The sequence below is a fragment of the Suncus etruscus genome, chromosome 2 (genome assembly GCF_024139225.1).
Source record: "Suncus etruscus isolate mSunEtr1 chromosome 2, mSunEtr1.pri.cur, whole genome shotgun sequence".
Lineage (NCBI taxonomy): Eukaryota > Metazoa > Chordata > Mammalia > Eulipotyphla > Soricidae > Suncus > Suncus etruscus.
In genome coordinates this window covers 22,935,925-23,080,103 of record NC_064849.1, presented here as the reverse complement: position 1 = coordinate 23,080,103, position 144,179 = coordinate 22,935,925, and the positions used below count along the sequence as shown (strand labels likewise).

General features: G+C 38.1%; 1 protein-coding gene and 1 pseudogene across 8 annotated transcripts; one reads left to right on the top strand and one right to left on the bottom strand.

Moving 5' to 3' along the window:
• The first annotated feature begins 47,982 nt into the window (after positions 1-47,982).
• AGFG1 (ArfGAP with FG repeats 1) lies at positions 47,983-125,434 on the top strand. 8 transcript variants are annotated; one of them, XM_049768303.1, is made up of 15 exons: positions 47,983-48,163; positions 67,642-67,735; positions 92,104-92,219; positions 96,499-96,661; positions 97,613-97,766; positions 107,151-107,270; positions 107,945-108,016; positions 109,261-109,470; positions 111,625-111,805; positions 114,048-114,127; positions 114,570-114,662; positions 120,201-120,236; positions 122,063-122,221; positions 123,911-124,002; positions 124,750-125,434. In XM_049768303.1, the coding sequence occupies exons 1-15, from the start codon at positions 47,997-47,999 to the stop codon at positions 124,807-124,809; spliced, it is 1,797 nt and encodes a 598-aa protein (XP_049624260.1). In that variant the 5' UTR covers positions 47,983-47,996; the 3' UTR covers positions 124,810-125,434. The 8 variants fall into 8 exon arrangements, with proteins under 8 accessions (XP_049624260.1, XP_049624263.1, XP_049624262.1 ...); XM_049768306.1 differs by lacking the exon at positions 107,945-108,016; XM_049768305.1 differs by lacking the exon at positions 120,201-120,236 and having other exon boundaries at positions 123,917-124,002.
• A 7,146-nt stretch (positions 125,435-132,580) lies between these two features.
• On the bottom strand, positions 132,581-133,028 carry LOC126001207 (60S ribosomal protein L23a-like; annotated as a pseudogene).
• Positions 133,029-144,179: the final 11,151 nt, after the last annotated feature.

Genomic DNA, 144,179 nt, shown 5'->3' with positions numbered 1-144,179 from the left:
GAGGGAGAGAGATAGACATAGAATTATCTCACTCATTTTAGAAATTATTTAAATTAAATTAAATTAAATTATTTTAAGAAAAATAAAGGACAGTATGGTAAGAATACCCAGAAACAATAGGAATGAAGGCCAGAAGGATCAGCCAGCCCATTATATAAAGCTTACCATAAGGAGTGGTGAATGCAGTTAGAGAAATAATTGCACTAACAACTACTGTGATAATGTTATTGAGAGAGGGAGAGAGAGAGAGAGAGAGAGAGAGAGAGAGAGAGAGAGAGAGAGAGAGAGAGAGGAGTGAGAGAGAAAAAGAAATAGAATGCCTGTCCCAAAGACAGGGGAAAAGTTAAACTGGTGAAGGGTGGTGTGCGTTTGATGGCTAAAGCACAGCTACAAACATTTTTTTTAACCACAGTGCTTAAATAAAATTTTTTGTTTTTGTTTTTGGGCCACACCCATTTGACGCTCAGGGGTTACTCCTAGCTATGCACTCAGAAATAGCTCCTGGTTTGGGGGGGGGGGGACCTTATGGGACGCCGGGGGATCGAACCGCGGTCTGTCCTATGCTAGCGCTTGCAAGGTAGACACCTTACCTCTAGCTCCACCTTCCCGGCCCCTAAAATTATTTTAATAAATAAATTATTATTTAAAATTTATACATTTAAATAAACAACAGATGGGACTGGAGCTATAGTATGGCATAGCAGGCATGGCACTTAATTTGCATGGGGCTGACTTGTGGGGGAAGTTTATTAACAGAACAACGAGAAGACTAGTGTTTGATGTTAGGCTGTTCACACTTTGTCCTCCTTGAGACCTAAGAATGTGATGGAGAAAGTGTTAATAATGACATGTTATTTTTTGAAGGAATCAATTCTTAATTTTTTTTTATTTTTATTTTTTTGTTTTGTTTTGGGGCCACACCTGGCGGTGCTCAGGGGTTACTCCTGGCTGTCTGCTCAGAAATAGCTCCTGGCAGGCACGGGGACCAAATGGGACACCGGGATTCAAACCAACCACCATTGGTCCTGGATCAGCTGTTTGCAAGGCAAACGCCGCTGTGCTATCTCTCCGGGTCCTATTCTTAATGTTTTGTAATAGCATAAACATATGAGCATCTATTCTTTCTGTTTTTAAATCTATGGTCTGGTAAGGCTCACAAGTCACTTGCAAGATAGATAATCATGTTCCAATATATGTCTTTTTTGCTTTTTAGTCACTGTTGTGAGTAAAATATTTCTGAACATTCCCATGGGAGTTGTGCTAGTTAATCAGTGCATCCTTCAAAATGGCTCTGACTGTCAGAGGTCAGTGAAAATCAATGAAAACATTCTGGAAACACAACTGACTTTATGATAAATACTAGTGTATGTTTAGTACATCTGTAAATTGTGTGCCACTCCTCTTGATGTCAACAATAGTTCTAATAAATGTATGCACAGAGAGGTGCACATTTTGTTTTCTAGAGAACAAGTTATTTCTCATTTATCGGCATCCTGGTCATAAGATTTCTGGTAGAGAAGAGTTGATAAATGAATGGGTGAAGACAAATCTAAGGATTTGCTTGGCAAAGAAAACTGAGCTTGGACAACTGAGCTTGGTTTGGACATATTCCTCAAATGCAATATGTTACTTGCACTCCATGAGAAGCCTAGTTTCTTTTCAAATTTTTAGTAGAATCCGAGCTTTCCTAAAGCCATTTAAGGTTCACTCACAATTTACCCTTGACACTGAGCCACATCATCTGTCTGTGCTCTATGGAAGACAAAAAGCTCATTTTGGGGAAGAAGAGCAGCAAGCAATGCCCACAATCAAACTCAAAGCCTCCCATGTCATGTATATGCTCTATCACCTGAGTCATATTTCCAGTTCATTTATTATAATTGTTAGAAACCAACCCAGAGTGCCGGGAGGTGGCGCTGGAGGTAAGGTGCCTGCCTTGCCTGCGCTAGCCTAGGACGGACTGCGGTTTGATCCCCCGGCGTCCCATATGGTCCCCCAAGAAGCCAGGAGCAACTTCTGAGCGCATAGCCAGGAGTAACCCCTGAGCATCACAGCATCACAGGGTGTGGCCCAAAAACCAAAAAAAAAAAAAAAGAAAAGAAACCAACCCAGAGATGCAGGATGGACCAAGATTTACAAATATTAATAGCAAACTCCTTCTCCTTGGCTATATCTATTTAAGCTCGGCTTAGCAAAATTATGATCTTCTTTCCTAGTATTTTTTGAGGGGCCACACCCAGAGCTACTAAGGGCTTACTCTTGAAGTTCAAGGGTCCTCTGTGTTCAAGAATCTTCTCCTGGAGGTCATGGGGGGGGGTCATTCTTTCCTACGCAAGCCAAACACCCTAATCACCACACAATCTCTTCATACCACTCATCCTCATCTGGCAATATTTTTAACTTTTATGGGCCAAAGAACTTGACTTCTCACCAAAGATATGTGCTTATACATTAAGTATTTCTACTCTTTACTGTGCTATAACTCTCTGCAGGCTGTTTTTATAAATGCTACCTGACACTTATTCTGTGACTATTTCTACCAGGATATAAATAATATCTAAATCTGTTTAGAGCACATAATGTGTGTCAGGCACTAGACTAAATTTCTGAACTGCAGTGTCTCATTGAAATGATCTTTTTAGCCCTAGTCTATACCAGGAAACAAAAAAAATCATAGGATGTAAACTCTATTACTAAAGTCACATGATTAGTAGAGGCTGAGTCAGATTTGGACCTTGGGGTTTGAGATCTTCATCAGGAAAGTTTATTACCTTCTGGACCTGATTTCCAGTTAGCAGTTCTGACTTTCCATATCTTGAGAGATAAAGCAGGATAGGGTGTGTAGGTTATGGGAAAGAGTGGCAATCCTTTCCCTTCACCATTCCCCTACTTAATCCACTTCTGATAACCAAGGACAAAGATGCCAACAGCTCAATTGAATCTTTTCCTCTGCCAGCCCTGCATGCTGATTCAGGGAAACTTGAATCTTCATTCTATATTTTGGCCCCTGCCACCACAAGGAGTCAGAATGCCCATATTTCATGTAGGTTGAACTCTTCCCTAGTAACCATAAATCCACATGGTTGTCCTGGATATGTTCTGTTGAACAGACTTTAGTGGAGAAGTAGTTCTAAAGTCACTTGGATTTGAAGTTAATAATGAAGGCATCCCAAGCATGGGTGGGTAGAGGAGGGGAAAGAATGAAAACTGGATGATAGGTGACATAGGGAAAATGTAGGAGGGTAATGTGAACTTTGGTAGTAGTGAGGTAAAACAATTTTGTACATCAATATCATAACCTTTAACACTATTATAACCACAAATAAATAAAAATGAAATAAATGTGCTCACAAAGGAAAAAACAAAAATGAAGTCAAGTGTATTTTAATAAAGAACATCTCAGAGCCTTTACCTCTGAATGATGCATGGTCTTCCTCAAGGGGCTGAGCAAGTGGCAACCTTTGCCCCTATGGTTTAAAATACCCTTTTCTGGGCATACTCATATTTCATAGCCAGGTATTTTCAGGAATACACTATGATCAATAGAGCCCTAGCAACTCTTCAGAAGGATAAATACACTTCCATCAGATTGGGCACTTTGCCTTAAGAAAAGGAAAAAGTTTCCTTTAGTCTAGGAGGAGTCTTGAAGAGAAGGGTAACATTTTTTTCTCTAGCTATCTTCAATTCCCTAGCACAGTAACTTAAACTAGCCAAAGACAGATCAACCGCCAGCAACCTGCATATATTTATCAATATGTGCCTCTCACATACTAATGGGAACACCCAGTTGTAAAATTACCCCATAAACCGTATCTCCAACTCCAGGTGAATAATATATATCTGAATCAGGGTTGAGCATGATATAATCCAAACCAGGCTGACGGTAAAACATGTAGTCTGGCAGTCTTCTACCTCATATGGAGAGCAATCTGCCTTCGAAAACTGCTGATTTTTTATCAAATACAGAGACCTCCCTGGGTGGGGCAGTAAGAATATAGTTCAGGCTATCCTAAACCACCCAGGTTTACAGTTAAACAATCTCTGTTTTGGGGTAAATCCAGGTTGTAAACAAACATATAAAGGAACCAAAGATGATCTTTGTTTAAGGTAAAATAAGGGGTGTAACATGGGACCCGGAGAGATAGCATAGCGGTAAGGAGTTTGCCTTAGACGCAGAAGGACGGTGGTTCGAATCCTGGCATCCCATATAGTCCCCCAAGCCTGCCAGGAGCAATTTCTGAGCCTAGAGCCAGGAGCGCTGCCAGGTATGACCCAAACCCCCTCCCCCCCAAAATAAGGTGTAACCTAACACAGAGTGATGATGAGTAGGGAGGAGGCAGTTAGAATTTGGGCTTATAGATCATTATAAATTAATCCAAGAAAGAGATTATATAAGAAAAAGAGATAAACACTATTATTCTATTGTGCTTATTTATAGTCCTTTCGCCAATGATAAGAGCAGGTAAGAGTCTTTTTTACTTTGGTTGAGTAGTTAGCTCAAGGACTGCAATGCTTGTTTTGTAATGGCCCAGGGAAGAGTTGATTACAGATTGAAGAGGAGACCTCTTCCTTGTAAAACAGAGAGGGATATCTGCACAAAGCAAATTATACTTTGTATGACTTTAGTTAAACCATGGAGATCTATAACAATCATTTCAAATTGACCCTAGTTGATCTAAGTTTTGGTCATTTCATTTGCCTTTGTGTGTAATAAACTATATAAAGTGAATTTGTTTGTTCCTGCATAGAGACAGCTTAGGGTGTTGGGTGGAAATTGGGGTCACCTAGGGAATGTCACATTGGTCATAGGAATGATGTTGGAACATTTAATGTCTGAAACAACTGTATTATAAATGGCTTGGTAAATCAGTGTTATAATAAAAAAATTAGAACAAAAATTACTTTACAGAAAGAAAATTGTTCCCTGATTTTAAAGTTTTCTGCACCTGCTGGTTCCCAAAATAAAACATATTCCACAGAAGCATATTTTGGGGGCAGTAGATTTCAGAACTCTTCATCTCTTTCAGCTTCAGACGGCAACTTCAAAGCTGCTTTCTTTTTGACATAGTGTAATGCTTAGTGACATTTGAAGCTAAAGTTTGAACTTGGCTTCTACAGTGTCTAAAATTGTTTCTTTCTCTGCACTTCTTGATTATATACTAAGAAAAGAAATTTCCCACATCAAGTAAGCCATGCTTAAATTCTGAATCTATTAATTTGCAAATGATAAGATGTTACAAACCGATTCACAGATGCCATTAAAACCTTCTAGGTAAAAATTATTCAATTACTTGAAAGTTCCTGAGGATATAAATTAAGCAAACATAAGGTATTTTATCTATGTAACCTTACTTGCAGGGAAGAATTTTATATGCTCAGAAATTAGTGGGAGGTAGAAAAAAAAGTTTTTCTTTCCCAAGAAGCTAAAATCACAATGAAAGCAACTGAAATGTTTTCCACAATTTAAAGACTTACTCTATGTTGTATAGTGACAATGAAGATTAGATAGTACTGCCATATTTGGAAAGCACAAGGAAGAGAAATGGCCGACATTAGGGAAGAAAGAGATTGTTTGGTGCAACCTGTCATGGTAGAGATGAGAAACTGAGCCATTAGAAAGGGACTTATTTGTACAAGGTTACCTGTTTAGTTGCACAGAGCACAAAAGAGAAGCTGCTACAATTCCATCTACTTTTCTGTTGAAATCTTGCCTGGGGTGACAGCTTATCACCTCACTCTTCTTCACTAATGTGGGGTCAGGTCCCAGGTCAATTTGCTTCAGTTTGTACTAAGAGCCTTTCAAGCCTGACATTTGAGAGCCAATTTCTGTGATATTTGCTGACCCCAACTGCTCACCTTTCATCAACCTTCTGGTAATGCAAAGTAAGGGTACCAGAATCTCTTCACAACAGGAAATAGCCCATTTTGCAATCCTTTCCCTAAATTGAGTAAATAGTTAAGCTTTTGTGAGACATAGAACAATTGAACTTCTTTTATTTAGTGATCAGAAATAACCATAGTCCTCATTGTCCTTTTCCTTTGAAACACTCAACCTGCTTTCTCCTCTTTTTTTACAGTACAAAATAGAGTGCAGAAAAAAATGAGCAGTTCTTTAAAGAATCAAGGAAATTTGAACATAAACCTACAATCCTAGATTTAGGTTTGCAGACTACTTCAATTATATAAAATAAGATAATGGAGGGATTAAGTCTGTAATAGTACAGTGATTGTGCATTAAATTTCACATTTTAGATTAGGAAATCAATTAATCAAAATACATCTTACACATATACAGTTTTCCAGCATATTTCAGTTCCAACCTAACTCTTGCCTAGGAGCTTCAACTTCTTGCAGGATATTTGCTTATTTCCCTCTTCCTTACACACTCGTCCCACCACTCTAGATCCACAAATCCTTGTGGTGATAACCCTATATCTCCCAGTCCTTGATCTCCCCATGGCTAGTGTTTGGGACCTAGCTCCATTCACCAGTCCAGCCAAGGAGTCCTCACAAGATAAATGTGGGTGCCAGAAATAAGTTGAATCTTAAGCACTAGCCTGATTTGTTACCAGGAACACCAAATCACCTTTCAGAACCTCATAACTTGCAGAGCAGCAAGAACAATGATGAAAGCAAAGCCATTCAACTCTTTCAACAGATGATGATGAAAGCTCAGGTTAAATCTTCAGCTACATCAGAACTTCTGACACTACCTAAGGATGATTTCAGAACAATATACTTACAGATTTTGGCACTTTTAAAATAGTGTCTTTGAAATAAATTTTTGGACCCTTAGAGTACAAGTGAAATTGCTAGAGAATGTAGAAGCCCATATTTTTTTTAGAGAATGTGGAAGCCCATATTTTTTAATATAGTTTTCTAAAAAGTTAAAGTTATAACAAGTGTCCCAAAGCAACAAAACCTAAGAACTATTCTACAGAACTGAATTTATCATTGCAGAGGTTTTGGGAGAAGGAACATAGGACAGTGAGATAATGGTGGGAGGAAGCTATCACTCATGGTGATTGTGGTGTTAGGTTGTAGTATGCATGAGACTATCATTTACAGAGTATAGTATCAGATTATAATAAATATAATAAACTGAAAATTGAAACAGTGACCTTACAAACAAAACACATTACATAATAAATATAGACTTTTAAATTGAAGAATCTTGAAACTTTAAGATATAGGCATCATCAAGGAAAACATCTCCTGATTTATGGAAATTCAGAAAGAAAAAGAGACAAAAGGGAAAAATGACTGCTGGAAGATACAATAACTCATAACTTCTCTTCATGATAAAACTCTCTTGCAAAATAGAAGTGATGTTTCTCAAGATAATAGCCACTAATTAAAAAAAAATCCCAGTCCAGCATTACACTCAAAAGCAAAAGTCAAAAAAACCTTATCTCTGAGATTATGCAAGAATGTTTACTTTTTGAAATTATTATTTAATATAGTCCTAGAAATCTTTGTTGCAGGGCAGGTTAAATAATACAGTGTTTAAGTACTTGTCTACCATGCCTGGGTTCAAATGATCCCTGAGCCACATCAGGAATTATCCTACAATGCAAACCCAGGAGTAAGCTCTGAGCACTGATAGGTATGGCCTCAAAATAAAAATAATAATAAAAGAGGGATGTTGGGACTGGTGCAGTGGGGCAAGCACTAGGGCATCTGCCTTGCATGTGCCAACCTAGGAAGGACTGCAATTCGATCCCCCAGTGTCCCATATGGTCTCCCAAGCCAGGAGCAATTTCTGAGTGTGTAGCCAGGAGTAACCCCTGAGCATCACTGGGTGTGGGCCAAAAACAAAACAAAAAAAATAAGTAAACAAATACATAGAAGGAGGTAAAAATAATTTTTACTGCTGCAATTAGGCAAGAAAAAGAAATGGAAAGGATACAACTTAAAGAAGTTAGATAAACACTATTTACATATGACATGATATTATACAAAGATAACTCCTAATATTTCACTAAAATTCCCAACCAATTCAGCAAAGTGGTAGTCAACAAAATAGAAAAAAAGTAATAATAATCACATTTCTATATGCACATAACTGGAAGAGAAAGAAATAAAAAAGCCACTTCATTTAAACTAGAATCCCAAGGAAATAAAAAGAACTTTTCTCAATATAGTCAAGACTATCTGTCACAAGCCAATGGCAAATATTATTCTCAATGGGAGTAAACTAAAAGCCTTTCCTCTAAAATCTGGTACAACACAAGGCTGGCCCCTCTTACCACTGCTATTCAACATAGTACTGGAAATACTTTCCATAGCAATTAGGCAAGAAAAAGGTATCAAGGGCATCTAGATGGTTGTTGCAAGTCAGCCCCTGAAGAGGTTGACTGATGGAGGATGAGGTCTTTCCCCTTCAGCTCGAAGCACGTGTTTGCCACCATGTCAAGCCAACGGTTCTGAGGTGAAACAGTAGGTAAACAGCTCGCAGACAGTCAGGCTTGTGGAAATATTAGCTTTACTTGGTGGACAAGACTGAAGTCCAAAGCCTCAGCATCAGTTCCCGCCAAGAGCCTCTTGCCTTCCACAGACCCTTGTTTTTATCCCCCAGAATCAGGTGCCACCCAATGGTGGGATCAGATACCACCCAATGGTGGAAGCAGAATCAGGTACTACCCTAGGGTGGGGGCAGAATGCCAGGTCACAACCTAGGGTAGGGCACAATCACCAATCATGTTAGGGTCAGTAACATAATAATCCCCTAAAATATTTACATACACAACAGATGGTAAAGGAAGAAGCAAAGTTCTCACTGTTTGCAAATGACATGATAATATATTTAGAAAACCCCAAAGACTCTACCAAAAGCTTCTAGAAACAATAAATTCATATAGCAAAGTGACAGCCTACAAAATTAACAAGAAAAAAATCAATGGCCTTCTTATACAGAAATAATGAGAGAGAAGAAATGGACATTAAAAAATCAATCCCATTCACATTAGTGCCACACAAACTCAAATACTTTAGAGTCAACTTAACTAAAGAGGTGAGGGACCTATAAAAAATAAACACTGCTTCACGAAATAAAACAAAATAAAAGAAATGGAGACACAAAATCTGTTCATGGATTGGTTAGGATTAACATTAAAATGGCAATACTTCTTAAAGCATTGTACAGTTTAAATGTAATTCCTCTAAGGATAGCCATGACATTCTTCAAAGAAGTGGATCAGTCACTCCTAACATTTATTTGGAACAATAAACACCCACAAATAGATAAAGCAACTCTTAGGAAAAGAAGTTGGGAGGCATCACTTTACCCAATTTTAAATTATACTACAAAGCAATAGTCATTAAAACAGCATTGGTATTGGAATAAAGACAGACACTCAGATCAGTGGCATAGACATGAGTATTCAAAGAATGTTTACCAGACATACAATCAATTAATCTTTGATAAAGGGGCAAGAACACAAAATGGAGTAAGTAAAGCCTCTTCCAATAAGTGATGTTGGGAAAATTGGTCAGCCACATACAACAAAGAGAATTTAGACCTCCATCTAACACCATGCACAAAGGTCAAATCCAAATGGATTAAAGACCTTGATATTAAACCTGGAACTATTATGTATATAAAAGAACATGTAGGTAAAACACTTCATGACATTGAGACTAAAGGCATCTTCAAGGAGGAAACAGCACTGTTCAAACTAGTGGAAGTGGAGATAAACAGATGTGACTATATTAAGCAGAATAGCTTCTGCATCTCAAAGGAAATAGTGACAAAGATACAAAGGCCACCCACAAAATGGGAGAAACTATTTACCCAATACCCATCAGATAAGGGGCTAATGTCGAAAATATACAAGTTGTTGACAGAACTTAACAAGAAAAAAACAGCTAACCCCATCAAAAAATGAGAAGAAATGAACAGACAATCCTTAAAGAAGAAATACAAATGACCAAAGGGCACGTGAAAAAATGCTCCATATCACTAATCATCAGGGAAATGCAAATCAAAAGAACAATGTGTTACCATCTCATACCACAGAGACTGGCATACATCACAAAGAACAAGTAAAACCACTTCTGGCATGGATGTGGGGAGAAAGAAACTCTCATTTACTGCTGGTGTGAATGCCATCTAGTCCAGCCTTTATGGAAAAAAATATGGAGATTCCTAAAAAAAACTAGACATTGAGCTCCCATATAATCCAGCTATACCACTCCTAGGGACATACTGTAAAAACACAAAACACAACACAAAAAATGCCTCTGCACACCTATATTCATTGCAGCACTATTTACAATAGCCAGAATCTGGAAATAACCCAGATGCCCGACACTAAATGAATGGTTAAAGAAACTGTGGTATATATGTACAATGGAATACTATGCAGTCATCAGAAAAAAATGAAGTCCTGAAATTTTCCTATATATGGATGGACATGGAAACTATTATGTTGAGTGAAATAAGTCAGAGGAAAAGAGATAGACACAGAACAGTTTCACTCATCTATGGGTTTTAAGAAAAATAAATAACTTTATTATAATAATACACAGAGACAATAGAGATGATGGATGGAAGGACTGACCCATGGTATGAAGCTTACCACAAGGAGTGGTGAGTTCAGTTAGCTTACCACAAAGAGTGGTGGGTTCAGTTAGAGAAATAACTATACTGACAACTATCATGACAATGTAGTGAGTGAGAGAAATAGAGTATCTATCTCGAATATAGGCAAGGGGTCGGGGAGAAGGGAGATTGGGGGCATTGGTGGTGGGAATGTTGCACTGGTGAAGGGGGGCATTTTTTATAACTAAAACCCAACTACAAACATGTTTGTAATCATGGTGCTTAAAGATATTTAAAAAATTAGAATTCCAAAACATTAAATATTTTGGAATGAACTTAACGAAAGAGGTGAAAGACTTGGACATTAATTATAAATTATTTATAACTAAATTAAATATAAATTACTGTTCAAAGATATTAAAAGATATATAAATTACTATTCAAAGATATTCAAGATATAAGTTACTATTCAAAGGTTAATTATAAATTACTTATTTATAACTAAATTAAATATAAATTACTATTCAAAGATATAAGAACTATTAGGAAATGAAAAAATATTCTATGTTCACAAAATGCAATAATTAATATTGCTCAAAATTAATTACAATATTTCTGTAAATAGGTAAAACTGTATTAAAATTTGTGTGGAATCATAAAACTCCCAAAATAACCAAAGTCACTTTGGCAAAAAGATACTAACTTACTGACTTTAAAAAAAAAGACTACTGGGGCCAGAGTGATAGCACAGCAGTAGAGCGTTTGCCTTGTAGGCTGCTGATCTAGGATGAACCTAGGTTGAATCCTGGCATCCATATGATCCCCTGGGCCTGCCAGGAGCGATTTTGAGCACAGAGCCAGGAGTAACCCCTGAAAGCTGCCAGGTGTGGCCCCAAAACAAAGCAGAACAAATAAAAAAGACTATTATTTTATAGTAATAAAAACTATTTTTATAGTTATGGAATAGATAGACTCTTAGAGAAATGGAATAAAATTGATAACCCAAAAATAAATTCTCAAATGTACAGATACTTAATCTATGATAAAGGAACTTGATGCTGAACTAAAGCTAGATAAGGTTCTTCAACAAATGGTATTGTGAAACTAGATAGCCATCTGCAAAAAAAAGCAAACTTTGATCCATATCTCACACCATAATAATAAAGATTGATTCAAAGAGATTACAGACCTTGAGATAAGATCAAAAGCCATAAAAATATATTGAGAAAAATTCAGGCAAAATTCTCTAGGGCATGTACTCAGAGAAGTCTTAAGTGATTTGATTCCATAAACAAATATAATAAAAATAAACAAAAAAACCCACATCAAATAAAAAAAATTTTTTTAAGGTTTTTTTTTTTTTTTTTTTGGTTTTTGGGCCATACCCGGCTTTGCTCAGGGGTTACTCCTGGCTGTCTGCTCAGAAATAGCTCCTGGCAGGCACAGAGGACCATATGGGACACCGGGATTCAAACCAACCACCTTTGGTCCTAAATAGGCTGCTTGCAAGGCAAACGCCACTGTGCTATCTCTCCGGGCCCCCCCAAAATTTTTTTTTTGTTTTTGGTTTTTGGGCCACACCCGGCTTTGCTCAGGGGTTACTCCTGGCTGTCTGCTCAGAAATAGCTCCTGGCAGGCACGGGAGACCATATGGGACACCGGGATTCAAACCAACCACCTTTGGACCTGGATCGGCTGCTTGCAAGGCAAACGCCGCTGTGCTATCTCTCCGGGCCTAAATCAAAAATATTTTACAAGGCAATAGAAACCTGGGCTAGAAAACAAAAGAATAGTCTTTTGAAATAAAAGAAAATATTTGCACACAATGCATCATATAAAGGAGTGTCTAAATCACTCACAAAGTATTTACAGCATTCAAAATAAACAAATATGAAATGATAACAACAATTAAACATGAAACTATTAATTTAATCAAATATAGGGAGAGCAGATGAAAAGACAATTGCATAAAAAGTACAGATAGTTAACAGGCATTTGAAGAAAATATTAATTGTCACATTATTAGGAAAATGGAAATCAGGGCCGGAAAGGTGGCGCTAGAGGTAAGGTGTCTGCCTTACAAGCGCTAGCCAAGGAACGGACCTCGGTTCGATCCCCCGGCGTCCCATATGGCCCCCCCAAGCCAGGGGTGATTTCTGAGCATATAGCCAGGAGTAACCCCTGAGCGTCAAACGGGTATGGCCCAAAAACAAAACAAAAAAAAGGAAAATGGAAATCAAAGCATCATTAGGATATCAGTGCCTACCAGTGAGAACAGAATTATCAAAAGGACTGAAACCAACCAGTGTTGGTGGGAATGTGATTAAAAAGAAAAACTCATTCACTGGTAGTGAGTTCAGCCTCTATTGAAAGCAGTAAGGCAATGTCTCAAAAATAAGAATAGAGCCTCCTTATTGTTCATAAGTTTCATTTCTCGGCATCTTCTCCTAAACACAACTACACCTATTTGGAAAGATACATGCATGCCTCAATTAACTGCAGCAGTGAGTATAATAGTCAACAGAGAAATAACTGAAATGTTTGACCACAGATGAATGGATAAAGAAACCATAAATAGATAAAATTTATTATCTATAAACATTATTGGAATATTACATAGTTGAGGGACAAGATCAAATCATGCAAGTTCTGAAAACTAGAAGGAACTGGAGGATATCACATTAAATGAATTAAGTCAGAGGTAAGGACAAATACTGGATATCACTCATCTATGATATACAAAGAAACAAGAAAAGTGAGTGGAAGGCATCAAATGATCACAAATCTTGTTTACTTATTTTTGTTGACATTTGGTCCATACCCTGCGGTGCTCAGGAGTTACTCCTGTTTCTGCACTCAGAAATACTTTTGGCAGGCTTGGATGACCAAATAAGATGCCAGGGATTGGACCCAGGTAGGCCTGTGTAAGGCAAATGCCCTACCCACTGTGCTATTCCTCTGGCCTCTGATCACAGTCTTGATACTGCATTACAGGATTAAGAATACCAAGTAAGGGGGCCGGAGAGATAGCATGGAGGTAAGGCATTTGCCTTTCATGCAGGAGGTCATCGGTTCGAATCCCGGCACCCCATATGGTCCCCCGTGCCTGCCAGGAGCAATTTCTGAGCCTGGAGCCAGGAATAACCCCTGAGCACTGCCGGGTGTGACCCAAAACCCACACACACACACAAAAAAAAAAGAATACCAAGTAAGGGGGCCAGTGCAGTGGCGCCAAAGGTAAGGCTTGCCAGCGCTAGCCTAGGACGGACCGCAGTTCGATCCCCCCCCAAACCCCCCCCACCCCGGGCATCCCATATGGTCCCCAAGCCAGGAGCAACTTATGAGCACATAGCCAGGAGTTAGCCAGGAGTAACCCCTGAGCATCACCGGGTGTGGCCCAAAAACAAAAAATAAATAAATAAATAAACAAATAAATAAATAATACCAAGTAAGGGTGGAGGTAAGGAAATGATGAGGTGAGCAGGAGATAACAGAGAACAGAAAACAAAGATAACATTAGAACATTGGTTCTAACATTAGAACATTGGTTAAGTAAGGGCCTGGAGCATTTTAGTGATGGTGAGGTTTGGTAATTGTGTAAAACAAAACCATTAAGTATTAATACTATTGAAAACACATTTGACCCGATATGCTTAATTTAACCAAAAATAAAAAGAGTTTCTCAAGATTTCAGGGTGGAGGAGAAAAAGGGTGTTTTAGGAGATATCTTGAGACATTAGCAGAGGGACACTGACAAAGGTGGTGTTGAAACGTTGTATCTTTAAAATTCTATTATAAAATTATAAATTACAGTGTTTACATCAGTCTTGGAAAGAAAAAAGATCATGTGCATAAAAACATAAAAGTTGGTCTATAGGGCATTGACTGATTTGTTTCTTCTTGTAAAGAGCAGCATTTGAAAAACAAAATCTTTCTTTGGGACCCTCACAGACCTGGGTAAAAAAAAAAATTATTTTAGGGGCCTGAGCGATAGCGGTAGCACAGTGGTAAGGCATTTGCTAGGACGTTGCCAACACAGGATGGACCCCAGTTTGAATCCCAGCATCCCATATGGTCCCTTGAACTTGCCAGAAGCAACTTCTGAGTGCAGAGCCAGGAGTAACCCCTGAGCACTGCCAGGTGTGACCCCAAAACCAAAAAATAAATAAATAATTTTTTTAAAGATCAGTTACATTTGAGGCTTGGTTACACAAATTCATTAGCAGGCACTTGGGTTTGATGACCTTTAGCAAATACTTGAATGTACATAATAATTGAAACAACCACCACAGAGAGATATGGGTGATTATGAGCCAAGTGTTCTTTTAAGGCATCCTGGATGGTTCAATGGTAGAGTGGCTGCTTTCTACAAGTATGCCATGAGTTTGCTCTTAGGCACCACTCCACATATCAAGTGTAATCCTGACAGCTGTGGAGGTGGTGATCACTGGCACTATAGCATGATAGTCTAGTTTTAGTCATTTCATAATAATAGCAATGGGTAAGGAAGAAGGAAATTTAATGATGATAAAGTTCTACCATGCCTATTATAAGGTGTTGCTGCTATAATGAAGTAAGTTGAATATATGATGACTTCCATCCTAAGAATATTTGTTTCTATTTTTTAAAAAATGTAAATTCTCTTGCTTGACCACAGAACAATTAGAAAAAACTCAAAAAATTAGCAGTGCTATTAATAAAGCTGGACACTTTATTATTATTTTGTTAATTGCCTCAACACTTTTTTTGTTTGCCTTTTTTTTTTTTTTTGACCACACCCAGTAGTGCTTAAGGGCTTCTTCTTCTGGCTTGGAGCTCAGGGATTACTCCTGGCAGGCTTGTGGAACTATGTGGAAGGCTAGATATGCAATTCAGGTCAGACATATGCAAAATAAGTGTCCTACCCACTGTACTATTGCTCCAACCCCTCAACAACGTATTTGGCAATGAAAGCATCCAAAATTAGAATCCAATAACCTTATTTCTGCAGTCTCTTGCCATCTGGAATAGTTTCCTGAGTTATTCTTGGTCACAACTTTGGCATTTTTGAGGTGCACGGGCCAGAAACATTGTAGACTGCTTCTCCTCAGGTATGTGGACACTTCCTCATAACTATTCGCTGGTTCTGCACGTTCTGTTGGAATACCATGAGCTGATACTGAGCTCCCAGAACATTCTATCAGGAAAAAAATGCTGATGACACTATCGGCTGTAAGATTATCTGTGATTGAGGAATGCCTGCCAGGTTTCCCTGCTGTAAAATTACTTTGTCCTTCTGTTAAACGCAAGACACAGACCCAAATTAGAGTTGGTCATGCCAATCCTCACATCACCAAACTTAAAGACAGGTTCTCTCTCTCAGAAATGGAATGTTGAGCTAGACTCTCAGAGAGTCAAGGCCACTAAGAAATTCAGTTAATGGAATTCTTCCATTGCCTAAAGGAAAGTAACCTTGCAAGAATTCATCAACATTTTTTCTGTGTAAATTTCCTTGTTCTACTTTATTCTGCCTAGAAATGTTTTTCTTTTTTGTACAACTCCTTGGAGTTACTACACATTCACATCTGCCACATGGCACACTGACTCATAAAATGTTGAATATAGACAGTAAGATCTTTAAACTTCATTCAATATTTTGTTGTTGTTGTTGTTGTTGTTTTACAGATTATAATAAAAAAGTATATGAGTGGAATTTTTCTTGAGGACTACTATATCACTCAGCATCTTTACTCATGATCATTCTTTTCTAGAGACACAAAAAACTCAAGTGGTCAATCCCTAGAGTAGACAGTCTTTTGCTAGCTTGTTGATCATTACCATGTGGTAAAAGGAGAGAACTTGAAGCACTGTTTTAAAGCCAGTATCTCTTCAATATGGTCTCTAAGGTCATCTGAGGTTCTGAGTACTGATCTTGTAAACTAGCAACCATCATAGTTGACCATTAATTTTTTTTTTTTTTTTGGCCACTTCTGGCAATGCTTGAGGATCACTTCTGCCTCTGCACTCAGGAATTACTTCTGGCAGTGCTAGGGAACATATGTGCTGAGGATCCTGGTAGACCACCTGCAAGGCAAATGCCCTTCTTGCTGTATTCCAGTACAAATACTTTAATTCTTTCATGGATTACCTCAACTACTGTGGTTCTTCTTGTACTTAAAAAAATTAAAAGTACGGATAGACTAAACTTCTAAAAAAAATTTACATTTTTATTTATATTTGAATAAAATTAATATTTCTCTAGCATGTAAGAAATCCCTGTTCCATCCTTGATTGATATATTCTTAATACAAATATAATAATTATTCTACATCTTAAATCTTAGTGCTTTTTCATATCATGAAAATGGATTGAATGGGCAATTTCATTTCTATCACAATAATTTCCCTTGTCATTAAAATTCCTGAGTTAAGGGTTTTTAAATAAATATTCCTGGCATCAAATCCCATGGTAGCTAATGGACAGCAATTATTCCCATTCTCTGAAATCATCTCCTAAAATATTTGCTTTGTTGTTTTCTAGTTGAAATGTGGAAAATGTGCTATATATATATTACTCAAAGCATAGCTGTTAACACTTAAAAAAAAAAAGAACTGGATTCTAAATGTTTACTCATCACCAGGAAAGCTTTTACAGCCATATTTACTGAAGCATTTGGTTCTTCCCATTTAAAATGTATTTATTTTATGTTTTCTTAAATATGAAATGAAGGAGTTAGTCTTAGCACTATGAATGACTTGAGGACATTTGTATCAGATCCACAAACAATTCACTGACAGACCAAGAGAAATGGAGAAACTCCTCTTTTTCTCAAAGAATGTCAGATATGATGCACAAAAGTGACAGTGAGTCTGTCAGTGATGTGCTTGTATGTTTAGTTGGTCTCCTCTTCAACTTAATTCTGTGTTGTCATGAAATTCTCTCTGTGTCTCTGTCTCTGTGTCTCTGTGTCTCTCTGTCTCTCTCTGTCTGTCTGTCTGTCTGTCTGTCTGTCTGTCTGTCTGTCTCTCTCTCTCTCTCTCTCTCTCTCTCTCTCTCTCTCTCTCTGTCCTTGTCTCTCACTATATCATCCCACCATGACTTTGCTATTGCCCGTGGTGGAGTCTCTCATGTTGTGATATGTATCCAGGCCACCTAAGTCTGTCCCTGTCATGTAATGTAGTTGAATGGGTGACTTGATGCTTTGGAGCTGGATTAATAACACAACATATTTTGTAGGTGGAAAAGAATCTTAAAATACTTAAGTACAATATAGCTTCTAGGAGAGGAAAGTGACTATTTGCTGACCTGCAATAACAGCACCTGCTGAATTCATATGACAAGTCTAGAACTTACTTGTTTCACTCACCAATTGTAGTGAATAAGTTCAATTTTTATAGAATTGGACAAAAAAAATCAAACAGCATGCCAATATTAGTTTTTTTTATGGTTTCTACTTAAGGCTCATAAAATTGAGGTCCCCAGAAGAAGTCCCCTTTTCTTACCTCAAGATTAAGAGTCTTATTGTTTGTGGGATATAAAATAACGATATTATGGTTATAATACTCAAAGACAATAGTGACAAGGACCAGAGGATCAGTCTATGGTAGGAAGCTTGCCATAAAGACCAATGAGTGCAGTTAGGATAGAGAGGGAACCACTATGACAATTATAGTTGGACATGATCACTTTAGATAAAAACTGGGTAATGAAAGGAGCTAAAGTGGCATGCAGGATATCCTTTAGTAAATATATTGCCAACTGCAATGCCTGAAAGAAAAAAATAGAGGGATAAAGAGAGGGAAAAAAGAGAGAAGAAAAATGACTGCAATCAGGCAGGTGGAGAGGCAAGGGGCAGGAGAGAAAACAGCAACATGGGTGGCAGGAATTGTTCAGTGGTGAAGGGATAGGAGTTAGAACATTGTATGACAGAAACTTAATCAAAACAACTTTGTAATTGTGTGTATCACAGTGATTACATTTAATAACAATTGAAACATTTTTTAAACGACTGAGTAATGGGAATCAGAGTCAGGAAAAATCTGCTCAGGAAACAACACCGTGATGTGAAAACTAGAGGTCATTTAGGGGCCAGAGCAATAGCATAGTGGTAGGGCATTTTCCTTGCATTCAGCCAACCCCAAATTGTAATATTAAGTACATGTTGGGGCTGGAGAGATAGCATAGAGGTAAGGCGTTTGCCTTGCATACAGAAGAATGGTGGTTAGAATCACGGCATTAATATGGTCCCCCGAGCCTACTGGGAGTGATTTCTGAGTGTGTAGCCAGGAGTAACTCCTGAGCGCTGGTGGGTGTAACCCAAAAAATAAAACAAACAAACAAAAAAGAACATTTTGCCTAGATACACCTGAATTCATTTTTGTATAGGTTATGACATTTAAGTCCTCCATTTTTTAAGAGCTACAGTCAGCTCTGTTCAGAGGTTATTCCAGGCTCAAGGAAACATATGTGGTGTTGGGGGCCAATATCAGTCAGCCATGTGCCAGGCAAGTTGCCTTATTTGTGGTACTATCTCTCTAGTCCCATGTAGACTTTTAGATGACCAAAAATGAAAAAAAGGAGATAAAATACATTATGTAAAATTGAAAATAAATGTGATAGTGGATAATGTGATTAGATAACATTTATAACTGAGGTTTTAATAGTTATAGTAACATTTTATTTCCTTAATAATAATTATTTTTAGGCTGGAGAGATAGTATGGTGGGAAGGGCACTGGCCCTGCACAGGCTGACCCAGGTTTGATTGTGATCCCCCAAGCATGGCCAGATGTGATCCCTGAGCACTGCCAGGTGAGGCCCCAAAATCAAAAATTAATAATGACTCATGGTTGAGGAGAAAGTTCATGTGGTAGAACATCACTACATGTGACTCTTATCAAAGTAAATGAAAAAAAAACTATATATGGAAATGGAAAGGAACAAGAATAACTAACCTAAGCCATTTGAAAGAAAAGAACAAGCCAGAGAAGCATTAACATTATCTTTTCTCATTATATAGCCACAGCAATAAAATCTCTAAAGTTGGTAAAAGTGCACACACAGAAATAAATGGAACAGAATAAAGAACCTAGAAATAGACCCATCCAAATACACCCAACTAATTTTTGATGGAATTGCAAGATATTTCAGTGGAGGAAAAAGAACCTTTTCAACAAATGGTGCAAGAGCACAAGTTGACCATCCACTACATAAATAGAAACCTCATATAGGTTTCAAACTTTATAGAAAGTTAATGCCAAAGGGGGGCCTGAGCGATAGCATACGCTGACCTGGGATGGACCCGGGTTCAATTCCATTCATCCCATTCTCCAAGCCTGTCAGAGCGATTTTTGAGCACAGAGCCAGGAGTAACCTCTGAGTGCCACAGAGTATGGCCCCCAAACAAACAATAAAAAGTAAGTTAACCCCAAAGGGAGCCATATGTACAACAAAGGTATATAAAGACCTTATTAAAAGAATGAAAATATAAATTACAGAATCAGAAAATATATCTGTAAACCACATAATCATAAAGGACTAGTATATAAATTGACTATACAAAAGGCTTTTAAACCTCAATAGCAAAACAAACAAAAAAGAAAAAAATCAATTGGGGAATAGGCAAAATCCATAAAGAGACATGTTGCAGAAAGGATAGAGATAATAAAGCGTGTATATAAAAATGTTTAGGGCCTGAGAGATAACAGAGTGGGTCCGAAGTTTGTGTTGTATCTGTACAACCTGGGTTCAATTCCCAGCATTCCATATGGTCTCCAGAATCCTCAAGAAGAGTCTCTTGAGTTCAGAACCAGGAGTAAGCCCTAAGGATCATCAGGTGTGCCCCCTCCCAAATGAGAAAAACCACCTGTTTTGTCCAGAGGGATCATATCTATGACTCACAAGTCACAGGAGGCACCTGGAATGTGATTCGAGAGGGGAAGCCTAGATCTTTGTGCATGAGGTCCAGAGTTCAATTCCCAGAACATGTTTCTCTAGTTCAGTGCTTCTCAATTATTTTCTGTCATGCCCCCCAAGAAAGAAGAAAACATTTTTCGTGACCCCCCCGCGCGACTATAATTAGTATCTTTATTAAAAAAAACTTTAACCTGCAAAACAAAAAGATATAAAATAATTTGAGCTGATATTTTAATCAGAGGTGATGTCTGGGTTAATGGCTACAATGAGCAGGTTTTGCAATGCATAGCTTTTCGAAGCGGGGTTTGAAACAGGACACGGCAACTCTCAGCTCCAGAGACATACAGAGACATAAACATGGAGCTTAGTTTGTTATTACAGTCAGTGTTTGCCGAGGTCAAACGTGCCCCCCTTTACGGAGCCTCTCGCCCCCCTATTTGAGAAGCACTGCCCTAGTTGTACTCTTGGGTGTAACACCATCACCACCACCACTGGCATCCACAGGTTCCAGAAGATGTCTCAGGAAAAAGCGCCATTTCCATGTGAATGGAACATCAGAGGGTGCCAGAGAGAAAAACAGAAGAGATCAGTCTGTCCCTCCATAGCACTTCCTTAACGATTTAAATAAAATGGAACAGAATAGCTCCATGGAAAAGTGAGCACCCCTCAGCAATACTATATTCTTTGTTTTAGAAATGCACCCTCCAGCACTTAGAACTCAGTCCTGGCTCTGTATTTAGGAATTAATCCTGGTGATGCTCAGGGGACCATAAGCACTGCTGGGGACTGAACCAGAGACAGGCAAGCAAGGCAAGTGCCTTAATCCCTGTGCTCTCTCTCCACCCCCACCCACCCACCATGTAATGTATTTTTAAACTGTTAGATGTTCCACAGAGAACAGAAGAGTCAACAAGAATACCAATTTAGGGAGGGATCCATTCTCCTTTTAATGAAATCGCAGCATCTTAAAACAACCAGATATGCAAATTTTCATAATACTGCATTCAAATCTGTGCATCTGCCAATAAATCCGCCATTTCCATGGGTCTCTGCAGGTTTGCAGGATCAATGTTAGTTTAAAGCTCCATTTAATTTCACTAAATGAAGCTCTATTGGTAATTAGAGAAAAAAAAACACCAGCTCAATTCAACATGAACTTGAAAACATGGATTAAAAGCAGACAAACAGAAAGAAATAAGGGAAGGGAAGGGTTGAGATAGGGAAACACAACTTAATGTTCTCAACTATATAAAACACAGCTTCTGATTTTCTCTAATTATCTCTAACTTATGTGGAATAGCTTGGAATACTGGTGGGACCGACCTGGGGAAGAATTTAGTGGTGATATATTTATTGTGTTCTGAGACCTGAAAATTAAAAAAAGAAAAAAAAAGAAAAGAAATGGGGCACTGAAAAATTTTATATAGTTCTCTCTAAGAATATCTAGAACATACAAAGAACTATTAATAATGCTATTTCCCAGTGAAGGGACTGACGTGAAGCTGGCATAGAAGAGGAATCTTACTTTCACTGTATATAGAATGTTTTTTATTTTATAGAATGTTTTTAATTTATATGAGCTTATATGGCAAATGTACTATTTACAAGGTAGGCGAAATTAAAATAGATGGAAAGAGTTTATTAAATGTATCCTCATTTGGTAGAGAAAGTTTGGAACCTGATGTATTAACTCAGTAATGGTGAATACTATCAGTCTTGAGGAGAAAGAGAGGAAAGCCAGAAGAGAAAGGGGCTGAGGTGGGAGACAAAACAGAAGGGGAGATGGATAAAGAGGGAAGAATGACAGGAGTTCCTGTTTAAATTATCCTGGGTAGCCTCAAGTAGTAGGAAAGGAATGTGGGTGACTGGTTTTAATAACAATCAAGGGTGAAGATTCTAGACTGTATGCTTTATCAAGATGCTTCACAACCTAATTCTCCCAGGAAGGCTCCCCTAAGCTTTTGGAGGCAATGTACACATAAAAACACCAGGAAATGCCCAAAGATCAGACACAGTTCATTAGGAAATGCAACCGAGTTGAAACTGAATACAAGTGACAGATTGTAATCCAAGTTAGCTCAATAGTGCAGAAAAGGCCACCCTGGGTTCTGGGTTGGCCCAGGGAGGGGAGAAAACGCCCTAATGAAGTATCCATTTCAAATAAGGGAGAAGTCTTCCAAGACTAACCAATAAATGTCTTTCATATTTTAAGTGTACAGACATTAACTGTGCAAGTGGGATTGAATTTACAGAATCCTCTGTATTTTTCACCACGTTTGTGATGCATCTTGGCTTGCTTCCCATTTTTCAAAAAAAATTAGTCTTTTAGAATGCTAACAATTGTTTTATTGTTTTGAGCAATATTAACTCAAATTGAGATCCTTAAATTAACTTACATTGGGCTGGAAATTCTAAAGAAGTGAAAATCTTATGGTGAGAGATAGCTTTATGTCACTATATCTGTAACACCTTTTTTTTTTTTTTTTTTTTTTTTTTGAGGCTCGTAGAATATTTTTTTATCCATTGTGTTTTCTTTATTGTCTTACCAGACCTATTGCATTGAAATTTGCTTTATGGGTGAGATCCAGGTCAGTGCTAAATTCCACAGAAAGTTGAGGGTTAAATAGTCAACGAGGAAACTTATTTTGGGAGGCCTATACCTGGCAGTACTCAGGGGTTCCTCCTAAGACTGTGCTCAGAAATGACTCATGACAGGCTTAGGGAATATATGGGATGCCATAGATTTGAACCAGGGTAGGCCATGTGCAAGGTCCTACCCATTGTGCTATACTTTTTTGCCCCTGAATCAGAAAACTTTTGGCAGTCACAGTCCTTTGCAAACTGCAGAAATGAAACTTTGGTTTATTTCACTTCTTTCATTGTATCTTGCCTTGCCAGGCCTTTAACCTCTCGCTGCAGTCTGCCTTATATTTCCCTTTTTCTTCTTTTCTTCCTGAAAAAGAAAGTAGATATAATTTTGGCTGGGGTTAAGGGAATTAAACATCTATTTTTGCAGCATTTATTGTCTGCCAAAATATTATTTTATACTTTATTTAAACAATGTGTTTACAAAGTTGTTCAGAATAGTTGTTTCAGACATTCAATATTCCAATGGCAATCCTACCAATGGTGTAACATTCCTTCAAACATTGTTCCCAGTTTCCAATCTACCCTCTGCACCTGCCCTCCTTTTTTTTTGTTTTTGTTTTTGGGCCACACCCAGCGGTGCTCAGGGGTTACTCCTGGCTGTCTGCTCAGAAATAGCTCCTGGCAGGCACGGGGGACCATATGGGACACGGGGATTCGAACCAACCAACTTTGGTCCTGGATTGGCTGCTTGCAAGGCAAACGCCGTTGTGCTATCTCTCCGGGCCCCAGAGTGCTGTCTATACCATCACTCTTTCCCCCCTGGTCTGCCAGTATAACAAGCTCATATTAAGTTTAGATGGTTAAAGTTTAGGTCTCTTGATTCTGTTGGTGCTGACTTTGATTTGGATGTTTAGTTCTGTTCTTTTTTTTATCTCCACCAATGTACCTGATGCACTTGACCCCAGACCCCCACCCTTTTATCCCCCTTCTTGATTTTATAGAAGAATGAAGAAATATGAGGTAAAACAAAATAATTCATGTCCCATATGCTATGAAAAAGTTGGAAGCTCCTATCTAAAAGATAAAATGGATGGCAGTTTTTTTGCTTAGGGGCGGCAAAAGTTGGGGAAAATAGAAAGAAATAACCTTTGGCCTAAAACTAGGTTGTACCTGCCCCTTAAGCAAACAATACTTTATTGTATATTGCTTGTTACACCAAAATGGCTAATGGAATTTTTGAGAATATTTTAGTGAAAGAAAATTTGTAAAACTGTCTAGCTCATAGTGCTCTATTGTGAAAATTGTCTACCTCAAAAAAGCTGTTTGTTGCTTGTTGAGCCTCTCCTATTATTTTTGTTTATTAAGCTTAATTGACTTCTAGGACATTTCCCCATCTAATTTCCTGTGGTCCTACTGGGCTGTCATTATTGTGGAATTTGGAGGTGTTTCATGGCCTTATTTCTGGATCTATAAAACTGGGCTGATGAGTTTACATGGTGGTGGCTGTGGGATATGGTGGTGACTGTTGGTACTTCAGCAGGGCAGGGATTTAGTCCATCTCTCTCCCCAGGGCACATAAGAGTTTTTAGCCATAAAAACTGTGTACCAGTAAATTTTAGTGGCTTGGCTTACATATCTTCCAATATTAGTCATAAATCTGTGAAGCTGGCCTGATGAATTTACATACAGAAGTTGTGGAATGGGGGAATGGAGAGTGGTGTGAGATTGCCTGCCCTCACTCCAGGAAGACCCCAGAGTTTGCAATATGAATATGGGTGTACCTGGAATTTTTGTTAGTTTGGCATCTAGTCTTGAGGCTGTTGGCATAGTAGAAGCTATGGGATGTGGGTGCTGCTGTGGGACCTTCAGCAGGGCCAGCACTTGGCTCACCTTCCTCCCTTCCTCCAAGGTGGCTGCCAAAATTGTTTCAAGTTTGGTTTTAACTTTAAAAATCTATTCTGCCTCTAAAAACACGCACTTGAAATAGTCTACTTTCAGGGCAGAATTCTCTGCAATGCTATATAATGATGAAATGGAACCAGAAGACATTACACACCACCCGGACTTTGACATAGAACCTGTACAGAAACCAGGATCTATAACTACAGAAACCTGACAGCAACAACTGTGATGGTAAAGGGCTGTTTCTGGGATCACAGAGAATGACTAAGGGGTTGGACAACATAGTATGCCTGGAGCCTGGATCTGGTCTTATGCCAAAATACTTCAGGGGTAAGGTTTCCTATTTTTTTGGCCAAAGGTTTTTTCCTTCCAATTTCTTCCATATTTTGCTGTGCCTATGCAAACAACAACTGCCACAAACACACATCTTTTTTTTCCAGTGTAACTCTATCTTAATTTTTTTTAAAAAAAATAGTGTTATAAACCTTCTCCTAGTGTATTAATGACTTTATTGGTGATATAATAATTTTCACAAATATAATGGCTGCTAATGAACACTCCTCTTTTTCAATCCCTTTTTTAGATTTTCTAATTTTTTAATAACTTCGCTTTCTGTAATCCTGAACAAATGTATTATGATCAGTCATGTCAACTATGTGATACATTTTCTCTAAATAAATAAATTTACTAAAAAATATAAAAATAAAAATAAAAACACACACTTGAGAGAAACACACAGAAGTAAAAATGAAAGATTCTGACTGGCAACAGAGAACAAATGATTTAGAATAGCACAAGGGGTTATTTTCCTGTAAGTTTTTATAATGGTTCTTTGCCACTAAGTTTCTAGTATATTATTATTTATTCTAGAATATTTGTTGTTGTTGTTATTATTATTATTATTATTGTTCCTTCTTCTTCACACACACCCCTTCCCTCCTCCAACCTTTTTGTTTCACCGATTTTCTTTTTGCCCTGAACAGGGCTTGCACACATGCCTGGTAATAGTGCTGGCTCATTTTCTATTGTGGTCCATGCTAGGGGCTCATGCATCCAGTTTCGGGGGACATCAAACTCCATTCTCACCAAAGTTTGCAGGTTTATTTTTGTAGTGGTGCTCACGCATGTACTCACCAGGGATTGCACTTCCTGGTTCTATATCATACACATCTTAATGGTAGAACTTGTGTGGCCCTCATGCTGACTATGTCATATCACTGACTAGTAAAACCAGAAACTGCTTGGAGCATCACAGATGGCAGGAAGCAGGGCTGTCATGCTCAGAGAGCAAAGCTCCTAAGATCCAGCACACCGCAGGTAGGAACACATGGCATTCAAACTCTTGACCACATAATGGCAAGGCAAGCCAGGCATTCTAAGTCAGTGTCACAGTCCTCTGAGCTATGTTCCCCACTTCTTTGTGTCCCCCACCCCTTTTTTTGATATTGTAGCAGAGACCCAGTGACCGGGAGCCTCACACAATGGTTAAGTACTTGCACATGGCTTTAGTTCTGATTCTCAGGCTCTTTTTTCTGGTGTTGCACTTTTATTGTGGTGCTCAAACATGTTTGATTGTGACACTGGGAGGTTGGTTTTTTTCCCCCTCTCAAATGGCTATGCTGTACCATGGGATCATTCTTAAGCTTAACTGACATTAAACCTGAGGTCTTCAGCTTTCAAGGCAGGTGCTCTACCAGTAAGCTGTTCCCAAACCCCTACCCTGGAATCTTCTAAAAGACGACAGTCTAATATTTCAAATTCCTTATTAGCAAAGAGCTTTTTGTTTTTATAGTTTCATTGTGGTGGGTTGGGGTAGGGGATATATCCAGTGGTGGTCAAAGCTAACTCCAGGTTCTGTGCACAGCGACCACTTATGGTAGGGCTGGGGGTATTCTATATGGTACATTGAAACTGGGTTAGCTGCATGCAAGGCAGACACTCTACTATACTATTATGCTGGACCCATCTCTGTTTATTAATATTTGCTTGAACAAAGAACTGGAGTTCATAGGAACTTTTATTTATTTTGGTTTCTCAGCCCACACTTGCCAGTGCTCAGCTTCCTGGCTGAGAGATCAATCCTGGTTGGGTTTGGGGGATCCTATGCAATGCTGAAGATTGAACTGGGGTCAGTGTGTACAAGGCAAGAGCCTTAAACCCTGTATTCTCTAGCTAGCCCAACATTGTATTTTTAATAACTTATTTCAGAATATTGCATGCTTCTAAATGTTCTGTATTCAAATACTCAGCTTTGCTTGGAGCTGAATAATTAAACAGCAGGAAAGAATGTAGGAAAAGACCCAAACCAGAATTTCACTGCCTTGGCACTCTTCATGATGGGCTGACAAAGTGGGTGTAACTAACACAGCTGTCAGTTGCATTATAAGCTGTTTAGCAGTGACCCTGGCTTCTGCCCCATAGATTCCGGAAACAGCTTCCTTTCCCCCAAGCTATGTCAACCAAACAAGTTTCTGAGGGTGTGAAATGTCTCCAGAGGGGAGATAGAAGTTGGATCACCCACCCCAGTTGAGATCCACTGACCTAAATTCAGCAGTGTGAGAATGTTATGAATAGTCCCTGGGAGTTTCTCAAAAACTTTTGAAAATTACAAACTGGGTACCACTTAAATTTTACACACTTCTCCATTATTTTCCTCAGTGATTTGCCCAAGAGGGCATGCCCCCTGGTTCCTTCAGGCTGATGAAGGAATGGACTTTGATGATCTAATAGATCTTTTTCCTGTCTCAGTATTCTGGTTAATGACAACATAATCAATGTGTTGATGCTGAAAACATGCTGAAAAAACAATGGGAACAGGGTCAAATTCTCTGGAAGAAAGATTGCTTTAGTAGTTTGTGCCAAATACAGCAGCACCAAGTCCATTTTTTAAAAGAGAGAGAATATTTGAGATTAAAAGCAGAATAAAAAAAATATCAGTCTTTTTTTTAAAAATTATTTTATTGTTCGATTTAAGTCCTGGTCACATTCATATATAGGTGGTGTTAAGATAGCTACTAAAGGAGAAATCTTGAACTATGTCACCAGGTGACTTACGTATTGCAGCCAAATCTATATATTCAATTTGGCAGTGAAACACCTTTCCTTTTGGGGAAAGCATTCAGCTGATGCCTCAGATTCAGCTGAATTATGAAATGCAGAAATGAAGACTGGGTACGAAAACAGAACCATTTTCTCTCTCCCTCTTCTCCTTTCTTCCTGTTTTTTATTACAATATTCACACCATAGAAGAAAGTTGATTCAACACATCTGGATTGTGAAATCAATCATGAGGCATGGATGTGTCAGGACAAGCATCGCATTCTGTTAATATTCAATTGAACACTTCAAATCAAGCCACTGCCTCTGTAAAGGGAGGAGTCGGGGAAGGGGTTTACTAGCTTCTCTGTCGCCTGAACTTTTCACATTGTGTGAACCAAGGATAGGTCATAGTAGTAAAAACTGAGCTTTATTCTATGAATAGTCTCCTAGAGGGTGCCTAGCCCATTGGTTGCATACTTATGTACCATTCTGTTTCTGTAAATGCCTGCTGGGAGAGCTCAGGAGTCAGACAAGGAGCCAGCCATTGACAAGTACTTTATTTATTGGAAGTCACCTTTAGTATATTTTCTGAATTTCAGCAATGAGAATGAACCTTAAATATCTGGTCTTCCAGCAACCTATGCTATAATCAAACCTGGTTCTCAATCCAGCTCTTGTATTATCCCTGCTTCCAGAGTTAGCCTTAAATGTTTCCTTAGTCTTGAATGTTTCTTCTTTCCTGTGGGCCATGAGACCATCTAGCTGGCTCCTGTTAGAGGTCAGCTCATTTTCCCTTATCCTCCTATCTAGGCAATCAGACCGCTCCCTCCCTCCCTCTCTCCCTCTCTCCCTCTCTCTCTCTCTCTCTCTCTCTCTCTTTCTCTCTCTCCCCTCTCTCCTCTCTCTCTCTCTCTCCCCTCTCTCCTCTCTCCTCTCTCTCTCTCTCCCCCATGTCTTTTTCTCTTCTTTTCTGTCTCTTCTCTCTGTCTCTCTCTCTCTGTCTCTGTCTGTCTGTCTGTCTCTCTCTCTCTGCTCTCCCTATTGTCTCCACTGTCTGTCTTTGAGTTCACTAAAAACCCTTTGAGGGAAGGATTGGCATCTGGCTCCTTGTCCATAGCTTAGGACTTTGTACCCTGAACTCCGTAGATAACATGTTAAATAGATGACATAGCAGATAGCACGTCCATGCCAGGAATTTGTTCTGCCCCTAGTAAGTCCATCTGGAAGGCAAGATAATGCAGTCAGCTCCTCTGCAACCACATCAGGTGGAGCAAGGCAAAGGCCAGTGATAGCTCAAAACACCCCCACCCCCACGCCTCTCACGGACTTATGTCGCAATCCTTCCCTGGGCAAATGTGTGTCAGCCCTTTGGCTTCCATTCTTTCTACATATCTGCAGTGAACAAACTCCCTAGTAAAAGCAGGCTGCTTCATGAAATGGGACAGTTTGCTAAAGATCCAGCCAATCATCTCGTTTCTTGTTGTATAACCTACCAACCTGCTCTTTCGTGTTTAGAAATACAAAAAGTATTATCTCACCTAGTCCAAACCCTTTGTAGGGAATACCACTGCTGGGGAGATGATGAAAAGACAAATCTGATCTTTCAGAAAGACAAGGAGAGAAGAAAGCTCCAGCAGTGAATTTTTATAAATGAGGAAGGTCGGCATGATTATCCTCAAGCCCCTGCTGGTTCTTTCCTATAAATTCCTATTGGGATGAAAGGCACCCTCATTCCTCCTATAGAATGAGAATTGGACTTGTGACCAGCCTGAACTTTGAGGCTGCCTGAATCTGGTGTTGGGAAGAAATGTTCTCTGGCAGAGCAACTGCATGTTCTCTGTGATGGGGACACTGTTTGACATCATCTGAAGTTTGCTGTCTCTGAGTCATAGTGGCATGATGCCGGGGAACAGGTTATGAGGTTCATAGTGGACATGATATAGAAGGAGCCCTGAACTGAGTCCTGGCTCTGCAACTTGCTACCAACTAATTTTGGTTAAAGCCAATTAACCTCTTTTAAGGTTCCTTGAGAACTAGAAGCTATAACAATATCCATATCCTAGAATTGTAAAGGTTGGGTTTTTGTTTGTGAATTGTTTTTGTTAGTTTTTTTGGGGGGGCACACCTGGCATTGCTCAGAGTTCACTCTGACTCAACACTTAGGAATCACTCTTTTTTTGAGGGGGGGTCACACCAGGCGGTGCTCAGGGGTTACTCCTGGCTGTCTGCTCAGAAATAGCTTCTGGCAGGCACGGGGGACCATATGGGACACCGGGATTCAAACCAACCACCTTTGGTTCTGGATTGGCTGCTTGCAAGGCAAACACCGCTGTGCTATCTCTCCGGGCCCAGGAATCACTCTTGGTAACATTTGAGAGGCCATATGTGCTGCCAGGGATTGAACCTGTGTTGGCAGAGTGCAGGGCAAATATGTCCTATCTGCTGTACTATCTCTACAGTCCTAGAATATGAGATTTCAATGAGGTAAGTCACATGTATAGCATCAATGTAAAGTGCTTTGCAATGCACCATGTTTTCAGTTCTTTCTTCTCCTTCTTCTAATATCCCAGAATCTTCACTCCCTTTACCAACATTCATTTCAAGTCGATTACATGGCATTCATGAACACCTTTTCCCTAGCAGGCAAGCAGGAAGTTGAGTTACACATACTGAACCTGCTCTCCAAGAGCATAAAATCTACTTTTTTGCTTGTTTGTTTGAGGCCACAGTTGGCAGTGCTAGTGTTTACTCCTGGCTCTGTTCTCAGAAGACAATATGTTGGTACTGAGATTAAACTATGGTTGATCACATGCAAGGCAAGTGTTTTACTTCCTCAGGGACATTTAATCTAGAAGCGAAGGTGACGATTCAAATGAATGTTGCCATATTTGCTTTGTGACTCTGGAAAAGTGGCTTATCTTTGGTGTGGTTTCCTCATCTATAAAAAAGTGATCAGGCCTTTTCAACAGGACACTAAATTTGTAATATTGAGTCAGTACCTGGCACATCTCATCTTCAGGAAATACGGCCTTGGCTGGGGATGAGAAAAGTGCCAACCTCCATAGAAGTACAAAGAATTTTAATGAAGAAACAAGAACTGTTACAGCTGGTTGGGTAAACTTTAGAAAGGCTTTGAAGATTATTAAAATCTGACCTGATGCTGGGAGGAAAAATAGATGTCTGCAAGATGATGGCAACAATGACCAACACATGTCCTATGCTGCTCAAAGCACTTCACATGGGTTTCTCACTGAACACTTTTACCCGAACATACTTAATTCACAAAGAAAAATAACAAAGGCACAGGGAACCGAGATGACTCATCTGAAGTTCCACAGATGGTTGTGGGTGGAGCAATAACTAGGGCCAAGGGGTTTGGTTCCTGAACCTTGGCTCATAACAGTACAACACAGGTCAGGGAACAGAATGAAGGGTGGAGAGTGAGACCAAGAATGAGAAGCAGAAGATGAAGGAAAAAGTTAGTATTATTACGTTTGGGGACGGCAGCACAGGAGGAAAGAAATTGTTATTGTGTGATGGAAAAGGTTTAGGGGTGAAAGGGCAAAAAGGTTGAGGTATCACAGTGGCCATTCAGAGATTACAATGAGTAGCTTCCTTGAGCCCAGAGAAAACCTACAGATTTGAGCCTCGGTCTACAGGCCTGGGTTTTCTCACATCTCAGGATCCAGAGTACTTCACTTGCCATCCTCAAAATGATGCTACTGACCTTTGCCTTTTAATAGATTCATCTGAAAATCTTTTATTTTGGTATCTCTGCTCATCAGCTCTTAGTAATCATGTGCCCTTTTGAAAAAGGTTAGACTTGCATTTTTTTTTAACTTGAATATCATTGTGCTCATGTTTAATTAATCATATTGGCATCCAGATTGTGAAAAGTACTGCTGCAGAGTGCATTGAAGGAAGCCACACTCTTTCTTCTCTACCACACAAATAGCCATGAAAATGTACATTTTCCTTAGAACTCCAGTGCTAAATCTAATCAAATTACTTTGTAGGATTTTCCTCTCTTCTACGATCTTGGATATAGTTTTTCAAGGTCACAGTGTCTGACTCTCAACAGCCCAGAGCACTAGCATTTTGATTTAAGATTTCTTCCCTCCGCAAAACTGAACTAGATTGGATGGAATGACGGTTATTCAGTGTATATTATTCATTAGACTGCTTCATCATTACCCTTGGGCATATCTTTTCATTAACAGTTCAGAAAGAATGTCTCACTAAGACTTTCAGTTCCTAACTACTGACATTCACCCCTGCATGCAAAATTAGACAACTTGTTCCATCATTCAACCACAAATATCTCTTGTTTGGCAAAATATGATGAGAGGGGTGAGTGCTTTGTGCTAGGGTGAGGGAGGTGCCCATATTATCTCTCCAGGACAATATTAAAGACATTTAAGGGAATTTATTGCACACCCATTTCTGCCTCTTACCCAAAGAAGGGAAACCTAATATCTGCAAGAGGAATCTGGGTCCTCAATCTGTGAACCTGCCAACTGGTGAAAATGAGAGAAATATTTTGTTAACTACTAAGGCAGAAAGGAAAACCACTATGTATAAATATAGATCAGTGTTTTTAGCAGTGACGCTACTTAATTCTGGCATACTGTATGTATAACACTACCATAGAACTTTTTCACAGACTTGTGGGTTATGAACTGGCCTGCAAATTGGTCATGTGTGTGGACCCATGGCTGGAAACACTGATCTAGAGACGAATTCGCTCAGGTCAGAAAGAACTAAAGTACAGTACTGACCTTATTTTGTAAAATAAATCACTTGTTACTTTATAATAATTTCTGTATCACCTGCTAGGACCTTTTAAGTTTTGCTTCTATAAAAGTAGGCAACCACCAGTGAGAATAAAAAAAAAAAGAAAATATGTTAGCTTCTGTATCTATTCTCCTCTACCCTTATTTCAGAAACTCGTTAGAGTAATATTTGCTACTAGTTAGTAGTTATTTCAATAAAGAAAAGGCTTATTTAATCAGATATCTATTTATCAAGTATTAGTAGAGCATCTGTGAAGTGCTCAGCACTGTACAGAACTTGGATCACATTAGCAAAAGAACAAAACATATTCCTATAGTCTTAGTGCTTTATTGTCAAGGCACAGATAATTAATAAACATAACAAGTATAAAAATAATAATACCTAGGTCTGAAAATGCTCGGGTGAAAAGCAAAACTAAGATAAAAGTTAAGGGGTCAGAGCGGTGGCACAGCAGTAAGGTGATTTGCCTTGAACGCAGCTGACTTAGGATGACCTAGGTTTGATCCCCTGGCATCCCATGTGGTCCTCCAAGCTAGAAGCGATTGCTGAATGCATAGCCAGAAGTAACCCCTGAGCATCACCTCATGTGGCCCCAAAACAAAACAGACAAAAAGTTAAAGGAGAGGCAGGTAAAGGGCATAAGATATTGGGTATATGTGTGCAGTTAGGACAGGTTCTGTTAAAAGAGGGCGAGAAAAGAGGAAGAGGATAGGCAAGAGGGAGCAAAAGAGGGTAAGAAGAGAGCTGAGTGAAATGGAGGGGAGGAGAGAAGAGGGAGAGAGTGAAAGAGGGTGATAAGATAGAAGAGAAGAGGACTGAGGAGAGTAAACAATTGCCTTGCATGCAACTGACCTAGTTTCCCTGGCACTCCAGTCTGCCAACACTCTCCAGGAGTGATCCCTGAGTGCAGAACCAAGAGTAAGTCCTGAGCACTGCCAGGTATGGCCCCCAAACAAATAAAATAGAAATAGAAAGGAGGGGCTGGCATGATAGCATAGTGGTAGGGTGTTTAACTTGAATGCTGCCGACTTGGGACAGACCCAGATTTGATCCCCGGCATATAGTCCCATATAGTCCCCTAAGTCTGCCAGTAGCAAATTCTGAGTGCAGAGCCAGGAGTAACCCTTGAGCACCACTGGGTATGCCTCCCCCCTCCCCCCCCCCAAAAAAAAAGACCGAAGAAGAGAATGAAGTGAGAGTTTTAGTGCATATAACTGGTTGGAAGTGGAGGCCACAGGTAGAGTGGAGGCCACAGGTAGATTCAAGGCCCCAGGCAAGAAACTAGAGCATTCACATGTGGTGTGGCCTAGTCTGAAGGACTGGAGCAGAGGAAGGATGAGGTGGAGATATATTGATGAGGTCAGAGGTGGGGGCTAGCCTCCTCTAGAGGACTTTGAGTAGTGAGATATGGATGAGGAAAGGAGCCTCTGGCTTTAGGTTAGGAGTGGATAAGAGAGGAAGAAGAATGTGAGAAGCAGACCAAAAGATTTCGTTGAGTCACTTCAGAACACATGAAAGCCTTCTAGGTTAACCTGATTTGACTCCAGACTTTGACCAGGAACCGAAACCTACCCCAACCTCTGACCTCCATGGCCTTCTCTGATGCTCCTTCTCCTGTTCAGAAAACTTGACTAACAGCTCCAGATCTCTGAACAGTGTCTCCAAACAATGACTACTCCCATCTTAACCCACAGTTCCCTTTTGTGACAGGGAATCATGTCACAGAAGACAAATCAAAGGGCTAGTGCTGCACAGAGGCAAACAGAGGTATGGAATGTTACAGAAGCCATCAGTTATTATTCCAACAAACCTCTTCCATGACAAACCTGCATTCTCAATGGCATCACAAAGATGCCGAAATATCTCATTAGTGGTGGTCTGGCCATACATTGGAATTATTGTGAGCAGCTCCACTGTCAATTCAAAATTGCAATCAACACCACGGACATAAATTGTGAGCTGTGCAGTGTCTGTTATATCTGTGCCCTCGTCAAGAGCAACTGAGTATGCATCAAAACATTTGGCTTTCTCACACAGTTGATGATAAATGTCACTTGACATGTCAGAAATGTGCTCTGCCACAGTGTTGGTAGAACAGCTGATTTTGCTAAACTGATCTTTCTTTCTGGACAGATAATACTTGCAGCCTGTAACATGCATTTTTCAACAAACTTTCCTTCTGTGAATAGTTTCCCTGCCTTAGCAATCATCTCACTAACCATGTAACTAGCTTCGACTGATGCAACATTCTCTTTGGTTGCTTTCTTGAAGAAATCTTGTTGCCTCATTAGACATGTTTTAAGACTGGCAACCCACTTGGCTCTCTCATTTCCTTGATATTTTGCACATTCCTCAGCATGTTTAGTTGAATAATGGCGTTTCAAGTTGTATACCTTGTGCACTGCAACTTTCTCTGAGCAAATAAGACATGTGGGGATGCCCCTATGCTCATCAAAGAAATACTGCGTCTCCCACTTTTCCTGAAATTGTCTGTGCTCATCATCAATCATTCTCTTCACTGCAGGCTTTGATGAACTCATGATGAAGGTATGACAAAATCTAATTCTGTAATAAAGTTCTTTCCCTTCTCTCCCTTAGGCCTCCGATAATGCAAGGGACAGCAGGCAGGAGCAGCAGAAATGATGTCTGCGCTAGGCACAAAGTATTCATGATTATTCGCTTACCAAATATTCACAATAAAAAATCGCATTAGTAAGAAAAAAAATCGCATTCAACATTTGCATACCCTCAAACGAAACCACTTGGGGTATGCGAGTGTTTAATGCGATATTTTTTCTTACTAACGCGATTTTTATTGCGATTATTCGGTAAGTGAATAATCGCGAATACTGCGATATTTGAAGGCCGGCCACAGGCCACAAAATGATGTACGGAGGGACGCAAAGAGCCCACAGGCCGCAAGTTTGAGACCCCTGACCTAAAGCATCTGAGATGTAGACTGAAATTTCCCTGTCAACACTAGTTCTTCCATCTGGGGCTCTCCTTTCCTTAAAATTCTCTTGTCCACTTTTACCACCTCAACTGGTAAAACAGTTTTTAGTCCAAGGTATAAATTCTACAGAACAATAATGGATCGTGGACAACCAGGGCTCTTGTCTGGCTCCATGGTCAACTAATATCTGTGCAGTGAAGATTTGAATATGAACCAATGGATAAAGTTGCGATGATATTTTTCACCTTCTGTGCATAATCTGGAAAGAGGTGGTGGCATATTTAATTAGATTTTCAAAGGGAACTAAAATCCAACCATTGGCCAAGGCAATTTTGAATCTTCTTTCAGCTTGAAACTACCTGTAAACTTCCCTTTTCATGTAGTGAGAAGTAGCTACATGCTAGTTCACAGGAGGAAGATTGCTGAATGGACGCTTCTGGCAGAAACTTCCACTTTCTACAAGTGAGCCTTATCTGATTGATTGGGCTACATCAATCAAATTTGTGGGAGAAACATGACGAAAGTAGACCCAGGATGCAATGTGCATGAGAAAGAAGTAGGACTATATCAGTTTACCTGAAACTCCTCAAGATATGAAGAAGCAGATATTGTCCTGGGGGATTTCCTTGACTTTACCTGGATGCAAAGTAAAGACAATGTTCATGAGAGAAAGAGAAGACACTCTGCTGGGCCCCTGACCCCTGAGAATGCCAACAGAAGTTATGGCATTTTACATGGTCCTCTGCTACCTGGCTATAGATAAGTAAGTGTATGGAATGGTGAGTTGCTATTTGGAATCATTTATCAACAACTCCCCCATGGTGGTTTCTGGAAACCGAATGAACTATTACAAACGGAAGGGCATAGAGAAAGGTCATAGCAGAGGTAACAAAGGGCCCACAGCACTGGGAGCAAAGGGCAAGAGGGGTGGGGGGCAGTGATATACAGAAAGCAGGGTAAGAATGGGACAGAGTTCTAATGACACTTTTTTACAAATGAGGTACCTGAAAAAAGACCAGGGACCTGAAGTCCAGGAGTGAGCAGGGCCAAGCTCCTTGCTGAGTCTCCACAGAAGATTCCTTTCTCGCTCCTTCAGCTCCTGTTAGACACAACACGGCCAGGATCTCTCCTACCATTGCTTTTGTGGTAATATATCCTGGTCCCTGCATGCCCACCCAGGAGTCTCTTCTTTTTCTCAGACAACACTAGTCATTACATGAGAGCCTGACTCCTACAAAAAAAAAAAAATCCAAGCATAGACTTGAATGTTAAGCCAACTAATCCTTCTCGTAGCCTTTCAAAATAGGTGCTATGCTCACCTCCGCTTTACAGGTAAAGAAATGAGGTGGAGAGTTTGAAGCTCAGGCTCACAACTTGAGCCAGATGTGGTGCTTGTCACTGTAAAGGCACCCAGGGATGATAATTTGAAGACACTGGTCACCACTTCCTAAAGATACAGACACACATACAGCGCCACGTCTCCATCCAAAGCAGAATGGATAGACTGTTGCTACAGTTAGGTGTATCTGGAGCAATTGATCTACAGAAAAGGTTGAAAGTTGCTAGATAGTTACTTAGAAATAAAAGCAAATGTTGGTTGGCTTGAGTCAAATGGGGTTTTCACGTGTCCTTTTGACCACCTGCTAGGCCACTGAAACCAGTGATTTCAACCATGTAGTATGTACTCACATTCCAGTCTGGGCTTTCCAGAGAAGTCCATTAACTGCAGATTGAGTTTAATCATAATTGTGGTTGTCTTCATTCTCACACACTCAGGGGAGAAATGGGGATTAGGTATTCTCAGATTAATCAGAATAATCATCTCTATGCTTACTGAAAAGCCAGGTGCCCCAAATGGGGATATTTTCTCATTCACTTCTAGCCACAGAGGAATGAATCATCAGGATACTCAGGGCTGGGCTGGTGACTAATCACCCAGCAGTAGGTGATCCTAACAGTAAAAGTGGCTGATTGCTGTAAAAATCTGTCCTAGAGACTTTCTGACTACCCCTCCAGTCTCATCATATGCAACTTAATTTTGGAAGGGGGAGGAGGCTTTTGGGTGCTCAGGAATTGCTCCTGGCTCTGTGCTCAGGAATGAATCACTCTTGGTGGGCTCAGGAAACCATATGGGATGCCAGTATTGAGCCTGGATTGGCTGCTTGCAAGGCAAACACCCTTCCCGGGGTGCTATCACTCTGACCCCAACAACTTAATTTTTTGTTCATTTTGGATGAGTCCTGGCTCTGTGATCAGGGCATCATTCCTGGTAGGGCTCAGGTGGAGATGGAATGTCGGGGACTGAACCCTGATTGCTGCATGCAAAGCAAGTACCCTACCTGCTGTACTATATTGCTTAGGGCCTCTCATGTGGGACTTTGTAACTTGACAGTCTGCATATCCGGGAGGACCCATTTATAGAGTAGCAATGACCTTGATGAATGTGAAGGATGCTTCCACATGTGGGAGGGAGGCTGGAGTAGGCTCCTTCTGACTAATGTCTACAATGGAAAAAGATGCTTTAAGCACATGGCCCTGAGAGTCAAAACCTCAGCCTAGACCAGCCTGGTAACATTCTAAGGTGATTGTCTCCCCAAGAGGGGGGTGGGCACATCTGCTGATTTGTCTCTTTTCTCCTGCAAGGTGAACACCCAGTAGACAGTATCAAGCAGGTGGGGGTGGGTTAGAGTCAATGCAATTCCCCTTGTGTCCCAGCTTCTGCAACATCCAACTCTGGGGACTCAACAAAGCTCTTCATCTAGAAAATGGGTTCCATCATGAAGCTGCAGGCTACAGGGAAGAGTGAGCGTCATTGCTGAGTGTAGACTGCTGTGGTCCTGGAATGACCTAGTGTCCATGGGTGTTTGTGGGCTCAGGGAATGTCTGTGTTCCTTCCCATTATTCAGTAGCTCCTTACCAAAGAATATGCCATTGTGCCTTTCTCATTTCTAATTCACATTTGCTGAGACACCAAAAGGAGACAGGGACTTCCATAGTTTGGAAGCCATTCCTGACTGTGTTCAGAGCTCTGCACTTAAGAATAACCCCTGGCTGAGCTCAGTGATCATTCCTGATGAGCTCAGTGGACATAATAGGAGATGCTAGGGAAAGACCCCAGGTTGGTGCATGCAAGGCAAACATACTAAGGCTATATACTGTGGCTCTGGCCCGGGCCAGGGTGTTTAAAAGACTCATTTTAAATTGCTCTTGCTGTGCTCTTGGAAAGGAGTGTAGAGACAGGGTTGTTTTCTTTTTCTGTAGGCCTAAGATGCCTGTGGGGGTCTCTTTTTTGATCAAGAGAGTAGGTTGTTGTGCCCACAGGGCCTCTTTCTTTCCGCTGGACCAGAAGGGAAGGCCCCTTTCTCTTCTTAGTAACCCAGAGAACAACGTTCCATTGACAGCGTGAATGGGCCATTTCTTAGCCTCTTCCTGCTCTAGACGCAGAACCTGTTCTCTTGTGGCTTCCAAAGGCGATGAGTTTGCTAAAGGCACCCGGGGCGCCAAAATCCCTGATTGTGCCACAAATGAAGGAGGAATTACATGCCAGGCCATGTTCGTGTGATCTCACACAAGGCAGGCCATATTACCTATGACCTCAGACATACCAGGCCACATTCCATGAGACCTCAGACATGCCAGGCCCTGTCTGATCTCTCCAACACCAGGCCATGTTTCCTGTGATCGCTCACATACCAGACCATATTCCCTCACATACCAGATCATGTTCCCTATAATCTCTGACAATTACAAGACTTAGTAGACCTTCCCCTGATCCCCATACTTGAGCCTATCCTACCCATTCGGCAGCATTCTCTCCTTTCACACCTTCCTGCTACCCTACTCAGATTCACTTTCTAGACCACTGAACACCCTGCCTGTTTCTATTAATCTATGGGAAGGAAGGAAGGAAGGAAGGAAGGAAGGAAGGAAGGAAAGAAGGAAGGAAGGAAGGAAGGAAGAAGGAAGGAAGGAATGAACAAAGGAAGAAAGGAAGGAAGGAAGGAAGGGAAAGGAAAGGAAAGGAAAGAAAAGGAAAAAGGAAAGGAAAGGAAAAAGGAAAGGAAAGGAAAGGAAAGGAAAGGAAAAGGAAAAGAAAAGGACAGGAAAAGAAAGGAAAGAAAAGGAAAGAAAGAAGGAAGGAAGAAAGGGAAAGAAGAAAGAAGGAAGGAGGGAGGGAGAACAGAAAGAAGGAAGGAGGGAGGGAAAACAGAAAGAAGGGAGGAAGGAAGAAGGAAGAAAGGGAAGGAGCAAGGAAGGAAGGAAGAAAAGAAAGAAAGAAGGAAAGGAGGAAGGAGTGAGTCTGGTTTCCCTCTAAACCCAGGAGACACTTTGTTGTTAAGTGGGTAACAAACTTGTGATCCTGCTGAGTCTCCAGAGAAGCTGGGGCTTGCCTCAACCAACCCAGAGTCTACGTGAAGCAGCCAATAGGAACACTTGTAACCTTCCCAAGTCAGGGCACAGAAGGGGAAGACCTGACCCAGTGGGGGGGGGGGGGGTCGGGGTCACACCTAGGCAAGTGGACTGGTGGCTGGTGTCTCTACCTATCCTGGGGTCTCTAGGGACTCTGAAGCTGGTACCAGCCACCCCACTCCCACCACAGCATTTGGTACTAGGGGCCTTGGTTCGGTTCAGGTATCAGTTTTTTGGCTCAGTCCTCACAGGGTGCCCAGAAAGCAGTCGATGTTTCCAGGAACAGCACTATCTGCCATTTCTCTGTAGGGTTCCTACACCTCTTTCTTTTCTATCTGACTGCTTCTCGCAAATTAAAAAAAAAAAAATGAGCCAGGAAATGTTTAAAATAATCAAACCACAGCAAAGAAAGGTGCTCTCAAAAGAAGCAAAGGGTGAGACAAATCAAGAGGCTATTGTTCCACTATACTTGGCTGAGTCTGAAACTCTGAGGCCCGAGGGGGGAGTTAATGGCACCAGCATTACTTTCTTTTTTGCTTGACTTAAACGGATCTTAAAAATGAGCTTCGGCTCTGGGGCCACTAACTGGAAAAAAGCACACACCCCATGCTAATAAAAAGGGGAAGCCCCGCAGCTTTAGTTTTTGTACTTTCTGCAACATTCCCTGTGGTTAGGGATAAAAATCTTCTGCATTGTCCAAATCAAGTTTTTAGGCAGGTGGGAGCTGATGGAAAGGAAAGTCTTAAGACTAGAGAACAGAAGGTTTCTTCACACCCCAGGCTCACATGTTTAAAATGGAGTACTTGGAGTTGGACTGGGATTGGTAACTGAGAAGCTCGGTGCTAAACAGAGCTTTCAGCAGTCTGAGATATTTGAAGCTGATAGAAGACTGGTCTTGAGGGCCACTTACATTCATTCCTGACCACTACTACCTTAGCATAGCGGAAGCTGCCGAGCAGGTGCACAGCAAAACTCCTTGCATAGTTCAAAATAATTAGTATTATTTTTTTTGGCCACATCCGGTGATGTTCGGGGATATTCCTGGCTATGTGCTCAGAAATTTCTCTGGCTTGGGGGACCATATGGGATACTGGGGGATCGAACCTCGGTTAACTTAGGTTAACCTGTGCAAGGCAGATGCCCTACTGCTTGCGGCATGGCTCCAGCCCCTCCAAATAATTATTCTCAAATCAGACCTTTTCATCCACAAGCAAAGAAAACAACAGTGAATTCAAACAGATAGACTATTAAACCACCATCAAAGGGCTGAGATGAACAGCCTCAGTTCATTTGCCCCCCACCTCCTTTTCAAACCCATGGAACCTGGTATCCACATCTAGTGGCCTGAGGTTGGGGACTGTCTCTGGATACTGGCCTCACCAGGGCACAGAAGGACCATCTCACAAGGAAGGGACCTGGGTGTGCAGAGGGTGGGGTGGGTGAGCATGAGTTGGCAACTTCCACTGCTGCCTCCCTGGGGCCTCTCCAAACACCAGGGTTTGCTCAGGACTTTTCCTCTGAGTCATCCTGAGAGATAAGATGGGCACAGCCAGGCGGGATTTTCGAATCTTTACTCTCACGAGGTTGATTTCAAAATCAGCAAGTTCCTTAACAAACTTCTGCTTGCTTTTGCCAGAGCTGGAATCATTCTGGGAAGCCAAACAGCAGAGCCACATAACCAGAAAGCAGGATGTTGTTGTGGTAGATCAGAGGGCCTTTCTTCTCTGGCTTCCCCATGGCTGCATCTATTATTCATTGAACCAACATTTACAGGGCCCCTTCAAAGCATTCAGCCCCACACTCAGTGTTGGGAAAGTAATGGTGAGCCAGTTAGACCTGTCGTCCCCCCCCTTTTTTTAGTGTCATGGGGGGGTAGGGACAGGAACTTGAACTGTTTCTCCAAGAAGCATAAATACTTATATAGTAGCAGATACTCTTAAGGCAGGGTGCAGGATATAAGGAGCCCTATTCTGGGGTCTGATGTGGCTGCCATGTTAGCATCTCTGAAGGGAGTTTCTACCCTGCAAATCCCACAAGTAGGGTCTAAAATCAGTGTCTGGAAGCATAAGTTGTTTTCTTGCTGCCAGATCTTGATTAGAATGCCACTTAGTTCGGGGGCTTCATTTCTGGCTTTGAGCAAGCCAGAATTTCTAGCCTCAGTTTTCTTATCTGCAAAGGAGGATCATAATACCTCCTTCTGCATTGTTATGACCCTTCAGGAGATTAAAGTAAATACAGAGTCTTACTTGGCACACTGCAAATTTTCTTAAGGATTAAAAATAAAGTTGAAAACTACTTGGCTATTACATATGGTCTGAAAAAGCCCAAACTAAGTAAGTCTTAAAGACTTTCAATTTCACTTGGAGAAGTCACCTGTACTTGATCTACCTACACAGATCCAGAGTCTGGAAATACCTCTGCCTCTTTAAATGACAACATAACAATGAAATAACCACTTATTAAGCAGCTTGTATAAGATGCTACAGCTATGCAATCTGATTTTGGAATTTATCAGATTATAGGCCATAGAGAGATGAACAAACAGAAACTTACTAACAACAAGTAAGCATTACTTGTCATTTATATATAGAAACCAAGAAGCCAGCCATGGACTGTAAGCACACTGATTGTAAAAACTAAGATATAGTGTCTTGTATTTAGCAAGAGTGAACTGGTAAGGAAGTTCTTTATCAAGGATAGGCCATATCAGTATCCTCACATTTGGAATATCTCAGGGTTCCACCAACAGTGCCATCCCAGTCGACTGTAAGTCAAAGGTCTTGGGGAAAAGGTCTTGTGAAAAGAGTCAAGGTTTAACTTTAAGAGATTCCCACAGGTGAGTGATGAGTCCCATGACAAAAAAATACAATGAATCTGTAAATATTCTTTTTTGTTTGTTTTTTTTGGGCACCTGGTGACACTCAGGGGTTACTCCTGGCTATGTGTTCAGAAATCTCACCTGGCTTGGGGGATCATATGGGTTGCCAGGGATTAAACCCAGGTCCATCCTGACAAATGCCTTGCAGCTGTACTATATAGCTCCGGCCCCATCTGTAAACATTCTTGAGTATAGAGTGAAAATAAATTAAATGTCATAGCAAGGTGATAGGAAGGCAATATAATAGTTTGAGGTTTTTCCAGTAGATGAAAACATACATCCTGTCTCTTTGTCATGAATTTTACCAAATATTAAGTGTGGGGACATTTATTTTTATGGAAAGATTTCAAAGCTGGAAGATAGTTTAGAGATTAGGGCACATGCCTAGTTATGCCTGCCCTAGATTCCAATCCCCACTAACACAGGCCTTAGTGAAGATCTGAAGGTTCTTTTGAGCAATATGAGGATGGACTTGGTGGTCCCTGGGCCATCCCAGAGTATATCACATCCTGGGGCTTAGCAATGACCCATGAGTCAGGTTGGCTTAGTATCATCTGGGGTAGCATGTGAATACTGCCTATGAGGCACGCTCCTTCCCCCAGAGTTGGAATACCACAACCGGGGAACATAAGTATCTGAGCATCATACTGACCCACCGTGAGCCCCAAATCAATGTGCATTCAGGTACCAAGACTGAAGACTGTGACTCTGGACTTTAGAGTTTGGATAGCAGGCTGGCACTTGTTTGACATATGGTTGAACTTTATTAGAACCCTAAGATCACACAGGGTCCCCCAAACACTGTCGACTGCCAGGTGTGATCCCTAAACAGAGCCAGAGTAAGCACTGAGCACTGCTGGACATGGGCTACCCTTACCCCAACAAAAGCAAAACCACAACCAACCCATATGAGTGAGACCTCTTGTGAGCACCTCCACCAAGCATGTATATGCTTACTGCTCATTGCAACAAAGAGGTGTGTGTGTGTGTGTGTGTGTGTGTGTGTGTGTGTGTGTGTGTGTGGTGGGGGGAATCAAAAACCATCACTGTTTTAGAACATGCTGTGAGTTTGTGAATATAGACAACAATCATCAGTGGTTTCATAGTATAAAAAGATGGGATTCAATTTTGCGAATCACAGAAGATAAATATAATTTTGTCTCAAACAACTGAACTTCTAGGCAAACCAGCTACAACTAACAACTTTGTTATTGTTTGTTGTTTTGGGGCTAAATGTAGATGTGATCAGGACTTACTCCTGGAGGAGCTCTGGGACCATACAATGTGCTTTTGGGATTTAACCCAGGTTAGATACATGTAAGGCAAGTGCGTTTCTCACCTCTTCATCTCTCTGATCCCCTGACACTAGGAATTTTTCTTTTTGGAGCCATGACGCACTTGGTAGTGCTTAGAGCTCACTCCTAGCTCTATATTCAGGAATCACTCCTGGCAGGCTAGGAAGACCACATGGGATACCAGGGATCAAAGCTGGGCTGATTACATGCAAGGCAAGTGCCTTACCCACTATACTATTGCTCTCTCCCAACTACCAATTTTTAAGCCAGAGAGAACAGAGGAAAAAGTTAAATGACAGAGACTATAGAAAGTGACACCACGAAGGTCCCAGTTCCTATAAGAAATGAATTGCAAGAAAAAAATATAAAAGAGATGGAGGCAAATTTATAGACTGCCAGAGTTCTTAGGAAGATACATTACCCAACAGTGGAGTATTAATTCCCAAACCTTAGACAGTCCTTTTGAACATTTAATAAGCAAATTACCAACTTGGATGCTGAAAGGATATATTAGATAATTTTAAGGAATCATTTTAAGGAGTCATTTTAACGGTCTTTGGTTAAGCTGAAAAATAAAGAATTATCCTATTTTCTACAATGCACACTAAAATTTGCATGCAGATAAGTGGTATAATGATAGCCTGGGTTTGCTTCAAATCAGTAGAGGTGAAGAGGATAGAACACTTTGATTTAGGGTTACATGGAATTAGCTGAGATGATTGTGGATGAACCATAAATTCATGACAGTTTGACATTTTCTTTTCTTTTCTTTTTGGTTTTTGGTTTTTGGGTTGACCCGGCAGTGCTCAGGGGTTACTCCTGGCTCTACGCTCAGAAGTCACTGCTGGCGGGCTCGGGGGACCATATGGGATGCTGGGATTCGAACCATTGTCTTTCTGCATGCAAGGTAAACACCTTACCTCCATGCTATCTCTCTAGCCCCCAGTTTGACATTTTCTACAATAGAAAAAATTAAAAAATCTGGGGCCAGATGAGGAGGACTGGTCCATGGTAGGAAGCTTGCCACAAAGAGTGGAGAGTGCAGTTAGAGTAGAGAAGGGTCTACTATAAAAGTAATAGTTGGAACTGATCTCTGGGCAAGAACTGGGTGCTGAAAGGAGATAAAGTGAGATGGATGGCACCCCTTCATTAACAGTCATGCAAATCAGTCAAAAGAGAGAGAAAGCAAGCAAAAAAGTACACGTGTGAGAGCAAAACAGAAAGAGAGAGAGAAGTAAAATACCTGCTCCAGAAGCAGGTAGGGGAGGTTGGGAGGGAAGAGAGCATCAGGGAGAGTAAGAAGAAAACTGGGGACATTGGTCGTGGGAAATGCGCACTGGTGAAGATTGTACATTGTATAATTAAAACTCAATCATGAACAACTTTATCTGTGGAACAAAAACTATTATGAACAACCTTGTAACCATGGTGTTTAAATAAAAAAAAACAAAAACATACACACCATCAGAAAAAAAAAATTCTGGGGCCTGAGAGATAGTACAGTGGACAGAGAGCTTGCCTTGTAAGTAGTTGTCCTGGGTTTGATCCTAGGAATCCCATATGGTTCTCTGAGTAACACCAGGAGTAATACCTGAGTGTAGAACCATAAATAAGCCCAGGGCACAGGTGAGTATGGATCTATATATTAGAAACTATTATGGGGCTGGCTGAAAGAAATCTTAGGATGTTCATATGCAAGGAAATCACCCAAACGGTTTTATGATCTCTCTGGTCCCCATCAACCCCTTTTCAAATATCAAATATGAGCTATTATTAACAGCATTTTGCTAATCTCAAATACTCCTTGGTCATTTCTTTTGATCACATGCCTGGGAGGCTGGCCTTGGATTCTAATCGTGCTTTCTCATACCCCAGTTTACCCAGGAGCTTCAGCCTTCTGGAACTCTCTGTATCCCTTCAAGAAACAAGAAACAAGAAACAGCTGGCTGTGGATCCTTGTGTGGTTGGGGTTTGGCAGTCTGCGTTGGAATCCCAGGAGAGACTAACTAGGACAGACTAACTCCGTTCCCCACCTCCCCCCCTCGGCTGAACTTTTAGATTTGTAAAATGGGTAGAACATCCATGAAATGTGATAGGAAAACACACCCATTCCATAGGAACTGAGGGGGTGGGGGGGGAGAGAGAGAGAGAGAGAGAGAGAGAGAGAGAGAGAGAGAGAGAGAGAGAGACAGACAGAGACAGAGAGAGACAGAGACAGAGAGAGAGAGACAGAGAGAGAGACAGAGAGAGACAGAGAGAGACAGAGAGAGACAGAGACAGAGAGAGACAGAGACAGGGACGGATGGAATCCAAGGTAAGTTGTCGGGTCGTTAATTGGAGAGTGTCCCCAGCAAACACTATCCAAGAGCAGGATTTCCAAGATTTAGAACCAAGATGCAACAAAGCAATTTCCCTCAGATTGTCCAGGAGGATGAACTGCCTGCAACCATGAAGCAGGGTACTGGGGACACGGAAGTCTGTCATTCAGCTATGACTTGCTATACACACAAGACCCACCAGTCTGTCCCAACTCAGCCCCATTATCTTGATCTACCTCTCCCCTTCCCCAGGACCCACAATATCTGAGTTTGGAAGCAAGTGCTTAAAGCTGGGGGTTGAGCCTGAGGATTTTGTGTCCTGAGGCTGGCTTGGACAGGCAATGCTCAACATCCTACCAGCGCCTCCCTAACTCACCTCGAACTAGAAAATTCCAACTAGAAAATTTCCATTTGAAAAACTCAAATGAATGAACGAGGCAAGGGCCAAGAAGAATCCCAGTTCCGAACTGTGCTTGGCAGTGATGGGAGAACAACTCTGACACTCAGGCAAGGGAGAGGAAGGGAGAGGAAGAAGGGAGAAGGATGCTTTGAAAGGGGAGGCAAGGAAAGAGTTTGTAACTTGGCAGCCCTGGACTCAAGAATCAAGAGATTCAGGGCCTGAGAGATAGCACAGAGGTAGGATGTTTGCCTTGCAAGCAGCCGATCCAGGACTGCCGGTGGTTCGAATCCCGGCATCCCATAGGGTTCCCTTGAACCTGCCGGGAGCAATTTCTGAGCACAGAAATTGGTGTGCCCCCCAGAACAAAACAAAACAAAACAAAAAATCAAGAGATTCCAATCAGATCAATTCAAGAGATTTGAACCCAGAGAGACGGACTCATCCAGTCCCGCGCTGATCCCTGCGACTCCGACGCAACTGCAAACGCTGATTGTGCGTTGACTTCCCATCCTCAACCTCAGCACCATCATCACCACCACCACCACCACCACCTAGAGGGGGAGGGCCTCGGCGCGAGCGGCTGCAGCGACTCCTCCCGACCAGCAGGGGGCGCGCGACGACACTTGGCCTGGGGCCGCCCGGGGCGGGCCTCCTCTTGCCGTCCGCCCGCCTGGCCTCGACTGTTCCCCGGAGGAGAAGTCGGGAAGGTGGCGGCGGCGGCGGCGGCGGCGGCGGCGGCAGAGGCGGAGGCGACGCTCGTCCCGGCCCGCGCGGCGCGTCGTTGGTAGAGCCGGCCCGCCCGTAGGCGTCCGCGCGAGAGTCTCCGTCGGCGGAGTGGAGTGGAGTCGGGCGAGGGCGAAGGCGGCGGCGGCGGCGGCGGCGGGTCGGGCCCTCGCGGGCGGCGGCCCGTGGGAGCGCGGGGGCCCCCGGCGCAGCGCCCGGCTCCCGGCTTGGCCCGGCCGCGGCGGCGGTGGCGGCGGCCATGGCGGCCAGCGCGAAGCGGAAGCAGGAGGAGAAGCACCTGAAGATGCTGCGGGACATGACGGGGCTGCCGCACAACCGCAAGTGCTTCGACTGCGACCAGCGCGGCCCCACCTACGTCAACATGACGGTCGGCTCCTTCGTCTGCACCTCCTGCTCCGGCAGCCTGTGAGTGCCGGGCCGGGGGCTGGTGGAGCCAAGCCCGGCGCCGGGCTGGGTTGGCCCGGGTCCGAGTGCAACAGGGGCCGTCCCCCCATCTCACCCCCGGCAGTTGCGCCACGCTCGCGACCCACGATCGCTGTCTCCCCCCACCCCAGCCAGGTCGTGGGCCAGGCCTGCCGTCTTGGGGGCTTTGCAAAGGGGGCGCCACTTCTTTGCACCCCCCTCTTTTCTGGCACCCCTCTGGCAGGCTTAGGCTGCACCCTGATGGGGGGCCCCCTCGCAGGCCCCTCTGGGTTGGGCGTTTTTTTGCGCCTCCTTTGTGTGTCCTCCGCCCACCCCTCCACCACCCACCCCACTCCCATGGCACCTGCGTGCAGCTTCTCCCCTCCATCCCCGGAGGAGTGGGCCGTGGTGATGGTAGGGGGGGGGCTCTCATGTTCATCGGGGTGGTGGAGAATCGGGGTCTCCCTGGCCTCTGGTGGTGGAGGGGGGGTCCCCCGAATGCAGAGGAAGCCCATACCGGGGGAGATGATGATGCTTTGCATCTTGGTGAGTGGAGAGGTGGAGAGGTGGGGTCCCCTGGGAAAAAGTTGGGAGAGGTTGTAATCCTGGGAGGTTACAAAGGAGGCGGAGCTGCTTTTAGGGGGTGGCTTTTCAAGGTTTCTTGATGGGGTGCTCAGAGACACTGAGCTCTTAGAGGCAGAGACAGAGATAGAGAGACTCCCAGGCAGGCCCCCTGGGTAAAAGGGCGCGTGTGGCTGGAAAGGCACAAGCTGTTAGAGGAGGCGCCAGCGCCCCCACTCCGCATTGTTGGGTGTCCTAGGGTGGGGGGCAGTTTCCAAGGCGAGGCTTAGGGGTGGCGGCTGCATGGCTGCATTGTGACCCTCCCTTTCCCCGGCTGAGATTCACACACACACACACACACACACACACACACCCTCACCCTCATCCCTGTCCCAGCCTCAACAGGCCCACCCCAAGGTTCCATCGTTTTTTTTTGCTTAGTTAGAATAAAAAATAAAAGCTTGATTGTTGGTATGAGCTGTCTGTACCCGGGAAATCCGCTTCTGAGCCTTCGCCCCAGGATTTGGGGAGCTGAGGATGTGTAGGACAACTTATGTAATAATAAACTCTCTTGGATTCTGAAGAAGTGATGACGAAGTGATAGTGTAGTTCTTAGAAACGTTGTGGAATCCAAGTGTTTCTTTCCTAAAGAAAATGTTTTTTGAGTTAGTAGCATTCCATTAAATACTTTCACATAACCTTATTCCTCCCCCTCCCCCCCAAAAAAAATAACCCTTTGTAAAATTAATATTCAGGCAAGATACCATAGCTAGACTAGAGGGGAATTCGTATTTGGAAAAGACATGCCCAGTAGTGTAAAGTTGTGTGTGTGTTTTAATTAAATTTTGGGAAGGCATTTATTTCTGGAACTAGTATATTTGCCTCCTAGGTTGTATGTGAAACCTTAATACTACCAAAACAATTTTGTTCTCAATTATTACATATCATTAGAAGTGCTAATGCATAAGAGGAAACATGTAGATACTTAATATTTTAGGACAGCCCTTTAGCTCAGAGGTGATTTAAGATTGTGTTGGATTTTAATCTGGGAAGCTTTCTGAAAAGTTGATAGTAGTGCGATCGAAGCACAAGGTAACCATTGAAGTTTTTGTTCCTTAGTTTTTATTTACAAACAAAGTTAAGTAATCTGTGTTGGGCACAGCTTCGTTCTAAAATGAAGTTAATGGTCATTTGTTTAGTCTGTATTTGACATTCTGAACTCAGTGTGCATTGCCTTTCTTCAAGACAGGTTTGTTGAAGGATTTTTTATTGGGGAAAAAATTCTGAATTTCTAGCATTTCTGTACAACCCTTCAAAAGAAAGACGTGTAAAACTCAAGAACTATCCACGTATCAGAACATTGTGTAGAAAGGGTTTTTTTTTGGTTTGGGGCCACACCTGGTACTGCTCCAGCTTATTTCCGACTCTGCTCTCGGGTACATCCTATTGCCAGGCTGGTGCGGGAACAGATGGAACCCAGGTCTGCAGTGTGCAAGGCAAAGGCCTTCCTTAACCCATTGTACTCTTAGGCCCTGTGCTTGACAAATTTATTTTTTAAAGAAATTTAAATTTGCTGGCAGTGATTCATTGGTGCTGACCACTTATTTGATTTGTGTCATATACTGTGGAGATACTGGTAATACTTGGAACCTGCTTTCCTTCAGGAGCTTGCATTTAAAACATGTAAACTCCAAACATACATTGTAATATTTTATTTCTCTGACTAACTATAGCTAAGACCTGTAAATGAGCTGGGAAAGTTCCACAGAAGATTGATGCTGAGCAGAGATCTTTTTCAGGAAGAATTTCCTTGGCCAGGGAGAGGTAGTTTTCAGGTAGCTGACTGGACATGCACTTATAAACTGGATCTGAATCTAGTTTGGAATCCTACCACCACTCATAAGCTGCATGGTGAGAAAGTGGTTTAACATTTTTGGGTGGGGGGTTGTTTTTGATTTTTGGGTCACTCAGGGGTGACAGCGCTCGGGTTACTTCTGACTTTGCATTCAGAAATCGCTCCTGGCAGGTTCCGCGGACCTATGGATGCTGAGATTCGAACCACCATCCATCCTGGGTTAGCCTCATGCAAGGCAAACTCCCTACTGCTGTTCTAACTCTCCTGCCCCCTATTTCTTTGAACTTTTTTCTCATTTTTGAAATGATGAGGATAAGTATGTCTTAAACATTTTGGGTCCCCTGAGCCCAACAGGTGTGATCCCTGAGTACATCACCAGGAGTAACCTCTGAGCACCACCAGGTGTGGCCCAAACCATGACCCCTGCAAAAAAAAAAAAGTTTTGAATATATACTTGTTTGGAGTATTAGAGAGGATGCAAGTTTAATATCTCACACAATGCCTACCTATCATATAATAGCTCTCTCATAGATGACACATCCTGTTAGCATAAGGCAGAAAACATTTGTCAGTAGGGTGCAGTTTTGGGACATTAAAATCGAAAGGCAACGACCCTAGTAAAAATCCTAGTAGACTTCTTTTTTTTTGTTGTTGGATTTTGGGTCACACCCAGCAGCACTCAGGGGTTACTCCTGGCTCTATGCTCAGAAATTGCCCCTAGCAGGCTCGGGGGACCATATGGGATGCTTGGATTTGAACCACGGACCTTCTGCATGAGAGGCAAATGTCTTACCTCCATGCTATCTCTCCAGCCCCCCAGTAGACTGTTTTTTTAGAAGTATCTACACCAGGGGTCTCAAACTCGAGGCCTGCGGGCCGTTTGCGGCCCTCCGTACAACATTTTGTGGCCCTGTCCTTGAGGAATCTTTTTTTTTGTTTTGTTTTGTTTTAGTTGTTTGGGTCACACCCCCCAATGTTCAAGGCTTACTACTGACTTTGCACTCGAGGATCACCCCGACTTTGCCTCCTGCGGTCCCCAGGTAAATTGAGTTTGAGACCCCTGAAACTGACTGTAAACTAACTGACTCATTGACTAAAAGTTTGAAGAGAGTTTTTCTTTTTGATAAGACTTCATCCTTTTGTTTAATGCTGTTCCTTAGAGTTTTTTTATTTGAAGTCCTGTTCTGGAACTATAAGCTGTTTTAATGTATGTGATTTGTCCAACTTTCCTACAAATTTTACAGTTCACTCTGGGTTAGGTTAGATCATATAGGTACCTTGAATTATTGTCCTGATAGAGCTGATGGGACATGGTCTATTGAGTGATAATCATTGGAGCTATAAGCATCCTTAAATAATGGAATACACAAGTCATACCTCTAGGACACAAAAGCATGCAGGGTAAAAGAGGGGGTTATGGGATGTATGCTGGGAACAGGGTAGAGGGAGGACAATGTTGGTGGTGGGAATGCCCCTGATTCAATATCACTATGTACCTAAACTATAACTGAAATATTTGTAATCCACTTTGATCAAAATAAAATAATAAATTAAAAAAATTGGAAAGGTAAAAAATAAACGACATGCATACGATTATTCATTGCAGCACTTAATACAGTATCGAAGATGTAGAATCAAGCTAGGGGTCCAGTGGTAGATAAATGGACCTTGAAGATGTAGTATATATACACACTAGAATACTCTGCAGCTGTAAGGGGTGATAAAATCATGTAATTTGCTGCAACATTGATGGAACTGGAAGATTCCGGGGTAAATGAAGTGCAGGACAGTCTTATCTCACTTATATGTGGTATTTATAGAATAACTGGACAAGGAAATGCTATGTTTGAAAGGGGAGATGCCTTGATCACCCTTGCCTTCATGCAGCATATAGTTTGAGAACAGAAAAGGAAAGAAATTGAGTGGGGGAGAAGAGATAGACAGGGGACAAAGGAGGGAGAGAGGTTAAGTAGTACATCAGTGATTTAAAGGAGTGGGATAGCTAAGTTTTTAGAGTCAACCGCACTGAAAGCAAGAGATCTAAACTTTCAGCCAAACTTAAACATGATCCCTTCACAAGGTGGCAGGCTGGGGATGGGTAGAGGGGAGGGAACCTGGGAACCTTGGTGGAGAGAAGACCTGGGTGGTGGTATTGGAGCATAATATGTCTAAAACTAACTATGAATCATCTTAAAGCATGCTGTTTTACTAAACTAAAAAGTGAAAGTTTCCCAGTTAGATCTTGGAAGGAAGGAATGGATGTTGCTTAAAATTACTGAAGAGAGGCTGGAGTGATAGCACAGTGGTCAGGGCATTTGCCTTGTACTTGGTTGACCCGGTTTGATCCCTGGCATCTCATTTGGTCCCTTGAACCTGCCAGGAGTGATTTCTGTGCACAAAACCAGTAGTAACACCTGAGCATTGCAGGGTGTGCCTCAAAAACAAAAACAAAAAAACCCAAAAACACCCAACTAAAAAACCTGAAGACATTTGATGGGATTTTGAGGATTTCCCTTGAAAACAATTTTTCAAATTTTTTCCTTTTTTTTTTAGTATATGTGCTGCCGAAGCGAGCACTCAAATTTTTTCTTTTGAGAAAAAAAATGCAGGGAAATAATATAACTGGATTTAATATATTTAGCATTAGATGATATATCATATAATTGGAAGAATAGGAATTTTGAAGTAAAATTTTTGGAGGGGGTTTGGGTTACACCCGGACTTGCTCAGGGGTTACTGCTGACTCTGCACTCAGAAATTACTCCTGGAAGCCTCAGGGAAACCTATGGGACTCTATGACCCTATTGAATCCCTATTGAACGCCCTACCTGATGTGCTGTCGCTCAGCCCCCAATAAGTAAGACTTTTTGACGCTGCCACTAGCTTTGTAATTTAGAGCAGAGCTTCTTAAACTTCCATCTGACATCTCTGCCCAGGAAATGCAAGTAGAGTGCTTCCAGAAAGACTTGGGATTCATTACAGTGTTGTTTTGAATTCATCTTTTGTAATTGTATGGTTAGAAATCTTATTCTGGGAGCCGGAGAGATAGCACAGAGGCGTTTGCCTGCAAGCAGCTGATCCAGGACCTAAGGTGGTTGGTTCGAATCCCGGCATCCCATATGGTCCCCTGTGCCTGCTAGGAGCTATATGTGAGCAGATAGCCAGGAGTAATCCCTGAGCACTGCTGGGTGTGGCTCAAAAACCAAAAAAAGAAAATCTTATTCTGTTGACAATTTGTTTGTTTAGGGGACACCATGGTTTCTTTACCCAATCATCTGTTCTTGGACTTTTTGGGCTGTTCTTACATCTTGGCAATTATTAGTGTGGCAGTGAACATAGGCGTGTAAATATCTTTTTGTAGTAGTGTTCTTTCGGCCTTTGGGATAGATGACAAGAAGTGAAATTGCTGGATCATATGGAAATTTAAATAGAATTAAATTTAGATGTAGTTAAACTATAAATGACATTGATGGGAGTGCTTTAACAGATTAGGTTGTCACTTTCCCATTCCATTTACTGAGATATTTAGAATTATGAATGAACATTGGCCATCAATCAAATACGTTAAACAAATTTTAATAGAATTTTCAAAGATTAGTTTTAGATAACACACTTTTGTTTTTCAAGCCACACTGGTTAGAGCACATTAGTCTGGAGCTATTCTGGACTCATTTCTGGGATGGGGAATCACTCTTGGCTGTGCGAGGAGACTTACGGTGGTGCTGAGTTAATCTAGGGGCACCTTTATGTAAAGCATGCTCTCCAGCCAGTTGAGCTGTATCTTCAACTCCATGTAATTTGTTTTAATGGTGATTCAACATTAAAATAATTAGTAATACAAGAATTTTCCTAAGCTTAAAGAGTGATTCATAGGTCTTTGAAAGTGGGTTTACATTACACATTTTTCTTTGAGAAACACTTTGCTCGTATTAGTATTATCTATTTCATGTGGGCAGGACATTTAAATTTGGAATTTCACAGTTGGATAAATGTAATTGAGTAGTATATAATTAGCAGTTATTTTTACTTCTATGATAAATTCTTTAAACTTTAACTTATGGGTCTAAATTTTTATTGTGTCAAGAATTGAAACTCTAAAATGAAACTTACTGATGAAAAGACAGGTTTAGTTTACTTTTATATAATAGTGTTATCGTAGATTATAATCATCCTTTGGAGCTGTTTTCAATATTCAGGACCTAATAGTTCACAGTGAATATTGATTTATATCTTTAATCCTTTCCTTCCACTTTTTTTTTTTTTTTTTTTTTTTTTTTTTAGTATTAGACATTGCTTTAAGGAAGTTAATCATTCTTGGACCTTGATTCATGAAATCATGAGCTATTTAGAAAACAGCCGAATTCCCTTCAGTCTTTTCTGTGCATATATACTTGGTCATTTGTTGAGAGATTCCTGGAGATACTTTTGCCTTCCATTTCAGTAAAGAATTTCCCAATTGAATTATGATTGTCTAGGTATGCAAACCTTGGACTTATTTTTCTAATGTGTGGAAATAAATGGTGCTTTGGGGAACTTCTTTTTTGTTGTTTGGGGGATTATGGGGTGTTGGCTCACATTTGGTTGTACTCAGCTTGCATGGCTATCTTTATGGGAGGTCAGTCCTGGTGGTACTGGGGCCATATGCATGCCAGGGTTCACTCAAACTGGGGTCGACTGAGAACATCACCCATCGTACTATCTCTCAGCCCTGGGAATTTTGTTTATATAGATTCTTTGAAATATCCTATGCAACTGTACGAACGAGCATTGTCCTTAAAGATGCTTGACTGGACATGATTAGAATAAATTTTTAAACTTTTTGTTTCTCTCTGTTCTTTCTGATAAATCTTTTAATACTCTGACATCCTCTGGTTGGAAATGCTTCTCCAGACTGCTTTGAGACTCATTTTGGTATATATTTCCTTTATAACCTGCAATCTGAAAACCTTTGTGTTACTCTACTGTGCATTAGAACCTCTAAAAGCCTTCCATTTCATTTTTCTTATGCGTAAAGATTAATGGCAGATCACTTTTGCTACATCGCTGAAGAGTCTACTTTTTTTTTTTTTTTTTTTTTGTGGTTTTTGGGTCACACCCGGCAGTGCTCAGGGGTTACTCCTGGCTCCATGCTCAGAAATTGCTCCTGGCAGGCACGGGGGACCATATAGGACGCCGGGATTCGAACCGATGATCTTCTGCATGAAAGGCGAACGCCTTACCTCCATGCTATCTCTCCAGCCCCGAGTCTACTTTTTTAATAGTTTTTTTTCTCACATTCATAAAGGTGAAAATAGTGCTCTTTACTCTTGTGATTTTTAAGGTGTTGCAATTACTTTAAACCTTCAGTATTGCAGAGGTCTGTTACTATTCTTATTTCCTGTCATTTGCACCCCACATTTCGGGTGGTGGTGGTCCATATCCAGCAATGTTCAGGGGTTACTCCTGGCTCTTTGCTCACAAATTACTCCATATGGGATGTCGATGATCAAAACTCAGGTTCGCCACATGCAAGGCAAGCACTCTACTGTTGCTTTGACCCCTATGTCACATTTTCCTCCCTTCACTTTTTGGGAATATTTTTTATTATTTTTAATCACCATTACTATTCTAAACTTTATTATTGTTATTACTATTTTGACTTTTGGGTCACTCTCGGCAGGTTTATGTGATACCATGGATTGAACCTGGGTCAACCCTATGTAAATAAGTGCTTTAATTGGTGTACTATCTCTTTGGTCCTGTTCTAAACTTCATAGTGAAGTATTTTGGTATAGATCTTTTGTTTAGAGATTTATATTTTAGGTTTTATTTGGAAATTCATGCATTCTCAACATTTGGATATATTATCTCTGGTCTTTTAGGGGAATAAGAAAGCCTGAATTTTTCCTGGATCAAGTTGAGGTTTTTTTTTTTTTTTATTTTTTTTGGTTTTTGGGCCACACCCTGTGATGTTCAGGGGTTACTCCTGGCTATGAGCTCAGAAATCACTCCTGGCTTGGGGGACCAAATGGGATGCCAGGGGATTGAACCTCGGTTCGTCCTAGGTCAGCTATGTGCAAGGCAAAAGCCTCACCTCTGTGCAATTGCTCCAGCCCCAAGTTGAGGGTTTTGGGGGCATAGACCCCATTATTCACTGTCTAGCAGGGGTCCTCAAACTTTTTAAACAGGGGGCCAGTTCACTGTCCTTCAGACTGTTGGAGGGCCAGATTATAGTAAAAACAAAAATTATGAACAAATTTCTATGCACACTGCATATATCTTATTTAGAAGTGAAGAAACAAAATGGGAATAAATACAATATGTGGCCCGCGGGCCGTAGTTTGAGGACCACTGTTCTAGAGTCTCATCACCTAGCTTACAGTTTTTAACATGGTATGTAGTTACAGCTGTACCTGAGTCCAGAGTTTGGTATTAACCTCCTAATTTTTCTTTAAGGTTTCTGTCTAGGGCAGGGGTAGCAAACAAGTTCCACACAAAGAGCCAAAATTTTAAACTGTGAGAGTCAGAGAGCCACACCATGCAGTGACTTGCCAAAACAGACAAACACTTACACAAAAGCATATAATTTTAACAAAAATATATTAAACACATATTGCATTTTGCTATTTTGAGTGAGGGTAAAAATCCTGTTCGCCACCCCTGGTCTAGGGTCTGGCAGAGATAGATTTTGGAGGGGGTGGGGGTTGCAGTGTATTTTTAACTACTTAAATCTTGCCACTGTGTCTGCTTTCTTGTGTGCATTTTTCATTGGTTCTGTGATAGAAATCAGATTTTTTCTCTCTGTGCAGACTTCTGTTTTGGATTCCTGTATTCTGTATTTCAGATGCTGCTGGTATTCACTTTTTTGGGTTCCAAATTTTATTAGCGAACTCTTCACCTAGTGGAGTAATCTTGCTTACCTTTGCTGACATTGTCATTTGGAGAGAAATGAATACATTCTTGGGGTTTGTTTGCTATTAATTGGACTACAATAATTAGATGTAAATTGTTCCTTTAGTATTATTTTATAGGTTGTCACCTTACATGTTACAAAGACTTTACAATTTACCACTGTGATTTTCAAAAATATACTCTCAGAATTTTACTTGTCATTTGAACCAGGAGATGTTCTTGTTTTCAATATTTTAAAATTGGGCTTTGGTTTACATTTTAAAATTTGGGTTTTGGTTTAAATTTGGGCTTTAGACTGATATTTTGAGTTGTTCATTTACATAGTTACTCTCTAATGCCTTTTGACATAAACTGACTCTTGATATTGTATTAAAGGCATATTTCACCTGTTGATTTTAAATGCTTAATTTAATATAGCGAAGCAGTATTTGTATATAATACTTGTACTAAATAGCTAGAATTAGAATCAATCTTAATGCCAACTCAACTTTATTTCTTAAGTCAACATTATTAGCAAATAAAACATTTTAACAACCCACTAATTTTTTGTGGCATTTACTACCTCATGGCACTTAGGGCTCACTCCAGGTTCTGTGCTTAGGGTGTTGCTACTGGTTGGCTTGGGGGACCATATGAGTTGCCTGAGCCCCATCCAAAACAAACAGCCTACATGCTGTACTTACTTGTTCTGGCTCTCTGCTTAAATATTTTAACCATTTAATGTCTTGCCCTGAAGGAGAAAATCAGTAGAGCTAAACTTTATTTATGTATCAAGCATACATTATTTATATTGGATAAATGAGTGTTTGCAAGATTCTTTGAGACATAGTTAAGAGCAGCATCCTGATGAACATATGGTATGAGTCACACCAACACCTGGGTGGTGTCTTAAAAATGGAGACTTCTGAGGCTCCGCATATGACTTATTGATATTGAAAAAGTATATTGGGTTTTATCAGTAGGTAGCTTGAGAATTTCTTGAAATCAGTTATTAATGTGATTTAAAAATATCAATACTATTAATTTTTTTTCATTAAATTGGAGACTTTATGTGATTTAGGATCCAGAATGGTTAACTACTGTATATACTTGAGTATAAGCCGAGTTTTTCCTGCACAAAATTTGTGCCAGAAAAAACCCGAACTCAGCTTATACTCAGGTCATACAGGTTATTTGATTCGATGCTGAATCAAATACACTTAGTCTCCAGTCATCTTCTGCCCTCTGCTGGAGGGGGTGGTGCTTCAGCTCAGTCCACAAGTCACCGCTGAGTTAAGAGGTAGGTGGCTGAACTGAACTGGATGCCACTGAACTATTTAAAACCCACAATATTATGCTCTTTGTATGAGACCGACAGCAGTAATGATGATATCTGTGAACTCAATGATGATGACAGTGTCTACACTGATCCCCTCACATCAGATACAGCTGAAGCTCTGTTTGGACATACAGATGATGATGAGGAGGAATCCAGTTTTGATGGATTTTAACCTTTGTGATTTAGCTTGATTACCTGTTAAGCTATGGTTTTCTGCATTTTATTTAAAGATTTAAAGTTATTGTTGCTAGTTTACAGTTTTTCTTTTGCAATAAATATGGAAAAGCATTTAACCTACTGATTCCTCAATTACTGTAATTGTATTGGGTATATATTTTATTTTTGAAATTTACCAGTGGCTGGTGCATTTTCCACCTCGGCTTATACTCAAATCACTAAGTTTTCCCAGTTGTTAGGGTAAAATTAGGGGGTCGACTTATTTTCGATTATATAGGTACTTCATATTGGCAGTGTAAAATTAACATTGATTACTTGCCAGACACTTGTCCAATATCTAATGCCTTACAGTATTTTATAAGATCAGTTTACATAATAGCTAAAATTAGATTTTGCCAGATAAGATTCCAACTTCCGGGAATACACCTTAAATATACATAGGAATTGGGGCCGGCGAGGTGGCGCTAGAGATAAGGTGTCTGCTTTGCAAGCGCTAGCCAAGGAAGAACAGCGGTTCGATCCCCTGGCGTTCCATATGGTCCCCCTAAGCCAGGGGCAGTTTCTGAGCGCTTATCCAGGAGTAACCCCTGAGCATCAAACGGGTATTGCCCGAAAAACAAAACAAAAAAAAAAATACATAGGAATTTTGTTAATAGTGGGCAAGAGATAGTACAGCGGTTTAGGAGCTTGCCTTGCATGCAAATGGCATTGGTTCATTCCTTGTACCAGACATAGTCCCCTGAGAACCCAAGAGTTCTATCCCTGGCATTACATGAACACTCTGTGCTTCTCCCTCTTCCCAAATCAAACATGGTAACATAAAAGATGGGTTTGCTAATGACACAAAAACATCTTAACGTGAAAATTGCAATTACTCTGTTTAGAAACATAGAATCAGGGCAATATTCTCTTCTGTGTTAGCATTAAGATAAAATTTTGGAGAGCCAGAGAGATAATACAGAGGTAGGGCATTTGCCTTGTATGTTGTGGTCAACCGGTGTTCAGTTGGCATCTTTATGGTTCCCTAAGCCTTGGTAGGAGTGAGCTCTGAGCACAGCCAAGTGTGACCCACTCTCCACCCACTAAAGACTCATAATTATATACTAAGATCAATTTTTCCCTTTGGATTTTGGGCTATACCAGGAAGTGCTTCTGACTCGATGCTCAGATTGTACCTAAGTTGATTTCATACTAGGAAATACCTTTTCTGCTATATTACCTTCTGTTCCTGTATTCTGTTCTGAATCTTAAGCAGATGTTGTTTTATGAAACCATTGCTACAGTCAGAATGATGAATTATTATTCTATCATCTCTCAGTACCATTCTGTTTCTTTTTGGGGACTTCCTAGCAGTGCCTGGTAGCCTAGGAACCATTTCAGCCAACCTGATAGTTCAGTCAGTGCTCAGGCCCTGTTATGTGTTTCTATTCAATCTCAGGTGATGGACCACCAACTCTCACCAGCTATACTTGGATTATTACTTGTAGCACCAATGCCTGGGGGGGTTCTGTGTAATTTACATGAATGAAGGGAATGCGAGGAGAAAGGCTACACAGCCTCAAGAAGGGAAATCTACTGCTTTCTGTCTCCACCTTTAGTCACCCCAAGAATGGCTAAGACTGTGGGCCTTGCTCTGGCATTGAAAGCAAAGTCAGTCCGAGACTACCCAGGTCTCTTACTTACTCTCACAGAAAAGATTTCAGGAGGAGACAACAGTGAATTTAAAACAAGTTTTATTGAAAGGTACTGAGGAATAGGAGGGAGAGGATAAGGGAGAGAGGGAGAAATTCACTCCAGAGTGTGTGGGTTTCTCCAAAAGTGGAGAGAGCCCTAATACGCATCTCATGAAAGTGCACATCTCAAGAGGGGAGATGCAGGTAACATTTGCTCAGTTACTATGTACTTAAGCAACACTTGTGCACACCTCCTTTGTTCTAATTTGATCTTTAAGAGGTTTTCTCAACCTGTCCCATGTGAGACTTCCCACCCAGGTAAGAGTCATATTTTAAGGTGGTTGTCAGGAAGAACTGATGTTTCTCTTTGATATTCCTTTTTTGGCCTTTGTTCCTGCTGGTGCTTCTTTTGGTAAGGAGTTTAGTCTTCTCTGGGCTAAGGTGAGACTCTTTATTAGTGACAAGGTAACTCTAAATCCTTTTCCTTAATTTTATTGCATCTCAAGAATTTATTCCCTTGGCGGGGTGGTTTTCTGCTTGCCTGCCTGCCTATCTGTTTCAGTACCACATGATGCCAGGGATCCAATTTGAGGTCTTTTTTTTTTTTTTTTTGGAGGGGGGCCACACCCATTGGTGCTCAGGGGTTACTCCTGGCTGTCTGCTCAGAAATAGCTCCTGGCAGGCACAGGGGACCATATGGGACACCAGGATTCGAACCAACCACCTTTGGTCCTGGATCAGCTGCTTGCAAGGCAAACACCGCTGTGCTATCTCTCCATCAATTTGAGGTCTTACAACGCCAGCCTTATACTCCAGCCCTTGAGTTTTTTCCCTGACATTTTAAAATCATGCTATTTCTTTTTTTCCTTTTTGTGGGGCATCAAGAATGACAGCTGACACTATTGCCAGACCCAAAAGGCGGAGCTTCTAGGATATATGGGCCACTGGGGATTTGAAATCATGATCCACTAGCAAGATTGTAAGACAATTGCTCTAAGCCACTGCACTATTCAAAATCCTTTGTATAATTCCCAGTAATTACTGATCAATTGGTTCTCTCCAGTTTGGTTTTATTTTCCAGAGGAAATCTTTAAATGGAGACATGGAACATTCAAATGGTCTCCTCTGTTTACTTTGAAGATTAATTAAAGTTAGTATTTCATTGCTTGTTGTTTGTAAAGCATTCCCCATTTGAGGGACAATTGTCTTTTCCCTCCTCCTGTTTTGATTCAGGTGAATAGAACTACTTTAAATATTTACCTTTGTTTTGGTGAACGTGACTTTTATTTCACTTGGGTAAAAATTTAGGAATGGAATTGCTAGCTTACAGCAAGTATATGCTTAGCTTAATTTTCAAAAAATGAGTTTTTTGTTTTGTTCCCTTTATACTCATTCAGAATTTGTAACTTCCAGTCTTTCATTTTGTGGTTACCATTGAAAAATTTTTATACTCATTATAATGTTTATCAGTATTTTAGCCTTCCACTAAAATACAAAGGAAGTTAATAATAATAATACTTCTCAAATGACCAAGCAATTCCATTTCTTGACATTTTTCTTAAGAAAACAAACATTAATTTGAAAAGTCATATGTTTGCCTGTGCTTATTGTAGTGCTATTTACACTAACCAAAATCTGGAAACAACCTAGTGCCCTTCCTAATATAGATGAGTGGATAAAGGAAATTGTATATATGCTTAGTGGAATCCTGATCAACTAAAAAAAATAAGCAATCTTGCCTTTAGAACTTGATGGACCTAGAGTACTGTGTTAAGTAAAATAAGCCTGAAGGAGAAGACTCAATCTTACGTGGTATATAAAGAAGCAAAGCTAGGGAAGGGACAAATGGAAACAAACTTGGGTTTCAGCAACAGAATTCAGTTGTTCTTGAAGTGTATCTTGCCTGTGTTGAGGAAGAGGTATACCATAGGAGACAAAGAGTCTTCGGCAAAGGGTCTTCTGTGCTTTGGTAATTGAGAATTTGTAGATATAGGAGTAAGAACTTCAAAGTTGTTTTGTTTAGTTTTGGCTGTGCTTAGGGCTCGCTTCTGGCTCTTTTTTTTGGGATTACCCCTGGTGATGCTCAAGGGACCATATATGGTACCTGGAATCTAACCCAGGTCAACCACATGGTAAAGCAAGTGCCTTATCTAATCCACTGTACTATCTCTTTGGTCCAGTTAGAAAACATTGAGAGCTATACAAAATGCTCTCACTTGTATTATTGTTGGTGAAATGTTAAATGTTCCTTCCCCTATACTTTGTATGCTATTTTAGTTTGGTGATGTTTGTTTAGATTTACCTATGTGTTTGTTTCTTTGCTTATGCTTCTTAGGACCTTAGGGTAATTTTTATTTTATTTTATTGAACAGTTGTGATCTACAGAGTCCTTCATAGTTTAATTTCAGATATACCAGGAGTAGCGGTCCTTCTGACCATCAGTTTCAACCTCCCTTCACCAATGGGCTTCTTTGGGAAATTTCTTAAAATGTATAAGTTTTGTGCTTTTTATGGCTGTGGGGGATATTATCTCTTCTGTAGTTACTGAAGGTTGTTACTCCTGGTGACTTGACCTGGTGGTATGGACCTGTTGGTTTGGGTTTTCCCTTTCTAGCCCTGTAGGGCTGCTGAGCTAGTGCTGGGGGATTATATCTCTATAGATGGGAGACCTGTGTGCCACCCTTTGTGCTTGCTTTCCTGCCCACAGTTTCTTTACTGAAGAGTGCCTGAAGTAAACTCTTTACTTACCTGAAAATATTATTGGCTCTTCTACTTTAAAGATATTTTTGCTGGATTCACTTATTTTTTTGCTGCCTGTGACTTTTTTCTTATCACTTGAAGATAATATAGTTACTCTTACATGTCTGTTTTTATCATGTTTTAGGTATAACAGGAATATATTTAATAGCTTTATTAAGAATGTTTTATTAGCTCCATTATTAACTATTGAGTGATATTTTTCTTCCGAGTGGTAATACATCTTTGTACAACATGGGCTACTTTTCTGGTTTGAGTTGAAGTTGCCCCCCCTCCCCCATTTCTCTCCCTCTCCACACCTGGCAAATTCTAGGATTATTTCTGATTCTACACTCATTCATTCTGGTGGTTCTTGGGGGACCATATGGGGTGCTGGATAGAACTTGGGTCTGTCACATTGAGGAAATCACCTTACCTGCTGTATTCTCTGGCCCCACTTAATTTTGTTTTATTTTTAATTGTTATTTTTTGGCCAAAGGACCTTTTGAAGTTTTCTCTACTTTCAAGAAAGCCTATCAGTATTAACAAGTTTAACAATTAGAAGTAATTTCTGGAATATCTATAATATTTAGTAGAGGAGTCCCCCCAATTATCTAGTCCACCTTCCTATTATGTAGAAACAGATTAAGTATTATAAAATGTTAGTGTAGATATTTTATAAACAAAAGTTTACTGCTTTATTGTATTTTGTTTATTTTTGTAAGTATGCTTAAGCATCACATTTCAGCCATGGTTATTTTTGTGTGTGATAGCTAACTTTTCCAATTTAAGTTTTAATATACATCATGCTTGTATACTTTGTTAATTAAGAGTACTTTTCTGTTATCTTGAAATAGTAATAAATGTTTAATAATATACTGAAGTGGAATATATATATATATATATATATATAATATATATATAATATATATACACACACATATTGGTTTTTGGGTCACACCCGGCTGTGCTCAGGGGTTGGTTGCTCCTGGTTCTGTGCTCAGAAATCACTCCTGGCAGTCTTGGGGGACCATATATGATGCTGGGATTCGAACCACCGTCCTTTTGCATGCAAGGCAAATGTCTTACCTTCATGCTATCTCTCTGGCCCAGAAGTGAAATATATTTTAATGGATGTCCAAGTTCCACTAATTTCTTTTGCTTTGGTGATCGACATTTTGGAATATTGAACATAGTGGTACTAAACTTGAGGGAATTTCACTCTGTTTCTTGGGAGATTTGGTAGTACTGGGAAAAACATTGGGGGGGGGTTGGAGGTTCCTCTCCTGGCTGTGCTCAGAAGTCACTCTTGGTGTGTTCTGGGACCGTAAGGGATGCTGGAGATTAAACCCCTGTTAGCTGTGTGCAAAGCAAGCACCCTCCCCTCAGTACTATTACATTCGGAACCCTTCCCCCCAGTAATTGGCAATCATTATTTTGGCATAGCTAGAGATGATACTGGCATTTGAGTTGCTACTGCTCTGTTTCCTACTTAATTCAATAGAGCTCCTTTCTCAGCTCAGCAGCAAGAAATTATTGGAGTCCAAGATGTCAGTTGGATGCTGATTTGGGGAAACACAGATTTAAGAAATGAAGTAAGACAAAGATGTTGGTTGCTAGTTAGGTTTGGGATGAAAAAGATCTTACACTTTGTTTAATTTGGCTTTATTTTATTGTAGTATTGGGGATTGAACCTGGCAGAATCATCCTCACACATGCAAGGCACTATGCCACTGAGCCTCTTTACCTGGATTTCTGGATTCTTTTAGAACGACTGAAAGGAGACCTTAGAAAAGAAAAACTGTTCTCCCTTCTTTTTCTTTTTTCTTATTTTCTTATTCCTTCCCTCCCCTCCTTCTTCCTCCTCCCACCCTCCCTCCCTCCTTCTCTCCTTCCTTCCTTTCTTTCCTCCTCTCCCTCCTTCCCTCCTTCCTTTTCCTTTTCCTTCCCTCCCTCCTTCCTTCCCTCTTTCTCTTCTTACCTCCCTCCCTCCCTCCCTCCCTTCCTCCCTCTTTCTTTCCTTTCTTACCTCCACCCCTCCCTCCCCCCTCTCCTTTCCTCTCTCTCTCTCCCTCCCTCCCTCCCTCTCTTTCTGCATCATCCTTTCTGTGACATATTATAGAAATATGAGTAGAAAGAGACTTGGAGAACTGGAGAGAATCCAAGCTTCTCCAGAGAAGTCAAAAGCTGAATGTTTGGGGCCAGAGTGGTGGCGTGAGCCTTAAGGCTTCTGTCTGCCTTGCGAGCACTAGCCTAGGATGGAGTGCGGTTTGATTCCCCGGCGTCCCATATGGTCCCCCAAGCCAGGAGCGATTTCTGAGCACATAGCCAGAAATAACCACATAAACCCTGAGCGTCACTGGGTGTGGCCTAAAAAACAAAACAAAAAAAATGTTTGTCTCAGGTTGAGATGTGTGCCAGTCTTCAGGTGGAGAATGAACCATGAGATTAAAGAAAGGAATTTAAACATTGCAGATGTTCGCAGGTTAAGATGCAGGCCAATCTTCATAGTGGAGAATTAGCCTCAGCGTACATTTTCTGTCTGTAGTATGTCCACACAAACATTAATCCTCAAAGCCAGAGTTAAAAGTTAAAATATTTTTGCATACTGCTAATAAGTTGGTCATATTTCTTGCCCCCTTCCCATTTCAGCTATACTTAGGGCATAATCCTGGCATGCCCGGGGATCACTTCTGTCTGAGCACAGCGGACAGGTTCTATGTAATAGTAGGGAACTGAACCTGGATAAGTCTTATGCAGGTAACATAACATGCCTTACTCACTGAACTATTGTTCCATTACATGTTCCAAGTACATTCTTTTTTTTTTTTTTTTTTTTGGTTTTTGGGCCACACCCATTTGACGCTCAGGGGTTACTCCTGGCTATGCGCTCAGAAGTCGCTCCTGGCTTGGGGGACCATATGGGACACCGGGGGATCGAACCGCGGTCCGTCCTAGGCTAGTGCTGGCAAGGCAGACACCTTACCTTTAGCGCCACCGCCGAGACTATAATCAGTCTGGATAGTTGAATAGTAAATAGTGGAATATCAAAGAGCAATTAGAGAAAGAAATATAAACATTTATAAAGCTTTCTTGGAGTTATACATATTATGGAATGTTGCCTTGCAAAATTGTGTCTTCCAGTTTTGTATGTCTAACTTTTTAAATGCACTAAGAAAGTACAGTATAAAGAAATCTTGTAAAAAGTGTTCTTGTTATATATATTATATATATATATATATATAAATATATATATAAAATGCTTCAAATTTTGTGAGCACATTCTGGTTGTTACGTCAGTTCAAAATTTTGTTCGCTTTTAAGTACTAGGAATATCTTGTGTAAATGGACCTCATGATATGATAAAGCCTCAAATATGTGGATAAATAAAACATTACTGTTTTCCTGAGATTACGTTTCTGTATTATAAGTTAAAATGAGTTGGGTTGACTGTTAACCTTATTGAATGAGAAATCCAAAAGAAGTCTTGGAATATATTTGCTCGTTTCATATCCTATACACACACACACAAAACACACACACACACACACACACACGTACATATACCCTTTAATCCATGTTTGGCATTTCATTAGAAAATTCATCCTTTTTCTAGGAGTTGGTTCCACAATGTCTTTTAAACATAAATTTGTATTTGAATTGATAGAATGGGACTTTTTAGTTTATCATGTAATAATTTCAAATTTCCTTACTAGTTTTCAGCTTTCTCAGTAGCCTTTAATAAAGGTAGTAGCTATTTAATTAGAAAATTTGTATAGCTCCAAACTTAACACATTTTTGTCTCTTAGGAAAGTAGAGGATATGTAAATATTTCTGAATTCTTTCTCATAGAGCTCTTTATATATAGTAGTCTATTTCCATCACTAAGCACTCTATTTTTTAGAATCTCATGATTATAGGTAATGTGTTGCTAACCATGGTAGATATTTAATGTAAAAATATATTTGTTCAAAATTATTTTCTATTGAGATACAATTGACTTTCATTATTCTGTAAATTTAAAGTAGTTAGCATGAAGTCTTAACATACATATATTATGAATATATCTTTAAATGTATTATTTGATATATATATCCAGATAAACTTCAGCATCTGTTGTTGTGGGCTTAGAAAAATAATTTTTAAGTATCTGTAGTCTATGATATAAACACTTTCTAAATTTAAATGTGCTAATTAAAAATGTTCTGCATTAATTCAGAAAATATTATAGGACATGATTGTGAATTTATAAAATATTTTTATCTTTCAGGCGAGGGTTAAATCCACCACACAGGGTGAAATCTATCTCTATGACAACATTCACACAACAGGAAATTGAATTTCTGCAAAAACATGGAAATGAAGTAAGTGTTTTTATAGTCTTAAACTTTATCTGGTCATTTTAATGAGATTTAATAAGTTGTTTACAGTGGTGGATTTAATTTTCTTAAAAGTTAATTTTGTCAACTATAATATTTAGAAATAATGCAGGTTTTAATGTCTGCTACATAAATAATTAGCTAAAACATTTTAAATTTATTAGTGTTGATGAAGAAAACTTGTAGGATGTCTAGTAGACTATTTGTCTTTGCTTTTTAAGACAAAAAGGGCAAGTATTAATTTATGGGTAAACTAGTAAATTGTAATCAGCTTTAAATTGAGGTTCCATCCGTCTGTTTAATTAGTTTTAACTCTGAATTTGTATGTGACATTTATATAGAAATGGCATTCACTAGGGGAGGGGATTAGTTCTGAAGAGGCGGTCTGATTTCAGGAAACCTGATAATGTAATAATTTGGAGGGGAGCTTTTTTCTTCCTGCACAACTTTAATGGCACTCAGAAATTCCATTCTATTAGTCTGCCTTAAAAATAAATTAGTTCTGTGATTTGTTATTTGTGAAAATGGTGGGCTCATATTTAGAATCTACAAAAATAACCAAGAAAACTTGTAATATTTTATAATCTTGGGGGACAGAATGACCAATAATGCATTAATATTTCACAGGAAAGTCTTTTATTAGTTCTTGTAAAAGAAAAAATAATGACATTAGTTGTACTATTCTGGTTGCATACCTTTTATATAAAGGGTAGAAAAGACATTAAAATCTTGTGTTTTGAAACACATAAGCATTTCTTATTCTTCCTTTCTTCCTAATACTTAGCTTTTTTCTTAAATTTGCTGGTCTCCTTGTGATTCACATGTGTTTTGATTCTAATTAATAATGGGTGTGTAAATTCAACATTATAAAATATTTTTAAGTACATGATGTAGAAGTGTCACATACTTTGAACCTCCAAATTTCACTGATGTAAAAATTACTTTGAATGACTAAGCTACAATTATTTCCATTGAATAGCAATAATAAGTTCAAGGCCAGGAATATCTGAAGTTAAAGGAAAGGACAGTATTTTTTAAATGACGTTAAATGTAAAACAACATATTTATAGGTTAAAATCCTATTTGGGGGGCCCGGAGAAATAGCACAGCGGCGTTTGCCTTGCAAGCAGCCGATCAAGGACCTAAGGTGGTTGGTTTGAATGCCATTGTCCCATATGGTCCCTCGTGCCTGCCAGGAGCTATTTCTGAGCAGACAGCCAGGAGTAACCCCTGAGCACCGCCTGGTGTGGCCCAAAAACCAAAAAAAAAAAAAAAAAAATCCTATTCACATCCCAATTTAAACTTTAAATTTGTATCAAGTTTGGAATTAGCTTAATTGGTTTTGAGCCACAGTATATGGAATTTATCAGAATGAAGACAATGAATAACTTCTCTTCTTAGTTTAAAAAAAAAAATTAAACAGGCCGGAGAGATAGCATGGAGGTAAGGCGTTTGCCTTTCATGCAGAAGGTCATCGGTTCGAATCCCGGCGTCCCATATGGTCCCCCGTGCCTGCCAGGAGCAATTTCTGAGCACTGCCGGGTGTGACCCAAAAACCACACACACAAAAAAAAAATAAAAAAAAAATTAAACAATAGTTTTGAGTAGCAGCACTGGAAAGGTAACAGTAACATGAATAAAGAACTATGAACCCTGCACTTGTCAGTGGATAAGGTTAGGTGGAGATTGGTTGCTTCTCTTACCAAATGCAGATTGAGAAATTGTCTTGAGTTGTGATAAGAGCAATTATCATGAGGCCTTTTTTTCCATAAACTCAAGTGTATGACTCAGTATTAGGTAGAGGCAGGGTTCTACCACTGATCTCTAAAAATTATTTATTTTGCACAACTGAACTTTATGCCTTTTGAATAGTAGCTCCTTCCTGTTTCCCCTCTGAGTTCCTGCATCAGTCATTCTACCTACTGTTTTGTTTCTACAAGTCTGGCTATTTTAGGGAACTCATAAGTGGTGTCATTGAGTGTTTGTTCCTTTGTGACTGACTTGTGTGATGTCCTCTGGTCCAGGACAGAGAAATGGTATAGGAATTATGGCACATGCCTTGCATGAGGCTGACTCTTGTTTGATCTCCTGGATATCACTGGATACAGTCCTGGAGGCTCTCCTTGGATGGAAGCACTTCAAGAGAAGGACTGGGAGGGTCATGCTGTTTGTTCCTCCATCCCAGTTTACTGTTTCAGCTTTTCTCAGGTATCTTGGGTAATCCTTTGCAATGCAGGGCCTGAGCACAACAAATCCTCATACCTTTGCTTTGAGCCATCAGTCCAGTTGGTAGATAATTGCAGGGAGGGGCTTCTGGGCCTCCTGAATTTCACTTGGGAGGTCTCCTACAATCCCCTGTCCAATTAATTTCAGAATAAATGAAAACAGGTACTTTTAATATGATCTTATACATCAAAGATGCTTCGGAGGTATTATGAAGGAAGGACTCAGTTGTATTGTGGAGAAGATTGGGAATCCAAGTTTGCCTTATAGTGCTTCAATGTACCCAGGCAACTCACATGTGCCTAAAATTTAACAACTCTTGCAGGTTCAGGGGTCCTTTATCCCTACAAAGTTTTAGTGCTCTCAGTACATGTTTGATTGTCCTGATTTGGTTGTGTTGTTGGTTTAAGCAGGCAGGTGCCTTGTATTCTGTCTGACTTAATGCGCTGGCCAGAACCAACCTGCATTCCACACACTTTGAGTATTCTTCTATTCATTTGTATGTACTGGGAACTTTTCAGTCATCTGTATGTATAAATTAATTCTGTTTTACTGGTTTGCATTGTATTTGTAACAACTATTGCCAAGTTTAGCACCCTGAGTAGGAGGAGACCACTAGGTTATGTGCCAGATTGAGTATGAATACTGGGACTGTCAGTTCTGTGGCAAATGCATATGTCTGTGGGAGATTTTACTTTTTGTCTACAGCTCTATTAAAGATTGGCCTGGTCACTGTTTTTGGAAAAAACATAAACTAGTAATAGTGCTACTCAAGTAATTTGAGTCATTTGTAAAATATATAAACATTGGCCTGCCTTGGTAGTAGTGGTAAGCAAATAATATAACAATTATTTATAAATAGATGTTGCATCCAGCTAAGACATAACATTTACAACAGTATATTGTTTTTTGCTTTAATTTTATTTGTGCATTAATTTTTTTTGTTTGTTTTTTGTTTTGGGGTCATATCCGACAATGCTCAGGGGTTACTTCTGGCACTGCATTCATTAGTTCTTGGTGGGCCTTGCAGGACTTGATAAGGGTTATCAGGATCAAATCTGGTCTGGGTCAGCTCCTGGCTTTGTTTACACTTTATTTGAATGTTATTTTAGTAACATTCTCAGACTCTTCTATATGTTTGGTGTAAAATGGAATATATGTCTTTAAGTTGTAGAATATAGCATGTCAGGTGGTAGTAAAATATTTTGCAGTGAAACACTTTGTACTCATGTTGAAATCGATTTTGATCCTTTTTACCTGAAGTAGATTTTTTATGTATTTTGCCTTTTCGTATTTAGTAATACTTTATTTATACCGTGGAATTACTTTTAAAAGATTTTCAACTGTTTCTTCCATAGTCTTTTCTCTTTTTTGGTTTTTGGGCCACACCCAGTGGTGCTCAGGGGTTACTCTTGGCTCTGTGCTCAGAAATCACTCCTGGCAAACTCAGGAGATCATATAGAATGCCAGGGGCTTGAACCTGGGTCTGTCTTGAATTGGCAGCATGCAAGGTTAATGCCCTGCCACTTGCTATCGCTTTGGCGCCCATAGTCTTTTCTATATGGATAAATTGTGGTCCTATAGTAAGGAATATTACTATTGTATTAATGCTTCATTTTCAAAGTTAATGGAAGAAAAACAATCAGGAACATTATAATGAGCACTATAATGAATCAGGAAATTGTAGTCATAATTGTAATTTAAAATATAATTTTTCTTTGCTTGTAGAAAATTTGTTATAGGATTTGTAGTAAAAAGGTTACTATTAATGATCCATAGGTATCTAATATATATTTATAAATAGAATCATGCATTGATTGAAATTTTTTTAAAATCACTTTATGCTAAATTATAAAAATATTAACACTCCTTCAAATCCAGAATCTGTTGCTTTTTCAAAACAAAAACATATATCCAATAAGAAAGATAAGGTAGACTAACAATAATACTTCCTAGTATTATTGCTTCATTATTTTTTAAACAGAAATTAATCATTTGTTGTGAATTGGGATTTGTCTTTGAGTTAGGCTACATTGATAACAAAACCAGAGATGGCATCTTTCATCAAAGAAAACTTTTAGTCTAGAAGGGGCTGGGGTGGGATAATAGTGTACTTTGGGAGAGAGCATAAGTATCTTATAATTCACTATGCTGATTATAATTAAAAGGTTAAATGTTAAATAGCATACCATGTTATTATATTTATAGCAAGATATACAAATAGGCATTTTTTTTGCAGTAAAAATGTTTTCTAAAAAGCTAGAGAATTCGGCCAGAGAGATAGTAAGTATAGCAGGTAACGTGTTTGCCTTGTGTGTAGTTGGGCACCTTATGTGATTCCTGGATCCCTGCTGGGTATGGTTTCCTTACTTCACCCCTCCCTTAATTTTATTTTATTTTATTTTATTTTTTTGGTATTTCTTGGGCCACACCCGTTTGATGCTCAGAGGTTACTCCTGGCTAAGAACTCAGAAATTGCCCCTGGCTTGGGGGTACCATATGGGATGCCAGGGATCAAACCGTGGTCCTTCCTTGGCTAGCGCTTGCAAGGTAGACACCTTACCTCTAGCGCCACCTTGCCCGCCCCAACCCCTCCCTTAATTTAAAGTTCACATTGCTATTTTTGTAATACAGCATTCAAATGTTCATACATTGTACTCATTGCAGTTCTGCTGAAATATCCAGGGGCTATTTTATGATATGATGTACTCAGTCTTTTATAAAATTAAACAAGACTCTAGTGGTTGTTTTCTAAATATTTTGTCATATAATGAACTCTGAAAAAATGGAAATCAGCATCAGGATGAGTTTTAGTTTAACATTGTAGTACTAGAAATTGATTTAAAACAATCTTAAGTCGAACTGCAGCTTTAAAGGGAAATTTGATGGCAATTTAGATGGGACTTACTAAAAGTTTCTTTGAAGTTAACAGGTTGGAATTTAACATTGGACAAGATAACTTGCCCTGAATCCTCAATTCCTGCAACTTGCTGTTACATAAAAAAGTAACTATAGTACCATCCATCCATCCATCCATCCATCCATCCATCCATCCATCCATCCATCTATCCAACTTCAATATCCATTCATAAACTTTTCTATAATTTTATATGAAAGACAAGATATTTGAATTCAAGCAGCTTTTGCAAGTTCAAACATGTTTATTGTCAAACAGTAATGATATCAGATATTACTAAATCAGAATCTAGAATAGTAAGAATTATTTGAGGTTTATCCAATGTCTGTTGCCCTTGTTCAGCATAGTTTTTTACAATGTAAAAATAAAGGCTAGAATTTTTAATTGGCAATTTTTAATTGTCATTTAGCTTAATTTTTGGGTTGTGTATTTAAACTCAGAGCATTTTAATTTTGGTTTTTATGCTGGTTTAAATAATAAAGTTAGATAGGGGGTCAGAGAGATAGCACAGAGGCCAACCCAAATTTAATTTCTTGCTTCCCATATGGTTCTCATAGGCTGCCAAGGGTAAGTCCTGAGTGCTGAGCCAGGAGTAGGCCCTGAACATCACTGGGGGTTAGTCTTCTGCCCAATAAAAGTGTTGTTCATTATTTTTAGTAGCAACATATGAAATGGCATGATTGAATGGCAGAGTTAAGCTACATGTTTATTACTTTAGGACCTGTAGTAATTTTGTAGCTTACAGCAGAATTTGACAAAACCTTTTTTTTGGGAAGGCCAGTATTTGTAGGCTTTGTAGGATACCAAAAGTCTGTTCTGAGTAGCTTTGTTTGAAAACAAGTTTGCTAGCCCATTGAAAATGTGAACATAGTTTTAGATCAGAGACTTGACAAAAGCAGGCCAGTGGCCCAAATTGACCTGCAGGTGGCTGATTGACAACTTCTAGTCTGTGAAATTCCACAGTGTTTAGTTTTCATTTTAAACTCATATAAGATTTGGCTTCCTATCCTTGTTAATTTTGTTCTTCCTTTATTCCCAACACAATTGTTTACAGTGATCTTGGTTTTGCTTTACATACATCCTCTCTGTATTGAGATGTTGTTATTTTGAGGGACAAAGTGTTTCTGCACGTGGTTATAGTGCTTGTGGGATGTACAGTTTAAGTATGTTTGAATGTGTACTTGCTGGGGTCACTGCCATTTTGTGGTGCTTGCTGCACACATTCTGGTTATAGTGCTTGTTGGTAGAGGCTTGTACTATCCACAACACTCAATCGTAAGTGGTGCTCATCAGGGGTTGTGCACTTTAGTCATGGTTCTTAAATGTGCCTGCCTGCACAGTGTTGGAAATAGCACCAGCAGAGTTGCCAGGACTGTACTTATATATGAATGGCATTGGAGATTGAATTTGCGTCCTTAAACTTGCAAAGCAGGCCTCCTTTCTCCTTTTGTTGTGTTTGGGTCACACCTGATTGCTCTGAGGGTTACTCCGGAATGCTTGGGGGGACCAAATGGGGTGCTGGAATGGGAACCAGGTTAGCTAACTGCAAAGCAAACCCCCTATCCACTGTGCTATCTCTGGCTCACAAAGCAGGTGCTTTTGTAATGAGTTGTCCATGGGTCCTATAAACTCAAAAAATATATAGCATTCAAGTGTGCGGAGAGAGTTCAAAGGGCTAGAGTTCTTGCATTACAAATCAAGCACCAAGTAGCCTTAAAACATCACTAACTGGCCCAGCACCCCCCTTTCCCAAATATAATACTAACCTTCACAGTTTTGACTGTATTGATCTTGTTACCCAAAACCAGGGATCCCCAAACTGCAGCCTTCAGACTACATGCCACCAAGGACATTTATCAGGCCTGCAGGGTGGGTTTTTTTTTTTTTGTGTGTGTGTGTGTGTGTCACACCCAGTGATCCTCAGGGGTTACTCCTGGCTCTGTACTCAGAAATTGCTCCTGCAGGCTCTGGGGATCGACCATATGGGATACCAGGGATAGAACCTGGGTTGGTTACATGCAAGGCAAATGCCCTGCTGGGTGTTTGTGTTTGTGGTTTTTTTTTTTTTTCTTTCTTATTTTACCTCTGTTGCATGTCCAGTTTAGCAGCCAACTCGTCTTGGATTGGCTGAGCACCTGTGGGATATGCGCAGCTCTCTCAGATTCCCCTCCTCTCTGTCACTAAATTCCTCCTTTCAGTCTCAGGCAGGGGTCCTCAAACTAAGGCGCATCTAAAGCAGGCCCATCGTTTAAATTCCCATTGAGATACTGGAACGTTTTTTAATTAACTTTATTTGTTCTTTATTTTAAATAGTGTACTTGTTCCTGTAGTTTTTTTTTTTTACTTAAAAATAACATATGTACAGTGTGTATAGGAATTTGTTCAGTTTCTTTTAAACTATAGTCCATCCCCCAGACAGTGAACTGGTCCCCTGTTTAAAAATTTTAAGGACTCCTGCCCCAAACAATGCCCCAAAAAGACATTTTCACAGTATATTTTTTAAATAGTGGGAATGTATCAGAATATTACATATTGTGGAGTGTGAATTTCATATCCATGTGAGTTTATTTTGGTAAAACAACTCCACAGAATCTTTTCTTTTTTGCACACCTGGCTGTGCTCAGTGGTTATTTCCGGCTCTGTATTCAGGAATTACTCTTGGCGGTACTTGAGGGACCATATGGTATGCTGAGGATCAAACTGAGTTCAGCCATGTGCAAGCAAACCCACTGTGCTATTGCTACAGCTCCACTACAGAGTTCCTGACCTTGGTTTTAGGTTAAAGTACAGATCTGTCTGTATGCAGTTTAGAAGAAGCCTGTGTAATTTGTTGCTAGTAATTGGCCTTTTTTTTTTTATTTATTATTTTTTTGGTTTTTGGGTCACACCCGGCGGTGCTCAGGGGTTACTCCTGGCTGTCTGCTCAGAAATAGCTCCTGGCAGGTACGGGGGCCCATCTGGGACACCGGGATTCGAACCAACCACCTTTGGTCCTGAATCGGCTGCTTGCAAGACAAACGCCGCTGTGCTATCTCTCCAGGCCCCGATTGACCATTTTTTTGAGAAAACCAGTATAGTAACTAAGTCAAGTACTCAGAACAGGGCGTGGCTAATTGTAGTACTGTTAATCAGTGAACCTTGTCATCTCGGGCAGACTCTTTTAATCTTTGCTCTGTTTTATTTTATAAATCTATGGAAAGTAATGGTCCCACTTAGTGTACAAGACTAAATTTAAGGTGTATGGAATGTCTAGAAAATAATGTATCTTGAGCCGGAGAGATAGCACAGCAGTAGGGGCTGTGATTGGGGCCACATGGGACATAAGCCTGTAAAAAGGCCTTGCTAGAGCCAGGCAAAACTTTTGACTGTATCACAGGTGGTTTGGGTTAGAACGAAATTGTCAGGATGATGGGGCCTCCACTAGATGGCTATTAGATTGGATACCCTATACCCTGTGGACTTTAGTCCCTGGACCAGATTTGCAGGTCTTTTATTCGCTTCCCAGTTCTCTTTACCCCATGCTACACATGCATTCATTCACTTGCCTCTTTTTGTCGCCCGGTCCCTGCTACCATCTTTTGAAAATGAAGTCTATATGGTTGCTTGGGCTGCAACTTGCTAGCATACATTATGTCAACAGAGGCAGCCTTCTGATTATTGACTGTTATCTCCATGAGCTGGACAGAAGACACTGGTAATTTCTAAGCCCATAGAATTTTGAGAAATCAGTATTAACACTGAGTTCCCTTTGGTCCTGTTCCTTGAACAAGCTGACCTAACGACTTCTATTGGATAGAAGAAGCTAAAATTCATGCCCGCCATGAATTTCTTGGAGACTTCATATCTTTTTTCATTTTGCTATCATGTCCCATCAGTTTCTCAAAGTGAATACAGTACTGTGAAATTAACTAGATTCTTTCTATAGGTAGAGTGGATATTTTGAACATTTGTACAGAAATGCTTTATGCCATCTTCAACCTGGTACTACTACTCAAGTTCCTTGGGTCTTAATCCTAGCATTGTCAATAATGGGTTTTTGTCTCTAAGCAGATACTGCCCTTAGGCTGCCTGACAGTTGTGCCAGGGAGCTTGTCCTTCTCATCTTAGTGATTATATTTGTTCACAACTTTATACTAGTCCCATTTTTAAATGTGTATAGAGCTTATTTATATTTTTCTCTTTGGAGAGGCCCACCTGGCTTTGCACTTATGAATTATTCGTAGCAGTGCTGGTGGGGTGGGGCAGTCCATAAGGGGTGCTGGAGTTTGAACCTAGGTCAACTGCACTCAAGGCAAGAACCCTGCCTACTATGCTATCTAACTGGCCCCTAATTATAGCTTCTAATTTATTCGGTTATGAGCATTCTCCAAGTATTTTTAGCCATTTACTCATTTGTTTACTATGTTTTATTTTGGGGCTACATCATCTGGAGGTGCTTAAGGCTTACTGCTGAGCCTGTATCCAGGGATCACTCCTAGCAGGACTTGGTGGACTATATGGGTGCTGTAGATTGAACCCAAATTGGCTATTGTACTATCTTGCTTTTTATTTCTTTTATCACCCTTTTTACTTTTGAGATCCATTTCATGGTCTAGCACATAGTCTTGGTAAATATGAAATTAACTATGTGCACTTGAAAGGTTTGTTTTTTGAAGTTGTTGAGATAATACTTTCTGTCTGTCTATTATAGGTTTGTAATTGATAGTACTTACAGCTTGTAGGCCTGCTTTTGTCAGTTAATTTCTTGGTTGTAAATTATTAATTAGCTAATTTCTTAGTTTGGATAGAGCAAGTAGCAAGTAGAAAACTTTATGTCATTTACTCAATTTGGGGGGGAAAGTATTATTAGGCACATCGTTTGTTTTGTCTTTCTGTAAGGCGTTAGGTTATAATGCATTGTTCTATTTGGTAATACTCTGTTTAAATTTACTGTATCTGATAGTTATGCTGTTTCTCTGTGGAGATAAATCCCTTTGAAGCTATTTCCAAGAGCATGAATATGCTGTACCTACATATGGTTCTATATATGTTTATTCTAGGTGGTTGCTGAATTTCTTGGACCTATATTATATTGGAAATTTTTTTTTGGGGGGGGGGTGTCTCACTGACTGCCCAGGGTACTATGTGACACTTTGGATTGAATTTGGGCCACACAAGTGCAAAGCATATTTTTTTAGCCCTTTATGCTATCCTTCCTTGACCCTATGTTTGTGAAATTTTGAAAAATATTAAAAGTTTTTACTGTCATTTGTTTCTTAGATCTTTTATTTGTGACTGTAACTGCATGTATGCTTAGCTTTTGTTTTCTGGACCTTCCAGCAGTGCTCAGAACATATTCTTGTTCTGAATTCAGGGATAATTCCTGTGAATTGGAGGGCCCTATGAGTATTCCCCCCACCCCCGTATGCTAGATACTGTTATTTATTTTGATCCATATTTTCTTCAGGTATGGTCAATGCCCCCATCTTTTTTTTCCATCAGATATTTCACTAATTCATGTTCATTTTATGATTAAAAAAATCTCCAAACTAAAGAGGCTGGGTATCATTTGTCTCAAATTGAATGGTTTCTGTTTATCCCCAGAACTTGTCTCTTCAGTTTTCTCCAAACTCTACTTTTTCTTTAGTTTCACTTTTTTTCAATTCTAAACTTTACATTTGGCTCTTTCCTATATTTTCTCTGCTGAAAATTGCATTTTATTCTTTAACACATTTTCTTTTATGTTCTTGAAAATGCCAAATGCTTTAAAATCATTGTTTGCTAATTTAAAAATTTGGTCACACCTTGCTGTTTCTGTGCTCATCCAGGTATTGCACCTGGGTCAGCTCCACACAAGGCAAGTGCTTTATGCCTGTACTCTCTTCAGCCCTAATTTCAAAATCTTTATCCCAGATCTGTCTCCATCAATTGTTTTTTTCTTTTGGATATGAGCCACACATTTTCCTGATTGTGTGTGTGTGTGTGTTGTGTATGTGTTGCGTGTAAGGGGGTCATTGTACTCTAAATTTCCTCTTATACCACATTCCGTGTGTGTGTGTGTTGTGTGTGTTGTGTGTAAGGGGGTCATTGTACTCTAAATTTCCTCTTATACCACATTCCTTTTCTCTACTTCCAGTCCAGCTATTAGTTAGTTGACTCCTCTCCAGATTTTGCTTATTTCATGTAGTGTTCATATTCTTCTGTCATCCTAGTTACCTGTAAATGGATAGTTGGAGTAGTAGCTTCTTAAAATAATTGTGTATGTGTGAGGGAGGGTCGGAGTAGAGGGGTGTCCAGTATATGTTGGGTGGCAAGTTCTTTTAACCTGACCTATATTTTTAGTTCTTGGGTTATATTATTAGCAGCTACTAATACTCTGTACTTAAACCCATATGGGAATGTAACATGGTATTCCAACTTAGTGATTTTCCGTCTGTAATTTGGGGACCTGTGGAAGATCCAACTGTTTCATAGGACCCAAAATTTTTGATAAATCTGATTTGTTTTGCTTTTTTTACTCCCATTCTCATGAGTTTATAGTAAATTTTCTTGGTGCTACATACTTCATTAAAGCAGGTATTTATGAAGTTTGCAATTATTTAAGTCTGCTTTTCTTTTAGTAGTATACTTGTTTTAGAGGATATAGGTCAGTGATGGCTAACCTTTTTGAGCCCGAGTGCCCAAACTGCCACACAAAAACCAAAGAATTTTCTCAAAGTGCCAAGCATGTCAATTAAACCTTAATAACAAGATTTTAGTATCTAAACACACTTTATAAATTTTATAAATTTATTAATTGCGGACCTTCCTGAGTGCCAGCTGCAAGGCCTTTGCGTGCCACTGCTGGCACGCGTGCCATAGGTTCGCCATTGTGGATATAGGTTTTCCAAGCATTATTTACATGTTATTTTTAAAGTACATTAAAACTGATCATAAATATTAGTAGATACAGTGTACATAGCTTTTCTTTTTCTTTTTTGTTAATATTTTTTTGTGTTTTTTTTTTTGTTTGTTTGTTTTTGTTTTTTGTTGTTGTTTTGGTTTTTGGGTCATACCCGGCAGTGCTCATGGGTTGCTCCTGGCTCCACGCTCAGAAATCACTCTGGCAGGCTCGGGAGACCATATGGGACACCGGGATTCAAACTGATGACCTTCTGCATGAAAGGCAAACGCCTTACCTCCATGCTATCTTTCTCACCTCTTTTTTGTTAATTTTTTTTTTTTTTTAGGGGTTGGAAATAATATTTATTTCTTTTTTTTTTAATATAATTTTTATTTTGATTTTTTGTTAATTTTTATTGTGCTCAACTTTTCTTACTTTTAAAAGTAATGAATTAGTTCCAAAGTATCTTTTGGCATATCAGGGTTTTTGTTTTGTTTTAAGTAACTGTGAAATTTGATTTGATTTGTTGTGGTCACTTTCAGTTTTTGGTTATTTTGTTTTTGTTTTGGGGCCATACCAGATGGGGCTCAAAGGCTACAGCTCTCAGCGAAAAGGCTTGGAGATGGATAATAGATAGGGTCACTCCCAGTGGTACTTGGAGACACATGCAGTGTCAGGAATCAAACCCTGACCTCAGACTCTTGAGCTCTGCTTCAGACCCTGTTTATTCTGAAACTAAAATTGTTCTTTCCATTTAGACAATGAGGTAATCTGTTTGAAAACCTACATAAAACTTGCAAAGTTTGCATTTACTTAGAATGGCTTTGTTTGTCATTCTTTCTTTTTTACTGTGAGCCACCTTGTATTAATAGATGTTCAAAGAAAATATTTCTTCCTTACGTATTGCTTTGTATAGAATACGATACTGACTATCTTTACGTTAGAGCTTTTGTAAGAAATTTAAATTTTTTGGATGTCGGGCCACACTTGGTTGTGCTCGGGGCTTACACCTGGCAGGACTGAGGTGGTGGGTACATATGTGGCGCTGAAGATTGAACCTAGATTTTGTGATTTTAAGGAAAGCTTCTTATCTGCTGTACTGTATCTTTGGCATTCAGTTGCTTGTTTTGCTTTTGGGCCAATTGGTCACTTTCTCTTTTATTGGTGAAAGGTCATAGCCATAGTCAGCATAGTCAGTCTGGGGAATGCATGCCCTTTGTCAGTAGGACAAGAAGACTGGAGTGTGTCAGAACCAGTCACTGTCATAGAGCCTTGTCATGAAATAAACAATGAATGAGTATTATTCATTTAAGAATTCTTACAATACTATTAGATATCCTAAACTACCAATAATTTACACTTCTAGACGTCATGACATGTTCTTAACAATCAGTTCTAAAGAAAATATGATCTGATCATCTTGCCTATTCTACTGTTTTGCTTGGCTTCTTGTTTGCTTTAGTTAAAGCCTGGAAAATGTAAAAATATGGAAATTTGACTGGGAAGATAGCTCAAAGAAGTAGTGTTCATGTTTTGCATGCAGGATGTCCAGGTTAAATCTGCAGAAATCAGTCGTTTTGAACATGATACCCAAGTCATATATGACAGAAACTTGCAGATAAAGTAGACTGGGCAATGAAATAATATGCATTTTGTAGCAGAAGACGTGATCCTTTAGGAAGGACATTGAAATACTTGGATGAAATATTCATATAAATGTTAATTTCCTTATTTTATGCGGTGTGTGTGAGTGTGTGTGTGTGTGTGTGTGTGTGTGTGTGTGTGTGTATGTATGTGTGTCACACAGAAGTACTTAGGAGTACCTGAGGTTGTTCCTAGCAACAGTTTGCCTTATGATGGCTGATGGTTCATTGTAGGAACCTGTAGAAACACATCCAGCAGTGTGCAGGCTATGAAGTATCAGGTATCAAACTCAGAGTCTTGAAACAGCATATAAGTTGTCTCCTCAGCCCTTTTCATATTTTTAATCTTGATACAGTTACTGAATGTACTTAGTTTTAAAATATATATATATGTGTATGTATATATATATATATATTTTTTTTTTTTTAGGGCAGTAGGGCGTTTGCCTTGCAAGTGGCTGACCCAGGATGGATGTGGGTTTGATCTCTGGCATCCTAGATGGTCCCTCAAGCCAGAGCGATTTCTGAGTGCAGAACCAGAAATTCCTGAGCACTACTGAGTACCGCTGGGTGTGTCCCACCCAAAAATAAATAAAGTATAGATACCTAAGTGTTTTTTTATAAAAGAGTTGTGTCTTTAAATGCCATAGGAAATTACCTAAAAACAGAATGATTAAGCAAAAATAATAATATTTGAAGCTGGGTAAAGGGCATATTGCAATTTTGTCAATTTTGTAGGTTTTTTTTTAGCAATCATTTCACAGTTAATAAAATAGCAAAACTAAATTGGTTGCAGGTGAACAATTTGAAAAAGTGTTATTAATGGAAAGTACAGCATACTACATGTTGAACATTTAAGTATAAGTGCTTTATAGAATAAACTTTGATAGCTTTGATTAAAATGGAAAATTTTAAAAGAAAATTAAAGCCAGTACAGTTGTCTTTATCAATATTGGGTAATGTACATGTCCTTTAAGCTGAAAAAGTAGGATAGTTGATTGTATATTTTTTTAAATTGGTGCTCATTTGTGCTCATGTCTTACTCTTGGCTGTGCACTGAGGGATCACTGGTGCTGGGCTCTGGTGACCAGATCGGGTGCAGGGACTCAACTTGGGTCAGCCACATGCAAGACCAGTGTCTCCGCCTCCCTACATCACTTCAGTACTACGATTAACAATGTTGTGTGTGTTGGTTTTTTTTTTTAGCTTTCAAAATTTTACGCTTTTTTAAAAACTACTATAACTTCACTGATAAACTAAATTTACATTTATTCATTAGAGTTTACAAAATATATTTATGAATGAGCATGTTTAGGGAATTGGTGGGTGTTTACCAAGCACATTCCTTGCTTGAAGAAAGAAAGAGGAATGGCTCTCTGCCCTGGGAAAAATTATAAAACCAAACAAATGCAGCAGATTGAATCAGGAATGAACACCTAGCTTTATGCACCAGTGACCAAACACCCTCTCTTTTTAATCTCATAAGTTGATTTAAATCATAATCACTTGTACTAAGGCAGTATGTTGGGCCATGTGCACTCTGGGTAACACAATAAAAATGTATGAAGATAAACAAGAGCAGGGACTAGATAGAGTCTAAGATAGAAAAATGAATAAACTGCTTAAGGGGCAAGAAGATAGAAAGTTTAGGAAAAATATTCAGACTACTTACTTTCTATACAACTTCCTGTTTACAGCCCAGATACCCAGAGGTATTTGATTTATTTTCTTTGAAGTATTGCTGTATACTTCCCATAAACTTATTTTATCTGAGTTAGTGTGACAGAGTTTGATTCTTTGAGGATTATCCTAAATACAGTCTCATGTAACATTAGATATGTTAAATAAGTCATGGGAATGTGGTATGAAATGTGTAGTATCTATGTTAAGTGTTTGAAGCAGGGGTCCTCAAACTTTTTAAACAGGGGGCCAGTTCACTGTCCCTCAGATCATTGGAGGGACTGACTATAGTAAAAACAAAATTTATGAACGAATTCTTATTATGTACACTGCATAATCTTATTTTGCAATGAAGAAACAAAACAGATACAAATACAATATGTGGCCCGCGGGCCATAGTTTGAGGACCACTGAATTAGAGCTACTAGTCTCTGATGCCTGTAAGCACTTGAGACTTTTAATCATGAGCCAACTGCATTTAATTTCTCTGTATTCTAAATATTTACTACCACAATTTTTTCTTCGTTAGAGAAAACAGAGGCTAAATATTTATTAATGGAAGCTTAGGCTGGTACTTTTTTCTCCTTTCTTTTCTTTCTTTCTTTCTTTCTTTCTTTCTTTCTTTCTTTCTTTCTTTCTTTCTTTCTTTCTTTCTTTCTTTCTTTCTTTCTTTCTTTCTTTCTTTCTTTCTTTCTTTTTCTTCTTTTTTCTTTTTCTTTCTTTCTTTCTTTCTTTCTTTCTTTCTTTTTTCTTTTTCTTTCTTTCTTTCTTTCTTTTCTTTCTTTCTTTCTTTCTTTCTTTCTTTTCTTCTTTCTTTCTTTCTTTCTTTCTTCTTTCTTTCTTCTTTCTTTCTTTCTTCTTCTTCTTTCTTTTTTCTTTTCTTTCTTTCTTTCTTTCTTTCTTCTTTCTTTCTTTCTTTCTTCTTTCTTTCTTTCTTTCTTTCTTCTTCTTTCTTTCTTTCTTTCTTTCTTTCTTTCTTTCTTCTTTCTCTCTTTCTCTTTCTTTCTCTTCTTTCTCTTTCTCATCTCTCTTCTCTTTCTCTCTTTCTCTCTTTCTTTCTTTTTTTTTTGTGGATATGCTGGGGAAGGGAGAGAGAAAAGAAGGAAGACAGGGAAGGAGGAAAGAAAGGAGGTTTTTCTCCTTTATTTTCAACTGGATGTAAATGTATATTGGCTCTTAGCCCTCACTATTGTGCGGAATCTTCAGGAAAGATTTATGTTCATTTTGTGCCCACTTTATTTTTCCTCCTGACACAACCTGCAAACCAGACTTTTATTTATATTGTTCTACAAGCTGTCACTATTCTTGGTTGCTAGCTTGATGTGAGTCCATCTTTTATAGTTGGGAGTTGCAAACTTTTTTGTAAGTGATCAAATTGTGTATACTAGACTTTGTCGATCTCTTGCAACTATCCAACAAAACAAAGTTTAATAATAGACTTTTTTTTTGGGGGGGGGTCAGGAAAGGGTGTACAACCCTCAAGTGCTCAGGTCTAACTCACTACTCTGTACTCAGAGATCTCTCCTATCTCCTAGTAGGATTTTGAGGACCATATGTAGTAAAAGGATTTGAATCTGGCTTGCCCACATAATAAGGCAAACATCTTAACTGCTGTTCTGTTGCTCTGACCCTGATAATAGATTTTAAAGAAATTGGTAGTGATTGAGTTAAACATTTGCTATAAATACAGCCTAGAGATCTAGAGACTTAGCCTGTAGAGCTTTAATTTGCTAATATCTGCCCCATATATTAAATGAGAATTTGGATTGGTAAATTTATTATTTCTTTTATGAGTGATGAGCTAACTGTTCTGTGTCAGCATGTATGTTTGATTTAGAAGAATAGAAAGAAAGGTAATCTTATTACATATATATCAGGACAGATTGCTTTCACACATATTCCAGATAATTATTTAGATCCTTTTATGCACTGGGCACTAATTCAAATACGATAGTGGAAAATAAGCAGAATTTCCCATTTCCCTGGTTTTTTGTTTTTTGGGTTTTTTTTTGTTGCATTTTTGGGCCACACCTGGCACTGCTTGGGGGTTACTCCTGACTCTGTGCTCAGAAATTACTCTTGGTGGGCTTGGGAGATCATATAGGATGCCAGGGATGGAACCCGTGTCAGCCATGTAAGGCAAACGCCCTACCCCTGTGCTTTATCTCTCCAGGAGTCTCCTGTTTTCTGATCTGTACATTTATTTAGAGATTTTGAGGTGAAATAATTAATAAAAAATACTTTGTGATGTGTATCTGAGGTTCCATATGTAGTGATATTTCCTCTTGAGTTGGATAGATAGAAAAGACTTTCTAAGGAGAGCTTTGTGACTGGAAGAAATGATACAGAATGGATTTGAAGAATTAAAGTTTATAGGTTTTCAGGGGTTTACATAATAATCTTTCTGGTAGCAGTTTGTTACAAAGATAGCTTGTATGTTTAAGTTAAGTTTAACCTTTTTCCCTCATAAGTTCCCAGACATTATTTGGCCAGCTGCCCCCCTACAGAAAAAGATTACTCAGTGCCACCCTTCTGTCCCCAGTATTACTGTCCTCCTTGAAGGTGGTCAGACCCACTTTGGAAATGCTGCCCTAGATTAAATTTATGTTGATATTTCATGTTTGATATTCTTGTATCTGCTTCACACAGGTGCTCAGTCTGAGATGGACTTTGTGGGCTCCAGGGTAACCAACTGTATGGGATGCTGGAGATCGAACCTGGGTCAGCTCTGTGCAAGGCAATCACCCTCCTCTCTGTGCTATCAGTCCAGCCCCTCATAAGTTCTTTTCTACACTAGTATTGATCATTTTTCTGATTGCAATATTGGTCCATGAAATTCTAGATCTCATATTCACTTTATTCTTTATTCACTTTATACTATGTACTGATACTGTGTCATCTCTCAGACTTATTTCTTTTGGGGATTTTGGGCACCGTGGACAGTGCAGTGCTGAGAATTGAAACTGGGGCTTTCACTTGCCAAGCATGCACTCCAACCATTTGAGCTGTCTCTCTGTGCTCTACTTCTCAGGTTTTTAAGTTCAAACATTCCTCTATCTGACCACCTCTGCTTCTCTCTTCCAGCTCACTCCCTTTGATTTCTAACTCAAATAATTTAGAGCATACTATCAGAACTTAGAGTTTACTGATGTGAAACTTAATCATCATGCCTTTGTTTTATGTAACCTAGCTAAGATTCCATGGTCTTTCATAACTTCTCTTTAATCCCTGTCATTTTACCTGTTGAAACCAATGCTATATCTACCCTATGGGCCTAAATAGGCGGATGAGACTGGAGAAAAACATACAACTGTTCTGATTAGTTTTCCAGGATGAAACTGTCCCAGTATTTATTATCTGTCTAGTTAACTCACTCTCCTGTTTAAAAACCTTGGAAAAACCTCCTTTTTCAGGTTTTTTTTCTGGGTGGATTATATTAATGCAACAACAACAAACAAAATTAGTAGAGAAGCTCCCACTATCCTAGTAGAAATCTAGAAACATGAAAGAATGGTAGTAGATTAAAAGATTAAAGTGTGAGTGGGTCATCAGAACCATAGGTGATGATTTATTCGGTACTAGCACTCCTGAATGAATCTCGCTCAGTAATAGATTTAGTGGCTAAGTAAATTTGAAAAATCCGGAAAACTATAGTATATAAATGAAAGGAATTATTACCACCTGCTTTTTAGATTTTACTAATGTGTGGTTTTCACAGTAACCTGGAGTGCTGATATAAAACAAAGATTGCTGGGCACCAGCCATAGGCTTGTATTTCTAGGTCTCTGTTGACTGGAGATTTGCATTTTACAAGTTGTTAGTGATATTGTTGGTACAGGAAATTGTGGAATGGCATTCTTCCAGCTTCTTCACTTGAGTCAAAATCAAGCTGTCTATATTGGCAGGTATTAAGGAATTGAGGAATATAAAAACTGCTTTTGTTGGGTAGCACAGTCAGAAATGAGTTTATTAATAATATCAATGAGCTTTAATAGCGATCTAGCATAATTCAGAGTAGACCAAGTAGTTAAAAAATTTTTTTTTCTGGCAGTTTGGCCTATAAGCAGGAGCAGAACTACTAACAGTAAGTACAGAGCTTTGAGTGAACCTCAGGCTGCTTGTCATATACAAGTAGCCATCAAATAGTCATCAAATAGTTTGCCATCAAATAGTTTGTCTTTTTACCATGGTAACTGCTGGTAGCTTTAGGATGCTTTCACCCCATTTCCCTTTTATTTGTGTATGTTTATTATTATTCATGAGTTATTTTTAATTAATTAAACATGTATACAGTAATTGGTTTGCAATATAAAAACTATCATCAGTGTTCTGAATACATCTGTCAATTAGTGTTAATTTTTGACTTGGAAAATATGACTATTTACTATTATAAATTTAAAAATTACAAGCTTTTAGCCTTTCCTTCATGAACATAACTGTAAAGCCAGAGAACGTTCACAATCACATTTTGGTAGAAGTACTTAGGTATCCGTCTAGGATGATTCCTTTTAAAAAATAATCATTTCGGGGCCCGGAGAGATAGCACAGCAGCGTTTGCCTTGCAAGCAGCCGATCCAGGACCAAAGGTGGTTGGTTCGAATCCCGGTGTCCCATATGGTCCCCCGTGCCTGCCAGGAGCTATTTCTGAGCAGACAGCCAGGAGTAACCCCTGAGCATTGCCGGGTATGGCCCGAAAACCAAAAACAAAACAAACAAACAAACAAAAAAATCATTTCAGCACTGTGACTACAAAATTGTTCATAATTGAGTTTCAGTTATACAATGTACACCACCCTTCACCAGTGCACTTTCTCATCATTAATGCCCTCATTTTTCCTCCCATTCATCCCCCCACCTGTCCTGGGGCAGGCATTCTCTCTCTCTCTCTATCTCTCTCTCTCTCTCTCACTCTCTCTCTATCTCTCTCTATCTATCTCGCCTCTCTGTGTGCTCTCCTCTCTCTCTCTCTCTCTCTCTCTCTCTCTCTCTCTCTCTCTCTCTCCTCTCTCCTCTCTCTCCTCTCTCCTCTCCTTTTTGACTCTGGTTTGTGCTATTGTTTATGAAGGGGGTACCATGCATGTCACTTTATCCCCTTTCAGCACCCAGTTCTTGTCCAGAGTGATCAGTTCCAACTTCCATTGTCATAGTGAACCCTTCTTTACCCTAACTGCACTCATTGCTTTTTGTGAAAAGCTTTCTACTATGGACTGGTCCTCTTGTCCCTCATCTCTATGGTCTCTGGTTATATATTACCATACTGTCTTTAATCTTTCATATATCACAAATGAGTGGGATTATTCTGTTTATATCTCTCCCTCTGACTTATTTTACTCAGCATAATAATCTTCATATTCATCCATTTATAAGCAAATTTCATGACTTTTTCTTTCCTAACAGCTGCATAGTATTCCATTGTATAGATGTACCAGTTTCTTTAGCCAGCCACTCACCTGTTCTCATGTACTTAGGTTGTTTCTAGATTCCAGCTATTGTAAATAGTGTTGCAATGAACATAAGAATGCAAAGAGCTTTTCTGCATGGTGTTTTGCATTTCTAGGATGTATCTCTAGGAGTGGTATTGCTGCATCGTATGGGAGCTCAATTTCTACTTTTTTGAAGAATTTCCATATTATTTTCCAAAAAGACTAGACCAGTAGACATCCCTACTGGCAGTGAATGAAGAAGTCCAACTTTATCCTAGCATCTGTGCCAGCATTGGTTGTTCTTGATCTGTGATGTGTGCCAGTCTGGTGCAAGATGATTTCTCACTGTTGTTTTGAATCGCATCTCTAAAGATTAGTGATGTGGACCATTTTTTCATGTGCCTCTTGGCCATCTGTATTTCTTCTTTGAAGAAATGTCTGTTATTTCTTCCTCCCATTTTTGGGTGAGGTTGGACTTTTTTCTTCTTGCTAAGTTCTATCATTATCTTGTATATCATAGATAATAACCCCTTATCAGATGGGTATTGGGTGAATAGTTTCTCCCATTCCATGGTTAGCCTTATATCCTAGTCACTTTCTCTAGGATGACTCTTATGTGGCTCACTCTTTCTCTTTTTTGGTAGGGAGGTTTCACTGGCAATGCACAAGTGCTAGTCTGGGCTCTGTGCTTTGGGAGGTGATTACTTTTGGCAGTGCTGGAGAGCCTTGTGGTGCCAAGAGTTAAACCTAGGCCCACTGTATGCAGAACATTGTGCTCTAGTCAATTGTGATGTCTCTCAGGCCCTCATCTGCCTCTTTTCATTCATTCATTTATTACTTTTTTTTTTTTTGGTTTTGGGGTCACACCTGGCAGTGCTCAGGGGTTACTCCTGGCTCTATGCTCAGAAATCGCTCCTGGCAGGCTCAGGGGACCATATGGGATGCTGGGTTTCGAACCGCCAACCTTCTGCATGCAAGGCAAACGCCCTATCTCCATGCTATCTCTCCAGCCCCTCATCTGACTCTTTTTAAGTGGCAAAATATTTATTGGAGAAACAACACCTCTAACAGGATTTATAGTATTTCTGGCAATAACTTACCCTGGCAATAATTTACTTGTGCTTTGCTACTGAAATGCTTTTAAATGAGATTTTTTTTTTTACCTAGTCTTGGCCTCATTGTGTCAACTGTTAACTGCCTTAATGACTTTATAGTATCTGTACTGCAACCAGAGTAGGAGGTAGCTTTGAAGTATTCTTGGGGAATGACAGGATTGGAAAAAGGCAAGTTATTTTTCCTATTTAAAGAATTTGATCTTACCCATTACAGTGAGCAGTTAAGATTTTGAAGTTAAGATTCTGCTCTTCTCAGTTTTCAGGTCTCAGAAGTCACTGTGTTCTTCTTACAATGTCCTAATTTGTTACTCTTTAAATAGAATTTTTGGAATGTGGTAAATTATTTTTAGCTCTACTGAGGAATTGTTAATTGTAAAAGTATTAAACTGTGTGACTTGAAGAACTTGAGGTTTTTTTTCACCCCTTGGTCATGCTGGGAATGAAACCTAGAATCTCAAACATGCAAGGCAAGTGCCCTATTGCTGAGCCATATTCCTCATCCTTCTTTATGAGCTATTAGAATAACAACTTTATATATTTTATCTGAGTTATTTTAAGATCTTTTGTAATGGATCTACTGATTTGCTTTCATCACTAAAGTTAGAGTCATTGTACTTCTTTTTGGGAGAGAGGTTTGATTTCTCTCTGCATAATTATCCTGGGTCTTATTATATTATCATTATAGGTACTTTTGACAATTGTATCTTCCCTTATATTGCTGAATGATTTCCTATTTGCTTTGGGGGAGGGAGGGCCACACAGACATATACCTGACTCTGCTTGGGACTGTATGCAATGCCAGGAAATGAATTTTGTTGACCACATGCTAGGTAAGCACCTTAGCCCACTGTAAATTTTCAGGCCCTAATATCCTACATGGATATGCCAGAGTTTATACACTGTTCTGTTGATGGGCATTTAGGTTAAAGTACAGAATTGTTATCATTATTGATTCTGTGAATATTATAGTTTAAAACTGAGTGTAGACATGAATTTTTGTGTGTGTGTGTGTGTGTGGTTTTTGGGTCACACCCAGCAGTGCTCAGGGGTTATTCCTGGCTCCATGTTCAGAAATTGCTCCTGGCAGGCACGGGGGACCATATGGGATGCCGGGATTCGAACTGATGACCTTTTGCATGAAAGGCAAACGTCTTACCTCCAGGCTATCTCTCCAGCCCCAGTTTTTGTTTTTCTTACTAAATATTTACACATGGAATAACTGGGTCCTGTGGTAGGTATATATTTGACTTTCAAAAATCTGCCTGATGTCTTTTTTTGTTTGTTTGTTTGTTTTGTTTTGTTTTGGGTCACATCAGGCGGTGCTCAGGGGTTACTTCTGGCTGTCTGCTCAGAAATAGCTCCTGGCAGGCACGGGGGACCATATGGGACACTGGGATTCGAACCAACAATCTTTGGTCCTGGATCGGCTGCTTGCAAGGCAAACACCGCTATGCTATCTCTCCGGGCCCACCTGATGTCTTTTGAAGTGGTGGTTATCATGAGAATTTCAGTTCTGCATTCTTAGCTGCACATGATATATTCAGTCTTTGTCTTTTTAGCCATTCAAGTAGTATTTGTGGGTATTCATATAATTGACATTTCACTTAATTTGTATGTTCTCTGTATTGATGATGCGGGGCTGCATATCTTGGATAAACTGACTTTTATAATGTTGTTTTAAGAATTCTTTATATATTCAATATTTTATATATTTTAAGTTTTTTTGAATATTTTTTAATCAATTGATGGTTTTCCCTGTTCAGTATTGAGTTACTTGAAAAGTACAGCTTTTAATTCTGATGAATCCTCTCAATTCTTCAAATTTTCTTATTTCTCTTGATGCTCTTTGTGTCCTATTTGAATTGTGCATCATTTTACTGTTTTTTTATATTTCTAAAAAGTCTGTGGGATTCTATTTTGTTTTTGTTTTTGTTTTTTTTTTTAGCCAGACTGGTGGGGATAAGATAGGGAACAAGCATAAAGTTAGAGTTGTGTTTTCTTTCTCCTTAACTATAGTTGGACCATTAAAGTCCAAGTATCTTTTGTGTTTTTTTTGGTAGATTTTTTTTAACCCATTATGGATCTTTGAAATTGCTTTCTGTGGCCCTTTCTTTTTTAATGGATTGAGGGAATTGAGGTTCACAAAGGTTATTACTTCACTAGTATTTACATTTTTTTGAGCATTTTAGAATAGACCAAAATAAAGAACAGAAAAGAAAGAAACTCCATGTCTTCTCAAATACTATTTGACTGTTTTCCTAGGAAGTCCTATTTTCATGCTGATGCTGCTTAGATTTTACTGTGTAACTGTAAAATAGTAAAATAAGTTTAGTCCCTTCATTTGCTACTGCTTCAGTTTTGGTTGTGAAAAGTATCCTCATTGAAAGCAGTATTATTAATTAGGTAGTTTTCTAGAGGAATCATAATGTCCCTTAAAATTTCATTGAGGATGTTGAATTTAACACTTTTTTTTCTTAATTTTTCCCAAAGGTCTGTAAACAGATTTGGCTAGGATTATTTGATGATAGATCTTCAGCAATTCCAGACTTCAGGGATCCACAAAAAGTGAAAGAGTTTCTACAAGAAAAATATGAAAAGAAAAGATGGTGAGTGAATAGTTTTTATTTAGAGCTAAGGTGCCCCATATCATCTAAATTATGGCTTAGACATTAAGAAGAAAGGAATAAAAATGGCAGGTAGGTAGGTAGGAAGGAAGTAAGTAGGTAAGATAGATTCATTGTACTTTGACTTTTTTTATTGGTTTGATTTTCAAAATCATTCATTCTTTCTCTTATCTCATCTGGGCCTAGCAGCAACCTGGACCTTCTATTGCCAGGCCTTCCTACCCTTGAGAGAAAAGTCTGAGGTTCTTGCTTCTCTCATTCCATTTAACCAGTTTAATTCCTTTAGACATTTATGGTCCTACAAAGCTTTAAAAAAAAATTCTTGTTCACTTGACAAATGTTTATTACTGTCTATACTAAGCACTATAATAAAACTGCTGTGTAGTGTTTCATTCATTCAGTTGTATCCATCAGTAAATCTTTGCCCGTGGTAATATTCCTCTGACTACCAAAAATCATTCCATTGTCTGGTTAGAAAGGAAGCATTGTATATATACTCTTTTACTAGATCCTTCAGATGCTAGATTTTCTTAAAAAGAAATTAAAATAGGTGGAATATTATAATTAGTACTCTGCTAATTTGGGCTCTTAATTTTTAGCCATGCAATCAAAATATAAGCCAATTTGCTAAATTCAGTAATAAACTTGGTGGGGTAAAAGAGCTAGTTCAGTGGATAGGGCACTTACCTTAAGTGCAATTGATCTGTGTTTGATCCTCAACACTTTATATGGTTGAACTGAGCACTGCCAGGAGTGATTCTTTATTGCAGAGCCAGAAGTAAGCCCTGAGCACTGCCAGATGTACCAACATCCCCTCTATGCCTCAGAGCTTGGTGATGATGGTTTTTAAAAAATTTGTTTATAATAGCATGTGTTTTTTTCTGTAGTGGGATAGGGTGGGGTAGGGTGGGGTAGGTGGGTAATGATGATGAAGAGAATCACAACTAGACAATGAGTGATAAATGGGCTATTGTTTCTTTGAGTAGCTGCATTTTAACTTAGATAAGGGTATATATTAAAGCCTGCTTTAGCTCTCAAGGAATACTTGTGAATTACAGATGATGTATTTGATTTTCATTCTGAGTACATGAGAAAGAAACAGCTGTGATTTGCCTCTCCTGAGTTTTGTATTCTGTTGTTCTCTAGAAGAGACTGGTTTTTTGCAGGGCCTAATTAGCCATTGATCATTATTAAGCATCACTAGGTAGAACTCTACTCAACAAAAATTTTAGTACAATAAAGAAGAAAAACATCTTAAATGATAAACATCGGTACAAACACTACTTTTAAAGTAAGGGGGCCAAAGAGAGTACAGCAGGTAGGGCATTTCCCTTGCATTTGGCTGACCTGAGTTCAATTCCCAGATCCCCTTATGGTCCCTTGAGCCTAGCAGGAGTGATCCCTGATTGCAAAGCCAAGAGTAAGCTCTGAGCACAGCCAGTGTGGCTTCCCCAAAATAACTTAGACAAGTAGAAGTGTATGGTTGTCGTTGATCATTTTAGTTCTTAATTTCCTTGACCTTCTCCACCTCGTTTCTTTTGTATGGCTTTATCCTAGTACTTGATTTTCAAAATAAATATGTTGTGAAATTTATTTTTAACCAATATAAAATGAGACTTAGTAGAGATTCGAGTTCATGTGACTTCAACTAGCAAGAGAAAAATGTGTAAATAAGAGTTGATAAAATGAAACCATACACTTCCTCTCCATTTATTGTCATCATCATCATTTTAAAATAAATTAAGTAAAATAAAGTAATTTGCTCAAATTATAACCCACATAAAACACAGTAATAATTTATGATGTATTTTAATGTTCTGGGTAACTACAGTAATAACTGCAATAAATGATGGTAGGCGGGCGTAGGTAGTAGGTAGATAGGTGGGCATAGGTAGTAATGAACATTAAAAATGTACCGGACCTGTGCATTAAAAAAACCTTTGATCCGGTATATTTTTAATGTTCATTAAATGTATAGTATACACTATACACTAGGGAATCGTGCTGTGGATTTTAACCTGGTATATGTACTATGCTGTATCCCTAAACATTCTCACTGGAGGAACTGAAGAACAGTAAGGGATCTTTCAGCTAAAAAGATATTGAAAACTTCACACATTTTCAGATTCACTTCTAATATTTTATGGAAGTTTATTCTCTAAGTTTTTGGACCAAATGTTATTATCTGAATTTTTGTTTTGTTTTGTTTTGGTTTTCGGGTGATGCTCAGGGGTTACTCCTGGGTATGTGCTCATAAATTGCTCCTGGCTTGGGCGTCCATATGGGACGCCGGGGGATCGAACGGATGTCAGTCCTAGGCTAGCGCGGGCAAGGCAGATGCCTTAACGCTTGCACCACCACTCCGGCTCCTGGATTTTTTTTTTCTTTCTAAGATTTGACTGTACTCAAAAGATTTTTCTCAACCAGGCAAGCCAGATGATGGGAAAGTTAAACTTCCTGTAATCATTTTCATCCCACCCTTTCTCCCAGTACTGGTAAAAAGAACCTTTTAGGGCCTGATTGATATAGTACAACAGGGTGCTTGCATCACACAAGGCCAAAATCGAAGTTCAATTTCCAGTTTCTCTCTCAACTGACTCATGAGCACTGCCAGGAGTGATTCCTAAATGCAGAACTAGGAATAACTCCTGAGAAATGCCAAGTATGAGAGAAAAGGGTAGATAGATTATTGTGTTTATTATGTAATTGTATAATTAACCATACAAAGCCTACATCTAAATTCTTTCCTGTTTCTAAATCTGTTGTACAGTGAGTGTAAACTTACTTGTACCTCACAGCAACCATGTTCATTTTTAATGACAGAAAATCTGAGTCACAGCGTTGAAGTAGTTTGCCATAGGTATGGCTATTGAATGGAATTTGAACTTTGTCTGAATCATAGGTGCCCTTAACTTTTCTGTCTTCTTGTTCTTGTTTTTGAGCCACACCTATATTGCTCAGGGTTTAATCCTGGCTCTGTGTTGACAGATCACTCCTGGTGGGGCTTGGAGGCCATATGGGGTGCCAGGTCTGCACGCAAGGCAAGCATTTTATCCACTACTATATTCTCTAGTCAGCAAACTATTCTTTTTTTTTTTTTCCCTTATTTTTACCAACATGAAAGCGAATGGGGACGTTGGGGAATCAAAACCCAGAACATAAAGAAAAAGTTCTCGCATAATTCTAATTCTGGAGGTCAGCATTGTTAATACTTATGCATCGTATTCTTTTGCCCCTTTTATTTATTTTTTTCTCCTGTGAATCCTATATTTATACATTTCAAGACTTGTAAAATCTTAGGAAGCATTTTTTAATATCCAAAGGATAGCTCTAGTATTTTATGGATATTAGCGTAACTGGTTGAAATATTTTTTCCGTCATGGATGTTTGGCTTTTTGCTCAGTTTGCTGTGCTAACACATATGTATACCTGACTGCGCACACTTTTAGTCAGTAAATTTGTAAGGATAATTTTCTCTTAAGGATGTTCCAGGAAATATCAGGAAGTGGTGCTTCTGAGGCATAGAGTGTGTCTGTTTATGAGTTTTAATAGAACATAGCAAAATTAGTTAAGCTAGTACTTAACTTGAATATGAACGGTATGTTTATTGTTATTTTGTGTGTTTTTGTTTTTGAGTCACACATGGTGATGCACAGGGCTTATGCCTGCCTGACTCTGCACTCAGGAATCATGCCCTATTGACCCAGGGATTGAACCTGAGTCAGCCATATACATGGCAAATATTGTCCTGGAGGTACTAGCTTTCTAGTCCCTGAATGATATTTTTATTAAGTTGCAAGTATCTTCATTTTTGTGCCTGCCTTTTAAAAGCATTTTTGTCCAGTTTAAAATTCAGCTTTCATATTACCTTTTTAGTTAGGAAATAAGCCTTTATATTTTGGACTGTTAGCTACAAAATTATAAATATTTTCCCTTTTGTTTATAAATATTTTATGGCTCTTCAGTTTTAAGAAAAGTACAGTAGATTATTTGTTACTAGAAAGTATTATCTGTACTGATTATCTTAGAAAAATTCTACAAGTAATTGAAAGACATGATGTTTAGCTTTTGCTACCCTTTTTGTGAGAATATCAATGAAATATAATCTTCAACAATTATTTTAAAGTTGTTTTGAAATAAGATTAATCTTAAAATAGATTTGTACAAAAGTATAGTGAAGGTTATATGTTTTTAGTATGGTATATGGTATTCTCTATATATTTCTTTACTGCCTGTTTAATTTTTCATGTTGTTTTCATAGGTATGTTCCACCAGAACAAGCCAAAGTGGTGGCATCAGTTCATGCATCTATTTCAGGGTCCTCTGCCAGTAGCACAAGCAGTACACCTGAGGTCAAACCTTTGAAATCTCTTTTAGGAGATTCAGCACCAGCATTGCACTTAAATAAGGGCACACCTAATCAGGTGAGTAATCTCAGCCTTTGTGTCGGGGCTTAAGGAGGATTGAGTATCAAGAGTAAAAAAGATTACACTAGCATTACCTTGTTTGTCTTAGCTTTGTATCTTGATAGTAAGCACATAATGTGTTTAAGAGATTGCTCTGTTAATTCATTCCTTTGGAATTTGTATATTTCTATTCTTGTTCTCCAGAGCTTTGTGAAGATAGTAAAGGGAACACTGTCCTAGTTATCTTTATGCAGCTAGTAAAGGTTGAGGCTTTAGTGGCTGTCAGAGTTAGACAGTATATTTTATTGGATCACTGTGATATTCTATTGGAAAAAGATTTTCTCCGGCAGTAGAATTTCCCCGTTCTGTCTGATTGGGAAGCATGTACATCTCAGAAATGTAGGGTCTTTATATCATATACTTTATTCTTTAGGGGTAGAGCAACAGAGCCCATTCTTGGCATAGTGAGGCCTTGGGTTTGATCCCCAGCACCCTACCATTTTCCTGAAGAGTAGATGGTTTTAATAGTTTATTTGTGAGTTGGCACATAAGTTTGTACTTCTGCACTCAGGAACAGTTGATTGAGCTTGACAGATATATCATTGTGTGGCATTAGGGCATCTCTACACAAGAATGGTTCTAACCTATCTACTTGAATCATACATACTAGAGCATCTGAGTAAATTCTGTTTTCACAAAGATTTGAAAATGAAAGGCTAACTCAATTATGTTGTATCTCTTCAGAGTAGCTTTTGCTTTAGTCACAACTGTTGTAATTATAATTAGATATTTTTAATTAAAGTTGTTGAGATTAAGTTGGCAAATGAAAATTTTTGTTACTCAAAAAATATTAAAATATTCAAACTGCAATGGGAAATATAACAATTTCGAAACATGGAATCATGGTTATAATCTTGGGGAAGTGGAGTAGTGTTAAAATCAACTAGTGGTTATGACTTGTGGTTTTAGTCCCCTGTTGTAGGTCGCTCTCAAGGACAACCCCAGGAAAAGAAACAGTTTGACCTTTTAAGCGATCTGGGTTCAGACATCTTTGCTGCTCCAGCTCCTCAGTCAGCAGCTCCGGCCAATTTTGCTAACTTTGCACATTTCAACAGTCATGCAGGTACGTTTTTTTTTCCCCCAGCAGGTTTGGCCAGAAATATATATAATAAATCAAAAAATAAATGCTTAACACCAGATATTGATGTCATGTCTTTCCACAGGAAAATGTGGAGACTCTTACAGGAGACTGCAAAACTTTTATTTTTAAACATTTTTTATTATAAAAGGATCAGAATACATGTACTTAGCACTCATACATAGTTTAATTGTTATATTTATTATGGTACTCACTTTTTCCCCAATTTTTTTTTTTAATTTTGGGCCACACCCAGTGACACTCAGGGATTACTCCTGGCTATGCACTCAGAAATCAATCCTGGCTTGGGGGACCATATGGGACTCCAGGGGATCCAACCAAGATTTGTCTTGAGTCTTCTGTGTACAAGGCAAATGCTGTACCACTGTGCCATCGCTTGCCCCCCCTCCCCCGTTTTCCCCATATTTTGTAACAAATGGTACATTAGTTTATTCATAGATTTGTTTGTTTGTTTGTTTATTGGTCACACTCTGCGGCATTTAGGTTCCTCCTAGCTCGGGTGCGCTCAGAAATTATTCCTGGCAGGTTCAGTGGATCATATGGGATGCTGGGGATCGAACCTGGGTCAGTGCGTGTAGGGCAACCATTCTACCCACTGTGCTTATCCCATGGCTCCGTATTCTTAGATGTTTTATATGTGTCTATATGAGTGGGACTTTATTTTCTAAATGCATTGTAATTACTAGAGAAAAAGCAATAATATCCATTTCACTTTATGTACATGTATATGTAAATAGTTTATGCAAAATCAGGTTTTATAGAGATACAGACTTAATTGTTTATTATATTAGTTGGCTTTTGGTTTGGAAAAAGGTTTGAGGCACTTTTTAAAAAATATTTTTTGTGATCAAAGTGAATTACAAGTCTTTTACAATAATATTTAAGGTACATAGTGACAAAGAATTAGGGCCATTCCCACCACCAGTGTTGTCCTCCCTCCACCCCTGTTCCCAGCATGCATCCCATACCTCCTCCTTTTGCCCCTCGGACTGTTATTGTGAGAGGTCTTCTTTGTGTATAGCTTGCTGAAGATTGGGTATCGATTCTGGTGTTACTGACTTTGAGTTTGGTACTTAAGTCTGATCATTTTTTATTTCCACTCAATGTTCATATGACTGATTGTTCCAAGTATCATTCGTATTTCCCCCCCTCAAGTTATGAGGGAGAACAAGATATTCAAGTTCTGTTGAAAAAAGAAAAGAAAGAAGAGGAGGAAAAAAATGCTGGGGAGAATCCATCTAGAGGCTATAAATATTAGTTCAGAAGAAAGGGAAAAAACAAAAACAGAAATTAAAAAAACCAAAACAAAAACACGCAATGACCAAAAACACAGCAGCAAGCAACAACAACAACAACAACAAAAAACCCATCCCCAAAACCACAACCACAAGAAAAAAAAAGCACTCTACTTGATCCCTTTCTGCTGAAAATCATGTATCAAACTCAACAAGACCAGGGTGTGTAATGAAATTGTGCCCTGGATTTCACCCTCTGCAACAATATCTCAAAAGACAATGGGGAACCCTATATATTTCCTTTATATGTTTAATACCTCTATAATAATACATCTGAATCTGTTATCTCCCAAATTAAGGTAGCCTCTTACACCACTTCATCTTTCTTCAATTACTTTTTGTAAATATATTTTTATATATTTCCATTATTATATATATTTTTTCTTTATTTTGTTTTTTCCTTTTTCTCTCAAACTATACCTGTTTTGGTTCTGCTTGCTACAAAACCTTACAAGAAAAAGATTTGCCTGAGTTAAAAGCTCAGATCAAAATCAGGGCACAGAGATTGGGTAGCCTGACGTTCTTATGTGGCACCATTCCTTTTTGCAAAGAATACTAAAAATGAGGAAATATTATGTACAGAATCAAGTTCTTATCTACTAGGGATAAGAACTCAGATATTTTTTAATACAGGGCCACTTCCCACCCAGAACATGTGTCATGTGGACCCAACTTATACTTCATGAGATCAGACTGCAACCGTCCAATCTTGAGCCCTAGAGCCCAGACATAGATTCAGTTCCCTGCAACAGCACCAAGAACCAAACTACCCCTGGGGAACTCCTACTACCGCTCTATTACCAACTTCAGTTTTGGTATGACTTCCTGACAGGAAACGGCAACAACTTGATCTAAGAGCAGGTTGTCCTATCTAATCACCTAACTATCAGATGAAATCAGAAGATATGGTATCCTTTAATCTGTGCTAAAAACCAAAATCACTAACTACAGAAGACTGACTTTGACAAACATGACTGACAAAACTTATCTGGGGACCAAAAATAAAGACCCAGCCTAGGCTTCGTCCTAGGATCTGTGCAAAAACCAAGATCACCAGTTACAGAAGACTGATTACAACAGTGATGGAACAGAACTGCTAGAACCGTAAAGGAAGACGCTAGGCTTTATCCTAAGACTTGTGCAAATACCAAGATCTCAAGATAGAGGCCTGAATCTAGCTTTCACAAAGTGGAAAGTTTCCTGGCACCATAAAAAGTCCTTGGGATGTGAAAAGGAGCGCGTATGGAGCCTGTAGTTATTCCCAAGAAAGCATGTTATAAGGGCGGAGTAACCCTGTATCTTTTAGGCTAAGGAATTTTCTTTCTAATTTCCCCCAATTTACTGTGCCTATGCAAAAACCAGAACAAAATAAACAAAAAAATAAAACTTTACTACACCAGCCCTCCTCCCTTTTTTCTTTCCCTCCCTCCCTCCCTCCCTCCCTCCCTCCCTCCCTCCCTCCCTCCCTCCCTCCCTCCCTTCCTTCCTTCCTTCCTTCCTCCCTCCCTCCCTCCCTCCCTCCCCTCCCCTCTCCCTCCCCATCTCCCTCCTTCCTTTTCCTTCTTTCCTTTTGTTTTTTATTCTTGTGGTCATTGTTTGGCTATTGTATTTGTTGCTGTGGTGCTTTCTTGTAATTGCTAGTTTTGGTCTTTTGTGTGATTTTTGTTTCTTTTGTCTGTTTTGCTTTTGTTGTAAGTTTTTGTTTTTTATATTTTGTTTTGTTTGTTTTTTGTTTTGGTTTGGTTTTTGGTTATGCTTTTCTTCTTTTTTCCCCCCTTTATAAATTGATATTTATAACCTCTAGCTGGACTCTACCGGTTTTTTTGTTTGTTTGTTTTTGTTTTTCTGTTTTTTCTTTTAAACAGAACCACATAACTTGAATCATCTTGTTTTGCCTCATAAATTGAGGGGAAAGAAAAATGATGGTACCAGAACCAAACAGTCATATGAACAATGAGTAGAAATAAAAAAGGATCAGACTTAAACACCAAACCCTAAGTCACTGACAACAGAACCGATAGCCAACCTTCAACAAGCTATACACAGAGGGAACCATTTACCCTAGCAGTCTGGGGGGGCAAAGGATAGGGATGCTGGGAACTGGGGTGGAGGGAGGGTAACACTGATGGTGAAATACCCCTGATTCAATGCCACTGTGTACCACAAATATTACTGTGAAATACTTGTAATTCACGTTGGTTACAATAAAAATTATTTACAAAAAATAACATCCTAAAAACAAAGCTGCCTGGTGTGGCAAGGCTTTGTGGTTGTTTGTTTGTTTGTTTTTTGCATAGGCACAATAAGCATTGGGGAAGTTAGAGGGAATTCCCTTACAGTGATGGCTAACCTTTTTGAGCCTGAGTGGCCAAACTGCCGCACAATGCCCAGTTCTCCCATTGGCCAGTTTGGCCCTGATGCCAGGTGAGCTGCAAAGCAGACACCGGCGCACTGACCTCCTGCCTGCCGAATATCTTAATTGTGGACCCCTTTCCGCGTTCCAGCTGCATGTGTGCCGTAGGTTTGCCGTCGAGGGTAGGAAGTACAGATTTTCTCCACCCTTGAAGCATACTGTCATGGGAGCAACTACAGGCTCCATACACGTCCATTGTTGAACCCCATGGTCTTTTTATGGTGCCAGGAAACTTTCTGCTCTGTGTGGATGACAAACTCAGTCCTCTGTAGTTCTCTGTTTGAGATAATTGTGTATGTTTGCGGAGCTGGAGATCACATGAGCTCTGCAGGCAGTTACATCCCTGGGTCCAGAAGCATGCCCATACTATTGATTGCTGTTATGTGTGTTTGTGATGTTAGCAACACATAGATGGCCACAGCCTGGATCCTGTAGTTAAAATGGTGATTTTTGTTTTAACTTCAATGCATATTTATTAGCTAAAATATTGTTATTAAAAGTCTATGGTTACGCTCCCAAATCGAAAGGGTTGAAATGCCTACTGTGCATGTGGGAGCCCTGAGTTTGATCCGAAGTACTCTGTGGTCCTTGAGCATCCCTGAAGTTCACTTTCCTCCCATCCAGTTCTTTTGAAAAGGAAAGGTCCCTCTCCCACCCAGCCTGGTTATCTAGTGGTATAGTTAGTAGAGGAAAGTTAGAATATATGATTGTGAGCAATCACATTATCAGCAGAATGAATTGATTCTTTACATTTTCTTTTTCTTTTCATAAATATTAATCAGATTCATACATTTGGTGCATCTCAATGTTTGATACCATTTTACTGAAATGGCCTCATCTTTGGATTAAAAACAGTTGGCTCCTGAAGTAATTTTATTTTTTTAATTTTAGTTTTAAAAGAAAATATTTTGGATATACTTTTCTAGAAATGAGACAATTTTTAAGCATTATTTTAATGAAACTATGAATCTTGAACCTGTGTCATAATGATTTATTGTTAAAACATAGTGAGGCTGGAGTGATACGGTGGGTTCAACACCTCCCTCACACTGATTGACCTGAATTCAGTCCTCAGCTTTTTTTATTGTCTGTGGAACCTTCCTGGAGTGATTCTTGAGAGCAGAGCCGAGAGGAAGCCCCCAGCAATGCTGATTTTGGCCCCTAAAGCCAAAAATAAATAAACATAAATGTAATCAATTGTGTGTTTCTTTTATTATAATAATAGTCTATTAGACATGAAGTCACGTAATATAGTGAAAAAAAGAATGTGCTCAAAGACTGATTTTTTGATAAGTAACTGTCTATAAATAAGCCTTGATAACTTTCTCAATTGTATAAGGTTCAATTGATAGAAATTTAAGAAATCTAGCATAAAAGTATAGTAAATACCCCATTTTTTTCTGTTGCTTTTCCTGTCATACACATTTGTGCACAAATTTATAATATACAGTTACATACTTAAACCCACATACATTTGATGCAAAGAACCTTACTTTATTTATATAAAGTTTTTACTTTGTCTCAATCTTTAGTTCTTTTTTTTGGTTTTTGGGCCACACCCGTTTGATGCTCAGGGGTTACTCCTGGCTATGCGCTCAGAAATCGACCCTGGCTTGGGGGGACCATATGGGACGCCGGGGGATCGAACCGCTGTCCGTCCTATGCACTTGCAAGGCAGACACCTTACTTCTAGCGCCACCTTCCCGGCCCCTCAATCTTTAGTTCTTAACTAAGGTTCTCCATATGTTTTAGATTTATTTAATTTTCTCACAGCATAGCAGTTATTATAGTCTTTATAGTTATTTCTTTGTTCTACTTTTTTAAATGAACGTGTAAACAGTCTAAAATATTCATTGTATATATATCAGAATATGTAAAGGATATTTTCACTACTAAGTTCTTTGATATATGTGATACATTTAGCAATCTTACATTTGTGAGTCAGAATAAACATCAAACTAGAGATGTTTTATTAGTTTGTATTTAGTAGTATGCATGTTTTTTAATACTTTGCATCTGCTTTATACTTTTACATTATGTATTGAGATATTGACTAAAACTGTTTCTTTGTTACTCATTTCCATGACTTTAATTATAACTAAAATAATTCAGCACTAGTTTTCTGAAACCTGATTCACTATTTTATGAGAATACCAGAATCCAGTACTTACCAAATGAATTTGCTATTTATATCTTGAAGCTTTTTTTTAAAGCGTTCTTTTACTCACCAGTGAGACTGGCAATATATATTTCTTTTGCTTTCAATTTGTAATTTGCTAATAAACGGTATACGATAGCTATTTATAGGGTATCCATGGTATACATATGCATGTAACATGCACACGTTCTATTGTTTAAATGTTTGAAACAAATATAGAAAAAATACATTTTTATAGTTAGTATTAAATGAAAATAAAAATTAAGAACATTATTTTGGGTGTGTGTATTTTGAACATTTTTCAGAGAATATTCCTTTGTATTTTTTAAATTAAGGTTTCTTTTTCTTCTTTTTTTTTCTTTGCCACATTCTACTTAGTTTGCATTTCTCACCGTAGAAGTTACTTGAGGTTCCATATAATAGTTTTTGTATTGTTGAATTTGTTAGTTTAAATTTATTGAGTTAACCAAAGTTCTACATAGTACATAGACATTTTATTTATTTATTTTTGTTTTTATTACTACTACTATTAAATTGTTAAATATGGTATAACATTGCACATTATTAATTACACATTTACTCTCTACATATATTTGTGATACATGATATATTTCAATAGCTATAGTGTATATTTTAATATCTATATTTCATAATTCTTTCTAAACAATTTTAATACCTATAGAGTTTATAAGTCCCCTCCTTTTTTAATTAATATCTTTATTTAAACACCTTGATTATAAAGATGATTGTGGTTGAGTTTCAGTCATGTAAAGAACACCCCCCTTCATCAGTGCAACATTCCCATCACCAATGTCCCAATTCTCCCTCCTCCCCACCCTACCCCCACCTGTACTCAAGACAGGCTTCCTACTTCCCTCATTCATTCACATTGTTAGGATAGTTCTCATTGTAGTTATTTCTCTAACTGCACTCTCACTCTTTGTGGTGAGCTTCATGTCATGAGCTGGACCTTCCAGTTCTGTTTTGCCTCTGGGAATTATTGTAAAAATGTCATTTATTTTTCTTAAAACCCATAGATGAGGGAGACTATTCTGCATCTCTCTCCCTCTGACTTACTTCACTCAGCATAATAGATTACATAGTACATGGATATTTTAAAAGTTACTTATAGCTAATTGTTGTAGGTAGTAGATTCAGTGCCTACAGATAAAATCTGATAGAAATAATACTATTTGGGAGGTAATTCATATTAATATGAATAGGTATTTGATTAATGTGTTTGGTACTGTGGATAACAAACAGTTGGAAAATACAAGTGTGGTAAAATACAAGTACAATAAAACATTGTGCTGTTCTCAGTTGTACAACTGAGAAAAATTAGAAACTTACTGTTTGCAATATAACCAACTCAAAATTTGAGAATATTTTGTTATGTTCTCTGTGCATTTCATTTATACTTGCATTATCCACAGTATACATTTTTGATTTATAAGCTTACTTTTCCTTTTAATATTTGGGAGAGACTGAGGCCTACTACCACAATTTCAAAGTTCCTAAAGAATTTATTCTTGTTGTCTCAGTTTGCAAGTAGAGGTCATATAATGAACACTCCTAGTTAACTAGTTGGAAACTGATAGAACCAGAACAACTGAGGGACTTGTTCAGTGCTATGTGTTAGATGGGATTCTCCGATTCTTAAAATTCTTGTTTCCTTAAGCCATATATATTTGCTTTACTACTTAGTAATATACTAAATGATGACTATTTAAAATTGTATAGCTATTTCAAAAACATTTTCAAGACTTTGATTGTTTGTTTGATTATTTTGACCACACCTTGCAGTGCTTAGGGCTTATTTCTGGTAGGTTCAGGCTATGTGGGGTGATGATGGTGATGGTGGGGGGGGTGGTGGTTTCCAGTCTACAATTGAGGCCTGTGTTTTGCTCAGCAATATCCTTGCCCCTTAGAATAATGAAAGCTTATTTTGTTCAGTAACTTTGGATTTGTGTACAAATTTGCTTACAAGTATATATTAGTGTTGTGTATATACTAGACACAATTGTCAAAATAGTGGCACAGTTGGGTACACTGTACAAAGTTGGGTACAAAGAACAAAATGATATTTACATGAAATCTTAAGTTTACTAGTATTCAGATTTTTTTATTCCAATTCCTATTTAACGTGATTGACCTAATAAAAATGTCTCTGAAATTATTAACCCATTTTTCCAATTTATTTTGTCATGTCTTTGTATAGGAATAATTATATGTATTTTTAATATTGCTTGAATTGCTATTAATATTAATAACATATTTAAGCAATTCCTTATTGCCAGCCATTTGAGCTTTTAATTCTCATTTAAGAAGACAAAATTAAGTTTAGAAATTTTGATGGTTAACTTCTCCCAATGCTTTGGTTGTATTTTTCATTTTTACTTCTTAGTGTTACATTTCAACACATTAATTACTTCATTTTAATCATATTCTCTATTGAATCTTTAATAAGTTTTGAACTTTAAAGAAATTCTTGAATCACATATTTTATCCATTTTGCTCTTGGGGCCACGTGTGGTGTAGGTCAGAGGTTATTTCTGGCTCAGTGCTTAGGTGGGAATAAGGGGACCGACCCACATGTGATGCCAGAAATTGACCCTCACCACTGTACTCATACTCTGGCCCCAAACACACATATATTTTATACTTTGGGGCACCATCAGTAGTGTTCTGTGTTCACTAAGGACTTATCTGCATTGAGGATGGAAGGTGAATGTAATTATGGCACCTGAACTTGGGGCCTTGTGCTACACATGAGTTCCTCTGTTTATACTATTCTTCCTGGCCCTAATAATATATTTTAAGTTTAGAAAAACTTTTTTTGATCTTATGTTAATACTTAGGTGGGAAATAATCATTTCATCTTTTTTTCATCGAGTGAGGTAGTTGTATCTTACTATTTCTCAAACAATTCTTAAATATGTGATTTGAATATCCTACATATAATTTGCTATTATTGTTTCTTTTATAAAGTCAAATAAATTTTTTTACTTTTATATACTTTGCATATTTGTAAACTTAAAAAAAACAAAAGGAGTATTAATGTAATTATATCATCTTTGTGTTTTCACTTTCTATTTACATAACTAACAAATCACTCATTCTTTTAAATCAAAATTTTACAGGATATATTCTGTACCATATTTCTAATTACTTTACCAAAACTTATAAATATAATGCTCTTAATTCAGCATGGTTTCCTTTAATAGTCATTTTTATAGTTCTATTTCTAAGTCTGTTCAAAGGGCATTTGTGTATATATTTTTCATTATACACAAATGTTTTTGGGAAATTCCTGGATATTCTCTGATAGATTGTTGAAATTGAGTTAAGATTTAAATTCCCATTTTTAAATAAGATCTTGTTAAAGTGAGTATCCTTAGAAACTTTCATATTTTTTAACTTGTCATATTTTTATTTTATAGTTTTCATAATCATTAACACATACTGTTCCTTACCATTTACAGCTCAGAATTCTGCAAATGCAGATTTTGCAAACTTTGAGGCATTTGGACAGTCTAGTGGTTCGAGTAATTTTGGAGGTTTCCCCACAGCAAGTCATTCTCCTTTTCAACCCCAAACTACAGGTAGAGCTTCTCCAGCATTTTGCTTCAGTGTTCACTTTCTGAAACAAAACTATCTAGATGTAGTTTTGGAAAATTCTTCTTAATTAACTCTACAATTATCCAATTTTAAAATGGTTTATCTTAATACAAAGCTCTGGGGAAACCTAAAATCTTACACATTTTTTCTATATACATTTGTTTTTCCGAGCTCTTATGTTGTCTGATTCATATCTTTATTCCTTTTCCTGCACATGAAACTTTTTTAAATTTTTGGTGTACAATAGCATTAAAACTGTAAATTTTCTAGGCTCACAAAAAATAAGAGTTTATTCTCTGAATAAGCAAAGCTGATTACTTTCATTGAACTTTTCATGATTTTTAATGAGCACTTGACTCTTTTAACAAGTACTTTTCAGGGAAACAAGCATTAAAAAGGTTGTATCAGTCAAGAGTAGATTATTTAATCAACCCTTTGTAAATCATATCTTAGAAATAGTTTTCTGTGCAGGAATTGGTCTTTAAATTTGTATGCCCTTTTAAATAAAAACCATATTGTTATCAAAAATTCTTAAAAACTTCGTTTAGGACTTTGGTTTATTTTTTCTGCGTTTAACTCTGTATTGTCTTAAAGCCTTTTCTTTCAATTTCTTTTCTTTCTTTAAATTTTACCATTCATATAATTTCTGGCTGTCCAGCATTTAGAATGCTTTCATCTAGCTGCAGTTTTGGTGAATTTACTTCAACTTTTCCTCTCCATGCTACCAACAGTAAGTTCTGTTGTCAAGTAGGCACCTTTTAGTTACTAATTAGTATTTTTTTTTAATGTGTTTTTGTTACTAAATGTTAATCTCACAATAAGAATCCTAACTCACACTTTACTCTCTCTCCTCCACTTCTAAATTTAGAGAGCCTAATAGTATAGTATATCAATTTTTTAAAATTTGGAACTAATTTTTTTTATGTAACTTTTTGGAAGATTAGTATGTGCTTTGTTCACAGCTACTTGTAAATAGTTCACAGTCTTTTAAAAAGTAGTTTACATTTTTGAAAATGAACGATTAAGATACTGATATAAAACAGATAAAAGTATGTTTTATAGGAAGAATAATTATTTTAAACATATATGTTCTTTGCTATTTTAACATCTAACTGTGTTTTCTAATTTGATTGCTAAAACTAAAATTCAGTTAAAAATAAAGAACTGTTGTCTAACGTGCGGGTTTAGAAACATAGAATGAAATATATTGTCTGTAGTGTAAGTAGTACTTTTGGAATACCTTTCAAAAAAAGAACAGAACCTGAGGATGTATATAATAGTGACCATTGGATAAATTTTTACCTAAAAACAAATGCTATTTATTTACATTTAAATTTAATATCTATTTAAATTTAGGCTTAAATAATTTATATTAATTAAGAAATAATTTAAATTTCAATAATTTGAATAATATATATTTAATAATGTATTTAAATTTTTATTACTTTGTATATCTTAGTTTTATTATATACAGGGCATGATTTTTCTGAAGATATCTTGCATTATATACTTATTAAATATTATGTTAATTAATATCTTTTTAAATCAAATAAGTAACTGGTGGCCTTTAATCAGTTTAATTTTTGATGAGAGATCACCGGTTAAGAAGTTCTAAATTAAGGAGTACATTTAAAATCTTTCCCTGAAGATGATTTTATCTCAGTCTTTATTGTAGCTACAAAAACTTGTAAGGTGTTTTGTTTTCACATGTGGACTCTGTTTAGGGAGAACTAGTTAAAGGTTGTGGCATCTAGCTAGATGTTCTAAGAAGTGATTAAATCAGATAGTTGAGTTACATGTATCTTTATCCAGTTTAGGATAGTTACATAGAAACTTGTGATCCTGCCTTACTAGTTTTGAAAATTATAGGAGGTATGTGTAATGACTAAAGCTGAATGCCAGCGACCAGTAATTTTAAGGAAGTTGAAATGCATTTACAAATGTCTTATTTATTGTTTGATTGATTTGTTTCAGGTGGAAGTGCTGGATCAGTAAATGCTAATTTTGCTCATTTTGATAACTTCCCCAAATCCTCCAGTGCTGATTTTGGAACCTTCAATACTTCTCAGAATCATCAAACAGCATCAGCAGCAAGTAAAGTTTCAACGAATAAAGCTGGTCTACAAACTGCGGATAAATATGCTGCACTAGCTAATTTAGACAATATCTTCAGTGCTGGTCAAGGTATCAAGTTTTAAACAAAAGTATACATTTGTATTTATGTATTTAGATGGTGCTATGATTGTATTTAATACAAGTTCAGTTTATGATGCTTTTTAAATTACATAGAAATTTTATCTGCACTAAATGTTTGTGACTATTTGTCCAGTATATTAGATTTGTAATTCCAACCTCAACTTTTTCTTTTTAATTTTGGTTTTGAATCCCACCCAGTGGTGCTCAGGGCTTTTGGCTCAGCGATCAGGGGTTACTTCAGGGCTCAGGAGACCATCTGGGGTGCCCAGAATCAAACCTGAATCAGCCACATGAAGCATGCATCCTTCCCACTGTACACTGTTTCTCCAGCGTCCCCCTCCACTTCAAAAATTGAGGTCATTGAAACTAATTATTAGCTTCTGATTTTAAAGGAAAATTATTGAAGAAATTATCTTCTTAGTTTATTTTATTGTATTTAAGGCCATAAAGAATCAAGAAGTCTTAATAGAGGGCTGATTAGAGGGCTGTTATATGGTTTCTATAATATACTCACTTTAAAATATTTTCTATTAATATTTTAGTATTTTTAAACCTGTATTTTTTTTACAGTATTCTTTATCCTCAGTTTTGCATCTAAATATGTAGTTCAGTGGAGAGCGTCAGGAATGTTTCAGATTGGAAATTCTGTGTCTTGATCTGTGGACCTGTTTTCTCATCTCCAAAATGAGGGTAGAGCATTGAACTGATAGAATTGTATTCTGTTTTACTGTGCATAAGATAATTTAGAACAGTACCTGGCATATAGTATATGGTATATGTTTTCTTATATTACCCTCATTTTTATAAACAATTTTAATGATTATTGATGGGATTTTTATATTAGTCTCAGTATTTAGTAAATTTGTGTTCACTTGAATGAAATGTACCAGTCCTGGAGTTGTTAATGTAGAGTTTTTAGACATGTTATTAGTCTTACAGAAGCAGAATATTTTAAAATTATTGTATGATAGATTAAAGGTAACTTCTATTTTAAAAAATGTATTTTTATTATAGTTGAGAATAAATGATTCAAGTAGTTTTTAATGTTAGTTTTACAAAAGTACTGTACCTACATTGCCATCAAAGTGCCATGTTTTAATATCTACCACCAATGTTCTTACCTTATTTTCCGGCGTATAGGACGACTTTTGAAACCAAAAAAAAAAAAAAAAAAAGTCAACCGAAAATTGGGGGTTGTCTTATACGCCGAGTATATCCCGAAAATGTTTCAATATGCCGCTAAACGAAAATTGTCTGAATATTGCCACAAAACGAATTTTCCAACTCAATCCTGTACCAATCACTGCAAGGCTGCTCAGACTGCCTCTCTAACTCAGCCAGTCCAAGCAGGCTTTTTATGCATGCAAATTAGACAATGTTCTGTACCCGAATCTACACTGTAAAAAACCTGCTCAGGTTGGCCAGAGTCAGAGAGGAAGTCTATGACAGTATAACCTTTGAACCTTTGCTTTTTGTGATTGGCTCACTGTGGTATATGAGCACAGGAACACATGCAGCTCATGCAGCACAGGAACATTCTGTCTGATACAGCGAATATAGGCCTAAAGCCAGGGGTCTCAAACTCAATTTACCTGGGGGCCACAGGAGGGAAGAAAGTCGGGGTGATCCTTGAGTGCAAAGCCTTGAACATTGGGGGGTGTGACCCAAACAACTGAAACAAAACAAAAAAAGATTCCTCTAGGGCAGGGCCACAAAATGTTGTAGGGAAGGTTTGAGACCCCTGGAAACTTATGTTTTAACTGCAAAATTAGGGGGTCGTCTTATACACCCAATCGTCTTATACGCTGCAAATATGGTATGTCCCTTTTAGTCCTTTTCCTTTCCCCTCTCCCACATCCTGGTGACCACTGGGTAGTGCCTGTTTTCACTCACTGTGCATGTAAAGAAATAAGAGACAGTATCTAATTATTAATACATCGTTGAGCTTTGACTACAGAATTTGTACTTTACTACAAAGTAAATTTTTATAAATGTCCATATTTTCAGATTAGATTCCATTCCTGTTCATTTATTTGCTTAACTCTAAATTGGTTTTAAGTTTCTGTGTTTCTTTTTGAATGTGGTTGATCAACTAACGAGTTAACTTCAGTTTTGGTATAATTAATTTTTGTTTGTTCACAGGTGGTGATCAGGGGACTGGCTTTGGAGCCACTGGTAAAGCTCCTGTTGCTTCTGTGGTTTCAGTTCCCAGTCAGTCAAGTACATCTTCAGACAAGTATGCAGCCCTTGCAGAACTGGATAGCGTTTTCAGCTCTGCAGCCACCTCTAGTAATGCATATACTTCCACAAGTAATGCCAGCAGGTAACCTTGTCTTAGTCCTGTTTATGTCTTAGTGTTTTATTGTTTAATGCCTAGGAATGGCTGAAAGGATCAATGCTTTGCTTTACATTATTTTGATCCTTGCCACCATCTGGTCCTTAGGATAATGCACAGTCCCTAAAGTGTACAAATACTTAATTACTTGTAAAGCAGTCAATTTTTTTTGTTTGTTTTTGGGCCACACCCAGTGATGCTCAGGGGTTACTCCTGGCTCTGCACTCAGAAATCACTCCTGGCTTGGGGGTCCATATGGGACGCCAGGGGATCGAACCAGGGGTCCATTCTAGGTTAGTGTGTGCAAGGCAAATGCCCTACCACTTGCACCACTGCTCTGGCCCCTGGATCATAATTTTTAAAAATAACCTTAAATATGAAAATTTGAGGACACCAAGTTTAATTTGTGAATATAATGTCCTTGAATAATTGCCATAATTATCCTGTTAGTTGAAACAATGTGCTTTGTTATTTTCTTTAACAATGAAGTATAATTCAGAGGTACACATTTCAGACTAGTCATATAATTTGTAGTCAATATAGAAACCATTTAGTAGCCAGAGTATTTCTAAGTAGTTTTTTAGTAATGAAGACTAAATTTTGATTGTAATATGTTGGATTGATTGTACATAAATTTTTTAGAAATTATTAATTGTGCACCCAACACTAAATATATTTCTGTATAAGACTGGTGCTTATTTATAGACATGACTATTACTGTGTTCAAAGACAGTTTAATAGAATATTTGTAACAAAAGGTCTAATACACCTTTATTTTAGAGCTAAGGAAAGAGTTGAAAGTGCAATTTATTCAACCAGGAAACATTTTACCTATTTTTTTGATTTTCATTCCTATGTATCATTTCTTCTATTTTTGTTAATACTATTACAGCTTTTTATTTTATGTTTTCTGGATATAAATGGTGGATTTGTAATGTTAACTGCTTAAACTCTGCAGTAATATATTTTTCCTATGTCACTGGGAAAATCATAATCCAAAGAATAAAATTTAGACTCTGTACATACACAGTTTACTTTCTTAATATTATATACACTAGACATTTATGTTATTGAACTAAACGCATTTTCTATAAAGAATGAAATGGCAATCATTTTTAAAAAAATCACACATTATATGAGTGTTCTTACATTGTGATCCATGGAATACTAGTTTTTATTTTGGGGGGGTTTGAGCCACATTGATTATGCTTAGGGCATATTTCTGACTGTTCAAGGGATTATATGAGGTATTGCTTATTGAACCCAAGTTGGCCACATGTAAGGCTTTCCCTGCTGTATACTGTCTCTTTGGACCCCTTGGGGTGTCTTAAGCACATAAGACTTTGAACGGCTGGGGTGTAGGGGTTTGGTGGGGGGACTGGGCAGTGCCCATGAGGTTAAAACTATACTTAGAATAATTCTGAGAAGTTTTCTTTCTTATAGTATCACTGTTTTGTTACTTTTGTATTATTTTAAATGCTCAATATGATAGTAATGATGTTACTGGTTTTAAAGAAAATATTTTAATATCTTTCATGTATTTTTAATTGACATTTTGTTGGGAAAATACTGGTTTACAGTAGTATAAACATTTTGGGAGTATAGTTTCAAAACTCATATAAGGTTGAACTGGAGAGGTAGACAATAGGCAAGCGCTTGCATTGCACATAGCCAACCAGGTTTGATCTCTGGCACTTCATATGGTTCCCTCCCTTAGCACAGCCAGGAATAAGTCCTGAGCAAGTTAGGCGTAGACCAGAAACAAAAAATTAAAAAAAAGAAAAAGTCTTAGAATGTGTGTTATCACACCACCATGCCACCATGTTAACTTCTAATTTCTTTTTATTACAATTTTTTAGACACTCTCTAGAATAATGTTCCTTTTCACTCCTTTAGGATGAATAAAACTGTTAAAATTTTGTGTTTCTTCGAACTAGGACACTTTTCCCTATTCCCCCCTCCCCTTTTTTCTGCCTTAATGCACGATGCATAAATGTTTCCTGTGTCTTTTTTCTGAAGAAATTAAATAAATGGGTTTGGTACCTGAGACTTAGTGCTTGGTACTTATTCTTGACTGTATTCAGGTATCACTTCTGGAAATGCTTGGGTTTGCAGACTATAGATGGTGTTGGGGATCAAACTGTGGACCAAACCAAGATTGACCACATACAAGACTAGCTTCCCTGTAAATTATTTCTTTAATATAAGATGCTCTATCACTTGTTTTCAGCAATGTGTTTGGAACAGTACCCGTGGGTGCTTCTGCACAGACACAGCCTGCCTCCTCAAGTGTGCCTGTTCCATTTGGAGGTATGTGTACTGATAGATTTTTAAGAAGACGAAGATGTATGTATACTATGTTTTTTTTTTTTTTTTTTTTTTGGTTTTTGGTTTTTGGGCCACACCCGGTAACGCTCAGGGGTTACTCCTGGCTATGCGCTCAGAAGTCGCTCCTGGCTTGGGGGACCATATGGGACGCCGGGGGATCGAACCGCGGTCTGTCTCCTAGGCTAGCGCAGGTAAGGCAGGCACCTTACCTCCAGCGCCACCGCCCGGCCCCTGTTTACTATTTTTTAACAGTGGAGGGTACTCATGGGTATTCATAGCATTATTATCAGAAACTCTACTTTTCTATCTTCGTAATTATATGAACTTACTTTTATAATACATTTTATTTAAAATTATTTTGTGAACAAATGTACTAAATAATTCAAATGATTAGAATTCTATTATGTATTTTCATTTCTTAAAGCTGCACCTTCCACAAATCCATTTGTTGCTGCTGGTGGTCCTTCTGTTGCATCTTCTACTAATCCGTTTCAGACCAATACCAGAGGAGCAACAGGTAAGAAATACTAGACTAGACATCGGAGAAGTTACTTAATGCTAAGATACTATGTAAAGAATACCAGAAAATGGGGTTTTCTTTTACTAAACTTTAATGGGAAACATGAATTTGACTATAAAGACATTTGCTAGCTGAATGTTTATAAAATCCTGGGAAATACTTGAGAAGGGTTTTTAGTGGTTACCATGTCCAGTTAAAGCTTTCATTTCTCTATAAGAGAAAATTCCAGTATACAGAGACTATTTTAGAGTGACACAGTTTATAGAGTGATTGCTAGTATTCCAATTATAATGTATTTAGTGGCTTAGTTTTAGAATTGTCTTATTTATTTTTGTTGTTTTTGTGTTTCCTCCATCCTCCTTCCCCAACTCAGATATGTGGCCTTACTCTTTGCTCTGTTCCTGGAGGGCTATGTGTGGTGCTGGGGATTGGACTTGGGTCAGCAAGATGCAAGGCTATTACCTTACTTGCTATATTCTTGCTCCAGTCTAGTCTAATTCATTAAATCATAATAAAAATGTTGTGAATTTCTTTTATGACTTTATAAGGATGCATGGCTTTTGTTACATGAGTTCTTAATTTGTTTTTTTTCCTCTAAGATACATCTCATTTAGTCATTAAGAATTTTCAAATTGTGAGACAACTTTTATTTGAGCATAATTGAATATTTTTATATCGATACTTTCCATTTCTTAATCTTCTTTCTTTCTGTTCTTACTATGAACCAGTCATCTCTCTCTCTCTTTTTTCTTTTTTGACATTTATCTTGTTATATGAAACAAGAGTTGTTTGCTAATTACTTGAAAGAGTATCAGCAGATGCCTGTTGTGTGATTCAGTGCCAACCAAGTCAAGAGTTTCTCAGCTTGTGTTTGTGTGTGCTGATGATATAAAGACCTATATTCAGGGTATATATATATATATTGATAAGCAATTATTAGGGAGTGGTTTGCTCCTAATACTACAATTAAATGTGTACCATTAATAGTAATTATTAACATCCTTTATTATTGCCAAATAAGAACTGCAAAATGAGACATTTGAATCATAACCTTTCTGTCAAATTTGGTATCTTACATAGTAGATGTCTGTTAGGTATTTGACTTTCATACATAATTTAATATTTAAAAATACTCTAATTCAGATATACCTAATCAATCTTTATTTTTTATTTATCATATTTTTTGACAGATATTTTATGATACCCATCAGTTGTAATAGATATGTTTCTTAGACTATTACTTTGATTTAGTGGAATGAACTTTAAAAAAATGTCAAAGAATGTTTTTTATATTTTCTCATATAATTTTCTTAATTCATTAAAAGTTTCAATCATTCTTAAAGTTGAGGAAAATGCAGCTCAACAAAGTTAAGTTGATGTGTTTTGTGTACATCTGGACTTGGGTTCTAAATTTGTGTTCAGTTGCTTGGTGAATTTAACCTGTTGGTATTTTTTGTTCCTTTGTTTTGGAGCCATACCCAACAGTGCTCAGGGCTTACTCCTGATTCTGGTGTCAAGGATCACTTCTGGTGATCTTAGGGGTCCATCGGGGTGCTGGGGATCAAATCCAAGCTGGCCATATGCAAGGCGAACACCTTACCTGTTGTACTATCACTCTGGCCCAAGACCTTTTGGTATATTGTTGCTTTAATGAAAGGATTACGGTAATAGGGAGGTTTATTAACATTTGGTGAATATTTAACACGTTGATGAAGGTACATATCACTCACTAGTGGCTCACACTTGAATATTGTTCAATGAACAGATTGAGCACTGACTTTAAGGTATTAAAGTTATCAAAAATAAATTTAAGTGTTTATAGCTGTTGTAACACCATAGCTATTCTATAAGCCCAATTAACTACTGAAAATGGAAACATAAGCTATACTTTGAGTTTATATTGATCTAGCTTCTATGAGTATATTGTTGTCCCACCCCAATCCCTTTTATTTTGCCACACCTAGGGATCTCTTGTACTGAGACTCGGGACCAAATGGGGTTCTGGAAATCAAACCCAACCAGGTTAATTGTGTGCAAGGCAAGCACCCTACCCATTGCACTATTGTTGTAGCCCCAATATGTTTTCTTTTATAGAATAGGAACAAAAGTTTTAGGGTTATTGTGAAAAGCAGGTGCTGCAAATACCTTATATGACCATCATATTTATCATATTCTCATTAAATCCATTCTATTTTCTGTTAATATCTACATCTGAGTTGAATCTGTCATTGGAGTTAAGTTCCTGCATTCTCCCCCTTCCTGCCCCTCCTTATTTAGAGCAGTATTTCTCATCTTTCAGTCTTCGGAGTAAGAAGGTTGAAACCACTGATTTAGTGCTTGTAACTTATGGTTCAATATAGTTTATAGGATAGAATGTACAATGTATGTTCAGATGATGTAAAGTAATTTTAATGTTTGCCTAAACAATTTATTCAAAGGTTAATCTATAGCAACCACAGCTTTTCAGTGCAAGGTAATTTTCCTCACTATAAATTATTCCACATTTATTATATTGATCATCTTTATTATATTATTATTATTAAATGGGCTGAATCAAAATAGCTATAACTACTGTGTATTGAAATAAAATATACACAGTATTTTGACATTATACTACTATATAGGAATTTCTAATGTTTTGCATAATCTGTTCACATTGTTCTAGGAAATACTTTTTGTTACCCTTAAATACCTCAAATATATTAATCTCATTTGAATATACTCATTTGAGTTATTAGTCTCATTTGAGTTTACTTTTTATAATGGTTCATGTATAATGGTTCTGTGAAGTTTTATCAATTTTCCTGATATTTTATTCTTAAGTATATTGTAATTGTTCTTGGGCAGTAATTCTAAGTGCTGAAGTGCATGCTTTGAACACTGGAGCCCTAGATTTGAGCACCAACACCTCCAGATTTGACTTCAAAACAAAATATATTGGAATCATTTCTCCTTTTCATAAAGCTTTGGAATGTCATTAGAGGATTAACTGATCAATTGAGACAATGCTTTTTAGAGTTTAATGTTAGCATTCTATAATTTTTAGCATATTTTTAAATAAATAATGGAACCCCTTTATATAGTATAAATAAAATTTTATTATTAGGAATTTTTTCTCTTATTTTCTTCTTTGTTACTTTTAACATTCATTTTAATGAAAGAAATAAATGGGTTTCAAGATGGTTTACCACAGATATAAATCTATTGAAATATGAGCTGAAACGGTCATAGATTTTAGCATCTAGCCCATGGGTCTTTTTTAATACCTTGACTAGAAACTGATTTGCAAAGATGTTGTGAATTTTCAGATTTAATTAATATAGATCATCTAAAATTCTTGAATTTGATATTTGATATTTTTATTTCAGTTTAAGATTTTGCATACACACACACACCCTTTTTTTTTTCTTTGAGGGGCTGGTGGGCTGGTGGGATTGGGTCCATACCCAATGCTATCCAGGGGCCTACTCGTTCTGTGTAGGTATCATTCCTGGCATGCTGTAGAGACCAAATGTGTTGCTGGGGATAGACGTTTTGATAGCATATAAGGCAATCACTTCAACCCATGTACTGATTGATGCTCCAGTGTGAAATTTAATCTTATTATTTATAATATTGATGAAACATTACAGATCATGGTCTATTCCATGTTTATATCTTAAGTTCTGAGTATACCCACCTCATTTTATATATTCTGATAATGAGTTCTAATACAGTAAAGTGTGTTGTATGTGAGATAGATACAGAAAAGAATATAAAAGGTTATAGACTCTAGGGCTTTGAGAGGGGCCACAGCAGTGGCACTCAGGGCTTGTTCCTGGCAAGTTCGGAGGACCAAAGGGGATGCTGGGATTCGAACCGTTGGCCACGTGCAAGGCAAATGCCCTCCCCCTGTGCTATCTCTTCGGCTCTTTCTAGGACATTTTGTTTCTAGAAAAATGAACTCTTTACATCCTTACGCTCAGTTTATTCTTTTACTTAAATATTAGCATATTTTAATAATCAATAAGTTATACTTAGTACTATTGACACAGGTTTTTAAAAATACAAAAAATGTTATAACAGTCTGGAGGAAATATTTTCAAATTAGTATAACAAGGAACTTGCATCTTAATGTTTGAAAAGAACTATTACAACTTAATAATAAAAGAGGCAATTCAAAAACAAATTATTTGGATAAATATTACTTGATAGTTGGTGTACAGCATATGAAAAATAGTGACTAGCATGTATCATTATCAAAATCACAAAAAGATAATGCTTCTTGTCTACTAGAATAGCTAATAACCAAAAAGAGATAAAGAGCTTGTGCTTATCACAATATACCATAGAAATAAGAATTTATTTGCATAATCTAACCAGAATTATCAAAACCGGAGATTATAAATTGATGGGTGAAAGGTGGTAGTAGAATAAAACATTGACCTCTATTCTCTTAATGGTGTGCATTGTGTGTACATGGATTATATTTACCAAATGTTTTTAAAAGAAACGTTAAAATTCTTGTAATGGAAGAGGAACATTGTTGCAGAGCAACACTAAAATTGTTAACAGTCACTGGACTGGAAGTTATTTCCAGAATATATAAAAGGAAGATGTATTTTTAAAATTTACTATAAAGCATCTTTTAAATTTGCTGCATTTTATTTCACAGCAGCTTTGTGAAGTACTTGCTCATTGTCTCTCTGCTATAACCCTCTCCTACCTCTTGCAAACAAGAGTTGAAGCTTGAGAGTTAAGTAATTTACTGTAGTTTGAAAGTAATTGACCTAAGCTCAAACACTTCAGTCCCCCCACAAATTAAGTTGGTCAAATATGTCAATTTAAAATCCATGCACATGTATTTTAGAAACAGTCCCATTACAGACAGTTAAAACAGACATGCAGTGAATCTAGAATATAGCATTCTTAAATGGTTTGTGTTTTATGTTACATTTCTTTATGTGTAATTTCTCTTACATCAGTCATGCCAGGTAAGAGCTACACAAGATACCCCCCCCACCCTTTTTCAACCTTTAATTTTAAAAATTGGGGTTGTGGGCAGTGTTGGGGGTGCCATAGCAATTCCAACTAACCAGATTTTCTCTTCATATTACTTAGCTTATTTGAGTTTTCTGAAAACACAGTTCTAGTTAGTGTGAAATATGAAATATTATGGAGATGTTCATTCAAAGTTTAGAGTCTAGAGATGACAAGAGATTCTGGATCATGTTGAGTCTATGAATTTGTCTCTTTTGGAAATCACTCTTGAAGCCTACAAAGGCAGTATTTCTTTTTAAAAACTGATTTTATGATTCTTTGATAAAGTCTGCTTTCTAATCTTCCATTTGTTTCAGATTATAATTGTCTTGAATATTGTTGAAGTAGATTCTTTGTAGATGTATTTTTATTATATCTCTTTAAGCTACCCACTTTTAACAGTACATTATAATTTTAGAGCTTAATGAAACAAATTAATTTTGACAATAATTTTTTGACAATAATTATCTATAAGTTTAATTGACATTGGTCTCTTTATGGCTTTCCTTTCTGGAGCAATGCATTCTCAAGTGTTTCCTCACGCTCATTTTGGTAGGTGGCCACGACTAATATCTGAATTTGTGTGGCAGTTTGTTGACCTGCTTGTGGAAGCTTCTGCTAGTGTTCTTGATCCCTGCATGTGGAATTAAGTTTTTCCGATGTTTATAAATGGAGTGGGCATGGATGTCTTGCATTGGGATTACGTTGTGTTTAAAGCTAACGTGAATATCTTTTGTGGTGATTTATGTTTTAATGCTTAAAAGCATTGCTTACCTCCGTAGTCACATTAGTAAAATGTTAATGGCTTTTCTGATTATTTTTCTTGAGTTTGAAAATTCATAGTACCCGTGAATACCCTTTTGAGATATGCCAAACCATATTGCCATATTGTCATATATCTTAGTTTTGCTTAACTGTACTCAAGCTTTTGTCTGTTGTAGTGCTTTCTTATAAATGATTTGCCAAAGTTATGTGGGTGCTTTATTGTCTGTTATAAAACCCTTTTGTTTCCTGGCAGTGTGCTTACTAGTCCTAGTCTTTCATTCTCTCGCTTCCTGATGGCTTGTTTTTTCTTTTTTCTTATAAATACTGAAAAAGGCAGTTAGAAAATGTTGATGTTGTAGTTAGGTTAAATGAGTAAAATTGCATTTTTATGAACAGTGAGTTACTTTGGACAGCTTTTAATGTTTTTATTTTTTAATAAGAGATGATGTACAACATTCTAGTACTAATTTATATGCCTTTAATTAGTGGCTAAGTTGTTACATTTGTTTAAATCATGAAATTCAGTGATTTTTTTTTTAGCTGTGTAATTGTTAATATTCTTACTAAAAACAGTACTAATTGCTCTTATTTCACTGAGACCTCCTAAAATTTATTGCCGACAGGTTCTGGTTCTGTTCTGAATCTTTACAACAATTAGTATTATTCTGTCTGATTCCATGTGTTTTTGTAATAATGAATTCATTATTAATTTGTAAGCAGAGGAATGAGTGATGACATGACACATATGTTGTGGTAGTCCACACATAGTTTCTCAGTATGGCCATGCTCTGTTTTTTCAGCAGTCGTGGCTAGATCTGCAAGCCACTAATCTTGAGCACAACATTTATTTCTCTTCTTTTTAATGTTTCTTGTATTTCTTTTCTAGTCTCTGTGTATTTGCCATTTTTCCTTTCCTTCCTTTCTATAGCAGCAGCCCAAATCTTCCTATCCATACCCAGTTCAGTCATCATTTACATTCCTAACAAGAAATGGGAATCTATTATTTCTTTTGGAACTTCATGCTCTTTTGACTTTACTAGAATTTTAATTAGAAAGTCTTCCCCATTATATTTTTCCTCATAGCAAAGTTACAAAGTTTCTCTCCACACTTGATCTTAGCCAAAAGACCCAGAAGCTATACAAAGTTTCTCTCAATCCCATTATAGTAAACAATTTTGGAGAGCGTTTACATTTTCATTTCAGAAGTGCAGATACTATGTCATTCCAAATATAGTAGTTAAAATTAAATTTGGCTGTGAACACTGTAGCAAAGCAAAAATGTGTACCAATATACAAGTGAATTACAAGATGGGTGACTTTAAGAAGTAGACTGCTGTTTAGATTTTAACTGTTTAGACTTGATGATTAATTTGAGGAATTTTCTTGTGACTTTTCTTTAATAGCTTTATTTTATACTATTGTTTTCAGAGACCAAAATTTCATAGGTTATGTTAAACTATAGAATGCTAGAAATTATTACTGTGTACAAGTTTTGTAACTTGAAATTACTTTAATAAACAATTAACAGAATGCAAAGTAAGTAATTTCTACTATTTATTCTTGTTATAAAATTGGCCCTGGCTTTGTGACCAAAACCCCTTTTCTTCTGTCAGCCGCCACCTTCGGCACCGCTTCCATGAGCATGCCCGCAGGGTTTGGCACACCTGCTCCCTACAGTCTTCCCACCAGCTTTAGCGGCAGCTTCCAGCAACCCGCCTTCCCTGCCCAAGCAGCTTTTCCTCAACAGACAGCTTTTTCTCAGCAGCCCAATGGTAAGATTCAACATGCACTTTTATTTATTATAGATCATATTTTGGACAAAATGACTTGCCTCAAGACTACTGTAGCATTGGAGTCAGAGAGAGATAGTACAGGGGCCGGAGTGGTTGCACAAGTGGTAGGGCATTTGCCTTGCACGATCCCTGGTATTACATATGGCCCCCTATAGCAGGAGCAATTTCTGAGTGCATAGCCAGGAGTAATCCCTGAGTGTCACTGGGTGTAGTCCATACAGAGGTGGGGGGAGAGGAAGGGAGAGGGAGAGAAGGAAGGGGAGGGAGGGAGAGGGAGAAAAGGGAGAGGAGGGAGGAGAGGGGGAAGGGAAGGAGAGGGAGAAAAGGGAGAGGAGGGGGGAGAGGAGGGAGGGAGGGAAAGGGGGGAGGGAGGGAGGAAGGGAGGGAGAAGGAAAGGGAAGGGGAGGGAGGGGGAGAGGAGAGGAGAAAGGAGGAAAAAGAAAGAAGGAAGGAAGGAAGAGAACAGCAGCTTGAATGCTTGCTTTGCATGTAGCCAACCTAGTTTCGATCCCTAACACCCCCCCCCCCCAACCTGCCAAGAGTGTCAGGGGTAAGCCTTGCACATCATTGACAGTGATACCAAAATCAAAACCAATAAAAAAAAAACATGTGGAAGGGAGTCTTTACAGGGGTTGAGGAAAACTGAAAGGGCTGAGCTCATGTGTTGAATACAGGAGGCCAGGGTTTAATCTTAACAACCACCTGGTCTTCTGAGCCTGGAATAGCTCCTGTGCACTGCTGGGTGTAATTCTAAAACAACAAAATAAATAAATGGAACTTTATAGTCTGTCAAGTTTTTTTTGTATCAAAAAGCTTATTTGTGTGCCATTTTTTATGTCAGATTTTTGCCTCTGAAATAATATTGTGCTAAGTTTTTATTTCAAGTTGATTTGCCAGAGGACAGAATAATTGTTTTTTATTTGTTTATGCATTTATTAACTTATTGATAAAGTTTGAAGTTCATCTATTGGAATATTTGTAAATTACAGTGACATTCTCTTTTTGAAAGTCAGTGATAGAGCTAGAGCCATATTACAGCTGATAAGGCTCTTATCTTGCACATGACTGACTGGTTTGGATCTTTGACACCCCAGATGGTCCCCACACCCACAAAGAGTGATTCCTGAATGTAGAGCTAGAAAAAAAATCACTGAGCAAACAAACAAAAAAGAAACCAATCAGTGTCTAGATAAAATAATGGAAAATATAGTTCATGACAGCCATTGTGATAAAATATTTTATAAGGAATACTCTAGAATATCATTTTCTCACTGTGCCCTTAAGGTTATATAGATTCATGTAGTACTAGTTACATTTTTATATTTATTTTTTATTTTTGTATTTTGGTTTGAGATCACAACCGGCAGTTCTCAGGGCCAGTTCTTACATATAACTTTGAGCAGTGCTTGAAGGAGCAGCTTGCAATGTCAGGGATCAAACCAGTGTCCTACCACACATGGAAAGGAAGCATCTTCTCTCTTGCACACTCTTTCTAGTCAATGTGAAGCTTTTTAAGACATGCTACAGGAAATTTATCTCTGGTATTTCAATGATCACAGGTCCTAATTGTTGCTCTTTTGAGATTTCTCTGACATTTGTTTGAGATTTTGCGGTATCATATTTTTCTTTCTAAAATATGAATTATAACTTATGTTTGGTTTTAACAAGGTGCAGGTTTTGCAGCATTTGGACAAACAAAGCCAGTGGTGACTCCTTTTGGTCAAGTTGCAGCTGCTGGAGTATCCAGTAATCCTTTTATGGTTCGTAAGATGCAATTTTTCAACTCTTTAAATTGTTGGGTATTGACTTTAAATTTAAAAAGCAGACTATGACTTCTAGTGCTCCTTGGTATTCTCCAGATAGGACATTGTAAGATTGCATCATCATGCATCATACTATTTTAATTCCTTTTAAAAAAGTGAATGTTTTATAAAAAAGCATTGACAGTAAAAGAAAAAAATCTGTTTTGTGGGCGGAGTATAGCACAGCGTTAGGGCATTTGCCTTGCACGCGGCCCATCCTGGTCAGACTCCAGTTCAATTCCGCCATCCCATATAGTTCCCCGAGCCTGCCAGGAACGATTTCTGAGCACAGAGCCAGGAGTAACCCTTGAGCATGGCCAGTTCTGACCCCCCCCCCCATCTGTTTTATCGGTTGAAAATTTGTATACTTTCTAATTAAATAAACCTTTCAACATGGCATTAAATTTAGTGAACAGTAATAAAGGAGTTTTGTTTTAGATAAATTTGTTTTAGATATTTAATACATTTTGTTCTGAGGCCCTGTTCCTTTTTGGAGGCAAGAATTAATGTGAAATGATGGATATAAAAAGACAATTCAAAGCTTGACTAGTATGTTTTTTAACAGATTGCTAATAATAAAATGACAATAATTCTAAATTAATTATCAGACTAAATACTTAAATTTTCATCAAATCACAGTTTGATATTTTAAAATGTTTTATACATACTACTTCTTTTTAACTTTATCTTATGTTTTTCCTTTAGACCGGTGCACCAACAGGACAATTTCCAACGGGAAGCTCATCAACCAATCCTTTCTTATAGCCTTATATAGACACTTTACTGGAACGAACTTTTTTGTGGTCACATTACATCTCTCCGCCTCTTGCACTGTTGTCTTGTTTCACTGATTTTAGCTTTAAACACAAGAGAGAAGTCTTTAAAAAGCCTGCATTGTGTATTAAACAACAGTAACGATGTGCAAAACAGAGGGCTCCAGTAACAACTTATAACCTGTGAATTGGCAGAAAAAAGATAACGGTATCATGTATATTAAAAATTGGCTAATATTAAGTTATTGCAGATACCACGTTCATCATGCTGCAGTACTGTACATATTTTTCTTAGAAATTAGCTATTTGTGCATATCAGTATTTGTAACTTTAACACATTGTTATGTGAGAAATGTTACTGGGGAACTAGATCAGCCACTTTTAAGGTGCTGTCATAAATCTTGGAATGAATGACCTAAAATAATTTTAACCATTGCTACTGGAAAGTTATCAAGTCAAAATCGGAAGGTTTTATTCATTCTTGAATTTTTCCTTAAAGAGCTCTTCTATTTATACATGCCTAAATTCTTTAAAATGTAGAGGGATACCTGTCTGCATAATAAAGCTGATCATGTTTTGCTACAGTTTGCAGGTGAAAAAATAAATATTAGAAAATATGCTATTGTTTTTGTGTTCTTGCTGCAATGCCTTTACCAAAGTGGCCTTAAATATGAGTAGTGAATTGAGAACATCTTGAATTCTTAAATTAGAATTTCGGAAGATTTACAGTAAGACTTTTATGTCTAAAAGAAAATTTTATATAAAGGCCATGTAGAAAATTTATTAAAACTACTCTGACTGCTATATTCAGGAATATATCAGTGGTAAAGCATTTTAATGTAGCTTGTCAGATTCACCATGATCCTTCTAATTTTTTTCAACTTCTTAATTTTGTGAAAATCTGTATATATGAAGAATTTGCATGTATGTGTATTTACAATTTTTTAAGTATCTTAAATTCTCCGACTGCAAAAGGCCTATTTTGACTATTGATTTAAAAAATATATTATCTTTGAATGTATTGGAAGCAGACATGAGTTAACTGTGACATGATTGCACCTCAGTTTTTTTCCCTTATTTTAGAAACAGAATTATTAATAGATATTTGTTCATATTTGTGGGAGAGGTTCTCCTCTGAAAGCCTGTGTAACCATAAAGTTAGACTTTGTTTTAAAAAGCAGCAATACCGATGTTTAGTTTTATCTTTTTTGTTAATATTCAAATGAATTTGTTTAAATATTTATGTTTAATAATTCCTCTTTCATCCAGAGATGATGTTGGCAGTCTTATCAAAATGGAACACAACTGAAAAAATTGGAATAGTTTTTTTTTTTAATGCCTTTGATGAGTCCATATAAGTAACAAAGGCTGTATGTGAAGACTCGTATCTTTTATGTGCAACTTTGTTGCATTTCCCCTAGCTTAAAGCATGCATATTAGAAGTTCAGGAGTAATTGCTTGGAAGAAAGGAGATAGAAAACCATTTAGTGCAGGGAAAACCAGCCCAGCCTAGAGGATGCCTCCATATTATATCATCTTCTGATACTTATCTAATACAATGACACTGTTGTCAGCAAAGGTGAAATTAGCATATGCAAATATATAATAGATGTTTGAAGAACTTTTATGGTTAAAAATTCTTGTTAAAGCTTTGGTATTGAAAGAGGTCAAACATCAGTTTCCTCAGACATTTTATTCATGTTGAATACCTTTTCCAACTGTAACTATGTGAGTTATTATCATACTACATGAAAATTTCATAGTGTTTAGACTTGTTAGAACGTTGCTCTCCACTGCATGTCTAACTGAACCATTTTAATAAGCTTTCACTGAAGTATTTTAGTAAGCCAAGACAACTGGGATATCTCTGCCGCTTTTCTGAGCAGTACAGAATGCTGGACGTGTCTAGGTGTCATTTAGTATATACTTGAATTTGTCCTTACATTTTTGGACTTTCTTCAGACACTTTTTCATAGAGGGAATACTTAAAAAATGTCTTTAAATTTCTATGTTTTAGATTGTATTAGGTCCCAATCAATTCAATTGTACAAAGCTATCTAATTGTAGGCCATTACAGTTACCTTAATTATTCCCCCTGCTTTCCATCTAGAAAAATAAGTAAATTAAACTGTTGTTATTAAAATTATTTTTAAAGACCATTCTTTTCTGGGTTAAGTTTGATTAAATCAGAGTTCTTACTAGCATTGAATCAGTTTTTATAAAGTTGAGATACTTATTTTAGGAAGTGATGCAACTTTATGTGGGGTTAAATCTAAACCTTCAGTTAGACTTTTTTTGTTCAGATATCCTTCTGGTTTTTATTTTGTGTTGAGTCCTTAAAGGAGAGAATTTTAAAGACAGCATGCTGAAGACGTTCAAGTTTTCTTTGATGGGTGTGACAGATTTTATTGATAAAAGTTTTAAAATACTTTCATTTTCGTTTTTATGGAAGTAGAGATTACTGTAGTTATCGCTGTCTTAGTTTGTTCCTTCTGCAAATTTGAGGTGTATCATTTCTGAGTTCTGAGTGACACAGCTCGCATCCCAGTTCAACCCTCCTTGGTAGTTTCAGGAAGATGGTAAAATGAAGAAAATCACCAATTTTCCTACCTCAATATTAATGGTTATGAAATATTTGGTTTCCAAGTATATTCTTAAAATGTATTAAAGATTCCCAAAAGAGTTTTTCTTAATGTAATTTTTATCTTTCAACATTTACTGTATTAGAAAATAATACTAAGATATGTAAATGTGTTTGTTAAATATAACTAGTTAATTCATTGCATGTTAATGTAAATAGCACTTTTTTGTTAAGAAATTTTTCAAGAAATTTAATGAAAGGAATGTTTTACATTTTGCAGATTTCTAATATCTTAATAGAAAGCATGGGATTTGCCTACTATTTTTGTAGTTTGATTCTTTTTATATCACACAGCATGGGACACCAAAAATTCTACTGTGCATTTATGAAATCATGAGTGCAACAGTGATAAAAATTTTAGTATGATCAAGACAGATTGGGGGTGGCCACATCCCGCAATGCTCTGGGGGTATTCCTTGTGTGCTCAGCGATCACTTCTGGCAGTGATAGTGAGGTTAAGCTTAAGTTGACTGTGTGCAAAACAAGTGTGCTATATTTACTATCACTTTGGCCCTCAAGAGTCTTGAGTTTGGATTTAAGGGGTCCTTACGGGTCCTTAAAACCTTTTTGTGCAAAGGCACACCTTTTTCATGGAAAAAAAAAATCAAGAGGCACACCACCAATAGAAAATGTTAAAAAAAATTTAACTTTGTGCCTATATTGACTATATATTAAGTAATTCTCTTGAACAGAAATCAAATAAACACAAAGAAATTATTTTATAATTACTTTATTATTAAATAATCTAATGATTGGTCTATTTGTGAGCCAAACCCATATGTTACGGCTGAAATTGAAATTTTTCCCATGGTACACCAGACAATATCTCACGGCACACTAGTTGTAAAACCCTGCTCTTGAGGACCATTATACTAATTTATGTTTATGTGTTCCTAAAATAACAGTAGTTATCTGCAGGATAAACATAGTTTTCTCTGAATTTCTGAGGTTGGGTTTTTTTTTTTTTTTTTTGTCTAGTTGCTTAGGGTAAAAATTGAAATTACTGTTGAAACTGCAAATGTTTATAACGTTATTTACTGAATTTTCTGACTGGTATTTTTACTTGAAAGTATTTTATAATGATAAAATTGGAAAATATTTTCTATTTTGAAAAGATATAGCAAATTCTTGGTTATCGGTTCTTATTTGAGAAACATTTTCTATTCTGACTACTTTGATATTACATAATAATGTAAACTCAACGTTCAAACAGCTTTTAAATTTTTGTTTGTTTTGGGACCATACGTGGCAGTACTTGGATCATTCCTGGCAATGTTTCAGACCATATGTAGTTCTGGAGATTGATTTTAGGTTAGCTGCTGGCAAGCAAGAGCCCTATACTGTATATTCTCTCCAGGCCTAAATATGTAATAAAATATCTTGCTGAAAAGTTCAAAATTAAGATAGTTAAAGAATAGTTAAACCTTCATGTTTGTAGAAAAATATTTAACATTCCATGGTAATAAGTGGAAAGTATATTTCAAAAATTATTCCCTCTAGTAAATTAGTTTGTCAAAGGAACATGTTTGCTTTGGGATGGAAGGAGAGGTTGGTTCATATCTTGTTGGTGCTTACAAGTTACTCCTGCTCTTCCCTCAAAAATCACCCTATCAGGCTCCAGGGGGGCCATATGGGATGCTGGGGTTGGGGGTCGGAGCTGTGTCCGTCTAGGGTTGACCACATGCAAGGCAAATGCCCAACTGCTGTGCTATCGCTCTGGCCCCTTGTTCGCTGTTTGGTTGTTTGTTTTTTTTTTTGGGGGGGGGTCACACCTGGCACCACTCAGGGGTTACTCCTGGCTCTGTGCTCAGAAATCGCTCCTGGCAGGCTTGGGGGACCATATGGGATGCCAGATTCGAACCACCGTCCTGCAATGCAAGGCAAATGCCTTACCTCCATGCTATCTCTCAGGTCCCTCACACCCTTTTTGTCTGTTTGCTTTTTTTTTTTTTTTGGTCACACCCAGCAGTGCTCAGGGGTTACTCCTTACTCTACACTCAGAAATCGCTCCTGTCAGGCTTGGGGAACCATATGGGATGCTGGGATTCGAACTACCGTCCTTCTGCATGTAAAGCAAATGCCTTACCTCCATGCTGTCTCCGCCCCTCCCCCATTTGCTTTCTAAGTAAAATGTTTTTTTGTGATATTTTTTCCTCCAGTGACTTTATTCTCTGCCCATTTTTAAATAGTATTATGTATTGGTTTTCATTTAAACAAAACCTGTTATTTACCAGAAGTGTGATATGAGTCTTACACACGCTGTTTTGGGTTCTGTCCCTGGCACCCGTATATGGTTCCTTGAGCACAGCCAGAGATGACCCCTGACTGTAGCAGGTGGGGTAAGCCACAAGCATCACCAATTTAGCACCATGACTTCCCGCACCCCCCACCCCCACTACCAAAGAAAAATAAAAATGATTTGGAGTCAGAGACTCTTAAAATGTGCTTTACGAACATAAGTAGTCATCATAAGCTCTGGCTTTGTTTTTCTTGATGTACTGTAAAACATGTTTTTAAGATTATAGTCCATTCCATTCCTGGGTGGACCTTGGACTTTGCTTTTAGACCTTTAATGGATGTATGTAGTATCACTGTGTTCTTGTACTGAATGACATCACATCTTTGACCTCCACTTGCAGACTCGACCTCTTTTTTGTTGTTTCTTTGGGGGCACACCCAACAGTGCTCAGGGGGTACTTCTGGCAGGTTCAGAAGACCATGTCATCACGTGCAAGGCAAATACCCTACGCTACTTTCACTCTGGCCCCAGACTCAACCTCTTGAAAATTTAATGTCTAAATCATTTTTCACTAGTGACTTTAGTGTAATTATTGCAAAGTCAAAATATATGGTATAAATATATGAATAAACCATTTAAACACATCAGAGACTTCCGGTTACTTCTATTCTCAAATTGGACTAAGGATGAAAAAAGCAAGGCAGAGAGATTAAGCTAATGACAAGAACTTTACTATGGCGAGCAAATATCTTACTGTTGGATTGAAATGAAAAGTTCTTTTAAAGAAGAAAACTTGCTGAGCAAGAGTGATAGTACTGCAGGCGATAGGGCATTTGCCAACTTGGCTTTGATTTCTGGCAAACTTAAAAGACTGTAAGTGGAGTAAAAAAATAACTAATGAAGTATGTTTTAAATGAAGAAGCCACCTATAATATCACAAGCAACTTATGTGAAAATTTGAACTTTATTAAAGTTGGTGATCTAGATAATTAAAAATTTTACTTTTTTAAAAAGCTGTTGCTAAAATTTGTAGCCTATTGTCTAACTCTGGCTCATACATTACATTTTTATACATTAAAAAAAAACAGAAGTAAACATTTTATTTGGTGAATTTGAACAAAAAAGACAAAGGTTTGTATTCCAGTGTTGAGCTAGTGAATTTTAAATAACTTTTTCCTCAAAGAAAGTGCTGTGTTTTTACTTGATATTTATAGTGTTAAATAACTTCACCCTGACTGATTTTTCCTACCTATCAGAAGTCATGAAGCCTCGAGTTAAAAGCTAAATCAGCTTTCCCAAGAAAATTTATAATCCTAGCATTCATTCATTAAAATATATGCATATTAGTGATTGTAACTAACATTTAAAAACTCTTGTTTTATGTTGCCAATGCAGCAATCATATAGGCATTTTTTATTTGTAGAATTATACTTGACAATGAGGTATTTATTGAGGCTTGAATATTATGAATACCTAATATTGTAACTAAATCATTGTGCTGATATATATTATGCATATTCTTTTTTGGGGGGCACACCCAGTGATGCTCAGGGTTTGCTCCTGGCTTGGGGGACCACGTGGGACGCTGGCGATTGAACCACGGTCCTAGGTTAGCACGCGCAAGTCAAACTCCCTACCGCTTGTGCTATCCCTTCACCAGTGTCCAGTTTTATAACATTTTCAGTTAAAACTTTGACAAAAATATATTTCCTTTCAAGCCTGACAACCTCTGTAATTCTACTTATTTTATGCCAATAGATAAGAACACGCCCTGTATTGAAATATTAAAATCTCTACTATACCAAGACTGGAATTCAGTAACAATATAGCCTGTTATGATTCAGGCTTTTGTGAAAGCAGAAATATTCTTGAATATTTTAACTGGCAATTCAAATGCTCATTAATTTTTTTATGGCATCTGGAGTAGATGTAATTCAAAGTACAGTTTTAAGAAATGAGAGTAAGGTTTTAACTCAGTTCTCAATAGTTTCCTTTGGTACTTAGAAGAATAGAGAAATCAAAATGCTAGGGAGCTTCTAGCTTTAATTGATAATAGATGAATGAATGGCAGCAGCAATTTGTGAGCTAATGTACCACTCTCAGTGTTTGATAGTATAGTATGGATACAGTCAGATTTCTTTCTTTCTTTCTTTCTTTTTTTTTTTTTTTTTTTGCTTATGGGCCACACCTGGTGATGCTCAGGGGTTACTCCTGGCTATGCACTCAAATCACTCCTGGCTTGGGAGACCATGTTGGACAGTTCATCCTAGGTTAGTTTAGTGCATGCAAGACAAACGCCCTACCACTTGCGTCACCACTCCGGCCTCAAGGATACAGTCAGATTTTTATTGAGACTTGAAAGGATTCTGTGGTTGGTGGGTTTTTATTGGCCTCTTAAAAAGAGATGTATGCTTATGAGTTTTAAAGACACAGTATACAAAAGGAAAAAAGTAAATAATTTATTCTTCCAGAGATTTCTCCTAGAAAATACAGTTGTTTGCATAGTCTTACAGAAATTTTATTGTTAGTTTTATATATCTTCAAGTACATATATGCCACTATTGATAGTTTAAATGAAACATTCTGTTTTTGTTTGGTTATCTAGCTCTTAACTCCTATTTTAATGGCACCAGGATTTTTTTTTTTTAGAGTGGGGGGGGTTGTATTTTGGATTAACCAGCTAAACTATTTAGATCAGGGGTCTCAATTTACCTGGGGGCCGCAGGAGGCAAAGTCGGGGTGATCCTTGAGTGGAAAGTCAGTAGTAAGCCTTGAACATAGGGGGGTGTGACCCAAGCAACTCAAACAAAACAAAACAAGAAAAGATTCCTCTAGGGCAGGGACACAAAATGTACAGAGGGCCGCAAGTTTGAGACCCCTGATTTAGATTATCTCAATCTTACTGGCAATATCCAAAGCTTCATAGGAGCCTGCCAAACATGCCTTCTTCTCTCCATCAGGTCTAATCAGGATGTTGACCTTGGCAACACCAGTGTCATAGAGCTTCTTCACAGCCTGTTTAATCCAGTGTTTGACATCCAAAGTGAACACAAGTGTGTTGTTATCTTCTATCTCCTTCATGGCAGACTCAGTGGTCAGAGGGAATTTGATGATGGCATAATGGTCAAGCTTGTTTCTCTTGGGGCGCTCTTCTGCGGATATTTGGGTTGCCTTCTCAGCCTCAGAGTTTTGGGTCTTCAGAAGGTGAGTGATGTTCAGATCTTCTTTTGTGTCTGTGGACACTTTTAGGACTGTTCTTAGCCTTCAAAACTTTAGCTTTGGCTTCAGCTTTTGGAGGTACAGGAGTTTCCTTTTTGGCCTTCAGTGCCATCTTGTTAAAAAGTGTTCCTGAAGTCTCGACACCAAGATTTTATTATAAGGTTCTTTTGAAGAACATTTGTAGATACTTCTACTAAAAACATTGTTCGAATGATTTTATCCTTCTGTATATATTTAGATTACTTGATTCTGCCAGATTAGATAATTAATAAAATACATTTTTTCAGGCTCTCAAACTATTAATTTATTTTGTTTTTGTTTTGGGGCCACACCTGGTGACGCTCAGGGATTTATTCCTGGCTATGCTCCTGGCTTGAGGTACCATATGGGACTCTGGGGGATTGAACCGTGGTCCATTCTAGGTCAACTGCATGCAAGGCAAACACCCTACTGCTGAGCCACCACTCCAGCCCCTCAAACTATAATCTTATGCTTCCATTTAGTACTTTTGGGGGCAGGGGTCACACCAGGCAGCACCAGGGGTTACTACTGGCTCTGTGCTCAGAAATCACTCCTGGCAGGCTTTTGGGACTAAATGGGATATGGGAATCGGACCTGGGTCCATCCCAAGTCGGCCACATGCAAGGCAAATGCCCTACCACTGTGCTCTCTCTCTGGCCCCGTAGTATATTTTTCAATTTAAGAAATAATTTCTTTAAATTGAATACTGTAGGATATATGAAAATGCGATTTTTTTTATTGAATATGAAGGCAGGATATAGTTTTAATTATATAATTGCCCATTTAATTTTACCAATTGCCCCTATCTATAACTTCAAATTCCTATGTAGTTTCAGTGTAGTCTTGAGACTTCTCTGTTATTTAAGTTTGCTTAGAATTTATTTTAGGAAGAGAAAATACCTATTAATAGTGGCAAAATTCATTGTCCCACAAGTACATCTTATTTTCAAAATTAGTTTATTTCTGGGGCCAGGAAGATAGTACAGCCATAGGGCGTTTTGCCTTGAACGAAGCAGATTTAGGTGGTTTGAATCCCGGCATCCCATATGGTCCCCCGTGCCTGCCAGTAGTAACCCCCGAGCGTTGCCAGGTGTGACCAATAAACAAACAAAAAAATAGTTCATTTCTTAGAAAAGATTTGGATAATTTCTGAATTTTATTCCTCACTAGATCACAGTGCAGATAGTTTAATTCTCACACGTATTTCTCTTTAGTGATTTTTTTCTGGTCATAGTTGATAACTACCTAAAGAATAGGTATAGAGAGTGAGAAAGAACAGATCCTTTTAGTTAAGAGATGTGTTAATATTTATGGAGAACAGTTAATAGTGCAGAAGGTAATCTTAGGTATTGGATGAAAATTTATAAACGGATTTTTTTTCTTAAATCTTAACCATCATAGATAAGTTTAGTTAGTACTTGCTCACCACGGTATACTGGTGGAGAAATTTTTTTACATAATATTATACTGAATTTGATTAACTTTTTTGGTCATATTATGTATTATTGTATTGTGACATACATCTACTTTCAGCTTTATTTTCTCTGTTTCTTTGGTTAAAAATTAATGACTTGCCACTCTTATCTGCTTTTTGAGATAGAAACTTATTTCTTTAAAAAGAAGTTTTTTATCTAATAAAAATTTTTTCATTATATTATGGCCTGGGGACATATTCAGAGACATTCGGATTATTCCTGGCTCTGCACTTAGAAATTACTCCTGGCAGGCTTGGGGGAACACATGGGATGCTGATGATAGAACCCTAGTTGGCAGCATTGCAAGACAAACACCCCACTGTGCTAATTGCTCCAGACTTCCAGTTTATTATTACTTACAGTACTTATTCTTTACCCTCCAAGGATGATGCATGGACACATACTTCCTGAGACACATTAATCTGACTTGTTGTAAAGAAAACATTCATTATAATTTGGTTTTACCTACTCTACCTATAGAAATGCAAAACATACAGTGAAATATCTTCCAGTCTTAGCACCCCGGTCTGATTTCATACAATTGTAGTCACTATTCCGGTATTTCTGTTCTCTACATTAACATTTTTTAGTTCATTATTTCCACCACAACTCTGCCCCCCTCCCTGCGTTAAGCTTATATTTTAGCTTTTGAGTTTTCAGTTCACTAAGAAAACTGCAAAAAAAAAAAAAAAGTGTAATCTATAATTTAAGTGATATATATTTTAATGATTTTTTTTTTACTAAGTTTGGGGGTGGGAGTTTTTTAAAGTACACGAAGCTAGAGTCAGTGATTCCCGTGATTTAATTTCTTTTTGTCTTTAACAAGCATTTGGTCAGGTAATTTAGAATTTCTACTGCCCAACTATAAAAATGAGCTCTTTGTAAAATGTGATTTCTGTCAGCCATTTGGAATAGCTGTTTAGGTTCATCATAGTGTTAAGAATAGAAATTAAATATTGAGGAAATAAACTTAGCTGCTTGAAAATATGAAATGTGTTTTTGTAGATCAAACTGCATCATGTTTAATATGACAACTTGTTCACCAAGTTAGTGACATGAGTGTCATCATAGATTTTTATGTAGTAGAAATAGCACTACCACAGCCACTGCCTCTGTCTCAGCTCAAACACCACAAAACTGAAATGTAGGGATTTATTTGGTCATGATTATATAGCTCCTTAAAATTGTCAGTGATAGCACAGCGGTAAGGTGTTTGCCTTGTACGTGGCCAGCACAGGACGGACCTCAGTTTGAATCCCGGCATCCCATATGGTTCCCAAACCCGCCAGGAGCAACTTCTGAGCTCAAAGACAGAAGTAACTCCTGAGCCCCACCAAGTGTGACACAAAAACAAAAACAAAAGATTTGGAAGAACTCACTAGTAAACCCTCCTGTGCCTGGGCTGTTGTTTTGGAGATGCTTTTTATTAGCATTTTAATTTTCTTGATAGTAATTGGCCTATTTGGTTGCTATTTTTCACCTTGATTCCTTGATTCAACATTGGACATTATGGGAGACAGAAATTTAGTATTTCTTTTAGCTTCTCCCATTTCATAGCACAATTTTTTTTTTTAACTACAAGCCCTTCATAGTTGTATTTCAGGCATATAAAGATAGTGAATTAGGGTCATTCCCACCACCAGTGTTTATCTTCCTCCACTAGAGTTCCCAGCATGCATCACATACCTGCACCCTTAGCCCCCGGTCTACCAATATAATAGGTCCATTCTGTGTTTTTAGCTTATAGTTTGATCTCTTAATTCTATTGTCGTTGACTTTGGCTTGGGTATTTAGTTCTGACCATTTTTTCCCACCCATTGCCCCTGAAACCACTTGGTCCCTGGACCCTTGTGCCCTGTCCACTTTTTTTTTCTTTCACTTTTTTCAATTTGTAGAAAGATGTAGAAATATGAAAATATGAGGTAAAACAAAGTGATTCATGTTCCAAGGTTCTATGAAAAACGTGGGCATCCCTATCTAGAAGATATAAATAAAATTAAAAAGTGGAGGGTGGGTATGGCAGTTTTTTTGTTTTTTCTTTGCGTAGGAGCAGTAAATTTTGGGAAAATTAGAAAGGAAATGCCCATGGCCTTAAACAAACAAACAGATGTCTCTATCCATGCAACATACTGAAGTAAGACCAAATGCATGCTCATTGTCCAGCCTCAAGGTCTTCATGGTCCCAGGAAAAGTTCTACTCAGTCACGGTTGTTGTATTCAGTCTTCTGTAATTAGAGATCTTGGTTTTTGCACAGAATTTTTGTAAGTACCAATTCATATTATTTAAAATTGCAGGGCAGAAATTTTTTAATTTTAAATATGTATTTCAAAATTGGTGAAACAGTATGTAGTAGATTCTTTTGAATACTTTTTTTATTTGCACCAAACCAGTGGCTGGCAGGTGGTGTGCTCTAGTTTTGTTGTTGTTATTGTTTTAATCGGGGGTTGGAAACACACACACACACACACACACGCATTCATCTAACAAGTGAACTAATGTATACATCATCTTAGAGTTACTTTGATTAATTTCCCATGGGTGATAAATTTTTTTTTCCTGTGACTCCCTCTCTCCCTACTTTCAATTCTATAGTTCTAGTGGATTTTGCCATCAGCCACTTAGAGAATATTATCCAGCTTGTGCTCTTGTGATGAGCAGCCTAATCATAACAGAAACTATAACAGCTCTTTGTTAGTAATTCTGAGAGCTCATACAGAACAATGCTCACGGGGATGGTGAACCAGATGGGACATTTCTGCAGCTAGAACAACTGCTATTTTTACCCTGTCAGGTAAAAATGGGTTAGGAATGTGTGAGAGGAAGAGGAGATACACGTGGTATTGAGAAAAGCCAGGGTATAGATAAAGATTCTGTTTCCAGGTTACAGAGAACCTGACATGTCTCTGCTACTTAAATTATGTTCTGTTTTTTGCTGAGCTGGCGATCAAACTCAGGTTTCATTTTGTGAGGCAAGTGCTGTATCTCATAACCACCCTTATTTCTTCTAAGAGGTACACCAGATAGGGCTTGGGTGTGGTGTACTGTGAGTTGTTAGGAGGTGTGTGTGTGTGTGTGGGGGGGTCAGACTTAGAATCATCTGCATGCTAGACCCCTCCATTCTTTGCTAATTTTAAAGTGATAGGTTGGTGACACTGCTTAAGCCAAGTGAACTGCCTTTCATTTATTTCCCGTTAAATTGGCTGTTATTCAGAAAGGATGAACAATGATAGTAACTACTGCTAGAATACAGGAAGGCATCTGCCTATTCCCAGCTACCCTTTGGCCATGTTGATCCAGTACCCCACTGTTCTTGTGACACGGGATAATGGCAGTGCAATGATTAAGGGACCACATTAGAATTTCTCAATTTTGGATTCCCATCCCAGAGGCACATCTTAGAAAGCTCAGCATCTTTGATGATTTAATTTTTCAGATTCCCCCCCCCATTTCTAGAATATGGATCAAATTACTGAATTTTTAGGATTATCAATAGAAGCTGTGGAGGTATGAAAGCCTGCAACTAATGATGATGATCCTAGACTACCTTTATTTGTCATCATATATTCTTTATTTTCACCTTTCTGTTTGCTCAGAATCTAAATTTCTTTTTGATCTGTCCCAATTTTTATTGTTCGTTTTGGGGCACACTTGGCAATTCCCAGGAGTTCCTCCTGACCCTGCATTCAGGGATCACTCCTAATAGTGCTTGGGAAACCATATGGAGTACCAAGGATTGAATTCATGTTTGCTGTGCGTAAGGCAAGCACTCTATTTGCTATACTATAAGAACATTGTTATTTATCCTTAAATAACTTGTTTTTATTGGGGGAGATACACCCTATCAATTCTGAGGGCTTACTTTTGGGTCTGCACACAAGTACCTGTAGGTATTTGGGGCTGTAATTGGGATACTGCGGATTGAAAATTATTTGGGGAATGTGCAAGACAACTTTCTTATGCTATCTCTGGACTATCCTTAAATTATTCCAGTTATATGCTTAACCTGGCAATGAAGTCAACTTCACATATTGTAAACAATTATATTAATTACATAAATAAAAAGGGGAACTTTTATTCTACATCAGATACAAACATCTCCACCTGATCTTTAAGAGAAATTTGTCATTTCTTTAACATATATAAGAAATGTTTTTAAGTTAAACCGCATCATCTCTGAAGAATTTGAGTTAGAAGGACCCTTGTGAGAGTGAGCTCAGAGTTTACAAGGGAAAAAGCGATTAGAGAGGTTGAATAAGTTGACAGGCAGATAGCTGCACAGCATATATATAGCTGACATGGCCTAACCAGATGCCATTGCATTCCAGTCTCTTTCCAGTCTCTTGTATGTTCTGAGTCACCATGTCCTACCTTAAATGCTATCCCATAGAGTTTTTCTCTATTCTACAATGTGAATCTTCCATCTCAATTCCTCACCTCCTTGTTCATGAACCTCATAATCTGACCTCAAGTTTAAAAGACTTCCTAGTAATGCCAGCGGGAATTAGAAGTCTCACACTGTATTCCAGCTGCCTGATAAATAGTTAAAAAGCTGATGATTTGGGGATAAAGTCCTATAGACTGCTACCCTCATGGAGAATTATTTGGAGATTTGGGTCCTACCTGCTGGATTTTGATGAATTAGCAATGTTTCCCTACAATATCTACTGTATGTTCCTTTTAGTGGTGCTTAGTTTATCTTTGTTCTTTGTCAGAAGAACTTGAAAAAGAATATTCCACTAAAATATTCTCTGAAAAATTATTAAAAGAAGTCATTACCTGTTCTTCAAAGACGCAGAAAATATTTCCAGGCCGCAAAAACAGTGAAGGTGTATTTTGAGAAAGTTAAAGAAATCAAGAGTAAGGTTGATGAAGTAGAGAGAGATCTGACTGAGTAGGGCCTGTGGACTGGATTGAGAAGATCCAACACCTGATGCATGAAGGAATGCAAGATGGTATGTCACCTGGACATGATGTCATCTTTCCCCAGCTTCTATGTAGCTTGTAATCTCGTTAGACTAAGAAGCATGCAATACAATGGGGGAAACTACACCGTTAGTTCAGAAAAGACAGTTGATGCTGCATAATGAATATATAATATCACAACTGAGCAACTGACATTAGCTTGACCATGTTCAGAACTCACTGGTTTGACTTGCACTTACATAGGCATATTTATTTCTTTACAGTTTTATTACAGGTGTAGATTTCTGGGTTTGGACAATAGGTTCTGTTGCATAGGCCCCTTCATGTAACCTTTTATCATCGTTGTCCACCCCTTCCATGATCCCTCACTTCCTTTCTAGCCCTTCAAACTGCAAACTTGCGCTTTTGTCATTTCAAGAATGTCTTATAGTAGGAATTATACAGTTCTGTATTCTTTGGGTGGATGAACTTTATTAGTGTAATTCCATTGAGATCCAGGTTTTGCTTGTTTCAGCAGTTTATTCTTTGCTATGGCATTTGATGATATACACCTGTTTATCTGTTGAAGGGCACTTCCATGGTTTCCACTCTGGGCTTACTATTGTTAACAGAAAATACTAAGCAGCTCTGAGTTTTTGTGGATGATGTGTAAGATTAGAACTAAGTGCAGTTCTGAACTGTAGCATGATTAGATTTGGTTTAGTAACAATCTGCTGTATATTTTCTTGAGTAGGTTTATAAAATGTTTAAATGATCCAATTTCTCTGTATCCTTGATTAGTTTTGGTGATATCCCATTATGGTTTTCATTTGTATTTTTCTAATGATGTTGAACATCTTTCCACTGTGCTTATTTGTCATCTTTATATCCTCTTTGAAGAGATGTATTCTCATATATTTTTTCCATTTCTTAGTTTATTGTTTTCTTTCTTTTGACTTTAAGATGGACTAAGGGATCAAACTCAGGGACTTAATCAAGCAAGCATACAACCCTGTATGTACCTTAAAAGCTTACAAAGTAACATCCCAAAAAAGAAAAAAGAAGAAAAATTCCACAGACTATAAGACAATATTTTCAAACTGCATATGAAACAATGAACTTGTATTTAACATATACACAAAAGAATTCTTAACATCAGCCAAAACCAAGCATGTCTAAGAATAGTTCCATAAATATAAATTAATGTATATAGAATGGCTTTTATAAATGTAAGCATTTTAAAAATAAATTTAGGAAAAAATAAAAAAGATACATGCTATCAAAAAAATACAGGGAAGTAGATTTTTAAATAAGACTTTACTGGGGCTGGAGAGATAGCATGAAGGTAGGGTGTTTGCCTTGCATGCAGAAGAATGGTGGTTCAAATCCTGGCATCCCATATGGTCCCCTGAGCCTTCCAGGAGCAATTTCTGAGCATAGAGCCAGGAGTAACCGCTGCGCTGCCAGGTTGACCCAAAAACAAATAAAAAAGACTACAATTCCCCCAGGGGAAAAAGGTAAGGTGCCACAGAGTTGGTATCAAATCCTTTCCTGAATCTTCAAGCAGACATGTTTTCAGTTTATATTTGTGTTCTTTTAGCTACACCTAAGAAAACTTCTCCTGGGTCCAAACAGCTGGTCATTCCTGGAATATTTTTGTTATTGAGTTTGAGCCCACATATCAATAGTTATGTCATACATCTTCATCCCTGAATGAAGATTCATGAATGAACGTGAAGCTTTTACATGTGGTGCATTCTTGTTGGGTATCTTGGATCTGTATTGTGTGTTTTCTGAGAATGAAGTGGAGCATTGTCCTCAAAACCCAGCTAACAAAATCAAAACATTTTCTCCATTTTTTAAAGAGTGATGCTGGAGTCAAAAGAAAGAGCTGGGAATGAGCTTTTTGGTCTTTGGTCATGAGCCTTCTAACCTGGCATCAGTGAACTGTGAGAAAACCTGCACACACCTGTCCCCTGGTTTCTGTCCCAGTTTCTGAGTTCAAGCCTGCTTGCCTCACCTTATCTTGATTTCTTCCAAAATTCCCTCTCTGTTACCCTTTGAGTCAAAGCCATAAATTTCCAAATGAGAGAAGAAAGGGAAAAACCTAAGGCAAATTGAAATTTGGAGTGGGGGGACACAAAACAAATAACCATTTGTTTTGGGAATGGCCTTTACCCTTCTCAGTAATGAGTTTGTTTGGGATTAAACTACCCATATATCTGCCAGAATGATGACAATTGACCTTGTTATTGCTCCATTTGGGAAATGAACAATGGCATTTTCTTTTTTTTTTTTTTTTTTTTGGTTTTTGGGCCACACCCGGTAACGCTCAGGGGTTACTCCTGGCTATGTGCTCAGAAGTTGCTCCTGGCTTGGGGGACCATATGGGACACGGGGGATCGAACCTCGGTCCATCCAAGGCTAGCGCAGGCAAGGCGGGCACCTTACCTTTAGCCCCAACAATGGCATTTTCAATGACTTCAAAGAAATGCTCAACACAGACAGAAAAAAAAATGGGTAAAGAAATTTAGCTCTGCTTGTGATTCTTAACAATGTTTGGGCTCTGGATGTTGAGCCGATGATACAACAATGGCACAACTGTTATAAAATAAATGAACCTGACAATAGAGATCAATGAATTTCTCCCAATTTATTCCCCCAAATAAATGAATTCTTCTCAACAAGGATTTCTTTGTTTTGCTTGCATGAATTTGCAGAGCACAAAAGATCCTTTCATAGCAAGATAACAAATAAAAGTAAAAAGATCTTTAACCACCTATATTTGGTGGCTAGTTATTCAATTGATATATGAAGCATTGTCCGAATCCATATTAGTTTCTCTATACAGAACATCTGAACATAAGCATATAGTAAAAGTTCATGTACTGTGTGTGCATGAGAAAAAAATTAAAGCATGAAACTTGTGTGAAAAAAATTCAGAAACACAAAAAAGTTCTATTTAAAATACATGAGTTTTCTCAGCAGTCTGCTGCTCTTTCTTTCATAAATCACATTGATAGCAGGGTCTTGGGAAATGGACTGGTGTGTGATGTGATGGCAAAGACGGTATCAAATTATTTTCCCCTTAAGTGACTTCTAAATCAAAGAAAGAGAAAAGGAAAAGATTGGTGAAAGCTCTTCCCAGCAGTGCTGCATCGCTTGCCCAGAGGCTGGCACCTCCCTGGCAGAAGCATTGCTTCTGACAATAGCCCTTTTTGTTCAAAGTCCACAGCTGCAGCAACACGGGTGCAGTGGCAGCTGCATACCACGGGGTGATGCAGCAGAAGCACGGCTTTTTGTCTCTCAGCATTTATGTACACAGACTTTTGGAAGAAATTTGCAATGTGGCCACTAAATGCATCACAACGTGAATGCTATTTCAGTAAGTCATGAGTGTGGATAATATTTTTTCTTTGTTGTTTCTGTGTATCTTTTATTTCTTTTTTCTTCTTCTTTTTTTTTTTTTTTTTTTTGGTTTTTGGGGCACACCTGGTGACACTCAAGGATTACTCCTGGCTATGCGCTCAGAAATCGCTCTTGGCTTGGGGGACCATATGGGATGGTGGGGGATCGAACCAAGGTTCGTCTTGGGCAGCTGCTTGCAAGGCAAATGCCCTACCACTGTGCTATCACTCCGGTCCCTGTATCTTTTACAAAGTTTCATTGCTTTCATGATCAAAAGAAGCAAAAATTGTGCTAACTATGCTCTGATGTTATCAATTTTATATTTTGTAAGTCAGTGGTTCTCAAACTTTAAACAGGGGCCAGTTTACTGTCCCTCAGATCGTTGGTGGGCCGGACTATAGTAAAAACAAAAACTATGAACAAATTCCTCTGCACAATGCATCTATCTTATTTTGAAGTGAAGAAACAAAACAGGAATAAATACAAGTAATCAATCTTTAATCTTTAATTTGTTTACTGAGCTAGTTAAAAGGCTATCTCATATATACAACATAATCCAGTATTGTGAAAGGACTACAGTAAACCTAGTTGACACCAATCACCAATTAGAAATCTTCCTTATAATAACAATAATTATCTTTAAAATAATGAAACAATATCTAGTGTTCTCTTCATTATATTTTGTTTTATTGCTTTATTAAAAATTTTTTTATTTAAAGAACCATTATTTACAAAGTTACTGGTAGTTGGGTTTTAGGCATATAATATTTCAACATCAATCCCATCAATAATGTTCCCATACTTCCTCATGTCTCACACCTCATGTTTTCAATGTCATTGAATCTGTGTTTGGACTTATATTCTGTTCTCTTGACAATGTTTTAAAAGATTTGTCAAAGCATTTTACTCTATAATTTGGTATTATAATTCATCAAAATTCATTCACTCATTTATTTCTCCCATTTATTTCCACGTTTTTCCTGCACTTTATTGAGGTTTGATCATCAAGTCAAGAAGCAGTATGAATAAATAATGTCCCCTTTCTTCTTGCCCTCTTGGATCTTCCTCATTACCTTATTGCTGTTGTGTGTGTCCATTCACAGTGCAGTCTTTAATGCCTGTGCCATGAGTAGAACCACAGTTGTAACTCTCCTGCCAAGGTCTCCTTGTGATGACAGGGGTCACCTTAGCACCCCAGGTAGAAGAAAGCAAGGGTAGATGTTAGCCATATTGGGGAATCTGGACTTTATTTATTTTTTTTTTGGGCCACACCCTGTGAATCTTAGGCTCTGTGATCAGAAATTCCTCCTGGATCAGGGGACCAGATGGGACTCTGGGGATGGAACTAAGGTCTGTCCTGAATCAGCCACATGCAAGACAAATGCCCTTCCACTGTATTATTGTTCCCACCCTCGACTTTATTTTTAAAAGATAAAGGGATAAACAGGAGTTAAGG

Excerpts from the sequence above, each read along its gene's own strand:
- AGFG1 (XM_049768303.1), top strand. The coding sequence starts at position 47,997 with ATGGCGGCCAGCGCGAAGCGGAAGCAGGAGGAGAAGCACCTGAAGATG. Across the intron at positions 109,471-111,624 it reads TATCTTCAGTGCTGGTCAAG|GTGGTGATCAGGGGACTGGC; the intron begins GTATCAAGTTTT and ends GTTTGTTCACAG. Across the intron at positions 114,128-114,569 it reads TGTGCCTGTTCCATTTGGAG|CTGCACCTTCCACAAATCCA; the intron begins GTATGTGTACTG and ends CATTTCTTAAAG.